At 33.7% G+C, this 109,110-nt stretch overlaps 5 protein-coding genes across 6 annotated transcripts in view; 1 reads left to right on the forward strand and 4 right to left on the reverse strand.

Annotated features, from left to right (window-relative positions):
- Positions 1–599: 599 nt before the first annotated feature.
- Positions 600–11,767, forward strand: LOC139518032 (dnaJ homolog subfamily C member 17-like). The gene is made up of 10 exons (XM_071309672.1): positions 600–782; positions 3,506–3,575; positions 3,990–4,048; positions 4,383–4,470; positions 4,868–4,944; positions 5,436–5,570; positions 8,551–8,628; positions 9,089–9,169; positions 9,898–9,993; positions 11,349–11,767. Exons 1-10 carry the CDS (start codon positions 708–710, stop codon positions 11,466–11,468), a joined length of 879 nt encoding a protein of 292 aa, XP_071165773.1. The 5' UTR covers positions 600–707; the 3' UTR covers positions 11,469–11,767.
- Positions 11,265–22,073, reverse strand: LOC139518031 (probable 4-coumarate--CoA ligase 1). Its single transcript, XM_071309671.1, has 11 exons — positions 21,972–22,073; positions 20,835–21,042; positions 20,356–20,462; positions 19,849–20,048; positions 19,310–19,487; positions 18,694–18,865; positions 15,668–15,768; positions 14,303–14,450; positions 13,602–13,684; positions 12,953–13,112; positions 11,265–12,598 (listed from the first exon to the last, which is right to left on the reverse strand). Exons 1-11 carry the CDS (start codon positions 22,029–22,031, stop codon positions 12,459–12,461), a joined length of 1,557 nt encoding a protein of 518 aa, XP_071165772.1. The 5' UTR covers positions 22,032–22,073; the 3' UTR covers positions 11,265–12,458.
- Positions 22,074–24,505: 2,432 nt separating this feature from the next.
- LOC139518033 (uncharacterized) lies at positions 24,506–28,415 on the reverse strand. Its single transcript, XM_071309673.1, has 3 exons — positions 28,079–28,415; positions 25,925–26,083; positions 24,506–25,266 (listed from the first exon to the last, which is right to left on the reverse strand). Exons 1-3 carry the CDS (start codon positions 28,143–28,145, stop codon positions 25,088–25,090), a joined length of 405 nt encoding a protein of 134 aa, XP_071165774.1. The 5' UTR covers positions 28,146–28,415; the 3' UTR covers positions 24,506–25,087.
- Positions 28,416–36,687: 8,272 nt separating this feature from the next.
- On the reverse strand, positions 36,688–97,962 carry LOC139518047 (nidogen-like). Its single transcript, XM_071309695.1, has 26 exons — positions 97,126–97,962; positions 92,522–92,661; positions 88,464–88,605; positions 80,650–80,864; positions 76,836–76,930; positions 75,906–76,058; positions 73,975–74,211; positions 71,613–71,810; positions 70,997–71,215; positions 70,346–70,468; positions 67,363–67,485; positions 60,102–60,233; positions 52,995–53,132; positions 52,521–52,634; positions 51,843–52,064; positions 45,843–45,992; positions 44,654–44,782; positions 43,191–43,313; positions 42,667–42,777; positions 41,939–42,061; positions 41,475–41,646; positions 40,993–41,150; positions 40,493–40,616; positions 39,955–40,076; positions 39,403–39,544; positions 36,688–38,682 (listed from the first exon to the last, which is right to left on the reverse strand). The coding sequence occupies exons 1-25, from the start codon at positions 97,327–97,329 to the stop codon at positions 39,405–39,407; spliced, it is 3,807 nt and encodes a 1,268-aa protein (XP_071165796.1). The 5' UTR covers positions 97,330–97,962; the 3' UTR covers positions 36,688–38,682; positions 39,403–39,404.
- Positions 97,963–101,766: 3,804 nt separating this feature from the next.
- LOC139518048 (RNA transcription, translation and transport factor protein-like) overlaps positions 101,767–109,110 on the reverse strand; it is a 15,361-nt gene continuing 8,017 nt past the window's right edge. Inside the window, exons 4-8 of one of the 2 annotated variants that reach the window (XR_011663275.1) lie at positions 107,905–107,993; positions 107,382–107,450; positions 106,252–106,306; positions 101,978–104,098; positions 101,767–101,806 (exon numbers count right to left, since the gene is read on the reverse strand). Coding sequence is in view for 1 of the 2 variants with exons in the window: in XM_071309696.1 (XP_071165797.1) it covers positions 103,941–104,098; positions 106,252–106,306; positions 107,382–107,450; positions 107,905–107,993 (371 nt within the window). In the remaining variant the exon portion in view is untranslated. Of the gene's footprint in view, positions 104,099–106,251; positions 106,307–107,381; positions 107,451–107,904; positions 107,994–109,110 lie in introns of both variants that reach the window. The other variant, XM_071309696.1, reaches the window with a different exon arrangement.

Consider the following 109,110-nt stretch of genomic DNA (forward strand, 5'->3'; position numbering starts at 1 on the left):
TAAAGGCAACTATTCTGGAACCGTGATGTCACGAGTTAACATATGAAAAAAATCTATCTTTAATTTTAAATCTGAATATAAGAACTTTTCCCCCGATTGTATGTGCTTTCTATACACATTTTCTATTTTGGAAAAATTCAAAGAGTCGTGTCAGTTCTAACATGGATTCTAACTATACAAGGCTATACCGTGAATCCTTGTTTTAAGATATGTGAGAATATGTGATAATTTGCATTATTTTTTTCGATTTTTTAACAGTTTAATAAGCTAAAGTTGTATGAAATTTTACCAAAATCTGCGACGTTGTCCTTTTACTGGGTTTATTAAAATTTGTGCCAATGATTGACATAAAAATAAGCATGATAAGAGATACTTGCATTACAGAGAGGTTGATGAATTGGGTGGATTTTTTTTCATCAGCCTAAATATTTTGAATTTTCCATTGGTCACTCAGTGATTTTTATATCCACGAACATACATATTGATATACTGTTCCCCGGTACGCCGAAAAAATAAAGAGATTAAAATTCGTACAGCCAATGCACAAAACACGGAAAATATACGTTGTCGCTCGTCATATCATGTTTTATAATTTTTAAACGAAGGGGGAATAACTCAAAAAACCAAACGTTCGCAAACGACCTGCAAATTTTCAAAATCCTGTCAGTTGATTTGTCTAAAGCACTTAATAATTAAGCTTACGCAAAATGGCTTCATTAGACATAAACAAGTTAGATTTATATGCTATTCTTGACGTATCTGAAGAGGCTACAGAAAAAGAGGTAAAAGAGGGACGAAATATCAATAATCAAATATACCAGAGGGACAGTCAAACTCATAAATCGAAAATAAACGGACAAAGCCATGGCTAAAAATGAAAAAGACAAACAGACAAACAATAGTACACATGACACAACATAGAAAAAAGAAAGAATAATCAACACGAACCCTACAAAAAACTAGGGGTGATCTCAGGTGCTCCTGAAGGGTAATTTATACTTAAAAATTGTCTTTATTATAAGATGATTGCCAAATTTATTAGACAACTCTCCAGAATACAGAACTCTCCGTCCAAGTCACAATTTGTGAACCATTATAGGTCAAAGTAGAGCATTCACGGCGCCTTGGCTCACATCGAACAGCAAACTATAAATAGTGTATCTTTTTAGGCTTTTATAGCTGACTATGCCGTATGGGCTATGCCCGTTGTTGAAGGCCGTAGGGTGACCTATAGGTAATTTCTGTGTCATTTGTTTTCTTACAGAGAGTTGTCTCATTGGCAATCATAGAATTTCTTCTTTTTTATATATGTAACACTCAGAAATGTGTCCTTCCCCCAAACGTGTCCGATTTCCCCAAATGTGTCCACATAACGTCACTGAACTGCAAAACATGTCTAAATGTAAAAGGGTGCCACAGTTACTTTAGGTCAAAGCCTGGTTAAAGTGTGGGCGTCTGTTCTACTATTTTGGATGTGAATGTAAGCAGCCATGCTCAGTTAAATTATAGGTATTAAATCAGATACCTCGTGTAGATGAATGTCTCATTCTGTGCGCCAGAAAATCCTTTGTAGTATTTTACTATTTCTGCTAAAATTGAATTCCGCCGTGCAATATTTGGATTAATATAAAAGCATCATTGGAGTTTATTAGTATAAAATAGTTAACTTACTAGTCGTAAACATTTAATTCAACTGTACTGAAAATATGTGTATGTTCGCTCCTAATGAGCATGAAATACATACAACTGGACAAAGCATTTTCAATCAAAAGAGAATTTTATGTTACAGATTAAATTTGAAACGTAAATGTTATTGATGTCATTTAGGATGTTCGTGCATTAGCGCTAAAAGACGTGTGACGTTTTGGCTTTTAACAGTGGACACGTTAAGATAAATTACAATTATCAGACATTGTTTGTGGTTGTGAAATCGGACATGTTTTGGCAAAATTGAATATTATGGACACGTTTAGGGGAAAAAGACATGTTTGGGAGAATGGACACGTTTGGGGGGAAGGACACTTTTGGGAGTGTTACATATATAATGTTGTTTTGTTACGATTGTTAATTTTCATTATTTTGTTGTTTTTTTTTGTGGTGGAACTGTTCAACATACGCAAGTTTTGTTACCCTTTAAAAGTTGTAAAGATCCGGAGAAGAAGCTATAAAGACCCCCAAATATGACTGGTGTAAATCCATTCAAAAAGGGAAATTAACAGATTCAAATCTGAATCAAAAACAAGAAACACTTGTCTTATGAACCACAACAGCAAAAGACAACTACTGACCAACAGGTTCCTGACTGTCAATATCAACCAGGTTGGGAACCTTTAAAATGAGGGATATCCCTTCAACAAGGAACTGTTCCTCAGACAAGGGGTTATTTTGCTGCTATAGAAAAAAAAATGTGACAGAGTCAAAAGAGTCAGAGAAAAACTTAGTCTTTTTAACTTAAAAGAGTGAAAATTCATAATATAAATTTTGGAACAAGTTCGACTACCTAATAAATAATAATAAAGAAGATTGAAGTGCATGTACATTTTTATATTCCAAATTTCGTGGATATATGTTTTGTCGATATAATACCAGATAGACATATTGTTTGGGAAAAATTTTCTGAAAATAATGTAAACATGGGATATGTGCCCTTTTGTACTAAAAATTTGTTTAAAAAAAACCTGCTTGAAATTTTCCCTTTATAAAAGGGGTACTCATTATTTTGAGGGGTCACCCAAACCTGTTGACATGATGAGCAATATCATACACAAAGTCTAGGTATTTAAAACTTTTCCATGTACACAGATAAAATTAAAGAAACATGTATTTTTTTGCACTGATTCTTGTTCCCACCAGGTCATTTGATGATCCTCCAAAAAGTCAAAGAGGGAGTCTAAGCCCTGGTTATGGTATGAGGTAGTCAGTAAAAGTGGAATTTGCTGGGAAAATATGCATTGCTTAACCAGAAATCTTACAAATGTATTTTACAAATGATGTTCTTTTTATTCCATATTTTTCAACAAACATTAATGCACTTGCTGCAGAATGAAATGTTTTATCTCATGTCTATTAATAAAGTTTTTTGTTCTAACATCACCAATAATGATAAACATCACCAATAATGATAAACATCACCAATAATGATAAACATCACCAATAATGATAAACATCACCAATAATGATAAATATCGCCAATAATGATAAACATCACCAATAATGATAAACATCACCAATAATGATAAACATCACCAATAATGATAAACATCACCAATAATGATAAATATCGCCAATAATGATAAACATCACCAATAATGATAAACATCACCAATAATTATAAATTTGAGGTTTATTGATTTGGCCTAAAATTTAATGCTAACAACATTATTATCATGCACTACAGTTTGTGTATTTCTATTTTTCCTGGTAAAAGATTCATTTATCATGTTTATGTTGGAAACTAAAATACATTCACATCTTAGATATCTAATTTTATGTCCTTTTATTTCAGCTTGTGAAAGCATACAGAAAACGTGCATTAAAATGCCATCCTGACAAAAATCCTGATGACCCAAATGCAGGTATGGGAAAATATTGGCAGTAAATAAGACTATTTTTCATGGTTTTTGCATATTAAATTAATGCTTCTTAATTAGAAATATTTGCTTTTCATATGAAGTATTTATGAATAAGTGTTGTATTTTTTTGCATGAGCCATATTTAATAATTTTGTATGATTAATCAGACAATTATTGATATCTCGCATACGTAATGTTATATGTTACAGGTATATGATTAGCAGTATGACATTGTATGATTAAACAATGTATTACCCTATTCACTGTAGAAAGAAAACCAACTTTCATATCCCTTGCATATAAGTTATATCATAAATTACTGCTTCAGTATTAAGTATATTACGTTGCTGGTGTGTTTTTCTCAATTAGACCTTGATTGTTGTGTTTTATACAGATTTTATACTTTCTTTTTTTCAGCTGAATTATTCCATAAGTTATCCAAGGCCTTAGAACTGTTAACAGATCCTGCTGCACGTGTAAGATTTTCTTTAATATACAAAACAAAATAAAATAAGATAGATTTTTTTTTTAAACAAGACAAATATTTTCCTTTGGACTTGTTAAATTTTATTCTCTCATTAATAAATGACATTATTTATTACAAATTCACATTTTACAATTATGTTTTCAATACTGAAGATTAAAATTGGTTTTAAATAATTCCAAATGCAAAATAGGAATAGTTTCAAAGAACTATATTTAGTAGGAATTTGTGGGCAGTGAATTCCATTGAAAAGAGTATTTATCGTGAAAATTGCATATTTAGTCAAATTGTTTTGAATGAGAAATATATTTAATATTATTACATAGGCAGCTTATGACAAAGCTCAAAAAGCAAAGAAAGCAGCACAGAAAAGACACAGAGAACTTGACAAGAAAAGACAAAAACTAAAAGAAGGTGACAGTCATTTTTAAGTTTCTCTTTTGTATAAGTCTGTTTGTTTTCTGGGTAGTTGCTTAAAGAACCTTGTTCTGCAAAAAGTGAGAGGCATTAATAAAGAAAAGAGTTTATATTGGGGTTAATCTGATTAATATGATAATCAATGTGCTACTGTTACTATGAGTATGAATTGAAAGTTTCAATCAATATTATGATTAGGTTGGAAAAATGTCATGTAATGGGTGGCTTAGCTGAATCATTGCAGACTTCATGAAGCATAATAATATCCGTTCTTATGAAAGCTGTAAATTTTTCTGTTTGAAGGGAATTGAAGTATAATTTCCATTATTTCTTTCAAAATTAAATAGAATTTTATCAGTTTTATTTATAAATTGTCATTTAATTTTGATTGTAGATTTAGAATTACGTGAAGGAGAGGTTTTTAAACAAAAGGAAACTGAATTTACAGCAACAAGAAATTTAGCAGCAGAGGTTAGATATTTAAACTGTGAACACATGTTAAAATAAAAAGATGTGGTACGATTGCCAATGAGACAATTCTCAACCAGACACCAAATAACACAGAAGTTAAAGTTCTTTTGAATCAGTCTGATGTTTACCTCAGGAAAGTAAATCAAGGATTAGGAAATTGTTAAAAACATTAAATGGTTGAAGTTATCTTTAATAATGAAGTTAGATTATGAACTTCCTTCTCATTTTTAGCGCACTTGACCTAAAGGGCCATTGATAAATTAAAACACCAAGAAAAAAGTTATCAGCAAGAAAGGATCATCAAATAACTTTTATTTTGTTGAAATCTTTGGTATACCCTTGATAAGAGCCATTACATATAAATTACAACTATTTTACAAATAAAAACCACTTGTTTAATCGTACCACAGGAAAATGTGTCTGTTCAAAGTTATGCCTTAACTAAAGGAGGAAATAGTTTATTAATATAGTATGTTGTTTAATCTTTATAGGTTGAGAGACTGAGGAAAGAAGGCTCACGATTACTGGAGGAAGAACAAAATTTACTGAAGGAACAGATAAAGAAAGGGAATGAGAGAATAATTATAGATGATGTAGCTGAAGAAATAAAGACACCAAAATTAAAGGTATTAGTTATTTTTGTTCTGATGTCATCAGGCGAAACTGTAAAAACAAATGACATGTTTTTTGGATTATAAGATTTGTTTGCAGTTTATTTTTCTTAATTTGTCAAGGTTGTCATTCTAGCCTCAGACATAGAACAGTCAAACCTTCTTTTTTTTTATAAATTTTGATATACTTATATATTTTTTCAAAATCATTTACCACATTTACTTCAGTTGTTCCTTGAAGTAATTTATTGTATACAGAATTTCATTCAATTTACTCTGATTATATACTATCACTGAGAAATAATAATGTTTACTTCTTTTGAGACTACTACATGTAGAATGTGTGAGCACTTTTTGGAAAGTTTGCTATAGCAATAAACTTTCTTAAGGCATCAGCCTCTAACCGGAAGAGGACAGATTATCTTACTTTAGGAAGTGTGTCCTACTTCTAGATAATGTAGTACTGGTGTTTGAAAACTAATAATAGAAAGATGCTTTTGAAATTGTGAGCTCTTCTATTTTAATAGCATACAGCTTGAATTAAAATGTACTGAATTTTCATCGATAAATCAAATAATTCAACTTCATTTTGAAAATGGCAAACAAACCCTACTTCGTGGATCTGCGCTACGCGGAAAGTAAAATCAATACACACACGAGACAGCAGTTTCTACATTATGCTTTTATCGGTATTCTCCAGACATGCGTCAGATCCATATATGTGTGCCTCCAAATGGGAGTACTATAATCCTGGTTTCACAGGTTTCCTACCTTCCTCCAGTTGAAGAGGTTATTAATACGGTGTTTAAAATACTTCATGAATGAGCATTATTCGACACTTACTACGATTTTTACAAATGTTTATTCAAAGCCCTAGAGTATCGGAAGTGTCATAGTATCTCATGTCATTTCGGCCCACAGGCCTTTTACATATTCGGCATTAGAAATCGGACTATAACGAAATTCTATTAAGAATCCTAAACAAAGTTTTTGTTCAGTTCTTATTATTTTTCTACTTGGGGTCTATTTAGGTGTATTTTGAGGGGCCAACAGAAGGGAGGAATTAACTATAGAACCCTACGGGATTTTTTATTTTTATTTTCAAATGACTATAACTTGAAAACAGTAAGTGACAGACACACATGACTTTCAGTAATGATCACAGGACCATAAAACAAATCAAATTAAATTTAGGTTGAGTCCATGGGGTCACCCAACCCAACCCCTCATGTTTGAGAACTTAAAAACAGTCAAGATCCCCACCCCTTAACCATATATATTCTTATACGTTTCAATTAAACAAATCAAATCAAATAAAAGGCGAGTCCCCTGGGGTCACTCTCACCCCCTGGTTGTTTGAGAACTTGTTAACAGTTGAGATCCCCCCTGACCAGTTGAGGTCAGTCACCGCACCCCTTTCTTTTTGAAAACTTGTAAACAGTCAAGATCTCCACCCCTAAACCATATATATTTTTGTATGTGGCAACAAAACAAATCAATGATATAAAGTGGGTGTCCGTTTGGGTCAGCCCCACCCCCTCATGTTTGAGAACTTGGAAACGGTCGAGATCCCCACCCGTAAACCATATTTAATTTTGTATGGGGCAACAAAACAAATAAAATAAAGTGGGAGTCCTTTTCGGTCAGCCCCACCCCTTCATGTTTGAGAACTTGGAAACGGTCGACATCCCCACCCTTAAATCATATAAATGTATATTTTTGTATGGGGCAACAAAACAAATAAAATAAAGTGGGAGTCCTTTTCGGTCAGTCCCACCCCTTCATGTTTGAGAACTTGGAAACGGTCGAGATCCCCACCCTTAAATCATATAAATGTATATTTTTGTATGGGGCAACAAAACATATCAAATGAATAAAGTGGGAGTCCCTTTGGGTCATCCTCACCCCCTGTTGTTTGACAACTTGGAAATGGTCAAGATCCCTACCCCTTAACCATATATATTCTTGTACAGGACAATAGAACACATCAAATGAAATAGAAGGTGAGTCCCCAGGGGTCACTCCCACCCCCTTGTTGTTTGAGAACTTGTAAACAGTTGAGATTCCTACCCACAAACCATATATATTTTTGTATGGGACTATAAATAAATCAAATGAAATATAGAAGTCCACAGGGGTGACCCCACCCCTCTTTTTTTTTAAAACTTGTAAACGGTCGAGATCCCCACCCCTAAACCATATATATTCTTTTATGGGGCAACAAAACAAATTAAACAAAATATAGTGGGAGTCCCTCTGGGTCATCTGCAACCCCTCATGTTTGAGAACTTGTAAACGGTTGAGATCCCCACCCTTCAACCATAAATATTCTTGTATTGGACAATGAAATGAATAAAATGAAATATAAGGAGAGTCCCTCGGTGTCACCCTACCCAATCCTGTTTTGAGAACTTGTAAACAGTCAAGATCCACCCCCTTCCTTTCGAAAACTTGAAAACTGTTGAGATCCCCACACTGAAATAACATATATTCTTGTACGGAATAATAAAACAAATCAGATGAAATAAAGGCTTGTCCCCTAGGGTCACTCTTACCCCTACCTCCTGCCTGTTTGAGAACTTGTAAACTGTCTAGATCCCCACCCCTAAATCATGAAAACTGTACATGATTTCAAGAAGATTTGTATGACATACAGGTGTAATACCTAGACGTCACTTGTGCATATCACTTTACTAGACCAGACCAATTTGTATTGTACTTTGCCTAATGTCAGGCGACTGTGGGTGACTAATTTTGAGAGCTTTGTCTGGGAGACTTCGTAGCAGCATCCTGTTACAATTATTTCTTGATAAAGTTGTTTTTTTTAAGTTAACCACATCTACACATTTACAATCTATTTGAAATATTACAATCTACCGTTGCAAACTTTCCACAGGTGCTATCCAGCACTTTGATTTAGGACATTGTGTGTGTTTATTTATTGTTTGAATTTCTATTCTTGCATAGTTAACCGAGAGGATATATTTGATTTTAGATTAAATGGAAGGCCAAGAAGGGTGATGATAGTAATGGAGGCTACTCATCTGATGTTCTACACAATCTTTTACACAAGGTTTGTATTATATCAAATGCTGTATTGTGATTAAGAAAAAAATAAGACTTCAATTGCTGGTGCAGGGGTTAATAGTGAACCTTTCATATAACAAAAGCCATGATTTTCATTGTAAAATCCCTCCATTGGGATACTTTAAATGTAAAAAAGTTCTTTTAAAGGTTCTGCAAATTACAACTAGTGGTTAAGAAAAGGGTTGTGGATAACAGATGTATATCCCTTTTGCACTGGCACTTATTCCTGATTTTATAAATACCTATATACCTTTATATAACACTAAAATATGCTGTACATGTACATCTACAGTAATCATATACAAAATGATGTATAACCCACCTAAATTTACTGCCTTGTGTAATATTAAGGTGTATATGTAAAAATTCAGAGACAATTTAGATATCTTGATTACAAAAAAAGATAATTTTCCTTGTAGTGTTATAACAATTCAGTATATTTTTAGTATGGTGATGTTCTGAACTTGATTATCTCCAGTAAAAGAAATGGTAGTGGTATTGTAGAGTTCAAGGACAGAAATGCTGCTGTAAGTCTGGATTTTATTCCCCTAAAATGTATTTGACAACTGACTATTCTAGCACATCAGTATTTTTTTAATTACACTAAATTGTATGCTACATAAGTGAGTAAAATTCATTTCACATAATATCCAAGTTCTTATTTTACATTAACCTTGGACTCCCAAGGGTGACTGGGGAAAATTAATAATGGTCACTTTTGGTCTTCTTCCAGCTCTGTGAATTGTACAAGAACCAGTCATATACAGTAAACAAAAGTAAAACCTTAAATTTGATGTCTCATGTAAACAGAGTGCCAAACTCTTTGTACATCAAAAAACCCTTGTGACAACTCTTTGAGGGGTCGGTTAGTGGCCTGTTCAAAGGCAAAATTTCAGTCCCTATCTAATTCACCCTCATTTTCCAATGGCAGTCTATATTTCCTAGACCTTCATTCTAAACAGCCTCTATTACAGGACCTACCTATTGTATTTGTTGTTGAACTCTTGTTTTCCTGAACATACATGAAATATTTGTCACTGGACATTTAATAACCTCCAATCAATGATATTCTTTGGTAGAGTTTTTTTCCACTTTTCACAATTTTGATGAGCAAAAAAAAATTCTAAGGTCATTTGTCCTTGGTTTGAAGATCTCATTTACCAGAAATTCCCCCACACTCAAATTTTAAAGTTGATCTTAAATCATTTAATAGTGTCATCGTAAAAAGAGACAATAATAAATAACTTTTTTTCAGAGCATGGCAGCTCAGTTTGAAAAGGGTCTAGTAGAAAACCCCTTGACATTTATTTGGCTTGATGGACAAGTTGAAGCTACTACTACTACAAGTCAGGTATAAACAGATTTTTACTTACATTGTATTTACTTTTGTTTTTTGGGGGGATGAAATATAACAGTTTACTTTAGAAAATTCTATTAAAAAATGTTTTAGTAAGAGATTATACTGGTAATATGTTTAAGTATTAAAATCATTGCTTGCTTACCCTGTGTTAAAGTTTTCACTAAAGACAATATGTTTTGTTAATGTTAACCTTTATGAATAATATCAAAACTTACCACTAACGCTTTATATTGAAAATGTATATTGTTTTCCTTAGAGTTAATTTTTATGAATGATTTACATACAATCTAGTTGTTTCAATTGCAATCTTAGTAGAAATTTATATTATTAAAAAACGCATTTTGATAATATATCTCTTTAAGTATAAGCATGTTCACAAATTTTTTTCATAGGGGAAAGTCAATTTATGTATTTGTTACAGAATAAATAATGGGGAAAGATCCGTTTGCGCCAAAAATGCGTCCTTTTGCGCCACAACTTTTTTTCTCCAATGCTACATTTGCGCCACCTGTTTTAAAATTACATGGTATCATTTGTGCCAAAAATAAAACATACGATTGCGCCAATTAGAAGAAAAATGACTTCTCCCCTCCTTTATTTGGACTTGAAACCGGTAGTTTACACGGCACATGTTTCCTTTTCTGAAGCATACTTTCTTCTTACTGCTGCTGCATGGGTACTTCCCCATTTAATGTATATAGTAGCTTGTAACTTCACTTTATTGTCCAAAAAGACAAAAATTGAAGAATGAACTGCATGAAACAGTTCATAATAATTCCTGTTGAATGCTTCTGCTCCATTACTGGTACGTCTTGCGGTAGATATAGTTTCAGCCCATACGGATGGTTGGAACAAAGCACTGTGTCATCAACATATGTGGCTAAAACATAATCAGCAAAAGCTTCTATTTTCTTCTCTTTTTGCATATCTTGTATTAAATATTTTATTTTATTTTCTTCTCCCTGTATACAAGGACTGACTAATGCATTTCAAGTCATTTCTCTCCAGATGTTCATCTTCATGACGAAATATCTCCGAATGTATGATACTTTTTAAGCCAAAAATAAGAATAAATATTAATCATTAATATTTATTATTATAGATATATGTACAGGTAAATTGGCGCAAATTAGTTCAGAATATTGGCGCAATTGATACGTTTGGAAAACAAAATTTGCCGCAAATAATACCCCTGAAAAACTAATTGGCGCAAAAGGACTGCTGCCAAATAATGGTTGGTGCTTCAATAAATATTAAACTTCTTCAACTTTTTATATTTACACAAAAGGCACATAAACAAACAAAATCACAATTTATTTATAATATTTTTTAATTTTTTTTCACAGCCCACTGTTCTTTCAAGTGATGACACTGACTTTGAGAGCATAGTCCTTCGTAAGATGAGACAAGCTGAGGAGAGAAAAAGATTGATAGAACAAATGAAAGAAGAAGACGGAAATAGCTAATGAGATTAAATATCAGATTCTAGGACTGATAAGACTGCACTGCTACTGTTTTGGATGATATACAGTTGATGGAACATGATGATGACAATTAAAACAAGTAGTCAGAAAGTCAGCAGATAATTTTTCAATTGACTTCAAACTAGAAATTAAAAGTTAATGACTTCCTGAAGAAGTTATGAGTGATAACCCAAACTGTCACCAAACATGATTGCCAGCAGTACCGAAGATAAAAAAAAATTGGAGAAAAAATAGAATGAAAAAGTTTGCTACACAAGTTTGAATAAATGATACCACTGTTATGCTTCAAGTGATTTCTATGTTTCCTTTTTTCATTGTTACATCAGACAAAGTCATTGCCCAATTGAATTTTAAGAAATCTTTCTGCCTACTTGTGAGGAAATGACTTCTTTTTATGCCACCGTGGTAGCAGAAGGGGCATTAAGTTTTACCCTTATCCTTCCATCCTTTCCTTTGTCTGCATGTCACTCACTTTTGTTTGCCTCAAACAAATGGTATAAAACTTATACACTATGCTTATTAAAACAAAACACAGATCAAGTTAGAATTTTTGTGGTGTCACTTTTACTAGAGTTATGCCCCTGTACAGATGGAAAAATGGCTGAATTCATTTCATTCCATAATTAAAATTTGCCTCACTGAAATGATATGAAACTTATACACAATGGTTATAACTGCAAAACTCAGATTAAGTACTTATTTTGGTAATAACTTTTCTATTTCTGAGTTATGTCCCCCTATAATGTTATGCAAAAAGGAGGTGCATCATCTGTGTCTCATGGACACATTCCCCATTTATTTTATGCGTCATTAACATTTTTCTGTGATTAACTCGTTGATTTTAGTTCTATTACTTATTTGCTCAGACCTAAAGGACTTTTCAGTGTGATATTTCAATACTTCAGTAACAGAGGTTGCTAATGACAAATGTATATCTTAACTGATACATTCTAGAAATCACAGATTTATCTATTAATAGTTTATTTTGAGATTTTCTTTTCCATTATCTGTTTGAGGTAGTTTCCTTCTGAGTATTTTACCACTTGGTAGTTTAGGAATTTCATCCACAATTTCCAAGCCACCTCGAAGTTTCTTATAAGGGGACACTCGTTCTACAAAAGAAACATAACATTTAATAGCATTACTTGATATCAGCAAACAATTTTGCTGAAGATTCTGTTTTCTTTGCAAAGAACTCGGTGATACATCATTAAATTTGTTTTGAAGTACATGGAAAACAATTCAATTGTACAGTTGGAACATTCCTCTTATTTCAACTGTTTTCTCATCCTTGTGATAACATTCAAATAATTTTGTTCAAAATTTCTAACTTGCATAAGAAAATAGAGAAAGCTTTGCATTTTCTGTAATGGTTAGAAAATGTGTATTTCAATCATTAAAATATTTATCTGTAGGCAAGCTCAAAACTAGTTCCTTAGATTTTAAATATGTAGCATTACATGTACCATTTATATATTTCTGTATTTCTGTTGCTTCAGCATGTGATTTAAGTACAACATATGCCTTTGGAACTTCACCAAAAACATCAGCTGGTACCCCAATAACTGCTGCCTCTAATATAGCTTCATGGGATAACAGTATAGACTCTAGATAGGTTGGAGATATCTGAAATGTTAATCAAAACTAATAATCTTCACAGCTCTGGTATAATTTGTATACTGTACAGAATCAAGGATTACTATACAAATCCTTGACAGAATCTAAAGTAGATCCTCATTTTTGTTCATTTCCTTTGTTTATTGAAAAAGTAATATCTGTATCTCAATATTTTGTACTGGGGGTATTCCTTAAATTATTTTTTTCATAGGAATCTTTTCTATTTTGTAACGGAGAAATTGATGGATAAAATAAGAAACCATCATAAATGTTACAGGCATATTCAAAACAAAATCATGATAATGTCATATGATAAAATTATTCAAACCATAACAGTTTGCATGTCATCATAACCCCTGAACTCCAGTGTTGCTATCTGTGCTATCATGAAATAATAGAAGCAGTTTAGAAAATATAAATGTGAATTTTAATATATTTACAACTGCTTTAACATTTGTGTTAAGTATGGCATTTGTATATATGAATAATGCAATTTACCTGATATCCTTTGTATTTAATAATATCCTTTAATCTGTCAACAACAAAGTAATGGCCATCGTCATCATAGTAAGCTATATCACCTGAAAAAATCTGAGACCTTGAGAATAATAAGTATGAATGAAATGTGTGAATGTAAATAAAACAGCAACCCAACAACATTTGAAAACAACTCTAAAAGATATCTAGGTTTAAAATTCATTTCACCAAGCTCTCTTCAAAACAAAGACACTACCAACACGGAGCCTTGGCTCACACCAAACAGAAAGCTATTAAGGGCCCCCAATATGACTAGTGTAAAACAAGGAAAATCTACACTCTAACCTATATAGAAAAAAGCAAGAAATGGAAACACTTATGAACCATATCAACCAAGACAACCACTGAACATCAGGCTCCTGACTTAGGACACGTGCACACAAATGAAGCGGGTTTAAATGTTTTAATAGGTACCAACCTTTACCCTTACCGTAAACAATAGCATAACAGTCTGATTTTGAAGTTTTTTATGACATGAATAACTTTTGTGGAAATTTATAAAATTTGAACAGAAGCTTTTTTCTATCCAAAAGACAGTGCCCAGACCAAAGTTATTTTATTTATTTTATATTTTCTTATTTTACTGGTTATGTAAGTACTTTTTAAAATAGTAGTTGTTATCAGTTTAAATCAAGTACTGTTTATAGAGAACATAGAATAACCTGTTTTTATCCAGCCATCTTCTGTAATAGACCTCCTGGTTGCTTCTTCATTGTTTAAATATCCTTTAGTAATTTGTGGCCCACACGCCCATATTTCACCAGACTCAAATGCTTTTGTTATAGTTTCTCCATTTTCAATATCAATTAGCTAAAATAATATATAAAGATTATATCAGTCTATAACTAATTAAAATTTGTGGATGTTTGGAAATTATGGGATGATTGTCAAATTGCATATCACTAGTTCTTGATTTATCGATTGATTCCTATGATGTAGGAATATAGAAGTTAAACCTTTGAGTATTCAATTATTATAGTCATACCAAGGATTTGTATAGTAAATATACAAATCCTTGGTCATACATTGAAAAGAGTGATATGCAATTCAGACCCACTGAAGCAATGGAAACATCCATTTTGATACATTACTATACTGAGTAAAAATTTATATAATATAATTATAAAAAGTTAAAAGATTAAAATTACACTTATCATATACATTTATCTAATACAGCTTGTTAAGTTGTTAAAAGATCTTTATAATGTGTTCTTGCATGAGATGAGTTACCTTTGATATAGTATTGGGTACTGGCTTGCCGATAGAACCATATTTATGACATCCAACAGGATCAGTGAATATTTACCTTTGATATAGTTTTGGGTACTGGCTTGCCGATAGAACCATATTTATGACATCCAACAGGATCAGTGAATATTTACCTTTGATATGGTATTGGGTACTGGCTTGCCGATTGAACCATATTTATAACATCCAACAGGGTCAGTGAATATTTACCTTTGATATAGTTTTGGGTACTGGCTTGCCGATTGAACCATATTTATGACATCCAACAGGATAAGTGAGTATTTACTTTTAACAGAGACATATATTGTATTATATGTCTCTGCTTTTAATATGGTATTGGGTACTGGCTTGCCGATTGAACCATATTTATGACATCCAACAGGATCAGTGAATATTTACCTTTGATATGGTATTGGGTACTGGCTTGCCGATAGAACCATATTTATAACACCCAACAGGGTCAGTGAATATTTACCTTTGATATAGTTTTGGGTACTGGCTTGCCGATTGAACCATATTTATGACATCCAACAGGATCAGTGAATATTTACCTTTGATATAGTATTGGGTACTGGCTTGCCGATTGAACCATATTTATAACATCCAACAGGATCAGTGAATATTTACCTTTGATATGGTATTGGGTACTTGCTTGCCGATTGAACCATATTTATAACATCCAACAGGATAAGTGAGTATTTACTTTTAATATGGTATTGGGTACTGGCTTGCCGATTGAACCATATTTATAACATCCAACAGGATCAGTGAATATTTACCTTTGATATGGTATTGGGTACTGGCTTGCCGATTGAACCATATTTATAACATCCAACAGGATCAGTGAATATAGCGCCACTAGTTTCTGACATTCCATAGCCTGTTCAATAAATTGGTAATCACATTTTATGACATTTTACCTTATTTTAAAAACATTGATAACTGTTTCAAATACTTATTGCTTAATTTTATTTATCTGTCAGTGTGTCACATAATTCAGGATTTTTTCTCATCTTTGCGAGGCAAGGGTAACCCTTGTCTAGAGAAGATAGAGAGAAGGGAAGTGGATCGTAACCCTTGTCTAGAGAAGATAGAGAGGAGGGAAGTGGATCGTAACCCTTAGGTAGAGAAGATAGAGAGGAGGGAAGTGGATCGTAACCCTTAGGTAGCGAAGATGTGTTTGCCTTTGATGCTTGATGTATTTTCCTTCTTCTCTTTTCTTCTCCATTTTTGTCGAGCCTGCCACTTTTGTCGCAGAAAGCTCGACATAGGGATAGTGATCCGGCGGCGGCGCCTTTAGCTAACTTCTTAAAAGCTTTATATTTTAGAAGGTGGAAGACCTGAATGCCTCATACTTTGTATATGGATGCCTCATGTTACGAAGTTTCCGTCAGCCACATGTCCAATGTTCTTGACCTCATTTTCATGGTTCAGTGACTACTTGAAAAAAAGTTAAGATTTTTTTGTAATGTTAAACTCTCTCTTATTATAAGTAGTAGGATAACTATATTTGGTATGTGCATACCTTGCAAGGTCCTTATGTCGGTCAGACAGTTTTCACTTGACCTCAACCTCATTTCATGGATCAGCAAACATGGTTAAGTTTTGATGGTCAAGTCCATATCTCAGATACTATAAGCAACAGGCCTAGGTCTAGTATATTTGGTGTATGGAAGCATTGTAAGGTGTCATCTGACCTTAACCTTATTTTCATGGTTCAGTGGTTATAGTTAAGTTTTTGTGTTTTGGTCTGTTTTATAATCCTGGTACCTTTGATAACTATTTCTTATACTGTATGCAATAGGTCTACTATATTTGGTGTATGGAATGATTGTAAGGTGTACATGTCTAGCTGGCAGGTGTCATCTGACCTTGACCTCATTTTCACGGTACAGTGGTCAAAGTTAAGTTTTTTAGTTTTGGTCTTTTTTAGCTCACCTGACCTGAAAGGTCAAGTGAGCTTTTCTCATCACTTGGGGGTCCGTCCTCCGTCGTCGTCCGGCGTCACCGTCGTCTGTAAACTTTTACAAAAATCTTCTCCTCTGAAACTACTGGGTCAAATCTAACCAAACATGGCCAAAATCATTATTAGGGTATCTAGTTTAAAACTTGTGTCCAGTGACCCGTCCAACTAACCAAGATGGCCGCCATGGCTAAAAATAGAACTTAAGGGTAAAATGCAGTTTTTTGCTTAAAACTAAAAAAACAAAGCATTTAGAGCAAATCTGACATGGTGTTAAATTGTTTATCAAGTCAAGATCTATATGCCCTGAAATTTTCAGATGTATCGGACAACCCGTTGTTAGGTTACTGCCCCTGAATTGGTAATTTTAAAGAAATTTTGCTGTTTTTGGTTATTATCTTGAATATTATTATAGATAGAGATAAACTGTAAAACAGCAAAAATGTTCAGCAAAGTAAGATTTTCAAATAAGTCAACAGGACCAAAATGTTCAGTTGACCCCTTTAGGAGTTATTGCCCTTTATAGTAAAATTTTAACCATTTTTCGTAAATCTTAGTTATCTTTTACAAAAATCTTCTCCTCTGAAACTACTGGGCCAAATTAATCCAAACTTGGCCACAATCATCATTGGGGTATCCAGTTTAAAAATTGTGTCCGGTGACTCGGCCACCCAACCAAGATGGCCGCCATGGCTAAAAATAGAACATAGGGGTAAAATGCAGTTTTTGGCTTATAACTCAAAAACCAAAGCATTTACAGCAAATCTATCGTGAGTAAAATTGTTTGTCAAGTCAACATCTATCTATCCTGAAATTTTCAGATGAATCGGATAACCGGTTGTTAGGTTGCTGCCTTGAATTGGTAATTTTAAGGAAATTTTGCCGTTTTTTGTTATTATCTTGAATATTATTATAGATAGAGATAAACTGTAAACAGCAATAATGTACAGCAAAGTAAGACATAAAAATAAGTCAACATGACCAAAATGGTCAATTGACCCCCTAAGGAGTTATTGCCCTTTATAGTCAATTTTTAACAATTTTCATAAAATTTGTAAATTTTCGCTAACATTTTCTACTGAAACTACTGGGCCAAGTTCATTATTGATAGAGAAAATTGTAAGCAGCAAGAATGTTTACTAAAGTATACACATCACCATCACCAAATCACAATTTTGTCATGAATCCATCTGTGTCCTTTGTATAATATTCACATAGACCAAGGTGAGCGACACAGGCTCTTTAGAGCCTCTAGTTTCTAATACTATATGCCATAGGTCAACTATATTTGGTGTATTTAAATATTTTATGATCTATATGTCAGTTGTGCAGGTTTTATTTGACCTTGACCTCATTTTCACAGTTCATTGATCAGTGTTAAGTTTTTGTGTTTTGGTCTGTTTTTCTAACTATAAGCAAAAGGTCAACTATATCTGTTGTTTGGGAGAATTGTTTTCTGTAAATGCCTGTCTGGCATGGTTCATCTGACCTTGACCTCATTTTCATATTTCTAAGGTCAATGTTAAGTTTTTATGGTTAATGTTAAGTTTATGTGACAGATGTAAAAAAGCTTTATATTTAGGACTATCAACATAATATCAATGATTAGTAAAGAAGGCGAGACATTTCAGTATGTGCACTCTTGTTATCTTTTGTATGAAATATATCAACATACACTTTTTTTTTAATTCTTATTACTGACTGAAAACCTTCTAACACATATGAAACTATGAAGTTGGAGTAACCTTTGCTCTAAATAATCTTGAACTCTATCTCGATTGTTAATGGCGCTTGTGCTATTCGCATAGCAATGACTAGCATACTTTATTTACCATTCTTTACCTTGTCTTATTCCCTGTAGTTTGAGTCTATGTACCATTTGTTCAGTTAAAGTTTTACTTAAAGGGGCAGCTCCAGAGTATGGTGTATGTAAACTAGACAAGTCGTACTTGGATACCATAGGGTCTTTGGCAAAAAAGTTTACAAGTGGTGGTGCTATTAAACTGAACGTTCCCTGAAAAGAAAAACGATTATTTCTGTTATCTTGAACATGTTCTCTTCTGGATTACAGTTTGTACAATAAAAAAATGCCATTGCATGATATAGAGCAGTTCAAAATTAAGTTTTTTTAAATTATTGTGAAAGATGAATTTTACTTTGTCCAGAATGTAAATTAGTTTTTTAAAATATAAATATTAAGGGTGGGGGTCTTTCATATTTTTTTCATATTCGAAAAGCATGATATTAAATTTAAATTGAGACTGAAAATTAGAATGTTTTAACGAGACAGCAACCCGGCCAAAGAGCAGATTACAGTCGAACACACTACCAATGGGTCATCAACACAGCGATAACTAAATCCCGCACCCGGAGTGGGGCTTCAGCTGGCTCCTAAACAAAAATGTGTTTTACTTGTTCAGTGAAAATGGACGTCATACTAAACTCAATATAAACCTACCCTAAAATTTTGAATAGCATTGAGGTAAGATTCTGCTTCAAACCTGGGTAGAACAACAGTAGCCGCTCCCTGTGACAAAGGGTTCATCATCCCTATCATAAGTCCAGCAATGTGTACCATAGGTAGACAGGAGATTGATTTCTCTTCTCCAGACACAAATGGAATTATTGTTGGATGTCTATATTATAAAAATACGCAATTAACACTTTATATACCAGTAAAAAAATCATTATTGCTTTATTCTTTATAAAAAAACATTTACTTTTTTCAGTTTAGTATAATTGATGAATACATGTATCATAAGTTTCTTTGCACGAGGTTGATATTTGGATTTTGACAAATTCATGAGCTCAATCTTGATTTATATAGCATGTATACAGCTACGATACCTCATTTTAAAGATGTGCATATGGATCATCAAACTTTACTCATCCATTGTATAATTTTTTTTCCATTTCAACTTTAAGGGTTGCATACTCCTTGGGACCTTTGAATAACGTTTCAACATATATTGAACATAAAAAGAAAAAGACTATCACCGTAATTGACAAAGTTCAGCAACTAAGTTTTTATGAGTCAGTAATACGCCTTTTGGTAACCCTGTGGTCCCACTGGAGTATGGTACCAGTGCAGTATCGGTATCAGGGTTTATGTTTACATCTGGTAATTGGTTTGCCTTTGTTTCTATGAGGTCACTAAAGTTTCGATGAAATTCTGAATAGCCTATAACTATGATTTCCTGCAATATCATACAAATATTCAAATAAATTTTAAAGAATGTACCCTAATTATTTTTTTGTTTCATCTTGTTTTTTAAAACAAGTAATTCAAGTTATGTTTATTAAATAGTTACTATATAGAACCAGCTTCTTAATTCCTTTCAGAATAAAAGTATGTTATGATATGAGCAAAAGGAGACGAGAAAGCAACCAAACAAAAGATACGGACCATCGTTTTATATGGTTCAAGAAAAAGGGAGATAATATTACTTTAATTGAATATTCTATTGGGTTATCTCTAATAGTTTTGTACTAAAAATTGTATACCTTTACACTCGGAACTTTGACTTTTGCATTATTCGCCTTAGTAACGCAGTCAGGTGTTGTGATAATAAATTTAGTACTAGTATCATATAGTTGTGTGGCCAGCTCATCTACAATAGTAAAAAGGACATTTGACTCACAGTTGAAATTGAGACAAATTTCAGATCTGCTTGCTAAGAATTGCACCCTGAAGACAATACTTAATCATAAATCACAATACAGCATCAACAAGAATGATTTTAATCGGATTGGAAAGATGTGATTGATATGTTCTAATCGATTTTCATAGCTAAGAAAACGATTGCTTTGGTGTTGTTTCGATTTATGTAAGATTTGCATGTCTATTCCCAATACATTAAGTAAGTTGTCTCACCAACATTAATCAGGGCATGAAGTCACTTTATGTTCAGCATACATATAAATAGTTAAACAATATATATTTTAAATAAATATTATGATATATACATTACAAACTCACCAACCTGCAGTAAGCTGCGAGTTAGCTATTGTTAAAATGGCACCGTTGGCCGTCACACCACAAAAGACATGTGCGAACTCGGGACGATTCGTTCCATATAAACACACTATATCGTTCTTTTGTAAACCAATATTTTTAAATCCTGTTGCTGTAGAAACTATTTCAGACTCTAACTGATCAAAGGTTGTTTCTTGTCCAGTAATGCCATTTATCTAAAACGTAAATGAGAAGAATAAAGTGTGTTAATATGAGTGTCTTATCATACTTTGTATTGAAGCTGCCTCATCAAGATATGACTTATCAATGTTTTATGCATGGTGACACTACGGGTGTCACATATGGAACCGGAACTGCTGACACTTCCTTTAGTTCGTCCTCTGTTAATGGTGGTGCTAGTGTTGCTCGCAATCTTTCATTTTGTATCTAATGTTTTGTTCTTAACTTTTTGTCTTTTAGTCGTTTTATTTTTGGGCATTGTGTTGTCTAGTTTTTGTCGAGCCTTCGACTTTAGTCGAAAACGCGAGACTAAGCGATCCTACATTCCGTCGTCGTCGTCGGCGGCTGCGGCGTCCACAATGTTCACTCTGTGGTTAAAGTTGTTGAAATTTTAATAACTTTCTTAAACTATACTGGATTTCTACCAAACTTGGACAGAAGCTTGATTATGATCATAAGATAGTATCCAGAAGTAAATGTTGTAAAAAAATAAATTCATTTTTTCCATATTTTACTTTTAAATGGACTTAGTTTTTCTGCGGGGAAACATTACATTCACTCTGTGGTTAAAGTTTTAAAAATTTTAATAAATTTCTTAAACTATCCTTGGTTTGTACCAAACTTGGACAGAAGCTTAATTATGATCATAAAATAGTATCCAGAAGTAAATTTTGTAAAAATATAAATTCATTTTTTCCGTATTTTACTTTTAAATGGACTTAGGAGATTGTATCAAGAAAAATATTGTTATTGAGTTTTTTCCTCATTTTTGTTGAGCCTGCGATTTACAGCAAAAGTAGGCGAGACACTGGGTTCCGCGGAACCCTTACAAATTTTTTTTACATGAAATTCGATTGCTCGTAGGTATTTTTTGCCTATTCAGTAAGTAAAATGATACAAATTAGAAGATACTAGTATTACTTACAAGAGCAGTGAACTTTCTGTATTTGTGTATGTCCTTTAAAATGTATTCCGCTATAGACATGTTTGGTATGTCGACATTATATGGAGACTTATGGTACTTTTGACAATTATGACGACGTAAAATGTTGCTATAACGCCATTTCAAGAGACAACGTTTTACTATTCTTATTATCATTTTAGTAAAGATGTCTCATTACGACATCCTTATCATATTTAGACCTACGATAATAGGAGTCTTAAGTTTGTAAGGCACTAACTGATACTACATGATAAGGAATTTAAATCTCTTGAAACGGACATGTGTGACCATGACTTGTCTTTCACCGGGCAGTACAACACATTGAATGTAGATCGAATGTCGACTAGAATTAAACGGTAATACTATTTGAAAGTCACGAATATAAAATTGTTTAATATCCATTCGTTTAATGTGTTTGATTTTGCTACTGATTAGGCCCTTTTTGTTTTGACTTTTCCTGGGAGATTTTGTATTTTACATTTCGTCTATACATCTTTTGCTTCCGATTTTGACATTGAAAACAAAACTATTAGTTATTGATCGAAACAGAACAAATATGTATTGCTACTTTTAAGGGCGCTTGTTATTACTACTTTTAAGGGCGCTTCTTATTGCTACTTTTAAGGGCGCTTGTTACTGCTACTTTTAAGGGCGCTTGTTACTGCTACTTTTAAGGGCGCTTGTTACTGCTACGTATTAAGGCACTTGATATTGATACCTTTTTTACGGCGCTTATTAATTGCGCAGTTTTTTGAAATCCCTTTTTTTCTCGAAATAGAAACTTTCAATGTTTTTCTCTCGAAATAGAAAGACATTCAGAAGAGTAAAATTTTAGTTAAGTGATAGAAGTGTAACACGTAAATGCGCATTAGAAAGTTACCTGTCAGTGGTGGCTTTCGGAATATTAGTAGTAATTATTTACTACAAAGTGTGGGACAACTGTCAATGAGACGACAAAGCATGCAACAGCAAGAGAAAGAAAAAATAAATCTAATGTTTGCTTTTTAGCCGCAACTTTCATTTTGGAGAATTATATTTAAAAAATGCTTGGAATGAAAAATATGAGGAAATAGTGGTGTAAATAAATGAATAGTATAGTAAAATTACATCCGACCTGCTCTTCATTCATCTGCATTGTGTCACTTTCAAAATCCAGTTCAAACACTCAAACGCATAATTATTTTCTCAAACATTTTGTAGGCGATTTGCAGTTAAATGTGATGCAATGTAGGTATTTATTTACTTACATACCTGCGTTTATAACGGTTGGATACTGTTCATGTTTTTTTATTTTTTTGTTTTAGGCATATTAACTGCTTAGGACGGTAAAATGCTGCAATAAACATAAAAAAATGTAGAAAGGGTGACGGGATTGTGGGTACGTTATATTGAACGGCCAACTAAGTCTACCTTAGTAGCAATATACCAACTTCAATTGCAAATGGAATATTCATTTCCCGACTTATTCGGTGCTCGAGAGCTTGCAGCTGCTACTCAGACTTTATAAAACGTCACTAGTGTCTGTGCAGAACGTTGATGAACCAGGGAACGTTTCGTCCTTTTTCTAAGTTCGTCGGAAGATTCCAAGACCATGTAGATGAATATTCCGTATAAACTTCAGAAATAATACATTATAGTCTTGAAGTATAGATACTGGGTACCCATTTGACGTGGCTCGGTACTTGTACATTCCGTCATTATGTTATAGTGCTATGGTACATTTTTTTCATTTTTGTCTTTCAGTTTTGCTTATGTGCTTTGTCTATATGCCCTTATGTGTTTCTTTATTACACATTTGTTTGTTTTTATAGTAATTAAGATTATAACATAATGTTGACTGTTGTACTCCTATTTTGACATTTTACCTATTATTATGTCTGTTTGTTTTGTTCACACAAGTGAGAGGTTTAGCTAGCTATAAAATCAGGTTTAATTCACACTTTTCTACATAAGAAAATGCCTGTACCTATTCAGGAATTAACAGCTGTTATCCATTCGGTTGATGTGTATGATCTTTTGATTTTGCCATAATAAGTGACTTTCCGTTTTGAATTTTCCTCCGAGTTCGGTATTTTTTTTTGTTTTTACAGTTTCGCACGACAAATTCGTCTTTTCTAGGGGTGAACTTAAATTCTGTATAATGATGTGAGAGAAACGTTCAGTTAACAGCTATACTGTTTATGACAAGACAAAGACTGGCATTGCTTTTTGATTTAATTATAATAAGGTAGACAGTTGTATGTGTATACAATTAATAGCATCAACTTATTTTTTACATTTTTTTATATTGACACCTCAAGCTACAGGTTAAATGTATAAAATCATTGGAATGATAAACAACTTTCCTAACTATATAATATTTAAAGCTTTACTCGGCCTGGTGACAGCAACTAAATGCCATAAACCACCTATAGTTTACAGTGGTACATTAATTTTTACAGCAGCACACTATATAGATTAATGTAGCTCATTGTAGGTTAAAGTAGCTCATTGTAGTTTAAAGTAGCTCATTGTAGGTTAAAGTAGCTCATTGTAGTAAGTAGCACATTGACTTTAAAGTAGCACATTGTAGATTAATGTAGCACATTGTAGTTTACAGTAGCACATTGACTTTACAGTAGCACATTGTAGTTTAAAGTTGCACATTGTAGTTTACAGTAGTATATTGCAGCACATACAAAGCAGCAACATAAACAAAAACAAAAATAATCTAAGGCAAGCTTTCGCGTTCTACTCCCCGCCGTGTACTTTAAAAAAGCTTTCGCGTAATACTCTCCACTGAACATTAAACAAACTATGTGTACAGTGGTACATTAATTTTTACAGCAGCACACTATATAGATTAATGTAGCTCATTGTAGGTTAAAGTAGCTCATTGTAGTAAGTAGCACATTGACTTTAAAGTAGCACATTGTAGATTAATGTAGCACATTGTAGTTTAAAGTTGCACATTGTAGTTTACTGTAGTACATTGCAGCACATACATAGCAGCAACGTTCTACTCCCCGCCGTGTACTTAAAAAAAAAGCTTTCGCGTAATACTCTCCACTGAACATTAAACAAACTATTGCATAAATGAAATAAACTGGTATCGTAATTCATCGCAAAATATTATAAATTGTCATTATAAATCCTATCAAACTAAAAGTAGATTTCACTGATTGCTGTCCATTGCATCCGTAGTCAAAACAACTCCAGTAAGTTGCACCATAAACATCTATTTCTTCTTCGGGTTTGAATCCATCGGTATAGTAACAGCTTCGGATAATCATTGCCCCTGAAAAAGTACAAATAAAAAATCTTCATTGCTAATTTAAAAAAAACTGTAACAAAGTTGAATCATGATAAAAGATTTAAAAATCCGTAATAATGACGTTATTTTTACCGGTCTTCAATTGGTTTCTATAATATTATTTGTAAACAATGTAATATGCAATGCAAGTGTAGAACCTCTGGTCTACGGTCCGTTTGGTTGGGGTTTTTTTTCATTTTGTTTCATTTATAAGTCTCGGAGTTTAGTGTGGTGTCCACTTTCGCTGAACCAGTATACTTTCTTGTTTAGGGACCAGTTGAGCCTTCGGTTCGTGATTTTCTCACTGTTTTGAAGTTTCATTGGTGGCCTTGGCCTGTTTTCTGTCACTAGTAATCAAATATCATTTGTTCTCTGCCATCTTAATTACGTTATCTGAATTATTTTGTGGATGCTGAATCATTATATTGATTGGCAGTCATTGTTTCTGTGGTAACAATTAAATGCAATTTGGCTTATTTCATTAATACTAGTGAGGAATTAAATGAGGAAGGTTTAGCTATGTCTCAAACATTGATTATTCTTCTGACATTGTAACTGCTCGGCATACGACCCCATCCTGTTTCTTAAACTATTTTTTTGGTTTATTTTTCTGTGTTTTACTTTTGCTTTTTATATGTCTTACCTTTATACGGTTGAACCTTGTTAACCTCTTTTCTACAGGAAACAGTCATACTTTCGTCCGACATATTGCAAGGTTTCAGGAATTTGTTGTCTTTTCCTCCAAATTCATCTGCACACAATGGCTGCATATCTGATCGACATTCATGGCAACTAAACTCATCTAAGAGAAAATATCATCAAATGTTATGAGCACAAATAAATGATAATGGTGTTTGTAGTTATTATAATATATATTGTCAAGCAATGATAATGGTGTTTGTAGTTATTATAATATCTATTATCAAGCAACAAAAAAGTGTAAACCAAGATTTAGCAAAAAAATATAATTATGGTGTTTGTTACTGGTCAGATTGTCTTAGTGTTTATCGGGGGGTATTTCTTTTGTGTTTCAAGTACATGTCTTTCTGTTATGGGTGGATGTTAGATCATGTCAAGCTATATTCCTCATTTCCATGCAAGGGCCGACATTGTCCATGGACACAACGGAGCATGAGACATGGTTATCATTTGTTCATATATGCACCTTCAAACAACAGGCTATGAATGAAAACACGATGGTGAATATTTCTATAGATTGCAATGCCAATTTAATAGTAAAAGATATACAAAATCAATTGATCAAATTGTGTTTCTATTTGATGCTGATTAATCATAAAATTGATGGTGTTTCAAATAACGAATGGAATGACTAAACGTATGACATTGGGGATTTGTTGATTGTTTATATAACAGCATTTCACATACGGCGTTGTTCTAGTATCTGCACAATACTCAATACTATTGATATATCTATATCATATTGGAATAATGTTTGTAGGCTTATACCGGTGAAACAGGTATATTTATCTATTAGTCTTTTGTGATATTCAAGTTAAGGAAATAGTAAAGAATCTGAAACCTTTGCTGAAGGTCACTATATATATGGTGCTCTTTCTTTTAGAGTGAGCTAAAATCACTGTCATAACCCACAGACAAGTTTGACCACATAATCCGTATAAAGATGTTTTATTTTAAACATATATTCAATTTTGTCGCGAATCAGCAAACACCTACCGTCGATAATATTCTATAATTGCTCACATCCACTTCATTTGAACTTTAGTGGATAGTCTTACTGGCAATCGTACCACATCCCTTAATTTTTATTTATCAAAATATTGCATTTTTTGTTATAAAAACAAAAAAAAAGATCAGGACAGGGTATTAAAATATGGCCATTCTGGATGTCTTCCCCCTGGAATAAATGTCATATGCTAAGCAGATGTTCACCGTATGTTGGCTACTCCGCTCAGTTGTAATGGGGACTTTAACTCCGACGCCTCGTGGTAACCTCTAAAACAACTATTTGATAGGTCCATAGGTAGCTTAAATTATTGCACGGAACAATATCTGACCTATCCAATATACACTCAGTTTACATTGGTCTTCTAAAACGTTCTATCCAGGTCAACTTACTTTTTGGTTAATTATGTCATTTTCCTAGTCCTGTGTGTTTGAAATATTTGCCACTGGTCGTTAAACAAATATATACGGTGTGACATATATTCTATGGTTCATAAATTTCGATTTAGAAGTGTACAATTTAGAAGTGTTTGATGTGAAGTATATATGCTGTCAACATGAAGTTTCGTCAGTTTTTGTAAAATGAGATTTACTGTGGAAGTTCCAAGTTAAAATATATATATGTGGAATTCACATGTTTAATTATCGTTTAAATGATGCCGATTTTAGTGTGGTTCTGGGAAACTACATTAGATTTACTCGTAACTAGTAATAACTAGAGTAATACATAGACAGACATTAAGTAGGAGTATCATACCCAGGATCAAATCAATTCAGATCAGATTTGAAATCCAGTAATATATATTCTATAAGCTTTAAACCGCTAAGAATTATAAACATGATTAAAACCTTATGTCAAAAATATTTTACATTTATACATATCATATGTTACCATGCAAGACTTATTATTTTTCTTTCCCTTATTGCGTTTTATAGCTGTTTACTACATCGTGTGTGTATCATATAAAACTATAACTTAATTGTATTTGACCTTCATTGTTTTGTTTCAATCGATCTCAAAGACATAAAAGCAAAGACAATTTATCCATAATCAGAACAGTCATTATTGGAACAAATGTTAATTTATATTTACCTGTTTTACATAAAACTGTTCCAATTGCACACAGGCAGATAAACACACACAGAATAATTCCACCCATTATTTTTTACTGTGCATGCGATAATGTACGTGCGCACATAACAATTCAAAGGGGCTCTTGTGGGAGAATAATAATAACTTTCAATAAGTTGTATGAAGATTGTATCCTTGTCACGTCCTTATGTTATAATGAACTCCACAGGTGTCAAATGAAAAGACATACATTTGACTTAGAATTCTGTCGTTAAAAGAACGCATTTACCAGTAAATATCGATGTAATATAATTCCTTGATTTCTAAAACAGTCGTTTTATGTATAGATATTGGAAATTATGCTATTAACAATTATATGGAGATTACACTATCCGTTAAGAACAAGCAATGTAATATAGAGCGAGTGGCATCATGTGTATGGATTTTTGTAAATTAGATTTCCGACATGCAGACAAGTTAATGTCAGCTGCAATAGAAACTGCAATTTTCTCAGTCAGTTAGTATATCAACTATAACAATGTTTAAAACGGATAGGAGAAAATTTGTAAGAATATCAAGTGCGAACAGTATTAGTCTTATCCATGTTTACCTCATTTATATGCTCTGAACAAATAGAACTAATTCCTTTGTGCCAAGAACAAAATTTTGGCACATATTTTGATATTTTATTGTCTTTGTTGGTGCATAAACATATATACAATTTATATCTTATCGTATGTTTTTCTATGTTGTGATGTTACACTATTGTTTCAGAAAAAGGGAGAAGGTTTGGTACCATTAAAACGTTTAATCCCGATGTAAATGTTTTCACCTGTCCTAAGTCAGGAATCTTATGTACAGTAGTTGTCGTTTGTTTATGTAATTTATACGCGCTTCTCGTTTCTCGTTTTATATATATATAAGACCGATGTTTTTTCCCGTTTGAATGGTTTTACACTTGTTATTTTAGGACCCTTTAAAGCTTGTTGTTCAGTGTGAGCCAAGGCTCCGTGTTGAAGGCCATACATTGACCTATAATGGTTTACTTTTATAAATTGTAATTTGGATGGAGAGTTGTCTCATTATCACTCACATCACATCTTCCTATATCTACATATGTCTTTGGATGGTAAAAAGTTTCGTAATTTAGTACTTCAACACGCAGGATTTAAAACTATGTATATAAATCAAAACATGATGGTGTCTTCTTATAAACACATGTCCGATACAAAACCATCTGAAAGCAAGCTATGGTGGGTTCGTGAAAATGAGGTCAATGACAATAGATATATGACAAATGGAAACTTCAGATAATAGATCACCTGCATACTTTATACGAAGCATCCAGTCTTGTAGTTTCTGACATATTTATCTTTATACACATATGTTCCAGTCATGGCCACTAGGGTAGCATATTACCTATGTGTCCCATTCTAAGATCGTCATGAAAAATGTATGAAATACTTTCCACTGGGCATTAAGCAACGACAATCACATTTTAAGACATTTGTTGCAGTCAAAACAAAAGCCCAATTAAATCTAATGTTTCACCTGATTCAAATTTTATGGTTTCACTTGCTACATGATTACCAGTAAATTGAATACTTCAGACTTGTGTCATAGTGATCTTAAGAGGACTTCTAAATACCTTTAATTTTTTTAAACCAAACTAAGACGTAGAAAGATAACATCATCAGTAAGAAAAAGTGGATATTTACAGGCTTTTATCAGTACAGTATCACTAATTAAGAAATGCACCTAAATGCAAAACTTAACAAAAGTCAATCAAATATGGGCTTTATGAATTCTGCCTTGTAAAATACAGGAGTCCTGTATGTTGTGCATATGAAAAAAGATTCATGACAAAGGAACCTTGGCAAATACTAAGATAGACATGAAACAGCACCAATACCTACAGGTTTAAATATATCTTCAAACAACAAGGCAAACACCAAGATGAACACAAACCAACTCCACTACCTACAGGTTTAAACAGATTTCCAAACAAGGCAAACACCAAGATGGGCATGAAACAACACCACACCTACAGGTTTAAATAGATTTCCAAACAAGGCAAACACCAAGATGGACATGAAACAACACCACACCTACAGGTTTAAATAGATCTCCAAAAACAACCAGGCAAACACCAAGATGGACATGAAACAACACCACTACCTACAGGTTTAAATAGATCTCCAAACAACAAGGCAAACACCAAGATGGACATGAAACAACACCACTACCTACAGGTTTAAATAGATCTTCAAACAACAAGGCAAACACCAAGATGGGCATGAAACAACACCACACCTACAGGTTTAAATAGATCTTCAAACAACAAGGCAAACACCAAGATGGACATGAAACAACACCACACCTACAGGTTTAAACATATACTCAAACAACAAGGCAAACACCAAGATGGACATGAAACAACACCACACCTACAGGTTTAAACATATCTTCAAACAACAAGGCAAACACCAAGATGAACACAAACCAACTCCACTACCTACAGGTTTAAATAGATTTCCAAACAAGGCAAACACCAAGATGGACATGAAACAACACCACACCTACAGGTTTAAATAGATCTCCAAAAACAACAAGGCAAACACCAAGATGGACATGAAACAACACCACTACCTACAGGTTTAAATAGATCTTCAAACAACAAGGCAAACACCAATATGGACATGAAACAACACCACACCTACAGGTTTAAACATATCTCCAAACAGCAAGGCAAACACCAAGATGGGCATGAAACAACATCACACCTACAGGTTTAAATAGATCTTCAAACAACAAGGCAAACACCAAGATGGGCATGAAACAACACCACACCTACAGGTTTAAACATATCTTCAAACAACAAGGCAAACACCAAGATGGACATGAAACAACACCACACCTACAGGTTTAAACATATCTTCAAACAACAAGGCAAACACCAAGATGGGCATGAAACAACACCACACCTACAGGTTTAAATAGATCTCCAAAAACAACAAGGCAAACACCAAGATGGACATGAAACAACACCACACCTACAGGTTTAAATAGATCTCCAAAAACAACAAGGCAAACACCAAGATGGACATGAAACAACACCACTACCTACAGGTTTAAATAGATCTTCAAACAACAAGGCAAACACCAATATGGACATGAAACAACACCACACCTACAGGTTTAAACATATCTCCAAACAGCAAGGCAAACACCAAGATGGACATGAAACAACACCACTACCTACAGGTTTAAATAGATCTTCAAACAACAAGGCAAACACCAATATGGACATGAAACAACACCACACCTACAGGTTTAAACATATCTCCAAACAGCAAGGCAAACACCAAGATGGGCATGAAACAACATCACACCTACAGGTTTAAATAGATCTTCAAACAACAAGGCAAACACCAAGATGGGCATGAAACAACACCACACCTACAGGTTTAAATAGATCTTCAAACAACAAGGCAAACACCAAGATGGACATGAAACAACACCACACCTACAGGTTTAAACATATCTTCAAACAACAAGGCAAACACCAAGATGGGCATGAAACAACACCACACCTACAGGTTTAAATAGATCTCCAAAAACAACAAGGCAAACACCAAGATGGACATGAAACAACACCACACCTACAGGTTTAAATAGATCTTCAAACAACAAGGCAAACACCAAGATGGACATGAAACAACACCACACCTACAGGTTTAAATAGATCTCCAAACAACAAGGCAAACACCAAGATGGACATGAAACAACACCACTACCTACAGGTTTAAATAGATCTTCAAACAACAAGGCAAACACCAATATGGACATGAAACAACACCACACCTACAGGTTTAAACATATCTCCAAACAGCAAGGCAAACACCAAGATGGGCATGAAACAACACCACACCTACAGGTTTAAATAGATCTCCAAAAACAACAAGGCAAACACCAAGATGGACATGAAACAACACCACACCTACAGGTTTAAATAGATCTTCAAACAAGAAGGCAAACACCAAGATGGACATGAAACAACACCACTACCTACAGGTTTAAACATATCTTCAAACAACAAGGCAAACACCAAGATGGACATGAAACAACACCACACCTACAGGTTTAAATAGATCTTCAAACAACAAGGCAAACACCAAGATGGGCATGAAACAACACCACACCTACAGGTTTAAATAGATCTTCAAACAACAAGGCAAACACCAAGATGGGCATGAAACAACACCACACCTACAGGTTTAAATAGATCTTCAAACAACAAGGCAAACACCAAGATGGACATGAAACAACACCACACCTACAGGTTTAAATAGATCTTCAAACAACAAGGCAAACACCAAGATGGACATGAAACAACACCACACCTACAGGTTTAAATAGATCTCCAAAAACAACAAGGCAAACACCAAGATGGACATGAAACAACACCACACCTACAGGTTTAAATAGATCTTCAAACAACAAGGCAAACACCAAGATGGACATGAAACAACACCACACCTACAGGTTTAAACATATCTTCAAACAACAAGGCAAACACCAAGATGGACATGAAACAACACCACACCTACAGGTTTAAACATATCTTCAAACAGCAAGGCAAACACCAAGATGGGCATGAAACAACACCACACCTACAGGTTTAAACATATCTTCAAACAACAAGGCAAACACCAAGATGGACATGAAACAACACCACACCTACAGGTTTAAATAGATCTTCAAACAACAAGGCAAACACCAAGATGGGCATGAAACAACACCACACCTACAGGTTTAAACATATCTTCAAACAACAAGGCAAACACCAAGATGGACATGAAACAACACCACACCTACAGGTTTAAATAGATCTTCAAACAACAAGGCAAACACCAAGATGGACATGAAACAACACCACACCTACAGGTTTAAACATATCTTCAAACAGCAAGGGAAACACCAAGATGGGCATGAAACAACACCACACCTACAGGTTTAAATATATCTTCAAACAACAAGGCAAACACCAAGATGGACATGAAACAACACCACACCTACAGGTTTAAATAGATCTCCAAAAACAACAAGGCAAACACCAAGATGGACATGAAACAACACCACACCTACAGGTTTAAATAGATCTTCAAACAACAAGGCAAACACCAAGATGGACATGAAACAACACCACACCTACAGGTTTAAACATATCTTCAAACAACAAGGCAAACACCAAGATGGACATGAAACAACACCACACCTACAGGTTTAAACATATCTTCAAACAGCAAGGCAAACACCAAGATGGGCATGAAACAACACCACACCTACAGGTTTAAATAGATCTTCAAACAACAAGGCAAACACCAAGATGGGCATGAAACAACACCACACCTACAGGTTTAAACATATCTTCAAACAACAAGGCAAACACCAAGATGGACATGAAACAACACCACACCTACAGGTTTAAACATATCTTCAAACAACAAGGCAAACACCAAGATGGACATGAAACAACACCACACCTACAGGTTTAAACATATCTTCAAACAGCAAGGGAAACACCAAGATGGACATGAAACAACACCACACCTACAGGTTTAAATAGATCTTCAAACAACAAGGCAAACACCAAGATGGGCATGAAACAACACCACACCTACAGGTTTAAATAGATCTTCAAACAACAAGGCAAACACCAAGATGGACATGAAACAACACCACACCTACAGGTTTAAATAGATCTCCAAAAACAACAAGGCAAACACCAAGATGGACATGAAACAACACCACACCTACAGGTTTAAATAGATCTTCAAACAACAAGGCAAACACCAAGATGGACATGAAACAACACCACACCTACAGGTTTAAATAGATCTTCAAACAACAAGGCAAACACCAAGATGGACATGAAACAACACCACACCTACAGGTTTAAATAGATCTTCAAACAACAAGGCAAACACCAAGATGGACATGAAACAACACCACACCTACAGGTTTAAATAGATCTTCAAACAACAAGGCAAACACCAAGATGGACATGAAACAACACCACACCTACAGGTTTAAATAGATCTCCAAAAACAACAAGGCAAACACCAAGATGGACATGAAACAACACCACACCTACAGGTTTAAATAGATCTTCAAACAACAAGGCAAACACCAAGATGGACATGAAACAACACCACACCTACAGGTTTAAATAGATCTCCAAAAAACAACAAGGCAAACACCAAGATGGACATGAAACAACACCACACCTACAGGTTTAAATAGATCTTCAAACAACAAGGCAAACACCAAGATGGACATGAAACAACACCACACCTACAGGTTTAAATAGATCTTCAAACAACAAGGCAAACACCAAGATGGGCATGAAACAACACCACTACCTACAGGTTTAAATAGATCTTCAAACAACAAGGCAAACACCAAGATGGACATGAAACAACACCACACCTACAGGTTTAAATAGATCTTCAAACAACAAGGCAAACACCAAGATGGGCATGAAACAACACCACACCTACAGGTTTAAACATATCTTCAAACAACAAGGCAAACACCAAGATGGACATGAAACAACACCACACCTACAGGTTTAAATAGATCTTCAAACAACAAGGCAAACACCAAGATGGACATGAAACAACACCACACCTACAGGTTTAAACATATCTTCAAACAGCAAGGGAAACACCAAGATGGGCATGAAACAACACCACACCTACAGGTTTAAATATATCTTCAAACAACAAGGCAAACACCAAGATGGACATGAAACAACACCACACCTACAGGTTTAAATAGATCTCCAAAAACAACAAGGCAAACACCAAGATGGACATGAAACAACACCACACCTACAGGTTTAAATAGATCTTCAAACAACAAGGCAAACACCAAGATGGACATGAAACAACACCACACCTACAGGTTTAAACATATCTTCAAACAACAAGGCAAACACCAAGATGGACATGAAACAACACCACACCTACAGGTTTAAACATATCTTCAAACAGCAAGGCAAACACCAAGATGGGCATGAAACAACACCACACCTACAGGTTTAAATAGATCTTCAAACAACAAGGCAAACACCAAGATGGGCATGAAACAACACCACACCTACAGGTTTAAACATATCTTCAAACAACAAGGCAAACACCAAGATGGACATGAAACAACACCACACCTACAGGTTTAAACATATCTTCAAACAACAAGGCAAACACCAAGATGGACATGAAACAACACCACACCTACAGGTTTAAACATATCTTCAAACAGCAAGGGAAACACCAAGATGGGCATGAAACAACACCACACCTACAGGTTTAAATAGATCTTCAAACAACAAGGCAAACACCAAGATGGACATGAAACAACACCACACCTACAGGTTTAAATAGATCTCCAAAAACAACAAGGCAAACACCAAGATGGACATGAAACAACACCACACCTACAGGTTTAAATAGATCTTCAAACAACAAGGCAAACACCAAGATGGACATGAAACAACACCACACCTACAGGTTTAAATAGATCTTCAAACAACAAGGCAAACACCAAGATGGACATGAAACAACACCACACCTACAGGTTTAAATAGATCTTCAAACAACAAGGCAAACACCAAGATGGACATGAAACAACACCACACCTACAGGTTTAAATAGATCTTCAAACAACAAGGCAAACACCAAGATGGGCATGAAACAACACCACTACCTACAGGTTTAAATAGATCTTCAAACAACAAGGCAAACACCAAGATGGACATGAAACAACACCACACCTACAGGTTTAAATAGATCTTCAAACAACAAGGCAAACACCAAGATGGACATGAAACAACACCACACCTACAGGTTTAAACATATCTTCAAACAACAAGGCAAACACCAAGATGGACATGAAACAACACCACACCTACAGGTTTAAATAGATCTCCAAAAACAACAAGGCAAACACCAAGATGGACATGAAACAACACCACACCTACAGGTTTAAATAGATCTCCAAAAACAACAAGGCAAACACCAAGATGGACATGAAACAACACCACACCTACAGGTTTAAATAGATCTCCAAAAACAACAAGGCAAACACCAAGATGGACATGAAACAACACCACACCTACAGATTTAAACATATCTTCAAACAACAAGGCAAACACCAAGATGGGCATGAAACAACACCACACCTACAGGTTTAAACATATCTCCAAACAGCAAGGGAAACACCAAGATGGGCATGAAACAACACCACACCTACAGGTTTAAATAGATCTTCAAACAACAAGGCAAACACCAAGATGGGCACGAAACAACACCACACCTACAGGTTTAAATAGATCTCCAAAAACAACAAGGCAAACACCAAGATGGACATGAAACAACACCACACCTACAGGTTTAAACATATCTTCAAACAACAAGGCAAACACCAAGATGGACATGAAACAACACCACACCTACAGGTTTAAACATATCTTCAAACAGCAAGGCATGCACCAAGCAAGGCATGCACCAAGATGGACATCCAGATGGTACTGACCAAAGAGGTTATAGAAAATAAAAACAAATATCAAAAGTGATGTAACATTTTTATTGAGCATTAGAATTTATCAGGATGCAGTACAATATCATATTTTAGTAACAGCCTTAACTTCATACCACTAGTATTACTTTTAACACATATGGGTACTATTGAAATGTTTTTGAAAACATGGATTATAACTAAAGAATTCTACAATATACAATACTAATACAACTACTCTCCCAATATTAGGTCAAAATGCTAAATATATGGGGGCAGATTCAGTGCACATCAGATGCAAACCCCATTAAATCAGAAAAAATATTGTTGATTTGCTCGGATTTGTTTTTATACTGTTGCCTTACTTGGTAATCATAATTTTTAGGGTTCCACCTTCTAAGCATTAAATCCTAGAGGTGCTCTTGTTATAAGTTTTAAAATGAGTCCATTTGAGAAGAATAAATCAAGCTGAGCATGATGTTTTGAGTATTTTTTGGAAAACAGAATGTAAAAAAATACAAAATAATTTTATTGATATGAAATCATGCTGACACTTACATAGAAACCAGCTTTTGACATTAAACAAATGCTAAGTTTCAGAAGAGAACAAGAAAAAATTTCCAAATTGGATTTCACAAAATATAAATACCTACAACTAAATCTGAAGTTTCAAATATTACAAATGTTTTTGTAAAAGAGATTCAAACCGGTATCACTTTCTGGTATATTTTTAAAACTTTCTATCTTGCTTGCATCTCTTTTGTATGCAAGGTAACATTCTGTATATCAAGAAAGGAGATTTCGTAAATTTCTTTTATACACCATGATTAAACTTTTCATAATTTCCTGGGTGCTACTGAGCCAATTGAAGCGAAGAATTAAGTGGAAATTTATTGTTTAAAAAATACCACCAGCTCTTGTATAAAACAAATGGTAAAATGGTTTTCTAAACTAGTATGGTTATCATTTTATAACTTGAATATCTGAGTATAAAATATCAATAATAAAATAGCATGAGATTGGCTGATTATATTTATACTCAGATGTAAAATCATGTCATGGGGACACTAAAGTACTTTTAGTGTTAAAAAGTCTAGCTGATGATGCTAAACCTATTATTTGTTCATCATATATGTTTTCTTTAGTGCTGTGGGACAATGTTTTATTGTTTTGAAAGAAACAGGAACAACAATTTAATGAGTAACAAAAATTCATACATAGCACACATTTGACATTACATATAAAAAAACTTAAAATATCAAATTGAGGAGTATGCAGCTACAAGTGCTTCTTTACAGATTAATAAAAAGATGGATTTGTATATAGGTTAAAATAATATCAATAATTACATGTAAAAGAACACAAACAAAATAAAAAAGTAGGTTCTTCTTCATAGAGATCTTAAATTTGTTCAGATATAATTCTTGATAGGGACTATATTTTGGCACTAAATTTATGCATACAAACATATATATTGAGTATTTTAATACAAATTATACAATATGTACATCAGATCTTGTTAAAAACACCATATTGTACAACCTTAGAACATATTATCTACAAAGAATGTAAAGGAAATAAAAAATACACACACTTTTACTGAAGTTTTTATAAGATGAGACTTTATACACAGACTTGATCCATAAAACATTTTGATCTCAAATTGTTTGATTTTCCCATGATGTTTAACAAAAATTGGTATATTTTTTCTTCTGTATGTTGCATTTAAACTTTTTCATAGGAATATTAACTGTTTTTTATAAGCCAACACAAGATAAGATTTTGGTAAAAAAAAAAAAGTCTGAAATAGTTAAATCAATATTAGAATGTAAATAGTTTTTCACTCAAAAGCTATGAGAATGACAAACAAAAAGGTTTAACTCAATATAATACTATTTAACATGTAGATAATACCTAGGAACTCTATATGAACATGATTTGTTTTGCATATAACTACTATAACTAACAATACACATCTTTGGTGTAACAATTTTGTCATCTATTGATTTTTTTTATCATCTTATCTATGCAGTCAATGGTTAAACCTGTAAAAGCAAATGAGATCAATATTACGCAACAGTTATGAATTAGGTTTTCAGATATCAAAATATATATATTTTTTATGCTGTATAATGTATGAAGTTGTTTTGAAGTAGAAAGGTGTCTTAAAACTGTTACTTACCATTACATTAGAGGATTTTTGCATCTAAATTCAATTACTTTTCAGGTGATTTTTTTTTTCAAAGTGGCTTGCAGTGTACAGCTAGTCCAAATTGTATCATGCTTTTCTAGTAGTTACCAGTGGCTTCAAATTCTTTACATCGATTGAGAATTTGTATTTTTGCTTTAAGGTGGTACCGGGTACATAATTCTACAGGGAGATAACTCTGCTGAACATTTTAACCATGTTCTATTAAGACAATATTAGGCATCTCAATGATCATATTAGTGTTGGTCAAACTACTATATAACCAATAATTTTTTATTTCTGATAAAGCTTGTGGTTCAAGTTCAAGCCAGGGGGGTTCGGGGGTTCAGACGAACCCCCTCTTGAAAACAAATAAGCACTGTTAGTCAACTTTCTGTTCGAATTGTGACTGTTAAAGTCGAGTTCGTGAGTCCAAATAACCCCCTTGAAAATTTCTGGCTACAGGAATATTTTGTAAAATTTTATGTAAAAAAATAATTTTAGTCAAGGTATTAGGTACAACCATAATTCTTCAAAAAATCAAAACACTATGCGCCTTTTTAAACTTTAAACTCACGTTTATCTTTTTCTAAGTAAAGCTACTTGATTACAGCTCTCGGGATCTATATCATCAGGACAAGTACAGGTTCTACCACCATTAGGGGTGGGTAAACAAAGGAATGTACAGCCTCCATTGTTCCTGGCACAAGCATTGTTTACTGGAAAAATAAATAGTCACATAAAAACTAAACCGTGTGTAGTAAATACAACAATGGTTAGAAAAATAATTTTCTTACATATTTATGGGTTTAAGTTACAATATGTAAACAAAACCACACTGACCACACTCAATTTATTCAGTTTGCATTAATTCAGAATTTACATAACTTGGTTAAGCTCCATATATCTACAGTGGACACTATTATAATGGTGCAAGAAAGCTTGTTTTGGGAATCTTAAATTAGCTGCTTAACAAAAAGGTTGTATTTTTTGGGTCCTTTCTTTTGTATGTTTGCCATTCATTCTCAGAATATTGTTTAACATGCAGACATTTGCTTAAGAACCAATATCTAGACTAAAGATATATTTATTTCAAATTTGTCTGTGGTGGTTTAAAAATCTAACTTACTTCTAGGACATTGAGCTCTGACTGCTGTTATACCATACAATTTACCATTTCCTCCAATAGGTAAACTTAAAGATTCATCTGATACTTGACCATTACGATTCACACTTGATACACCATTTGATCTGAAAAGATAAGGCTTCCTGTTAATGTCAAGTTATCTCCCTATTAAACTGAAAATATTTCAATAATGAAGGTAAAATCATATACATTGAATATATATTTATCAATAAAAAATTCTAATACAATGTATTGCCAAATCATGCATATAACATTATTTAAGTTACTGAACTCGGAAGGAGACCAAGGACAACTGCCATATGCCAGATGTATTAACACTTTCAATTTAACCCAAAAGGAACTTTGAATTTTGAGGCTTTTCTGTTTAAGCACAAAATATTAACTTACTATATTCTGTCATGGTTTAGCCATTAATTTTAAGGCCTGATTGAGGAAAACTTAACACACACAGTTAGAAAATATTCTTGTAAGGAAACAAAAGAAGGTCACAATGATTTGTTAGACCTAATATAACACTTACATAGTCCAATCTGACCAATATATGCTGCTGCCAGAAAATGTCAAACCAAATGGATAAGGTGCTTGATCTGTCAGAATAGCTCTACCTACACCATCTGTTCTAATACATTCTATTGTTCCTGTACCTACAATCAATCAATTGTCTATAAAAAGTCTAAGCATTTTATGTATTGGAAATATAAAGTGAAAAATTGTATAGATAGAGAAATTCCATGCTACATTACTAATATGTAATAAGTTGGAATTGTGTTTTTTGGTTTTCTTTTTTTTTTAAATATGCCATGTTGTTACTCTAATGTTTCAAAATGAGACAAGGAATGCTAATTTCTGAAACTTTCTACAGCCTAAATTTAAAATGTGCAAAATTCAAATAAATATTGCTAACCAGATACCTTTTTTCTTTAACAAATTTGAAAAAATTGAAGAGCAACTATAATCTATAAAATATTGGCAAACATGATTGTATTAACAGAAGATAAACTTAAAGAGATGAATACTGACCAGCATCACCCCAGCAAAGTTGATTGGTATAAAAGTCCAGGGTGAGTCCATTAGGTAGTCCTAGGTCTGTATCTACGAGGACTTCTCTATGTGTTCCATCCATATAGGCCTTCTCTATTTTTGGTGCCCCTCTGTTCCAATCTGTCCAGTATATCATTCTGCAAATAATAAAACAGTTCTTATCGTAAAAGCAAATGTCTAGATGAAAAGGAAAATAATGAACTTAATGGCCTTTTATAGCGGACCATATGGTATGGGTTTTTCTCATTGTTGAAGGCTGTATATTTGCCTATAATTGCTTACATATACTTCATTTAAACTTTGGTGAACAGTTGACTTTTTGGCTATCATACTAAAATATAACAACCAATTTTATATACTAATAGTGTATTAGTGCCTATATTATAGCACTAGTTTCATTTTAATGTCAATAATAACTGCAAGTCACAACTTTCATCTTTATTTCAAGTAAAAGAACTTACCCCTGGTTAGGATCAGCAACAATGGCTCTAGGATTGACTAAATCTTCTGAAACTAAAGTTTTTCTGTATGTTCCATTGAGCATTGACACTTGAATAATATCTAAACCTGAATCCGTCCAGAACAAGTTTCTAGATAACCAGTCAACGGCAATACCCTCAGGTGAACTCTGACCTATAAAATACAAATTTAGCCTTGAACATCTACACAATCAGTTGAAAGCAATACTTTTTTAAAACAAATAAAATCACTACTCCTAGAATATAACGCTTGAGCATTAACCATGGTTGTCTTTTATGCAGTGTGTGCTTGTTAGTAGAAATTTAAGTGTACACTTCTGATGTATTATACAAAACTATATTCAGTGGCTACCCAACACTCAAGTAGATTTCTTAAACCTTATTATAAAACTTTTCTAGCTACTGTTGTCATTTTTGCTCTTTAAAATACAGTTATGGTTACTAACCACTAACAACGACTGTTTCGTTAGAACCATCCAGTTTTGCTCTGCTTATTTTACCACCGGACACATCGGTCCAATAAATATCTCCGTCCACACAGTCTGTATCCACATCAATAATTAACTGATCTGGAAAACAAAAAAAATACTGTTAATCTAATTATCAACACTTCTTAAAGCAAGAATGCTCAAAATCTTTTTCATTAAATAAGTTTTCTGAAAGTTTAATTTTTACTTATATCTGCATGAATCATCTCCATTTGAAATTTTAAAACTAATAGATGTAATGCTATGCAAAGTTGCATCATTTCTTTAAAGAAATTAAGACAGAGTGTCTGCATATTTTCCTGAAGGATGTATACAATAGTGAAAGGAAATAGGCCCAAATCTTTGCACAATAACCATTTGGCTCTACTGAATCTTCTAGAAAAATTTAGGACTTTATTCTAGCTACAACATAATAAAGTTCTTAAGGGATAGGAAGTAAGCTCTACTTCATGTAAAGCACGTCTTTAGTTTTTGATACAAAGATGCTGATCTATTTTTAACAGATGCAGAAATGTAAGATATTTTTAGAATCACAAAAAAAGAAACAATTTTAAGAATTTGTACCGGTAATGCTAAAATCTCTCCTGGGAAAGTAAAAAATGCAGATGTTTCCAGGCTAATTCAAATTCTTTATGTCTTTAACAATTTTTATTTAGAAAGTTACAGTTTATAAAATTGTGTATTACCTGGTTTATAAAGTACTCTGGCCCCCGTATCATCCTCAGTCTGTATGTAAGGTACTTTGTGTATAGTGTAACCTCTACTAAACAGTAAATAGTTATCTCTGTTACTCATTGCTAAAACATAAAAATATGAGTTAATATATTGCAATCAAATCCTGTTTCTAATGATAAATCTATTATGAAAGAAAAAAGTAACAATATCAGTGAATCTAATGTTCATACAAAAAGCTTTATTAGAGCTTTCAAAAGAGGATTTGTTTCATTTAAACAGGTTTTACTATATATGAAAATTTATTCATGAAATGAGTGAAAAAGAGAAATTGAGAAATTATCTCCCTTTGTAATAACTATCCTGTCATAAAGTTAATTGGTTACAAAACAGTTGTTGGGATCGTTTAGCTGAATATACAGTATCTTTTTTTTTTCTCATAGGTTAAAGCCGTACATTACTGCTTCAATTGAACTCTGGTGGATAGATGTCTCATTGGCAATTATAATTCATTTCTGCATCTTGACAGTAAACTTACGTTCACATCTTCTACCATCACCTCTGTAATTATCATTACATACACAAGAATAAATATCTACATTCAATATACAGCTGGCATGTCTGTCACACACTCTGGGGTCACGTCTACAGGAGTCCAAACCTAAATAACAATTGTACATCCATTTCAATGTACATCATTAAGATAAAGATTTTTAACTAAGGTGTTTTATGTTCATGCATAAAAAAAGTGAATTAAAAGTTCACAAAATGAACATACAGATCCATAAAGTTGAGTTTTTTTTGAAGAAACCTTTGATCTTTTGATTTAAAACAGAAATTTATGCTGTTGCAATAAATGAGGCTGAGTAGATGTCATTTCAAGTATTTTACCTACACAATTTAAACTACAAGCTAGGAAAAATAATGTGTATTATTGCTATTTAATGAAATTTTCTTTGATCTTACTGACTGGTAAGCGTAAATGCCTGTTGTCAATAAAATTAACAACGGCAACATAGGTAAAACAGCGATTAACAGATTATCATTGGTCATCTCAACGACTGCTTTTCTCACTTTTGCCGTACTGGCTGAAGCGAGAAAATCAATTTTTTTTATCAAAGATAATTTATAGTTACTGTAAACAGGGAAATTTTCGCGGTAGTTTTATTTTCGATATTTTCACGGTAAGAATAGAAACGCGAAAATATCAAAGAAACTCTTTTTATTACATTTACTTTTACAAGTTGTGACTTGGATGGAGAGTTAGCTCTTTGACACTCATACCTCATCTTTATATATCTACGTATATGGAATAGAATATATATATATAGGACTACTGTGTTACACTGATTCTATAGATGACACACATATAACTGAAATCATACCTGTATCTCTTAATGAAAATCAATGTTAGGAAATTATAAATTTAATGCAAACAGTTCACCATAAACAGGAAAGCAATCATAACGGATTTTGTTATGTAAACAATACTCATTGCAATTATGTTAATGATACATGTCAATCAGTAATGAAAGTATCACCTCGTTAAATCAACTACACAGATTAATCAAATCAAAAGATCGATTAATTAGCGTTAATCCTGAGAGCATTTGTTTTTGATTCAATCTTAATTAGGTCTACTTTTCTGTATTGTGTATGTGTTTTTACAAGCAAACATGACAAACTTGTAATCTACTTTAACATAAATGAACCGAAAAACAAAAGATTTCTGATTGATTTTATCACATGATTTAAGATATATGTAAAGTTGATCTTTTTCCAAATCATTTATGAAAATATTTATATGGGCCACTTGGAAATCGCGAATTCAAAACAACGCGAATTTGGATTGTGTTAGAAAATCGCGAAATAAAGACGGCGCGAAAATTTCCCGGTTTACAGTATCAAAATATCAACTATTTTAAATCTCAACACAATATATCATGTTTTTTTTTAAAACTGAGTTTATTATCAGTGAATATTGTAAAGTGTTCTGTTTACCTCTAGGTTCACATCTGTGCCCATCTCCTTGATATCCAGCGGAACATCGACATCTGTATGACGAGGAATCAGGATCATACAAACACTGAGAATTAGGTCCACAATTGTTTACTTGGTTACATGGCACCACTGCAAACATATTTAAATATCATTTATTACACATGTTATAAGAGTATTATCTAATTTTCTATATAAATGTCATTGACATAAGCAAGATTATTTCATGCATACCTGTCAAAGCTCAAATTCTAGTAGTGCATGAGGATCTTTTACCTTTTCAAATTTGAAGTCTATCCTTTTAGATCTTTCATCATTCAAGGGTATGAACATCTCCCTTGTGATAAAAACACGATCTCCATCCTTTTTTTCATTTGAGTTCTTTTGAAAGTAATATACAGTGGCGGATCCAGAGGGGGGGTTCCGGGGGTCCGCACCCCCCCTTTATTTTGGCCGATCAATGCATTTGAATCGGGACATATGTTTGCACCCCCCCTGCACCCCCCCCCCCCCCTTTTGCCCTGGGCTAGCACCCCCCCCCTTTCGAAAATTCCTGCATCCGCCACTGATATATGTGCATAATTTTTACTGTATAGCAAAAACAGTGTGCATTTCATAGTAATAGACATAATAGGTCATCAAGATGTTGACCAAGTAAATCCATGTGTAAATACTTAATTTTTATCTGTTTGTGCTGAAATATTACAATGCTTTTTAACTTTTATAACATTGAATGAATGTAGAACTGTCCAATAAGCTGGACTCATATCTCCTGCATCAAGGGTTGAAGTTGGAGTATGCCAGTGAATGAAACCGTGAATCAATGAAGTTGAGAAACAAAACTAGGGCATTATTTTTTTTTGGGTCTGCATCCATTCATAAGTAATATTCCTTCTGTTCGTATGTTTGTCCGGCTTCAGATTAAAGTTTTTGGTCAAGGTAGTTTTTGATGAAAGTCCAATCAATTTGAAACTTTGTACACGTAGTCACTATAAGATCTTCTGATTTTAATATCTCAAATTCCAGTTTTTACCACAATTTCACGGTCCACTGAACATAGCAAATAGTACTTGTTGGGCATCTGTGTACTATGGACACATTCTTGTTTCTTATGATTTATTTAATTTACCTCGGTTTGTCTCTATAACCATAAAATACAATTTAACAATCTGTTAAAATCTGTCATATTTACCTCTTGAAATACAAACTTTACCATCCCCATCATATCCAGTATTACATACACATCTATATCTATTCACTCTACTATCCACAACACATTGGGCATTAATATCACAGTCATTGTACATGTTACAGCCCTCAGGTTCACAACGATACCCATCACCTGAAATATCAAACAGCAATTATACATGTTACAACCCTCAGGTTCACAACGACACCAATCACCTGAAATATCAAACAGTAATTATACATGTTACAACCCTCAGGTTCACAACGATACCCATCACCTGAAATATCAAACAGTAATTATACATGTTACAACCCTCAGGTTCACAACGATACCCATCACCTGAAATATCAAACAGTAATTATACATGTTACAACCCTCAGGTTCACAACGATACCCATCACCTGAAATATCAAACAGTAATTATACATGTTACAACCCTCAGGTTCACAACGATACCCATCACCTGAAATATCAAACAGTAATTATACATGTTACAACCCTCAGGTTCACAACGATACCCATCACCTGAAATATCAAACAGCAATTATACATGTTACAACCCTCAGGTTCACAACGACACCCATCACCTGAAATATCAAACAGTAATTATACATGTTACAACCCTCAGGTTCACAACGATACCCATCACCTGAAATATCAAACAGTAATTATACATGTTACAACCCTCAGGTTCACAACGATACCCATCACCTGAAATATCAAACAGTAATTATACATGTTACAACCCTCAGGTTCACAACGATACCCATCACCTGAAATATCAAACAGTAATTATACATGTTACAACCCTCAGGTTCACAACGATACCCATCACCTGAAATATCAAACAGTAATTATACATGTTACAACCCTCAGGTTCACAACGATACCCATCACCTGAAATATCAAACAGCAATTATACATGTTACAACCCTCAGGTTCACAACGATACCCATCACCTGAAATATCAAACAGCAATTATACATGTTACAACCCTCAGGTTCACAACGATACCCATCACCTGAAATATCAAACAGTAATTATACATGTTACAACCCTCAGGTTCACAACGATACCCATCACCTGAAATATCAAACAGTAATTATACATGTTACAACCCTCAGGTTCACAACGATATCCATCACCTGAAATATCAAACAGTAATTATACATGTTACAACCCTCAGGTTCAAAACGACACCCATCACCTGAAATATCAAACAGTAATTATACATGTTACAACCCTCAGGTTCAAAACGATACCCATCACCTGAAATATTAAACAGTAATTATACATGTTACAACCCTCAGGTTCACAACGATACCCATCACCTGAAATATCAAACAGTAATTATACATGTTACAACCCTCAGGTTCACAACGATACCCATCACCTGAAATATCAAACAGTAATTATACATGTTACAACCCTCAGGTTCACAACGATACCCATCACCTGAAATATCAAACAGTAATTATACATGTTACAACCCTCAGGTTCAAAACGATACCCATCACCTGAAATATCAAACAGTAATTATACATGTTACAACCCTCAGGTTCACAACGATACCCATCACCTGAAATATTAAACAGTAATTATACATGTTACAACCCTCAGGTTCACAACGATACCCATCACCTGAAATATCAAACAGTAATTATACATGTTACAACCCTCAGGTTCACAACGATACCCATCACCTGAAATATCAAACAGTAATTATACATGTTACAACCCTCAGGTTCAAAACGACACCCATCACCTGAAATATCAAACAGTAATTATACATGTTACAACCCTCAGGTTCACAACGATACCCATCACCTGAAATATCAAACAGTAATTATACATGTTACAACCCTCAGGTTCACAACGATACCCATCACCTGAAATATCAAACAGTAATTATACATGTTACAACCCTCAGGTTCACAACGATACCCATCACCTGAAATATCAAACAGTAATTATACATGTTACAACCCTCAGGTTCACAACGACACCCATCACCTGAAATATCAAACAGTAATTATACATGTTACAACCCTCAGGTTCAAAACGATACCCATCACCTGAAATATCAAACAGTAATTATACATGTTACAACCCTTAGGTTCACAACGATACCCATCACCTGAAATATCAAACAGTAATTATACATGTTACAACCCTCAGGTTCACAACGACACCAATCACCTGAAATATCAAACAGTAATTATACATGTTACAACCCTCAGGTTCACAACGATACCCATCACCTGAAATATTAAACAGTAATTATACATGTTACAACCCTCAGGTTCACAACGATACCCATCACCTGAAATATCAAACAGTAATTATACATGTTACAACCCTCAGGTTCACAACGATACCCATCACCTGAAATATCAAACAGTAATTATACATGTTACAACCCTCAGGTTCAAAACGACACCCATCACCTGAAATATCAAACAGTAATTATACATGTTACAACCCTCAGGTTCACAACGATACCCATCACCTGAAATATCAAACAGTAATTATACATGTTACAACCCTCAGGTTCACAACGATACCCATCACCTGAAATATCAAACAGTAATTATACATGTTACAACCCTCAGGTTCAAAACGACACCCATCACCTGAAATATCAAACAGTAATTATACATGTTACAACCCTCAGGTTCACAACGATACCCATCACCTGAAATATCAAACAGTAATTATACATGTTACAACCCTCAGGTTCAAAACGATACCCATCACCTGAAATATCAAACAGTAATTATACATGTTACAACCCTCAGGTTCAAAACGACACCCATCACCTGAAATATCAAACAGTAATTATACATGTTACAACCCTCAGGTTCAAAACGACACCCATCACCTGAAATATTAAACAGTCATTGTATATGTTGTAAATACGGTGCGAACACAACACTGGAACATAACTTAATTTTCATATTATAATGTAAAGACTTTGTGAAGTGTCACTTGTATTTTTGGGCATTATATAGATCGATTACATATTAAAATATGTTTTCTTCCTTAACTCACATATTCTCAACATTTTGGTGTCGTGACCAGTATTTGAAAAAGCTGATATTGATTAGGAAAGGGGACAGAAGTGTTGTGACAAGACATCAACGAAAAATAAATAATTTGATAACATTAGAAAGTGTAAAACAAAAGAAGAAACTTTGGACTATTTAAATCAACAGATTATAAATGCAATCAGTTCAGAGGATATTGAAGAAGAAATTCTCAATACAGATGAGTGTACTTTAGACTTAGAAACTTAAAGGATAATTCGTGATTTTTCACTTTTCATCTTAATATGTTCATAATACCATAAAAAACATATTCACCAAGTTTTATTTCGATATGAAAAGTAATAAAGAAGAAAATTGGGAATTATTAATTTTATTTTTTCAAACTTCCTGACTTATGTGACGTAGTTTAAGTCTTTGAGCATGCCGGGAGTGAAATTAATCTCATTTAAGTCTTGTTCGTTAACCATCTAATAACGCTATTCAAAGCGCATCGACGACCTTTGGTGTAGCTATTAACCAACAAAAAGTAAGTGATAGCCATGCAACTTTTAAAATTAGATTGTAGGATTTATGTGTGGATTTTTTATATGAATTCTAGTAATTAAAGTGAATAATACATTAGAACATTTTTATGATTTTTTTCTTCAAACACTTTAAACAAACATAATCAAGGTAATTAAAAGATTAGCATTATGTAATTCTAATCTTTTGATCTTCATTCAGTGACATCTAGGCGTCACGGTTCACTATTTCAGGTGTGAACAACATTTCGTATGAATGATATACGGGAGTCAGTTATAGTTTTAGACACAGAAATGTAAGAAAAAGAATTAAAATGAATTTACGGGAGAAATAAGGTCGCACAATAACTGGATAGCTGTTGTAGCTGTTGTATATTTTTATATAATTCGCATAAGCTCACTTTTAAATGAATTATGACTTCTGATTACTTTTGTAACGATAAAATACTGAATTATTTTAATTGAATAAATTTATAAATAAAAATAGCCTTCTAAACACGAGTGTATGAACTAAAAATTGTACTTTTTTAAATTAGAATCGGCAACCGTTAATATTTCAAACAGATTGCAATTATATAATTTAGTCCATCCAAAGCGATCTTTATTTACCTATTTAGGAATTAATGTTCTCATCAAAATATTTCAAATCTCGCAACGCATGAATACTTCAGCTATTTGAAAAAAAGATGTTTTAAAAAATTGAGAGGAAATTTAAGGATCCTCTTGGAATGGAATCGAAAAATTACGAATAGATATTCTTTTCAAGTGTGAAAAACGTCAACCAAATTTATTAATTATTAAATAGTATTCTTCTCACAACGTATAATACTTTAGCTATTTGACCAACGATGTTTAAAAAAAAAAGACAACGAATTTAATGTCGTCTTAAAGTCTGTTCAACTGGCAAGAATACCCCTAAAGCGGACAAGCAGTTTATTCTTTAAATTGCTGTCATTGAATATCAAGAAAGAAAATAAATCCCGAAATTAATTTGAAACTTAATTACTCAATAGTTTTCCTAGAACATATTCACATCCCTTGGGGTTTGTTAGTGTACGTCCAGTTGCATATATTTTACATGAATGTCGGAACAATTGTGATGAAGTCGAATTTCTTCCTTTATTCGAGAATTATCTAATTGATATATAAATTTGTGATTTTACTATGTTCATAACTTCGATGAACCGAAGCAAGTTATATATCGACCTGTATTTAAATCAAATTGGTCCTCTTCTTCTTCTTCTTCTTTTGGTATCTAATAGTCTATCTAATATGATGATTACATACTGTTGGCATACGTGGACTAGTCTATTTACAAAACTGTTACCCCGATTTACACAAAATGTAGGTTTCTTTCTTATGTTCAATGTATACAGGCGTAGAAACGAATCATCGACAAGTGCGTACATTTTTTTTTTAATCAATATTTCTGGTATGTTCCAATCTGTCCTTTACTATTGACAACGAGTATATATTACATTTTCCCAAATTAAACCTTGGAAAAAAATGTAAATAGATTTATAATTCATCAAATCTTTTTTTTTTTGGTATTATTTATATTTTTATAAATAATATTCTTTACACCAGTAATGTTATTTATAAACAAGCGTATGAGTTATAATGACTAGTATATTATATCACTTTTGGACACGCAAGACAGAGATGTATATTATACACCTGATAGTTCAAAATGGAGAGTTATAAGTTATCGGCCGTGTATACTGATCAATACCTACAGAAGTGAAACGATGCATGAACTTGCAAGCCCGACAGGAAATCGCTTGAATACCTGGACGTGTCACCTCACACCCCTCACAATACCTTTGGGAGTAATACCTTTAGCCATGCTGGTGATCAGATGAGGGAAGATACGAATTTATTTGAATAAAATTTATTACTTTAAAGAATTATAAAGGAATTAGATTTTCGAAAACAATTTTCACGGAACACTTAATCATGATTTGAAGTTTGACTTTTTAACTAATTCCAATATTAACAGTTTAAAAATAACAGACTATGGTTATTTAAAAAAAATAAGAACATTTTCCGTATCAAGTTAGTTAGTCAGATAAAACAACCGTACGATTGACAAGATATCGACACGCAATTACAACTACATCGGTTACTCTAGTTTTGGTCCTTTGTGGTTTATAGACATAGCGTCATTTTTAAACGGAGAAGATGACAAAATGGTGGAACGCAGAGAATTGATACTCTAAATTTAAAATCGATGGTGATCTCTTATCTAGCGGAATAAAACTTTAATGTCTATAAATTTGAGCATTTCTATACAGAATGGACATAATATCCATTTTTGATTTTTTTGCGAAGTTTCCCTTTAACTACAACACAGAGTTTAGATAATTGCGAACAGATAAAAATAGTGATCCACTTATCAACAACTTTCTCATGATGAGAATAAAGTTTAATCTTACCCATATATCCATTTTTGCACAGGCATCTGAATTTCCCAACAATTACATCATTGACACAATCAGCATTAGGATCACAGTTCTGTGTGACACGACAGTCTTCCATCTGACAATCTGTACCATCACCAGTCCATCCTTTAGAACACACACATTCATGTTGTCTTGTTATCTCATCGTAAACACAGCGAGCATTTACATGGCAGTTGGTACATATGGAGGGCACTTCTGTGAAAAAAATATATACCAGCTGTCAAAACCTGCTAAATCATTTTGAAAACATTATTTAAATGTGGAAGGTTGTAATTTTAAATTCAGGATGGGTCAAACAAAAGTATTTGTTCCTTCTCTGCTAAGTTTACAGCATTTATAAGTTAGAGCAAAGACTGCTAGGCTTGGAATCTGTGTCCATGTAGGATCATGTAGGGTGAAATGTCTTCCAGTTGAATGTTACCTTGTGAACTAACTTGTAAAAAATCCAGCTCAGTATGTCTGTTAACTACAAAGCAGGGTTATTCATATTGTATTAACATGTTCGTTCCCTGAATAAGCATACAAGTTACTTCTGCAAAGTAAGCAACTTCCATTTGTCCCTTTTCTTACTAAATGTATTATAAGAACATGAGTTTCAGTTTCATTATTCAACTCAGCTGATTAAAATCAAAAGCAATAAATAAGACTAACCTATTCGAGAGCATGTTCTTCCCTCACCAGTAAACCCAGGCAGACATACACATCGGTAGGCAAACATCACAATATCCCACAGGCACTCAGCATTACGATCACAATTACAGTCAGCTGAAATAATAAACAAATTATATATAGGCAAGTAAACCCAGGCAGACATACACATCTATAGGCAAACATCACAATATCCCACTGGCACTCAGCATTACGATCACAATTACAGTCAGCTGAAATAATAAACAAATTATATATAGGCAAGTAAACACAGGCAGACATACATATCTGAAGGCAAACATCACAATAAAGAAAATTATATTTAGGCAATTAGACCAAATGAGGCAGACATACATAGGTTTGCAAATCACTTGGAATATAAAACAGGACTGCCACTGTAACATACCAGCTTGACAAAACAAGACACAATATCTAAATAAGAACACATAATGTAATTAATGACTTCAGATAACCAACCTATTTCAGAACGTTCACAGCTGACACCATCACCACTGTAGCCATCATTGCACTGACATTTGTACTTTTCATCATCAACATCATATACACATTCAGCATCCTCGTGACAAACTCCAGCTACTTCATTGCATCCAAATTCTACAGTAGAAAAGGAATTATCCATATTATATATCTTATATTTATATATGAAACTGTGAAATGACTAGAACAAAATTATTTCTCTTATAATGAGGACAAAATCATTTAAATCTTTATTTACATTCGAAAAATTCATTTTTATAAACATTACATATTTAACATATAAATTTGACTAAAAACAACTTCTTCACCATTTGTGACAGGAAAGTTTACAGAACTGAAAAAGTTGAACCTGTACATCCACAATCTGTTTGAGAGTGGGTATAATGATTGTTAGATTCAACACAATACACCATTGATCCTTGTGCCATTCAATTTGAATAGGAAGGAACCTGGGGTTTCCTACCTTTAAGTTGTGGCCACTACAATTCTGAAACTGAAACTATTGAAGGAAGATGATGTTTTGTGCCAAATCTAACAACTATTTGAATTTTGTAAATGTATAACATAATAAGTTAAGGTTAAATTGGATAGTAAAATTCAAGATTACACACTAAAAATTTGTACATTTTTAAAGTAATATGAGATTTTATTAAATAAATACTTACCATCATAAATTCTGAGTGCATCCATCTGCGCAAGTCTGACAGGCAGAAAACCCCAAATAAAAATATCATCCAATGAGAAGAGGGATGACCAAGCAGTGCCCATATAACCTGATGCCTTTATATCATCCATTTAATTTTCTTACGTAAGCAAGAAGCCATAGGAAAAAAAACCAGGGGATGAAGGGGAGGTTGGGAGGGACCTTTAATTTATGATGGTAAGTATTTATTTAATAAAATCTCATTTTACTTTAAAAATGTACAATTTTATGTCAATAAATACGTTACCATCATAAATTCTGAGTAAAATATAGAATCTAACACAAAGCTGAATCCCCTGAACCAGAAGATGCAGAAGGAAAAACAACTCTTTGTGCGGAAACTAAAGGTCCTAAGGAGTACAAACTCTGAGCTTGAGTAGCCAAAGATTGCAGATAGTGAGCAATGAAAGAATTTTCAGTTCTCCAGAAACCTGCAGATAAGACTTCCTCTAAAGAAGCATTATTAAACAGGGCCCAGGAGGTAGAAATAGCTCTAACATCATGGGCTTTAACATGCATACTATTCAGAAGTTCTTCATTAGAAAAACTGTAAGGTAATTGAATAGTTTTACAGATCCAAGTTGAAATGGTTTTAGCAGACAAATCTTGTTTTCCTTTGTTAATAGGAATAAATAACCTGGAATTTGAGGAGGTGCGGAGACTTCGAGTTCTCTGAAGATATAAAAGTAAGACTCGGATAGGACAGAGTACTTTAGAACTTGAATCATCAGGAAGGGCTGGAATCACTATCGGTTCTGAACCTCTACCAGGAATTTGATTTTCGGCTAAAAAAGCTGGATCTGTTAATAGGGTAACAGATGACTTATCCCTATTAAAACGAAGGCAGTAATCAGCAGTGGAAAAAGCATGAATTTCACTTCTTCTTCTACCAGAGGCCAAGGCAAGAAGGAAACAACACTTATACGATAAAAACTTGATTTCAACCTTTTCAGCAGGTTCAAAAGGATGGGTTTTTAAAGCTGATAAAACAACACTCAAATTCCAAGACGGGATTAAAACTCTCTGTCTAGGGCGTTCAAGAGTGAAATTCTTAACTAAAAGAGAAATGAATTCATTATTACCAAAGTCTGGACCTCCAGACAGTTGAATCGTCCTAGAAATAGCTGATCTATAGCCTTTAATAGTAGAGGGAGATAATCCTTTCTCTTCAAAAAGGAGGATCAGAAAATCTGTTGGTTGTTGTACAGAAATTTGGAAAGGATCAATTTCCTTCTCACTACACCAACTACTGAAGATAGTCCACTTGGCATCATAGACGATGTTAGTGGATTCTCTAACTGCTCTGGAGAGATGTCTGGCTGCGCATTCAGAAAAACCTCTCTCCTGGAAGCTATCCCTGAGAGAAGCCACGCGAACAGATGTAGCTTCTCTGGATTGGGATGAAGTATCTTGCCCTTGAACTGGGACAGAAGATTGTGTCGTACTGGTAGAACCAGTGGACGAGCACAAGACAGATGAAGAAGATCTGGAAACCAGGCTTGTTTGGGCCAAGCTGGAGCAATAAGAATGATCAATCCTTGCTCTGCTGAGATCTTCTGAAGAACTTGTGACAGAAATCTGAACGGTGGGAAGGCGTAAGCGAACATCCCGTCCCAGGGAACACTCATGCAATCTACATTTTACTGCGTAAGCTTTCAGATTTGGTACAGGAGACATGAACACTTGAACTTTGTAATTGAGGCTTGTTGCAAACAGGTCTACATGAGGAGACCCCCACTGAAGTGTTATTGCCTGAAATACTGATTGGAGAAGTTCCCACTCTGTATTGACTGGGAAAAGTGTTCTTGACAGAGCATCTGCTAACACATTGAGTTTCCCTGGGACATGACGAACTACAATCTGTAGATGAAGGTGATTGCAAAGAAGGAGGATTTCTCTTGCTAAAAGATGCAGCTCGTAACAATGAGTTCCCCCTTGGTTTCGCAAATAAGCCACCACAGTGGTGTTGTCCGTTGCTAGAACCAGAGATTTGTTCTGCAGTAGGGACTGAAAATGAGACAGTGCAAGAAGAACTGCCTTCATTTCTAGTATGTTGATGTGTTCCTTCAAAAGATCTAGAGTCCACACTCCTGACACTGAAAGACCTTCCAGATAAGCTCCCCAACCGAGGTTGGAGGCATCTGTGAACAGAGTCTGATTTGGAACTGGAGAGGACAGAAGTTGGCCTCTCAAAACGTTTGCTTGAGAAGTCCACCAATCCAAATGAGGAAACAATTCCTGATGAATGATTGGAACTGGAAATTCCCAATCCTGTGTAGCTGGAAGCCAATGTTGATGTAGATAAAATTGAAGAGGTCGAATGTGCAGGCGACCAAGTGGAACAACATCCGCTAGTGAATTCAAAAGACCTAGCAGTTGTGAAAACTGGCGAGCAGTAACTGTTTTTTGAGTTAGAAACAGACGAATTTTTGAACAAAGATTCTGAAACTTTTCCTGAGGAGGTCGAACTATGCACTGACGAGTAAGGTAATGTTCGCCTAGGAAAATAAAGTCCTGAGACGGAATGAGGTCCGACTTTTTCCAAGAAATGAGAAACCCCAGAGAGAGAAACAATCTGATGACTACATCGGTATTGAGATAGTTTCTTGGGAGAAAGTTCCTTGATCAGCGAGTCGTCCAGGTAAGAATGAATCTGAATAGCCTGTGAATGAAGGTGAGCAATTGCTACTTGCATGAGTTTGGTAAAGGCTAGTGGTGCAGTTGACAGACCAAAAGGGAGAGCCCTGAATTGGTAAACCCTTTTGTTCCAAACAAACCGAAGGAATTTGCGGTATGAATGGGAAACTGGAACGTGAAAATATGCGTCTGTCAGATCCAGGGATGTTGTCCACATCCCTGGAAGAATAGAAGCTCTTATTGAACGATTCGTCTCCATTTTGAAATGGGGAATAATCATATAAGAGTTGAGGATAGACAAATCTATGACCGGTCTCATTCCTCCGGTCTTCTTCAATACAAGGAAGAGACGAGAATAGAAACCTGGATCTATTGAAGATACAGGTACTTCTTCCACTGCCCTCTTTGTCAAAAGAGTCTCTACTTCTGTTGACAGAAGAAGAAACTTCTGTGGATCTTGAGTATTGGACAGTGGGATAGGAACAGGAGAAAAGGGTGGTTGTTCTTTGAATTGAAGAGTCAATCCCCCTCGAATTACTGACAGAACCCAACAATCTGAGGTAATACTTATCCATTTTTTTAGAAAATGAGTTAACCTCCCCCTACTGGCAATTGAGAAAGAGGAGTTTTGTAGTACATCTCTGGATTGGGTTCTGACAGTAACGTACGAGGGGGCAACTTCCTAGGAAGAGGGATTGGCCCTCTTGGCACCTCTCTTAAAACTGTTAGGTTTAGACCTAGGGATTGAAGATTTCTTAGGTTTATTACCTCCATCGTTGGTGATTTTCCTCCTCTTCTCTTGAGAATTATAAGATGAGCCTCCAGCGGAAGAATAACTACCTCGTTAAGAATTATTTCCAGAAAGAGATATATAGATTCCTACACTGCAACAAGTGTATTACGATATTTCTCCACTCGAGACAGTTAAATTTTATCATTTAAAGCGCGAGGCTTGCCGAGCTCTTTAAATAACTAAAATTTAACTGTCGAGAGTGGAGAAATATCGTAATACACGAGTTATAGTGTAGAAATCTGTTTCTCTAATGATTTTTATCCTTCTTTTTCAAAGATTTTCAGAAACTTGTGTTCTTTATATGCGACGTCATCAGGCATGGTCGCCTTTTTTCATGACGTCACAATAGGAAAATTCAGAAGAAAACAAAACATTTAGACGTCATAATCAAATTTCGACTAATCATTTGCCGAGAACAGATTTTTCACTAGTGAGGAGAAATATTTTTCTCACACCGGTCAGGAAATATGAAAATAGCACAAAAATTAGAGAAACATTTACCTTCACTGGGGCTGGAGTTTGATTGAGATGCTTCTGTACCTCATCAAGTGGTAACCCGAAAATCTTTTCATCCAATGGAGACTTGATTAAAGCATCCTTAAGATTATCTGACACCTTTGCCTTATCCAATATTTCAGATCTTTTGGATAAGGTACAGTTGGCAATGGAACCCATAATCAACAATTGGGAGGCACCCAAAGCCTTGTCTACCTGTAATAGAAAAGGTTTTACCTCTGGTGGAAGAGAAGAGTCTTTAAGAACTGGAGCAATTGCTGATAAAAAGTGTTCAGCAGTGCCCAACACATGAGATGCGTTTCTAAGAAGGTTCTCCGTTTTTGACCAAACAGACTGAGTAAGATGCAGTCCATCAGCGGGTTTAGAAGCAATAGTAGATGAAAAAACCTTGTCACATTTTGGTACCAGTTTACCCAAGGTAGAGTCAAAAATGTCATAGTCCTTAGAGCGGAATTGCTCCGTAAAGGAGGCAAGACCAAAACCACTAAGGCAGCAACCATTTGATTTTCTGGGGGGGGGGGTGCTATGGTTTTTTTTGGAAAAAAAAGTTTGTCTCCAGTTTTTGGAGAAAAAAATAATTTGTTTTTGATTCTGAGAAAAAAAAATTGTTTGTTTCACCCTCAGCTGCCACTATATGTAATGCTAAAATTGAAAGAAAAAAAATGTTTTCGACTTGTCGCGAAAAAAATGGATTGTTTTTCGCCACAGGCGAAAAAAAAAAATTTGTCCAGAAAAAAAAACCATAGCCCCCCCCCCAGAAAATCAAATGGTTGCTGCCTAACTGAGGAAAATTGGGACTCATTAGCCACAATCCCATCATTAATGATCTGCAGAGAGTTAGACATATGGTTAGATTGTGGAAAACTAGTATGAGATATAGTATCGTCTACCGACAAACTACATGAAGCCTCGAAAGTAGAGGTTAGTTTCTTGGGTCTTGGAGGAGACTGAAATGGCACCTTGTTGACATCTCTCATGATTGTAAAAACAGAATCTCTGAGATCCTTCAAAGTGGAAGGAGCATCTTCAGCCTCTGGTTCTTTACTTGAATTGGTAGAAGACTGACCAATAACAGATGAAGAGATAGATACAGGAACAGAATGTTGCGAAACATTCTGAGAAACCTGAACTGAATTGTCATCTTCATCAGAAGAAAAACCTTCTTCTTGGCTGCCTGGGGCAACTGAAAAGCGTTCTTCCTCATCACTGTCCTCCAGATCACTTCCAATATCGTGATCTGGATGGAGTGAAATCACTGGAGAATTTGACTTATTGGCAATGTTCTCTAGTGTACCCAGGCGGTTGGAGAAAGAAGTGAATTCAGAAGAAATAGACTGACGAAACTCGTCCAAAATACTCTTGAACCCATCTAAGGGGGGGCCAGAGTCAGCTACCTGATTAGACTGATGCCTAACAGAAGAGGTAGGCAGAGCAGCAGGTACAGATACACTACTACAACTACTAGACACTGCTAAAGGAGGAGAAGGAACTGACAGATTAGGTGTAGTACTCTGAGGAACAATAACTGGTGTTGGTCCACAATAAGGCCAGAAACCTGGAAAGGGCTGACTAGGAACCTGACTAGGAAAAACCTGATTAGGAAAACCTTGACCAGGAAACCCTTGACCATGAAACCCCTGACCAGGAAAGCCTGAATAAGGATAACCCTGAGACCAAGGAGGTCTAGACCACGACATGGCATTACTAGCCGAAGCAGGTAAAGTGAAGCCACAATAGGACGCTGGTGCTCTAGAACCAGGTAAGTTTAAACCCATAGAGGTACCAGGGTAAGATGAAATGGACCCTGTGGTGTCAACTGGTCTAGAAAAAGTGCGCAACAGTGGTAATGGTAGGGACACCTCCATGATAACCGACAGAACCTGCATTCAGGGTCTGTTGACCGGTCTTAGAAGTCACCGAAATAAAAACGTCTGTTAGTTGACTACTACTAGGAGGGGTTCCCTGCCCTACCGTTGTTACGGTCACAGGAAAGGGTAACGAACCGTCTAAAAAAACATCACTACCTGTAATGGCCTCGTAAGGACTGGGAGCATTAAACTCCATAATTAAACAAGTATGAAGTTAAACACTTATAAACAACAATATTATAACAAAAAAATGTCAAATAAACAATGGTATGGGTATACCTACAATATTCACTATTGAAAAAACAAAAACTTAAAGTCTTCTCTGTAAGCTGTAACACGTGTGTCTCGATGCGCAGGCGGAAATTAAATGGATGATATAAAGGCATGGTTATACGGGCACTGCTTGGTCATCCCTCTTCTCATTGGATGATATTTTTATTTGGGGTTTTCCGCCTGTCAGACTTGCGCAGATGGATGCACTCAGAATTTATGATGGTAACGTATTTATTGACATAAAATTATAACCGTTCAATACAGTTTAAGACATGTTTGTACACATGATTACTTACGTATAGGTTCACATCTTGTTCCGTCCCCTGTAAATCCTGTATTACATTCACACATAGGTCTCTGTAAGTCACTGTTGTATACACATCGAGCTTTATCATGACAGGTGCTATCACCACACAGTACAACCTCCTCTGTAAAAACGAGATAATTAATCAACAAATTAGGTTTGTAATGGTCAAACCTTTTTTCTAAGCACTTAAAACAGCCTGCATATTGGTAAGTTTGTGAATAACCATAATTATTGAAATTAACCAGATAAAAACTCATTGAATGCAAATAGCAGGTCTGAAGTATAATAAGTGGCACTTTATCACTAGGTACGATTCGATAGCAAGCTCGCCAGCGTTCAACCTCTAACTTGAAGTCTTCTTAAGACAACACCCGCAATAAAAAAAAATCCAGAAAAAACAAGAATGTGTTCTAAGTACATGGATGCCCCACTCGCATTATCATTTTCTATGTTCAGTGGACCGTAAAATTGGGGTAAAAATTAGAAAGATCATATGATAGGGAACATGTGTACTAAGTTTCAAGTGGATTGGACTTCAACTTCATCAAAAACTACCTTGACCAAAAACTTTAACATGAAGCGGGACAAACGGACGAACGAACAGACAGATGAACAGATGGACGAACGAACGGACCCATAGACCAGAAAACATAATGCCCCTCTACTATCGTAGGCGGGGCATAAAAAAACAGCAAGGCTAACATTCAGACTAGGAGGTTCCCGACTTGGAACAGGTGCAAAATTATAACGCTTATAAGCGTAGTAGACAGACGGACAGACTGAATCAAGTGGCAGCTGTTACTACACATGACTTTTGTACTGATGTAGTATGTTCTTTATTTCTGAAAGGTAAGGTTTTCCGGTTTGTGGAGGGCATTATACAAATGTATGAGCTACTGTATGAAATCTACGTAAAAAAAATACAGTGACCTTGTAGCTAGATTATTTGTATGTCGACTGCTCATTGACGTTTACCAAACACGCCATACTATTATTCATATAATCAAATTTCAAATCAATTGATTGATTTGAGGCAAATTGATTTGTTCCATGCATTGGAGGTACTACTGCTAAATCGGACGAAGTCTTGTAATAATAGTAATTTGACCTGTTGATACTGTTTATAATGCTTTTTTGTTATTTTTTATTTATATGGATCTTGTCTGTACACCAGCTTTCATTATTTGTAATATCTTCAATTTTTCACTTATTCTTACAGCATTTGTATAAACTTCAAGATTATAAAACTAGAGGCTCTAAAGAGCCTGTGTCGCTCACCTTGGTCTATGTGCATATTAAACAAAGGACACAGATGGATTCATGACAAAATTGTGTTTTGCTGATAGTGATGTGTTTGTAGATCTTACTTTACTGAACATTCTTGGTACTTAGAATTTTCTCTATCTATAATAAACTTGGACCTTTAGATACAGTGAAAAATATTTTGTAAAAATTTACAAAAATTTACCAAATTAGTGAAAATTGTTAAAAATTGAATAAAATGGGCAACAACTCCTTAAGGGGTCAACTGACGATTTTGGTCATGTTGACTTATTTCTAGATCTTACTTAGCTGAACATTATTGCTGTTTACAAGTTATCTCTATCTATAACAATATTCAAGATAATAACCAAAAACAGCAAAATTTCCTTAAAATTACTAATTCAGGGGCAGCAACCCAACAACAGGTTATCCGATTTATCTGAAAATTTCAGGGCAGATAGATCTCGACCTGTTACACAATTTTACCCCTGTCAGATTTGCTCTAAATGCTTTGGTTTTTGAGTTATAAGCCCAAAACTGCATTTTACCCCTATGTTCTATTTTTAGCCATGGCGGCCATCTTGGATGGTTGGCCGGGTCACCGGACACATTTTTTAAACAAGATACCCCAATGATGATTTTGGCCAAGTTTGGTGTAATTTGGCCAAGTAGTTTCAGAGGAGAAGATGTAAAAGATTACTAAGATTTACGAAAAATGGTTAAAAATTGACTATTAAGGGCAATAACTCCTAAAGGGGTCAACTGACCATTTCGGTCATGTTGACTTATTTGTAAATCTTTTTTTGCTGAACATTATTGCTGTTTACAGTTTATCTCTATCTATAATAATATTCAAGATAATAACCAAAAACAGCAAAATTTCATTAAAATTACTTATTCTGGGGCAGCAACCCAAAACCGGGTTGTCCAATTCATCTGAAAATTTCAGGGCAGGTAGATCTTGACCTGATAAACAAATTTACCTATGTCAGATTTACTCTAAATGCTTTGGTTTTTGAGTTATAAGCCTAAAACTGCATTTTACCCTAGGTTCTATTTTTAGCCATGGCGGCCATCTTGATTGGATGGCTGGGTCACTGGACACATTTTTCAAACTACATACCCCAAAGATGGTTGTGGCCAAGTTTGGATTGATTTGGCCAAGTAGTTTCAGAGGAGAAGATTTTTGTAAAAGATTACTAAGATTTACGAAAAATGGTTAAAAATTGACTATAAAGGGCAATAACTCCTAAAGGGGTCAACTGACCATTTCGGTCATGTTGACTTATTTGTAAATATTACTTTGCTGTACATTATTGCTGTTTACAGTTTATCTCTATCTATAATAATATTCAAGATAATAACCAAAAACAGCAAAATTTCCTTAAAATTACTAATTCAGGGGCAGCAACCCAACAACAGGTTATCGGATTTATCTGAAAATTTCAGGGCAGATAGATCTTGACCTGTTACACAAGTTTACCCCATGTCAGATTTGCTCTAAATGCTTTGGTTTTTGAGTTATAAGTCAAAAACTGCATTTTACCCCTATGTTCTATTTTTAGCCATGGCGGCCATCTTGGATGGTTGGCCGGGTCACCGGACACATTTTTTAAACTAGATACCCCAATGATGATTTTGGTCAAGTTTGGTGTAATTTGGCCCAGTAGTTTCAGAGGAGAAGATTTTTGTAAAAGTTAACGACACCGGACGACGGACGACAGACGACGGACGACGGACGACGGACGCCAAGTGATGGGAAAAGCTCACTTGGCCCTTTGGGCCAGGTGAGCTAAAAAACGTTTTTTTTCTAAAGTGAACATTGATTGGTTAAATATTTCTCAGTCATGTCCTGTGTTTGAATTTGTTTGTTAGCTTTTTGGTCATAAATGGTCCGAGTACACAGTTATCGTCCTTTGATTTTCGTTGTCCACGAATATAGTCCTTAGTGTGGACAGTGTGTTACTTGCCAATTTTTGTTATACCCCTTCCAAATTTATTTCTCCATGTTTTATGCCTCATATAGCAAGTTGGGGGGTGAAATGACACTGTAAAAAAAGTTGGGTCATAAATATTAATGCAAAGTAGTGATTAGGTCCAGCTGAAAAAGGTCAAAAATTAGCACTTCGGAAGCTGTCAAAAGATTTCAAGACCCCCTTAACATAAGATTGTTCATATTTTGAGTTAGAGCTGATGAAGTTTTCTATAATTTTGATATAATTTGTCCCAAAAGTAGTACAACACACTGTAAAAATATTATTGAGAAAGCGCAGGTGGGATTTTTTTAATTTTCATTTATTGTCTAAAAGAAATGCACTACGAAATAACTGTGTACTCGGACCTAAGAGGTGAAATCAGGAAATATATAATCTGTACTTTGGCAACTTCCCTGAATGATTTGATGGTGCCAATTTGTCAAATAGCATAAAACTAAAGGATTTAAACTTTTATTTGATAGAATTTCTGCAAAAATGACCAATTTTGGCATTATATGGTCAAAATAAGCATTTCATAGCTTTTTCAATTTTGATGCATAAGTGGCATTCTGACTTTCTATCTGACATGTTTTCATGTGTCAATTTTTGTGTTTCTATGCTTTAATCCAGTTTTATTACTCATTTGTGAACTCTGAATCTACAGAAAAGAAGATTATCTCAGAAAATATGAGCAAAATGTGTTGTATAAATGACCCTCGTCTAACGCCCTGTTTGGATCAAGTTAAATGTGAGGAGCATGGCACATAAAAGTTGAAGTCCATAATAAATATCTAACTAAATTTGTATAAAAAGCACTTAACTATGTCTTTTGTACCTGTTTCATTTCACATAATATCTTTCTTTACTTCTGTAGGATAGCATGTGGTTCAAATATAAGCCTGTTGAGACTAAAATTGCATGCAAGTTTTTCACTAAAAAGTGAAAAATCTTTGTATAAGACCATACTGTCTGCTAAAAAAGTTGAATGTAAGAGCCTTTTTGTGCTCAAATTTATTGTATCATGTCACCTGAGTATAGAAATGATAGAAAAGACACAAATTTTTATTTCCTATAGCTTCAATATGCATTTTTAAATGTAAATATGTGCTATGGCCTAAATTGACCCTAAATTATTTTTAGTCTTACTTGGCCTAAGACCCTTTTAAACTAATATGATATGTTATTTGTAAGTTTTCTTTCCATTTAAAGTACATTAAATACATATGTAAGGATTATTTATAATCAAAAAGCTTCACAAATTTAAAATTGCTGGAAAATATTACATCTTCATGTAAGGCCCCCTTCATTGGAAAACCTCCATTTTTAGGCACAGGCTCATATAAATTTGACTTTTGAAAAATTATGCTAAGTCTGATATAACAAATGAGTACTCTATTGCTTTAAATACATGATATATTATATATTAAGGCATTTTAAAAGTATTTTTTTGCAATATTTAAATTTTAAAAGCCCCAAATGTTGATAGTTGAAATTTCTCAATTTTAACGTCTAAATTTAACACGCAGAGTTGAATATAGAATTAATCATATTGTCTATAATATATATCCTATTGCTATGAAACTTTGTAAGCAGTCTTGTAATATATTAAGCTTTAGTCATACCAAGTTTTATTAAGATTGGTCAACTTTTTCTATCCTATTAGGTCCGAGTACACAGTTATCGTCCTTTGATTTTCGTTGTCCACGAATATAGTCCTTAGTGTGGACAGTGTGTTACTTGCCAATTTTTGTTATACCCCTTCCAAATTTATTTCTCCATGTTTTATGCCTCATATAGCAAGTTGGGGGGTGAAATGACACTGTAAAAAAAGTTGGGTCATAAATATTAATGCAAAGTAGTGATTAGGTCCAGCTGAAAAAGGTCAAAAATTAGCACTTCGGAAGCTGTCAAAAGATTTCAAGACCCCCTTAACATAAGATTGTTCATATTTTGAGTTAGAGCTGATGAAGTTTTCTATAATTTTGATATAATTTGTCCCAAAAGTAGTACAACACACTGTAAAAATATTATTGAGAAAGCGCAGGTGGGATTTTTTTAATTTTCATTTATTGTCTAAAAGAAATGCACTACGAAATAACTGTGTACTCGGACCTAATGTTTGTCTCTAATATTTAATTAACTGTGCATTTGTATTCAGATATCGCAGATCAAATTTATTCATTCATTGTTTAATCACACGTTTTTTGATTGAGTTAAGTCTGCCAATTGATATTTTATCGTATGTTTTTCTTTGATGTGATGTTATGCTATTGTTTCAGAAAAAGGGAGAAGGTTTGGATCCATTAAAACGTTTAATCCCGCTGCAAATGTTTGCACCTGTCCTAAGTCAGGAATCTGATGTACAGTAGTTGTCGTTTGTTTATGTAATACTAGAACACACCCGCGAAATCGCGGGGAAATAGAGCGTATGTAAACTGTAAAAAAAATATACTGACTGGAGAATTTCAGGAGAGATATCAAAATTCAAAGGTACTTAGGGACTGGGCACATTTTTTTGCCCTCCTCCTATCATCAGTGAACGCCATGAATAGTAAAGAGTCCCCCCCCCCCCAAGATAACCATTGGAATTTGTAGTAAATTATAACAAATACAGTAATTCATAGTAAATGTATTTAAGTATTTATCCGCAGTGACCGCCGTTGATAGTAAACCATAGGCGGATCCCAGGGGGGCTGGGGGGCACTGCCCCCCATTTCATTGGAAAAAAATTGTTGATTATATTGGGAAGCATGAGAGTAACGCCCCCCCCCCCCCCCTTTTAGGTCAGTCAGCGCCCCCTCCCTTATGAAAAGTTCTGGATCCGCCACTGTAAACTAATTGATAGTAAATAGCAAATATTATTCATTTTCGTTTTCCTCCCAAAATAACCCAAACTGAAACACGTTAAGCAAGGATGATACATGCTAGTACTCAAAATGATAGCAGAAAGCAAATTCATATACTTTATTTCATAGTCTTTGTCTGTTCGAAGTACAGAAAAACACAAACCGGAAGTCTAATCTGACTTAAAGTTTTGTCCAATGACGGGAAAATATCCGGACGCATTCTTTTTCGTTTTTATCCCAAAATAACCTAAACTTAATGATCATAAGAATGGATGACAAATGCGACTATACATGTTACCTATAGGACACAGAGGCATGATGATTAATTTATTGTGAAAGGAGGAGAAGCGACACCAAAAATGAGGTCTTCTCGTTTAATAGTATAGATATACGTGTTTCTCGTTTCTCGTTTTGTTTATATAGATTAGACCGTTGGTTTTCCCGTTTGAATGGTTTTACACTAGTAATTTTGGGGCCCTTTATAGCTTGTTGTTCGGTGTGAGCCAAGGCTCCGTGTTGAAGGCCGTACTTTAACCTATAATGGTTTACTTTGTTATTTGTATGGAGAGTTGTCTCATTGGCACTCACACCACATCTTCCTATATCTATTGAAAGGCTTGATTAAGTTAAATTTTATATTCTTTACTCATTTGTATTTTTATTTTATTTTCCAGCGTAATTTTTTTTTTAGACCTCACGATGTGCATGCCATGGCGTGACAGTGTATATGAAGCTTACACTTGTTAAAGAGAAGGGGAGATAATTCAAAGAATACTGCTAAGTCTTCCCATCCATTCACTGTATTTGTTAATTGCGGAAAATTGTAGGTTCCTCATCTTTATTAATGGTTTTAGACTGATTGCATATACTATTTGTTTGCCAATATTAGCCATCACAGATGTTCCTTAAAAACTTTGACCTCATTACAAAAATTATCTGACAAATTGATGCAGAAGAATATTTTTTGGACATCAATAGTTCATGTGTCACAAAATCTCAGTCAAGAATCCAAAATAGTGATAAGATTTAAAACATCACGATGACCTTCATTATGAGACTGAAAGTTCTTCCGTTGCCATGGTAAGTAGAATATCATTTGAAATCGATGTAGTACATTGTATCAGCTAACATTTTTATAACACTAGTTAAAATTAAATATACTTACTGACACAAGATCTACCATCACCACGGTAACCAGAATTACACTGACACTGAAAACTACCAGGAACATTATAACATCTGGCATTTACATCACAAATATTCAAATCTGCAGCACATTCATCAACATCTGAAACAAAATAATCAATAATTTCTGTTTAACAAACATCTAATAATTGGTAATACAAGTTCATATATTAAAGGGGAAAAAAAGATAAAAAAAATCCTGTTCTAATAATGCACAAATTCAAAAGTTCTCGAAGCAATATACAAGATATATCCTCGTCTTATGGGTTTTCGTTCTATTAAGAATGCATTGTGACGTCACAATTTCCATTGGAAAAGCATGCATAGTATAAATTTTTAATGACTTAAGAAGAAAAGAAATGATCTGACCATACTTTCAATGTTATTCTCAACGAATAACTAATTCCTAAACAATTATGTTTTAAATAAAAGATATTAAAAATAGAATTAAAACTCAATTCATATAACTATTTTGAAAAAAAAACTGTATCAAATCAAACCCAGCTGATATTTTTAATCCTTTCTAGAGTTATTAAAATATTCATAGGATTATTATATGATAAAATATAAGGTTTTAAGTAATATAAAGAAAATTATAACATTGTTATTTTAATTTAGTTGAGTTAACTGTAATTAAAATTTAAGAATCATTACAGTCGATTGCATTGAGTGTGTAGGCAAAGGTAATATTTGGGTTAGCTTGCTTGCTAGCTGAACCATGAAGTCATTATTAGGTAAGGTATACTATCCTCCTTTCTAAGTAGCCTAGTCCTACAGACAGATATATTGGTTATCTGTCGGACTAGTCTACTCTTAAAGAAGGATAGTTTACATAACCTTATAATAAATTCATGGTTCAGCTAGCAGCAAGCTAACCAAAGATATTACCTTTGCCTACATACTTAATGCAATCAGCTGTAATTCTTATATTTGTTTGTGTTACGTAAGTACAAATTTCAAATGATTACGAGATTTTTAGAACTTTATAAAGTGCCATCATTTTTCTAATACAGAATTTCAATAAGACAAATGTTGAAAATAAAATCAATTCTTGAGATTTTGAGAAACTCAGATATTATGTTTCAACAAAGTTTTTCTTTATCCAATACATTTTCCCTTGTTTTTTTTGTCAATGGATGATTTTTTTCGACACTTTTGAACAGAATATTAATAACACTGGTTAAATAAGATAATGATTTGTTAATTATGTTATATAAATATACATGTTTTTGTATTTAATTCCATCTTCCAAGTATATTTTTGTCATACTACCTGGTAATAGAAGACAACAAGGACATATATAAAACACTGGTACTAGCATACAACCTACACAATAGTCAAATACTTGTCATTACACAAACTACAGAATAAATAGACTTCTTTTCTATAACTGACTTTTGACTTTCTCATAATAACCAATCCATAAATCTAAATTGTTGACCTATTTTAATTGTATAGTTACTGTGTGCAGACTTTGTCATGAAAAATTCACCAAATAAAAATAACTGTAGTGTGAAATTGAAGTCATGGTCAGATAATTTTGACAGGGAAAATACCTCCAGACAAATTCAATTTAACCTCAGTAAAATGAAATAAGATATTAAATTAAACATTATAAATTGCCTCTTCTACACCAAATTAAATGAATTTCAAATATTTGGTGCTGAGCATATCTAATGAGTTGGATCCTTGTACAATGAAAATTACATACTATCTTTTAAAACTGGAAAAGAACAATGGCTTATAACTCCTAGAGACATAGAAAACCAGAAGCTCCACAGGGTGCAGCTTTATATGACCGCAGAGTTTGAACCCTGAACAGTTGGGGCAAGTATGGACATTCAAGCTTGATACAGCTCTGAATTTAGATTGTGATTAAAAAGTTGACACAACATAGGTTTCTGACACAGAATGAATGTGGTCTAAGAACTTAAACTTAAAAACTTAAAAATTTTAAATTGGACATTTACCTATTATGGTCCAATATCCAAAATCTAAATACATGGTTAGATTCAGCATATCAAAGAACCCCAAGAATTCAATTTTTGATGAAATCAAATAAAGTTCAATTTTGGACCCTTTAGACCTCAAAATGGACCAATTTGATAACCAGGCCCAAATATCAAAAATCTAAATACATGGTTAGATTCAGCATATATCAAAGAACCCCATATATTCAATTTTTTTTTAAATCAAACAAAGTTTAATTTTGGACCCCGATTTGGACCAACTTGAAAACTGGGCCCATAATCAAAAATCTAAGTATATGTTTAGATTCAGCATATCAAAGAACCCCAAGAATTCAACTAAGTTTAATTTTAGACCCTTTGGACCTTAATGTAGACCAATTTGAAAACGGGACCAAAAATTAAGAATCTACATACACTGTTAGATTCGGCATATCAAAGAACCCCAATTATTCAATTTTTGATGAAATCAAACAAAGTTTAATTTTGGACCCTTTGGGCCCCTAATTCCTAAACTGTTGGGACCAAAACTCCCAAAATCAATCCTAACCTTCCTTTTGTGGTCATAAACCTTGTGTTTAAATTTCATACATTTCTATTTACTTTAACTTAAGTTATAGTGCGAAAACCAATGTTGACGACGACAACGATGACGCCGACGCCAACGTCATACCAATTTACGACCGCAAATATTTTTGCGGTCGTATAAAAATACCATACACACTACTAGAGAAATCCAGTCAATACAAACACCAAAATAACTGTTTATGATATTTTTATACATGTATTTATTGGCAATGATATTTTTTAAAGGGGTGTTTAACCTTTCAATTTTGGTGGTTATAGCCGAAGTTCTTCACTTTTGAATTTTATTATGAAAAACTTAACAATAATCGTTTTCATATCAATGTAGTGTTTATTAAAAAAAAAAAAAAAAAAAGCCCTGACTCTTGAATGCTGGTAAATAGGAATAAAAACAATGTCCATATAACATACCTGTACAAGCACGTCCATCGCCAGAGAATCCTGTCTTACATACACAATCATACTGGTCACCACGAGGTATACAATTAGAATTAGAATCACAATTTTGTATTCCTTCAAGACAGGGATCCATTCCTACATATACATGTTTATATTATAGGTTTAATTGTATATTTCTATACATTTATTTCAATTATGATAATCATTTAACTTAGTAAAGTCAAGATCAATTATTCCTCACCAGATGAGCATTTATAAATATCCAGAATTCTATTTACCAAATGTAGCTGTACTTTTACTGTTCTATAGCTGATGTTTATTGTAGAATTTTTACATGAATCTTTGAACCATACAAATAAGGCCAAACTCAAATCAATCCTGCTCAATTGACGTATACATCTTACAACTACCCAATAGATCAAATAGTGTGGACCTTTGGCTTATAACAGATTGGCTAACATTTCATAAAGCGAAGGCAAGAGATTTGGCCCAAATCATAAAGATCAAAGAGAAAAAAAAAGGTGCATGAGTAGCCCTGTTATGGTATCTGATGAATTGACCTAAATTCATGTGTCTCACCTTCTTTTAACTTTCATGCCAACATGACAATAAATTATTTACACAGTCAATACAATTCTGAATGTTAATTTCCATTATACCTACCAGTCATAATTCCAATTTTATTGGACATGGCATATCTGACAACATCATTCTGGTCATCATAGACAACAAAGTTTCTCGTTACACCTAGTCTCATACTGTCAGAAATGAGTCTGGATGGATCGTGTTGACATTCATTAAATGTGATGGTCTGATCCCAGGTATACTTGTATGCTACTTCATTCATTCTATATGTTCTAGTGGAAAAAGACTTTATAACACCTTATAAAAGACAGAAAAAAGATTATAACACCTTTATAATCTATGAAAAAAGCAACTGTTCTCACAAAAATACCAACATTGAATTAATTATGGCAATGCTTGCTGTTTGGTTGATCTTAAACGTTTGTCCAAAAATTCTGTATTTCATTATCTAACAGTAGGAGGTTTATAACCAGAGATGCTAGTTTATTCAACCACAAAAACAGAACACACAATTCAAATATAGTATTAAAACATTTCAATTTTATGTTTATATCATATACAACACGATATGGATCCATAAGGGGTAAGTAGCAAACCATATAACTTATATTATGTTAATCATAACATGAAAACTATGTCTATATTTGTTTTTTTTTACTATTTCCACATTTCTGCAGTTGTCAGTTTTTATTACCTGGAGAAACCCTCCTATACTCTTCTTTGTAATCATCTATTGTGATCTTGACTCCATTAATTATATCAGGGACAGTTCCTTCTATGGTGGTCTGTAGAGCAATGCTGTCTAGAGCATCATGGCCAAAGAACTGCTGTCTTACATATGCAGTCTCACCACTCTGATACTTAATTACTGCTGTTCTGTTAAATTCACCACCTAAAATTAAATCATACTGTAACTAAAAAAGTTTTACTTACAACATCTATACATCATTGTGCTCTATTCTTTTATGATACTTACTGGTAAAATTTGTTTCTCAAGATGCAGTTTGAATTTATTGGCAGAATGATTAATTTGTAAACAGGTTGTTAGTATGAAGAAAATGCAGTGAAATAAAAAATGATTTCAATCTAATTTTCATGGTTGACTTTCTTTTAAATCACAAGGTTGGAACAATTGAACACTTTGTTATCAGGAACACTAGTTTTAAAAATACTTTTGACTTAGATGTGAAAACCTCTATTAGTAGTATGTTTGGTTTAATCACCTTAAAGACATGTATCCCCGGGGGGGTTACTGACTATCCTTTCGGATGTAACTGTGCCGACAGCACTTGCCAAATCATACCCTGTTCTAACAAGAAAACATTGAAAAACATACCCTGTTCTAAACAAAAATATTGAAAATAATACCCTGTTCTATACACGCTCAGAAAATGTATACCCTGTTCTAGACCGTGTAAAATAGATGCAGTTCTAGACCAGGGTTCTAGACTATATCTTAAACAGTTAAATAAGCGATCCTGTTCTAGACAAATACTTTATTTAAAAAAAGACCCTGTTCTCACCAGCAGGGCATGAAAAAGTGACCCTGTTCTAACCAGCAGGACATGAAAAAGGGACCCTGTTCTAACCTAAAGGGCATGAAAAAGTTACCCTGTTTTGCGGCACACTCATACCACTAAAAATATAGGAAGTAACCCCCCCCCCCCCCCGGGCATGTATCAAACTTTAAAGTTAACATATTGACTAACTTTTTATATCTTTCAACTTATGTTGAATCAGAAGTATTGATGTGTTTTAATTTAATAAAATAAGATATTTGTCAGATTCAATTCCAATTTTGTTTTCTGAAATCTTCTGTTCTTTTTATATCTTTTTATTTCTTCCAATGTCTCCATCTTGTTTTTTAAAAGTCTTCTTCAGATTTTAGATTTGATGTGTTTGCTGTTCTTAAATATACCCATTCTTAGCTCTATCTGTTTGGGTGGCCCTACCTGTCAACATATACCCATTTTTAGCTCTATCTGTTTGGGTGGCCCTACCTGTCAACATATACCCATTTTTAGCTCTATCTGTTTGTGTGGCCCTACCTGTCAACATATACCCATTTTTAGCTCTATCTGTTTGGATGGCCCTACCTGTCAACATATACCCATTTTTAGCTCTATCTGTTTGGTCGGCCCTACCTGTCAACATAAACCCATTCTTAGCTCTATCTGTTTGGGTGGCCCTACCTGTCAACATATACCCATTCTTAGATCTATCTATTTGGTCGGCCCTACCTGTCAACATATACCCATTCTTAGATCTATCTGTTTGGGTGGCCCTACCTGTCAACATATACCCATTTTTAGCTCTATCTGTTTGGTCGGCCCTACCTGTCAACATATACCCATTCTTAGCTCTATCTGTTTGGGTGGACCTACCTGTCAACATATACCCATTCTTAGCTCTATCTGTTTGGGTGGACCTACCTGTCAACATATACCCATTCTTAGCTCCATCTGTTTGGGTGGACCTACCTGTCAACATATACCCATTCTTAGCTCTATCTGTTTGGGTAGCCCTACCTGTCAACATATACCCATTCTTAGCTCTATCTGTTTGGATGGCCCTACCTGTCAACATATACCCATTCTTAGCTCTATCTGTTTGGATGGCCCTACCTGTCAACATATACCCATTCTTAGCTCTATCTGTTTGGGTAGCCCTACCTGTCAACATATACCCATTCTTAGCTCTATCTGTTTGGGTGGCCCAACCTGTCAACATATATCCATTTTTAGCTCTATCTGTTTGGATGGCCCTACCTGTCAACATATACCCATTCTAAGCTCTATCTGTTTAGGTGGCCCTACCTGTCAACATATACCCATTCTTAGCTCTATCTGTTTGGGTAGCCCTACCTGTCAACATATATCCATTCTTAGCTCTATCTGTTTGGGTAGCCCTACCTGTCAACATATACCCATTTTTAGCTCTATCAGTTTGGGTGGCCATACCTGTCAACATATACCCATTTTTAGCTCTATCTGTTTGGGTGGCCCTACCTGTCAATATATACCCATTCTTAGCTCTATCTGTTTGGGTGGCCCTACCTGTCAACATATACCCATTTTTAGCTCTATCTGTTTGTGTGGCAGCAAACATCCATCCAACAATACCACCAATAGTGTTCAGTGTCAACATCTGTGCTCCGATGGCTCTTGGAATACGACTAATAGCTGTGTAGGCTCTACCATCAGCGGTCACTACATAAGCATGCATGTCTAGGTTCGTCAGAGACTGGCTGTTCAGTACCCCGTTAAGCTTGCCATTCAGTCTCTGGGCTACACCTATTGATATAATGAGATATCTTTGATCAACTAAGGTTAATACAGTTTCAAAGGTGTCTTTTTTAAGTTATGTTTTATACACATGTATATTCAGTTATGTTCCTTCACTGTCAGTTTTAACCCCTTCTGGTCATAAAGCTCTTAAAATGTTCAGGTTCTTATACAACCTTGGCTTTCAAATTTTTGGTTTTGAGTTTTCTTGATGTTGTAGGTAAATTCAGAAAAGTGCTTCAGTTTATAAAGTTATTTTCATTTGCCAGTATCATGATTACATATCATCTTTAATTGCTACAATTGTATTTCATATATAAGAAAGAGACAATAAACAGATAATCCTTGGCAAAAGTATGAATCTAATTGAGAATCAAACACCACAATTTGCCGTTTCAGAATCTAATGCATTCTGGGTAATATTTCCAAAAGCCTATACCAAAACGTTGTGATTGGTTTAAAACGTGATAAACAATAAAAAATTCAACCAATGATGTAACGTTATTTTTATTTTGGTGTATGAACAATGAGATTACCCATAGTCCTTTAGATTCTGAAAAGGCGAATTATAAAAAAAAATACAAACTTGCTTCAGAGTTCCTTATAAATGGAGATTTATAAAACAATCAAAGGCAGAAAGTTGAAAATCAGATTTGATCTCCATTTTCTAGTAAGTTCTATTATAACTTAGAAACTCCTATAGACTCAAATTACTCACCTGGGAACCATGGAACCTTACCAAAATGTGTGTGTTTCATCAAAGATGATATCACTACACCTAATAGGCTACATGGGTCAGGAAGGGGTCTAAATTAACAATGATAGATTTTTTTCATACTTTGCAAAAATTTAGTCTACATTATGCCCTATTCATGATTATTATAAAAAGTATGGGTCAGCTTCAGACTACAGATTGTGCAGAATTGGCAAATTTTGTAAGGAACTAAGGATTACACATCATTTGTAAATGAAAAAAAAAATTGTGTATACAGAAAGAAAACTAAACAATAGAATGTCAAAATAAAGTATAAGAAGATAGCTCTTATAATGTGCTTTCAGAAAAAGAAAATTAAAGTCACCATACTTGTTTTCATGCTATATTACATCATTTATTGTGCAAAAAAATAAATGATCTTATAAATTATCTCCCTTGGTTTGATATAAGATCAAATTTTTATAAATCCATGAAATCATTTTCCTTCATGTTACCATAAGATTTCGATTCAAATGAAAAGTCCCATATATAAATCTGATTATAAAGTCATAGTTGAAGTTTGGAACAATTTAAACTTTTTTGGTTCCTTGTGCAGACATGTGACAGAGTTGTCAAGCCACAACTTGAGATTTGGAAATTTTCAGCTGGAGTTTGGGCCTCATGACATTTTTATCGACGTACGCAATGGTTTTTTGGTGTTTAAAATGCATATTTTCCTTTTTTGTTAATGATTCTATAACTCCATAGCCATTTTTACTTGATAGAAATAGAAGAAAAGGGGTTTTGATGCTAAACTGCCACAAGTTGTGGCAGTTTAGCATCACAATAAAACAAATCATTCACTGAAATGATTTAAACATTATCCTTTAACTGTCTGTTTTCATGATCCTAGTATCAACCGTTACACAGTATATATACAGCTTAATCTGTTTCCATAGATTGGTGTTAAACATTCACAACAGAACAAAGAGACCAGACATAAACAAACCTGGTTTCAAACAGCTTAATCCATTTCCATAGAATGGCGTCATACATTCACAACAGAAACCTTTCTCAAAGTCTACACATTGTGCATTGATATGACAAGATTTGGCTCCTTCTAAACATGTATCTGATCCCATGTCAGGTTCAAAGATGGTCACTGAAATGACATGACATTATACATTTATTGTTACATTGGAACTATGCAAAAAGAGCGGACACTCAGTAATGTTTTACCGTCTTACATGTTACATTTTATTAAAATGGAAAAAAATCAGTTAGACCAGACAAAGCACAGAATGTTAAATGTGACTGGAGACTCATTCATATTGTGATCAGATATAAACATTTAATCCCGCTGCAATTGTTTGTACCTGTCCTAAGTCAGGAATCTGATGTTCAGTGGTTGTCATCTGAGGTTCATAAGTGTTTCTCATTTCTTGTTTTTATATAGATTAGACCGTTGGTTTTCCCTTTTGAATGGTTTTCCACTAGTAATTTTTGGGACCCTTTATAGCTTGCTGTTCAGTGTGAGCAAAGGCTTCGTGTTGAAGGCAATAATTTGACCTATAATGGTTTAGTTTTATAAATTGTTACTTGGATGCAGAGTTGTCTCATTGGCACTCATGCCACATCTTCCTATATCTATTGTTTAATAATAATGTCTAAATTACTTTCATACTTTTTTCATGATTCAAGTGCATATTAGAATAACTGATTTATTTAACAAGGGTTAAATAACCACTCAAAAATACATAGTTAAAACTTTATTTCTAATAAAGATGTATGTTATGAGGCTATTATTAGAAGCTATTGTATATTAATTCAATTGTATTTTTGTGTTTTGACATCTTTGGTTATTGTGTGGATATGTTTCTCCCATTGATGTTTATCTAACCCTCTCCTTTTATCAATAAATATACTTATGAGTAATTACCATCCCCAGTGTTAAGATCAGGAGATAAGATATTGCCTCCATTAGTTCTACCCATTCTATAAATCCAGGCTCCTGGTACATTTATATTGGAGGACCTATAAAATAAACATACACTATCAATCCTATAAATCCAGGCTCCTGGTACATTTATATTGGAGGACCTATAAAATAAACATACACTATCAATCCTATAAATCCAGGCTCCTGGTACATTTATATTGGAGGACCTATAAAATAAACATACACTATCAATCCTATAAATCCAGGCTCCTGGTACATTTATATTGGAGGACCTATAAAATAAACATAAACTATCAATTCTATAAATCCAGGCTCCTGGTACATTTATATTGGAGGACCTATAAAATAAACATAAACTATCAATTCTATAAATCCAGGCTCCTGGTACATTTATATTGGAGGACCTATAAAATAAACATACACTATCAATTCTATAAATCTAGGCTCCAGGTACATTTCTATTGGAAGACCTGTAAAATAAACATTAGCTATCAATCATTATATTATCAGAATGTAAAATGTTATTTACATTAGAGGGCAATGTCCGATTGATACATCATACCAACATGCAACTGAAAACAGAATAAAGTGTCTTGGGATTCCCTGGATGAGTGGTGTAAGAAATGCATAAACACTGTTTACTAGTCAGTGTCAACACTGTTGATATGATTTAAAACCCCACTGTTTACTAGTCGGTCTCAACACTGTTGATATGATTTAAAACACTGTTGATATGATTTAAAACCCCACTGTTTACTAGTCAGTGTCAACACTGTTGATATGATTTAAAACCCCACTGTTTACTAGTCGGTGTCAACACTGTTGATATGATTTAAAACCCCACTGTTTACTAGTCGGTCTCAACACTGTTGATATGATTTAAAACCCCACTGTTTACTGAGTCAGTGTCAACACTGTTGATATGATTTAAAACCCCACTGTTTACTAAGTCAGTGTCAACACTGATGATATGATTTAAAACCCCACTGTTTACTAAGTCAGTGTCAACACTGTTGATATGATTTAAAACCCCACTGTTTACTAAGTCAGTGTCAACACTGATGATATGATTTAAAACCCCACTGTTTACTAGTCAGTGTCAACACTGATGATATGATTTAAAACCCCACTGTTTACTAAGTCAGTGTCAACACTTATGATATGATTTAAAACCCCACTGTTTACTAGTCAGTGTCAACACTGATGATATGATTTAAAACCCCACTTATCTAAGTCAGTGTCAACACTGATGATATGATTTAAAACCCCACTGTTTACTAAGTCAGTGTCAACACTGATGATATGATTTAAAACCCCACTGTTTACTAGTCAGTGTCAACACTGTTGATATGATTTAAAACCCCACTGTTTACTAAGTCAGTGTCAACACTGTTGATATGATTTAAAACCCCACTGTTTACTAGTCAGTGTCAACACTGTTGATATGATTTAAAACCCAACTGTTTACTAGTCAGTGTCAACACTGTTGATATGATTTAAAACCCCACTGTTTACTAGTCGGTGTCAACACTGTTGATATGATTTAAAACCCCACTGTTTACTAAGTCAGTGTCAACACTGTTGATATGATTTAAAACCCCACTGTTTACTAGTCGGTGTCAACACTGTTGATATGATTTAAAACCCCACTGTTTACTAGTCGGTGTCAACACTGTTGATATGATTTAAAACCCCACTGTTTACTAGTCAGTGTCAACACTGTTGATATGATTTAAAACCCCACTGTTTACTAAGTCAGTGTCAACACTGTTGATATGATTTAAAACCCCACTGTTTACTAGTCGGTGTCAACACTGTTGATATGATTTAAAACCCCACTGTTTACTAGTCAGTGTCAACACTGTTGATATGATTTAAAACCCCACTGTTTACTAGTCGGTGTCAACACTGTTGATATGATTTAAAACCCCACTGTTTACTAGTCGGTGTCAACACTGTTGATATGATTTAAAACCCCACTGTTTACTAAGTCAGTGTCAACACTGTTGATATGATTTAAAACCCCACTGTTTACTAGTCGGTGTCAACACTGTTGATATGATTTAAAACCCCACTGTTTACTAGTCAGTGTCAACACTGATGATATGATTTAAAACCCCACTGTTTACTAGTCAGTGTCAACACTGTTGATATGATTTAAAACCCCACTGTTTACTAAGTCAGTGTCAACACTGTTGATATGATTTAAAACCCCACTGTTTACTAGTCAGTGTCAACACTGTTGATATGATTTAAAACCCCACTGTTTACTAGTCAGTGTCAACACTGTTGATATGATTTAAAACCCCACTGTTTACTAGTCAGTGTCAACACTGAAGATATGATTTAAAACCCCACTCATGGAAAGGTGAGTTTGACTAATGGAAAGGTGAGTTTGACTCCAATCTAAAAAGACTTGTATGTTTTCCTATCAAAGGTAGTGCTTGGTGCTTCAGTTTGACTGGGATCAGTTTTCCAGCTGGAGGCAGTGAAATTTGAAATATGGTTAAATTGCTTAATTATATTACACATGTATTTATGTTTTTCTGCATGTATGTAATTAAATTGAGTTTGTATATGTCTTTACTGCCTATCACTCCACACATCAGAAGTCAATCAGGAAAACCAATTACTTTTCCCTCACCACATAATTAACTTAAGCACTCTGTAATTTACAGTCTGCAACCTGGCTGGCCTATTGACATGGATCAATTATAAACACTATATATATCTATTACAGACTGAAGTTTGAGGGACATCTGGTTTTAACATTATACATGGAGGTGGTTGATCTCATCTATAAAGCACTATGTGTAAAGTTCATTTCATTTTGATTTTATGAAAATTTGACATAAGGGCTAGATGATGAAAAGAACAGAATTTGTTTTCCTTTCTACATACTTTAAACTGACTCTGTTTTGTGGCTCTCAATCTCAATATTAATAATGTTAAAATATTTGGTGAAGGCAGTTTAACATTTCCATAGATGCAACACAAGTATTGAATATAGATACAAGGCTCACCTAGTTTTAAAAGTGCATCTTCAACAATTGACACCCTCCAACATGACTGACTAGGATATAATTTGTGACTAAAATCTCTGTTTTGTTGACCTTGTATTGATCATCTTTTATTAATTTTCACAATTTCTATCTTCTAAAGCTTTTCCCAAAAACACACAAAAGGGTAATAATCAACATTTAAGAGCAGTACCTCCTATAAGAGGACAACTGACAATGTTATCATCACAGTTTTTGTCTTGCTAATCATTTTTGCTGTGTAAAGTTTCTATTTGTCTTTTATAGATTTCAAGATAAAAGGTAAACAGGCAATAAAAAATGATAGAAATTGTGATTAATGGCACTAATGTCAGGATTCATAAGATTTCTGCAATGTTGACTTATTTGTAGATCTTGTCTTCTTGATCATTTTTGCTTTTTGCTCTATTTATTATATATCTTCAATATGATAGGTAAAAATGAAAAAGAAAGGTGAAATTTGTCATTAAAGGGCAATAACTCCTATATAAGAAGCCATCCCACAGTTTCAATGTAAATTGATGGTAGGTAGATCTAAACATTTAGAACATTTTGCTCCTTTCAAAATTTCATCTTTACTAGTGATTTTTCAAGAACATACACAAAACTTTTATTTTACCTTTATGTTTTAATTTTGCCATTTCCACCATGTTAGTTGGCAGGCTAGGTTATCAGACACAAAAGATGAGAAAAGCACACTTGGCCATTTATAAATGCAAATATTCAAGGAGATTTCATTCGTTTAGATTACTTACGTAGCAAGGTCCTTAACTTGTTTTGTTCCAGAGTTTGGTAATCTGTAATAACGTCTTCCCTCACCAGAATCAAACCCTGCTTGAGCTGGAGGGTCTGGGTAATATGGGCTTTCCTTCCCTGAACTAGTGATCCAGTTAATTCCATCATCAAGATAATGGTAACAAATAAAGGAATCCTGACCGTCAGAAGCTATTACAATCTGGAAAGTGTTTAACTGAAAAAAACAAATTACTGACCATCAGAAGCTATTACAATCTGGAAAGTGTTTAACTGAAAAAACAAATTACTGACCATCAGAAGCTATTACAATCTGGAAAGTGTTCAACAGAAAAAAAACAAATTCCTGACTATCAGAAGCTATTACAATCTGGAAAGTGTTTAACTGAAAAAACAAATTACTGACCATCAGAAGCTATTACAATCTGGAAAGTGTTTAACTGAAATAAACCAAATTACTGACCATCAGAAGCTATTACAATCTGGAAAGTGTTTAACTGAAAAAACAAATTACTGACCATCAGAAGCTATTACAATCTGGAAAGTGTTTAACTGAAAAAACAAATTACTGACTATCAGAAGCTATTACAATCTGGAAAGTGTTTAACTGAAAAAACAAATTACTGACCATCAGAAGCTATTACAATCTGGAAAGTGTTTAACTGAAAAAACAAATTACTGACCATCAGAAGCTATTACAATCTGGAAAGTGTTTAACTGAAAAAACAAATTACTGACCATCAGAAGCTATTACAATCTGGAAAGTGTTTAACTGAAAAAAACAAATTACTGACCATCAGAAGCTATTACAATCTGGAAAGTGTTTAACTGAAAAAACAAATTACTGACTATCAGAAGCTATTACAATCTGGAAAGTGTTTAACTGAAAAAACAAATTACTGACCATCAGAAGCTATTACAATCTGGAAAGTGTTTAACTGAAAAAACAAATTACTGACCATCAGAAGCTATTACAATCTGGAAAGTGTTTAACTGAAAAAACAAATTACTGACCATCAGAAGCTATTACAATCTGGAAAGTGTTTAACTGAAATAAACCAAATTACTGACTATCAGAAGCTATTACAATCTGGAAAGTGTTTAACTGAAATAAACCAAATTACTGACTATCAGAAGCTATTACAATGTGGAAAGTGTTTAACTGAAAAAACAAATTACTGACCATCAGAAGCTATTACAATCTGGAAAGTGTTTAACTGAAAAAACAAATTACTGACTATCAGAAGCTATTACAATCTGGAAAGTGTTTAACTGAAATAAACCAAATTACTGACTATCAGAAGCTATTACAATCTGGAAAGTGTTTAACTGAAAAAAACAAATTACTGACCATCAGAAGCTATTACAATCTGGAAAGTGTTTAACTGAAATAAACCAAATTACTGACTATCAAAAGCTATTACAATCTGGAAAGTGTTTAACTGAAATAAACCAAATTACTGACTATCAGAAGCTATTACAATCTGGAAAGTGTTTAACTGAAATAAACCAAATTACTGACTATCAGAAGCTATTACAATCTGGAAAGTGTTTAACTGAAATAAACCAAATTACTGACTATCAGAAGCTATTACAATGTGGAAAGTGTTTAACTGAAAAAACAAATTACTGACCATCAGAAGCTATTACAATCTGGAAAGTGTTTAACTGAAAAAACAAATTACTGACTATCAGAAGCTATTACAATCTGGAAAGTGTTTAACTGAAAAAACAAATTACTGACCATCAGAAGCTATTACAATCTGGAAAGTGTTTAACTGAAAAAACAAATTACTGACCATCAGAAGCTATTACAATCTGGAAAGTGTTTAACTGAAATAAACCAAATTACTGACTATCAGAAGCTATTACAATCTGGAAAGTGTTTAACTGAAATAAACCAAATTACTGACTATCAGAAGCTATTACAATGTGGAAAGTGTTTAACTGAAAAAACAAATTACTGACCATCAGAAGCTATTACAATCTGGAAAGTGTTTAACTGAAATAAACCAAATTACTGACTATCAGAAGCTATTACAATCTGGAAAGTGTTTAACTGAAAAAACAAATTACTGACTATCAGAAGCTATTACAATCTGGAAAGTGTTTAACTGAAAAAACAAATTACTGACCATCAGAAGCTATTACAATCTGGAAAGTGTTTAACTGAAAAAACAAATTACTGACCATCAGAAGCTATTACAATCTGGAAAGTGTTTAACTGAAATAAACCAAATTACTGACTATCAGAAGCTATTACAATCTGGAAAGTGTTTAACTGAAATAAACCAAATTACTGACTATCAGAAGCTATTACAATGTGGAAAGTGTTTAACTGAAAGAAACAAATTACAACTATTTTTCAGATACATTTACATCTTATTTTTCATTATGCTTTACATTTTGGAAATTAAGTCTATTAAATAATTTTTGAAATGCAACTTTGGAGAATTTATCCATACATTATACTATTATATATTTAATTGTTTAAGCAATGAAAAAACCACACTAATAACTAGTATCTCAATTGTTTGTAAAACAATTGAAAGGTCTTTCCTGTAAAAGTAATGTTTTCGTAATGTTCTTTGTACGACCTTTCGTTTGATATACGACAAGCATACCTTTTGACACTTTCCGCTTTTTACACTTAATGACCTCATCCGCCTACATTTTTGAGATCGGAATTATTATATGGAACAGAGTAGATGAGCTTTCATTTGATATGCAACAACTCTATGTTCTAGAAAGTTTGATTTTTGCACTTAATAACCCTATCCAACTAATTTTTGGAGGTCGAGATTTGATATTTCCAATGTACACATCATGACCTTTCATTTAATATACAACAACCCTATCTTAAAAGAATTTTTTTTTTTTGCACTCAGTGACCCCATCCAACCCATTTTTGGGAGACGTCAATTGAAAATTTAAAATGTACGCTTTATGTTCTTTCATTTGATATGCGACAACCTTACCATCTGAGAAATTTGAACTTTTGCACTAAATGACCCCACCCATCCCCCTGGGATGAAAAGGGGGTTTAAAATTTTCATTTTTAAGTAGAGTTTATTAAGACCTTCAATTTGATATATCAGATGACCCCATTTGACAAAGTGCAAATAATGATGCAATATCAACTATATAAATAGAAGTTATGAAACTTGCAAAGTCAATGCAAAACTTGAAAATTTCAAATTGATTTTTTGGTGTTTTTTTCAATGGAATGTTTTTGGTATTTGGTCAAACATATAACTATGTCAACCTCTTCAATTTCTAAAACATTTTAAGTGGTAAACACTTGATGATTCAGAAATACATGCCTCCGTTCGCAAAACTGCAAACTGCATTATCTCTAAAACGACAATAGATATCTCAAATCTGTTAAATGATAAATGATCTACAGTTGAAGGACAACATTATAGAAAAAGAATTGGGACAATTTCAAAGTTCACCAAGGTCACAATTAATCATCAAATATATGATGCAATACAAAATTTGAGAACCGGAAGTCGTAGAGACATGAGACTACCACCATTCAATAAAGGACCACTTGACCTTTCAAATATCACAAGGTCAAGGTCATAATACACCTTGAAGGTCAAGGTTAAATTTCATCATGACCTGACATTGACCTCAAATTGAAGGTCTAAAACTACTGATCAATTTTGCAGTTCATAATAGGTTGATATCTATTACCATTAAAAAGATATAAACACAATTTTATACTTTTAAGAATCATCACGTCGTAACTTTTGAACAGACAGTCGGACACTTTTGAGCTCAGTGTATAAAATGTAGAGCTCGTCAAGAGAAACATTTTATACGCTGTAAGTATGCAGCAAACTCTTATCGTTTTCTTAATATGCAAGCTTGAAATTGCAGCGTAATTTTTTTTTGCACTCTGTGACCTTTGACATTGGGTGCAAATCAAAGGTCACATGAACTTAAGATTATTGGTGTAGGTCCCAAGTCTTTACAACTTCCGGTTCTCGAGATACAATTTTTCAAAAATTGTGTAAATTTTTTCAAGGGAAATAACTCCTTATAAGGGTTAACAACAAAATAATTGTATATGTTTATTAACTTTGCCATCTGATCTTGTACATGTTGCCGTTTTCAAATCGATTCTATCTTCAATACTTTTTGAGAAAAATGTAAAAGAAAGAAATTGCTTCAAGGGGACATAACTCTCATAGGGAATGATGAAATCCTTAGCAGCCTCATATGGTAATACATTATGATGACGTCTACCTATTGTCCAGATAAGATCAGGATATCTTTAAAAACAACGAGGGGGGGCCATGTCGAAAAAAAACAATAAAAGGGAAATAACTTCTAAAGGGGATGATGAAATCCTACACAGCCTCATCTGGTAATACTTCATAATGAGGTCTACTGATGGTCCATATTTGGTCTTGATAACTCCAATAGAAACGAGGGGAGGCCATGTCAAACAAATGCTGGATGAAAAAAAAAAAAAAAAAAAAAAAAACTAGTATCTCAATTGTTTGTAAAACAATTGAAAGGTCTTTCCTGTAAAAGTGATGTTTTCGTAATGTTCTTTGTACGACCTTTCGTTTGATATACGACAAGCATACCTTTTGAAACTTTTCGCTTTTTACACTTAATAACCTCATCCGCCTACATTTTTGAGAGCGGAAGTATGATATATTTAACACAGGGTAGATGAGCTTTCATTTGATATGCGACAACGCCATGTTCTAAAAAGTTTGATTTTTGCACTTAATAACCTCATCCAACCAATTTTTGGAGGTTGGGAATTTGATATTTCAAATGTAAACATCATGACCTTTCATTTGATATACAACAACCCTATCGTAAAAGAAATTTGTGTTTTGCACTCAATGACCCCATCCAACCAATTTTTGGGGGACGTCAATTTGAAATTTGAAATGTACGCTTTATGTTCTTTCATTTGATATGCGACAACCTTACCATCTGAGAAATCTGACTTTTTGCACTAAATGACCCCACCCTTCCACTTGGGATGAAAAAGAGGTTTAAAAATTTCATTTTTAAGTAGAGTTTATTGAGACCTTCAATTTGATATATCACATGACCCCATTTGACAAAGTGCCAAAAATGATGCAATATCAACGATATAAATAGAAGTTATGAAACTTACAAAGTCAATGTAAAACATGAAAATTTCAAATTGATTTTTTTGGTGTTTTTTTCAATGGAATGTTTTTGGTATTTGTTCAAACACATAACTATGTTAATCTCTTTAATTTCTTAAACATTTTAAGTGGTAAGCTGTTGTTGATTCAGAAATACATGCCGCCGCTCGCAAAATTTCAAACTGCATTATCTCTAAAACGACAATAGATATCTCAAATCTGTTAAATGGTAAATGATCTACAGTTAAAGGACAACATTATAGAAAAAGAATTGGGACAATTTCAAAGTTCACCAAGGTCACAATTAATCATCAAATATATGATGCAATACCAAACTTGAGAACCGGAAGTCGTGGAGACATGGGACTACCACCATTCAACTCAGGACCACTTGACCTTTCAAATATCACAAGGTCAAGGTCATAGTATACTGTGAAGGTCAAGGTGAAATTTCATCATGACCTGACATTGACCTCAAATTGAAGGTCTTGAACTACTGATCATCTTTGCAGTTTATAGTAGGTTGATATCTGTTACCTTTAAAAAGATATACACACAATACTATACTTTTAAGAATCATCCCGTCGTAACTTTTGAACAGACAGTCGGACTCTTTTGAGGTCAGTGTATAAAATGTAGAGCTCGTCGAGAGGAACATTTTATACGCTGTAAGTATGCAGCAAACTCTTATCGTTTTCTTAATATGAAAGCTTGAAATTGCAGCGTAATTTTTTTTTGCACTCAGTGACCTTTGACCTTGGGTGCAAATAAAAGGTCACATGAATTTAAGATTATTGGTGTAGGTCCCAAGTCTTTACGACTTCCGGTTCTCGAGATACAATTTTTCAAAAATTGTGTATATTTTTTCAAGGGAAATAACTCCTTATAAGGGTTAACAACAAAATGATTGTATATGTTTATTATCATTGCCATCTGGTCTTGTACATGTTGCCGTTTTCAAATCGATTCTATCTTGAATACTTTTTGAGAAAAATGTAAAAGAATGAAATTGCTTCAAGGGGACGTAACTCTCATAGAGAATGATGAAATCCTTAGCAGCCTCATATGGTAACACATCATGATGAGATCTAACTTTTGTCCAAATAAGGTCATGATATCTTTAAAAACAACGAGGGGGGGCCATGTCGAAAAAAAACAATAAAAGGGAGATAACTTCTAAAGCGGATGATGAAATCCTACACAGCCTCATCTGGTAATACTTCATGATGAGGTCTACCGATGGTCCATATTTGGTCTTGATAACTCCAATAGAAACGAGGGGAGGTCATGTCAAACAAATGCTGGATGAAAAAAAACAAAAAAAAAAAAAAAAAAAAAAAAAAAACAGGAGAAAAACAATAAGGTCTTTCCTCGCGGAGAGGAAAGACCTTAAAAACATGCGAAAAACAATAAGGTCTTTCCTCGCAGAGAGGAAAGACCTTAATAACTATCAGTGTAACTGCAAATAATCCAAAAATTACACAAAATATTCTGACACCTGTAATCTCAAAGTTATAAATATATTTAAAAAAAACTTATCTCTCCAATTGTATATCTCATATTTTATTTTATGTAATCCTGAATTTATAAATATGCATTGTAATCAATTACATATGTCAAAAGTCTTAAAACCTCTTGAAAATTAAAAAATAACCACAAGATATGACACAATGTTTAAATGTCTGTGAAACATGTTTAAATATCAACAAAAGTTTCCCTCAATCCATGAAAATTGATACCCCCGAAAATAAAGGAATCCACAGTACATGAAGGAGATAATCATTTGCCTTAGCCCATGCCCACAGCACATGAAGGAGATAAGCATTTGCCTTAGCCCATACATTTGCCTTAGCCCATACATTTGCCTTAGCCCATACATTTGCCTTACGCCCATACATTTGGCTTAGCCCATACATTTATTTGCCTTACGTCCATACATTTGCCTTAGCCCATACATTTGCTTTACGCCCATACATTTGGCTTAGCCCATACATTTGCCTTAGCCCATACATTTGGCTTAGCCCATACATTTGGCTTAGCCCATACATTTGCCTTAGCCCATACATTTGCCTAAGCCCATACATTTGGCACTTTTTATCATAGAAGTTGATTTTGAAAAAAAATACTGAAAACTTTTAGGTTGACTTTTTTTCAAATGTAAAATTGAGAGGGGAAATGGGGAATGTGCCAAAGAGACAACAACTCGACCATAGAGCAGACAACAGCAGAAGGTCACCAACAGGTCTTATGCAACGAGAAATTCCTGCACATGGAGGCGTCCTTCAGCTGGCCCCTAAACAATTATATACTAGTTCAGTGATAATGAACGCCATACTAAACTCCAAATGCATCTCCAAGATCATTTTAAAATTATGCATCTTTCTAAATCAGTCTACTTGTCTTAAGCAAAATGATAACATGTATAAATAGTTCCAGTCAATAAACAAATACATAAGTTACATAACCTAAATAATCTTTTAAAAGTAAAACAGCTGATCTGTTATATACTTTTATATTTAATGCCTTTCAAAAGAGCTGAGAACAATCCAAATATGTCATATTTTGATTGGCTACAATTTTGATTATAAACAGGGTATTAACCTAAAAATCACAATATTCAACTGATAAATAAATAAAATTAAAAAGAGAAAGAATGTGTATTGTAACATTACCAATGAGTCATTTCTATTGTAGAATCCAACATGATCCCAGGTTGCAACAAACAGACTAGTTGGCATGTAATTGTCAAAATCATCAAAATGTGCATGAACGTCTAAAGCTGCTCTCTGTAATAAATCTGTCTCATCTGTTTCCCTGAAATGGTCAAAAAGGATTTTTATAAACATATTTTATCAACACATCTTTTCCACAAGCTGAAATATCTCGCCTTATTTGCTAATTATTGATTTTATGTTGAGTCTTAAATAAAAAGCTTTTCTACAACTATCACATAAAATTGACATGATCCAAGAAAATCAGGTCAAGGACTTTTGAGCACCCCATTTAGGCTATTTTGTGGCGGCCAGTTTTTATTGGTGGCAGATAACGTACTTGACCTATTGCTTATAGTTTCTAAGAAACAGACTCAACCAAGAAAACTAAACATTGACCAATGAACCATGAAAATGAGGTCAAGGTCACATGAACCATGCCAGGCAGACATGTTCTCCCATTTCATGCTATTCTTCCATACAAAAAAAAAGTTGACCTTTTGCTTATAGTTTATGAAAAACAGACCAAACCACAAAAACTTAAAACTGAGCAATGAACTTTGAAAATAAGGTCAAGGTCAAATATAACCTGTGAGACTGACATGTACATCATAAAATATTTTCATACACCAAATATAATTGACCTATTGCATATAGTATTGGGAAAAAAGCCAAAAGTCAAAATCTTTACTTTCACCACTGAACCATGAACATGAGGTCAAGGTCAGATGACAACTGCCAGCTAGACAACCCTAAATGCAATCATTTCATACACAAATTTAGTAGACCTACTGCAGACAGACAGACCAACAGACAGAAAACTGCAGAACAGATAGAAAACTCTACATAGATCAAAGGATTTAAAGATGTAAACTAGCGCTAGCTATTACAGTCTTCAGTCATGAGCAAGTGAGCAAAACATGTACCATTTAGTAATTATATTTTAATATTTTAAGCTATAACAGGTCTCAGTGAGACAAAATGTGCAGCATTTCAAGAAAGCAAAAGGCCTGGTTTATTAATGCGATAATTATGAACAAATATATATATAAAAAAATTTGTAAGGGTTCCGCAGAACCCAGTGTTTCGCCTACTTTTGCTGTTAATTGCAGACTCAACTAGAGGCTCTAAAGAGCCTGTGTCGCTCACCTTGGTCTTGTGCATATTAAACAATGGACACGGATAAATTCATGACATAATTGTGTTTTGGTGATAGTGATGTGTTTGTAGATCTTACTTTACTGAACATTCTTGTTGCTACAATTATCTCTATCTATAATGAACTTGGCCCAGTAATTACAGTGGAAAATATTTTCTAAAACTTAACAAAAATTTATGAAAAATGTTAAAAATTAACTATTAAGGGCAATAACTCCTTAAGGGGTCAATTGACTATTTTGGTCATGTAAAACTTATTTGTAGATCTTATTTTGCTGAACGTTATTGCTGTATACAGTTTATCTCTATCTATAATAATATTCAAGATAATAACAAAAAACGGCAAAATTTCCTTAAAATTACCAATTCAGGACAGTAACCTAACAACGGGTTATCCGATCCATGTGAAAACATCAGGGCAGATAGATCTTGACCTGATAAACAATTAAACCCTGTCAGATTTTCTCTTTATGCTTCGGTTTTTGATATATAAGCCAAAAAACTGCATTTTACCCCTATGTTCTATTATTAGCCGTGGCAGCCATTTTGGTTGATTGGCCAGGTCACGCCACACATTTTTTAAACAAGTTACCCCCCAATGATGACTGTGGCCAAGTTTAGTTTAATTTGGCCCAGTAGTTTCAAAGAAGAAGATTTTTGTAAAAGATAACTAAGATTTACGAAAAAATGGTTAAAAATTGAATATAAAGGGCAATAACTCCTTCAGGGGTCAACTGACCATTTTGGTCATGCTGACTTATTTGTAAATCTTACTTTGCTGAACATTATTGCTGTTTACAGTTTATCTCTATCTATAATAATATTCAAGATAATAACCAAAAACAGCAAAATTTCCTTAAAATTACCAATTCAGGGGCAGCAACCCAACAACAGGTTGTCCGATTCATCTGAAAATTTCAGGACAGATAGATCTTGACCTGATAAACACTTTTACCGCATGTCAGATTTGTTCTAAATGCTTTGGTTTTTGAGTTATAAGCCAAAAACTGCATTTTACCCCTATGTTCTATTTTTAGCCATGGTGGCCATCTTGGTTGGTTGGCCGGGTCATGCCACACATTTTGTAAACTAGATACCCCAATGATGATTGTGGCCAAGTTTGGTTTAATTTGGCCCAGTAGTTTCAGAGGAGAAGATTTTTGTAAAATATTACTAAGATTTACGAAAATGGTTAAAGGGCAATAACTTCTAAAGGGGTCAACTGACCATTTCGGTCATGTTGACTTGTTTGTAAATCTTACTTTGCTGAACATTATTGCAGTTTACAGTTTATCTATATCTATAATTAATATTCAAGATAATAATCAAAAACAGCAAAATTTCCTTAAAATTACCAATTCAGGGGCAGCAACCCAACAACAGGTTGTCTGATTCATCTGAAAATTTCAGGGCAGGTAGATCTTGACCTGATAAACAATTTTACCCTTGTCAGATTTACTCTTAATGCTTTGATTATAAGCCCAAAACTGCATTTTACCCCTGTGTTATGTTCTATTTTTAGCCATGGTGGCCATCTTGGTTGGTTGGCTGGGTCACCGGACACATTTTTTAAACTAGATACCCCAATAATGATTTTGGCCAAGTTTGATTTAATTTGGCTCACTCAGTAGTTTCAGAGGAGAAGATTTTTGTAAAAGTTAACAGACGACGCCAGACAAGGACGACAATGACGCAAAGTGATGAGAAGAGCTCACACAGCCCTTCGGACCAGGTGAGCTAATAAAAATGAGGATCTCAATTCAAGACTTAAATAATGATAGCTACCTTAGCTAGATTCCTGAGTGTCTATACAATATTTTATACTTTGAAAGTTGTGAATTATATCTTATTAGAAACTATAAAAGAAATCTGCATTAAATACCATATTCCCTAATTTAATATAACTTTCATGAATTGACTGAGACCAACAGTGTTAAAATATAGATATTAAGCTTTGTACATATAGTTTACACTTTCTTTTTCATGTAACCACCCTTCACATGACAATAGAGGTGTTAGTAGACTTTTCCATCAACACATGTAGTATTTGTACATCATCAAAGGATTCCTCCACACCCTTTAACAAGTGTATCTGCTATATAATCACTAGAGGGTGCATTCACATGATAATTACATCAATTATGCAAGAGAAGTGATGCTATAGAAAGATACTGGTATCATGTAATGAGGGTCTTCATGGAACAAATTTTTTTCAAAACAAGGTATAATTGATTCTAGAAAAACCTGAATACATTTTCTTATCTGCATTTTCTGTTCAGAATATATCTTAGAGATATTATAGAGATATGTTGAAATTGGACTACTACAAATGAAAACCTTCTAAAGTTACAACTTCATTAATTCTTGGGCATAATTAGAATACAGAATGGAAAAAGGGAATGTGTCAAAGAGTTTTGACAACCAGACCATAGAGTAGAAAACTAGCAACCAATAGATCTTCTACACAGCAATAAAATCCTGCTCATCATTCTAATCTTCATATTTCTATGGGGTGTTTAGAAATTAAAATGAACATTTAGGCTGTTAGTTTTCTTGTTTGAGTTGTTTTACATTGTCATTTAGAGGCCTGTTATAGCTGACTGTGCGGTATGGGTTTTGCTCATTGTTGAAGGCCGTATGGTGACCTATAGTTGTTAATTTCTGTGTCATTTTGGTCTTTGGTGGAGAGTTTTCTCATAGGCAATCATACCACATCTTCTTTTTTATATGACCATTTTGTTATTTTCAAGTGAAAAAATACCAGCCCATTTCCTGATTAACATCATATTTCTATATGAACAGAGTATGCTATATATTTTCAAAAGATATCCCAACCCCTATTATTTAGTTTAATGTATTACCTGTAATAAACGGTACCTGCATAGGTTGTGTCTATATCAGCTAAGAATGCTGCTAATACTTTAAATCCTATTGGTAATATTAATGTTGATTGATAAGCTGGAAGCTCGGATTCAAATGATAAATGTCCATTATTATTAACCTGTAAATATAAATATTCAAATTAACCTCATAATCAATACTTATTTCTCATGACAATGGTGTTAGACAGGCAGTGGTTTACTGTGACTTGGATGGAGAGTTGTCTCATTGGCACTCATATTATTTAAACACATCTTCTTATATAAAACGAATGTCCTTTCTTTTTAATAAGAAAAGATGTGGTGTGAGCCTTCTCCCACCCCTCTTCTCCTTTCTCCTACCCCCGTTCTCCTTTCTCCCATTAGAATAAAACATCTTCTTTTGAGATATTTTTTCTTGAAATATTAGAAAAAAATTTAAAAGGAGATATTTTATTTTTTCTCCTTTCTCCAACTTTTTCTCCTTTCTCCCAGCCTTCCTCTCCTTTCTCCTACCCCCTTTCTCCCTGTCTCCCTTACCCCTGTCCTCCCCCTCTGGTGTCATTGCCAATGAGACACGGTCTCCTCCCGCGACCTAATGGCCTTTACCGAGCTTACTGTACAAAATCTGTGCCTTTACGGATCTATCGTATAATTGTTAAAAACCAGATCTAATCGGTACAGATTATGGTGTGTGAAAATGAGGTCAATGTCATATGAGAGGGGGAGGACAGGGGTAAGGGAGACAGGGAGAAAGGGGGTAGGAGAAAGGAGAAAGGGGGTGGGAGAAAGGAGAAAGGGGGTAGGAGAAAGGAGAGGAAGGCTGGGAGAAAGGAGAAAAAGTTGGAGAAAGGAGAAAAAATAAAATTTCTCTCCTTTTAAAAAAATTTCTAAATTAATATTTCGCGAAAAAATATCTCAAAAGGAGATGTTTTATTCTAATGGGAGAAAGGAGAATGGGGGTAGGAGAAAGGAGAAGAGGGGTGGGAGAAGGGAGAAGGGTACCCCCCTGTCCTCCCCCTCATATGAGATATGTCCTTAGTAAGGAACCTGCTGTTCAGTAGTTCGGAGATAACTGGGTTGCGTTCAATATCGTAGCGGCTACGTAGTGCTACGTAGATTTTGACTTTTGAACGGGTAGCTATTGACTAGTTGCAACATAGATATTGATAGCAACTACGTAGCCGCTACGTAGCTGCTACGATATTGAACTCAACCCTGTGTAATATTTTAAGCTTGGCCTTCGTAAAACGTAGATTCTAACATGACGTCCTTCAAACGCTTTGAGCACACACCTGTGGTAAAATATGAATATATTGCCAGTGCTGTTCCGATTGTACTCCCACGTCATATGCTTTTTTATGAATGAGATACCCGACGTCATAGAACAATGACGTTAGAATGTAAGCATTTTACGGGAAAATACACGCTTGTGAATCCGAAAATCATCACAAGGAAACATACACAAATGATGCTAAAATGTGGCAAAAGCCCTTTATTGTACATCATATAAGACATATACATAAATTATCATTCTAATTCATCCAAAACTGTCTAAATACATTATTTTAAATAGTTTAAGCATGTCACTAATGCAGTTTGCTCCGTTCTTTTACGCTAGTTTATAAGTGCGTTTAATTATGGGAACGGCAAATATTTGCCTACACCTAGAGCGCTTCGATCCAAAAGAATTGCCGTATGTGTCCTATCAGAATCGAAATAATTCATGGGGGCTTGAATATATCTAGATTTTACCACGGGTTGTCCCTTTATGCCGATATTTTACCCCTCGCTATCGCTCAGGGGTAAAATATTTGTCATAAAGGGCCAACCCGTGGTAAAATCACGATATATTCAAGCCCCCATGAATTATTTCTTAATTTTACTGTCGCAAATCGAGTTAACCTTGCGACGCCCTTTATAGCTTACTGTTTGTTGCTTGTTATATAAATCCTCGATACAACCGATATTTTACATACACGTAGATACGGAGAAAATCTGATAATCTGTATATCATGTATATATATCTTAGCATTTTCCTGTTTATTGATAGGGCACTCTATGTTATCATATTTAATTGTCTACCGTGAAAGATAATGCATTATATATATGAGTGCAAGGGTAGTTAAGGGGTTTAAAATTGTGATTGTCATCCGATTATCTTATCATTTACTAAAATATTGACAAAACTTTAAAAGATATAGAGGCAATGTATTACTTTTCTTATGTTTAGAGGCTTACATAATCATGTTATTTCTGTCATATTTTTTTCTCAAATCATGCAAATTAATACACTGATGAACATAATGAATGAAAGAATACAAAGTCAATAATTTGAATAAAAATATGAATTTAAAACAGTATAATATATAATCAGTTTTGATATTGATTGAAATCGTCGGCCGCTTATTTTGTATTTGTTATGTATTAAGAAATCGAAGGACCTCTTCTCTTTTAAATTTCTATAAGATGCTTCGAAATTGTAAAGGGTTCTTTAGATTGAGTTAAAACGTGTTAATTTTTTTGAGTTTAAGTTCATTTTGATAAAAGGGAATTATGATCAATTATGCACAATATCCAGCATAAAAGAACGTTTTAGAAACGAGTGCATTAATTATTACCATAAGTATAGAAATAAGTTTGTATGTAATTCAGTCTGCGTAGACTTAATATAAAAAATAGAGTGTTTCAATTTAGAACTCAAAAGATATAGGCGGTATTTAACCATTCATCGCCAAAACATCTATTACGATATACTAGTATTAGCATTGCGTCTGTAGTACGTTGTAGGACAGTAATATTTATAGAGAGCGAAGTTAATGGTCGGAAGACATGTGTACTACAGAAGAAACAGGTGTAGCAAACATAAGATACAGCTCAAATATCAGATAAACAGGCTTTTAACGTTACAAAATTCCGAGTCAAGCATTATTATGGTTTACAGCTCGCCATTTCGTTACCGAAATCTGTTCAATTTTGCAAGTCTCAAGTTGAAAATTACTAAACATAAATTTACATGAAGATGATATTGCACAAGTTTTAAAAGCAACAACTGGTTAATGTGTTGTTACAGAAATAATTGAATCTTTTAGAATTCGATTATGTTTAGATTGATTGGTTGTTGGTTACTCAACGTCCAGTGGTAAATATTTCATGCATGTTCAGGAAGAACTGTGACTTGAAGACGAGCATGGTCAAAAGGCGTATAATGTTTTCTTGTTTATTTGTCTGAATTGAGGTCTGAATGATGGGTAGCATAATCAATTTAATAGTGAGTGTTAAAGAATTCACAATTATAAATACGTCTTGATAAGTTTTAGTGACTGTCATATTGTGTGTGCCTATTTGAGACGCATGTTATCTCTTCCCCATCATTTGTGTGATCATAGGGTGAAAGTTTTTAAAAGATGTTATTGTATGACCATGATCTATTTCCCATTCTCCACAGTTTACTTTTTTATATAAAATATAAATTTAGCATTAGACGAAAGTGTTAGACATCTAAAAATTAACAAATTATCTGATTTGTGGACTCTGCTATTTAATACATGAATTTGATACTTTGTTACCATCGAAAACCAGGGCTACAATGGCTGCATTCTGTATGATGAATGTCAAAACTATTTCAAATTTCTGACATGTTATCAAAGGCCATGTGGTTTATATATTTACCGTTCATGTAATATAAGTCTTGCTTCGAAAGTAAACAAATTTCATTTACAGTTTATACACAATCTTAACGTGTAAACATAACATTTCACAAAATCTTCCAATTTATAGTAAGTATACACTTGATTTAAATTTACCATATAAATACGCTGTTTGATACAGGTATATATGAAATAGGAAAATGTTCTTATATTAAACCGTGGAACTTGTAAAATGAAATTTATTATATTAAGTAGTAGAATGAGGCTTTTGACATTCTGTGTAAAATCATATGGAGCAGTATTTATAGGACGTGGAATTTTATAAAACTTGATTGCTTTTTCTTATAATTGTCACAATAGTTCAAACTCACACTAACTATTTACAATGACTTTCCTGTTAATTCATGAATGACTACTATTCATTGTGTTATAATAACTACTTATCATATTTCTTTGAACCACAATACACAAATTAATCATTTAATGAAAAAGCAATTCATGTAACAAGACACTTGTGTTCATTATTTTGTGTTAAACATTAGTTAAATATTTCCCATACTTTAAATTAAAGCGCATAGCCTCGTTAAAAACATAATTAATTTTACAAATTTTGAATTTCATTTATCATAAATATAACTTTTTTTTTTATTAATTAAAAAATATAGTTTACTGAAAACCCCGCCTATCTGCCTATAGAAATGCGTTCACGAATATCTCATCCAGATTTGTTAAATGCTATAATCTTTTGCAAGATTTTCCATCTTTTCACTTAAAATTGATGCCTTCTCTCCACTGGTTTCCATTTAATCCTCTTCTTTCTATACAACCTTTTATACCATTTTTTAACAAGTTCTTTCTCTCAATATTATTTTCATTTTATTTTAAAATTAATTGTAGTGGTTAATTAACAGATTGTTTAACATTTCATTAAGTAAGTGACATAAAACATAAACTTACAAAAATACTGGAATATCTATCGTCATAGTAAGCAATTGGTGTTTGTAAAGCTATTTCATCCGAACTGACATCGTCTCCAGCCCTCAATACTCGGTCTCCCCTGTCTTCCCCCGATGGAAAGAAAAGACTAAAAGGCACAGCTAATGAACATCCAAAAATACATAAAACTGAAAAAAATCCAAACATAAAGTTTCCTATATACATTGTCTACGATGAATTTTGTGTGAAGTATTTTATAATCCTTTTAAAAGAGAGGCACTAGAGTTGAGTTAATCCGGTGTTAAATAACTACATAGACATTATCTTAATCTGACACACATTCAAGATCTTCTCCACTAGAAAATAAGTTATCAGTAAGTAATTTTGACAAGATCTGGATTCTGATTGGTTGAAGATAATGAATGTGCGAACGACCGCGTGTGTAAAACCAGATGTGATGAGCAGTGATCATTTAGGCTATCTTTCTATTAATCGCAAACTGTCAGTCAGTTTTAAATGATTTTTTAAAAGCCGATTGTCAAGAAGTAACAATTGAATAGAAGTTGATACTTTCGACAGATGTTATTTATACTGGTGTTGTTCGTCCATTTTCCCCCAAGAGAAAGAGTGAGGTCATTTTGCTATAACAATAAATTGCTCCGCTGAGTGCAGCTGGATACGACCGCAGAGGTCCAACCCTGAATAGTTTGGACAAAAATGGACACAATATTCGCACTTGATACAGGTCTCAATTTGGATTGTAATTAAAAGTTTGACACATAATAGGTTTCTGACACAGAATAACTGTAGTCAAAGAACTTAAATTGGTTATGTGATTTGAATTTATATTCATTTTTTTGCTTTTGTGCAATACACTATGCTGTTGCAAATTGACCCCCCTCCCTAAAAAAAAATAATCTTGAGAACAAAATGTAACCCCACCCCCCTTTTCCAACCAAACAAAAAAAAAAATCCATCAAGATATGATCTTAATCTCAATTTTAATTTCCAATGGAGTTTGCAACCATAATAACCCATTTAAATACAGCATAAAAGTAAAATGACTTACATAATCATGGCTAAAATTAAAAGTACCTTTATCAGCATTTCTAAATAGTAACTTATAAAAATAAATTGACAGCTAATTACCTCAAGACAATACAACATTTCTTTATACATAATTCAATAGCAGTGCAAGAGAGGTTATTGACAATGTTGTGTTTGAATTACCTCCCTTACACTGCTTTTAAATTATGTTTTGTACTTAAGTATTGTCCATTAACCTAGACACTTTTGTTTTTCCCCCTAATTCCTAAATGGTTTGATCCATAATCCCCCCAAAGCCAATTCTTACCATCCCTTTGTGGTATGAAAAAGTTTTTGTATAATTTCAGAGAGATTCATACACGATTCCACAAGTTGTCTGGAAACTAGAAAAATGCTTGTTTTGGCCCCTTTTGGGCGCCTAATTCCTAAACTGTTGGGACCATTATCCCAATATTTAATCACAACCATTCTTTTATGGTCATAAAACCTTGTGTTTCAATTTCATAGATTTCTATTTACTTATGCTAAAGTGTTTGTCCGGATACCAAATGTCTTCGGACGATGCAGATAGGACAAAGTGATACCAATATACGACAGCAAAATTTTTTGCCACTTACCAATCTACAAAAAACAACTGAAAATTCCGCCAAATTCACAGAACAGATGATGTATTAATTTAAAAAAATATATAATTAAGAGGTGCCTGTATCTCAAGGGGAAAAGGGGGGAGGGGGTTACAATGAATAATTAATAATTATGTATATTTCTTATACAAATGCCTTTCATATCATGCCATAGGAATTTTCAAAATCATAATAAAAAGTATAAAAAAAAACAGTTGTTGAAATTAAACTAGAGGCTCTCAAGAGCCTGTGGCTAGTGGTGGATCCAGAACTTTGACCTTAGAGGGGCCTGCTCCAGTCATGCTTCAGTGATTCCCTATATAATCAACAAAAAAAAATTCCCACAAAAGGGGGCCAGGGCCTCTCCTGGATCCACCTACGGTGCCGCTCACCTGATTCTATTTTGGTTTTGAAAATCATGTGAAAATAAATTAAAATCTTAATAGATACCCTAAAAGTTACCCTAAAAATCATTGAGGCCAAATTGGTTTGATATTGGTCCTGTAATTTAACCAAAAACAGAAAACTTTTGTAAAGTTTACAGAAATTACTAATAAATTCATTGAAATTGTAGAATATGACTTTATATAAAGACAATAACAAACCAGCTACAAAGTAACAGTAGTTGGTCAGCACCTAAAAAACCCATTCAAACCATGTTTGGTTTCAATCGATTAATCAGTTTTCTAGAAGAAGACATTTGTATATATTTCCCATAGCACATCCTTTGTTAAACTAAGTCCCCTGTTGGCAGCCATCTTGTTTGATGGATTTGTTAGCACCTCATAAGGAACATCCATGCCATGTTTGATTTCATTCCATTCAGTGGTTCTTCAAAAGAAGACTTTTGTATGTATTTCCCATAGGGTCCTAGGAATGTTAAACTAAGTACTTCTCTGGCGGCCATCATGGATGATGGATTGACTTCAAAGTAACAACACTTGGTCAGCACCTCATAAGTATAAGGAACATTCATGCCATGCTTAGTTTCATTTCATTCAGTGGTTCTCTTAAAAAAGAAACTTGTATTGTCCATAGAGTCCTTTGCTAAACGAAGTCCCCCATTGGTGACAATCTTGGATGATGGATCAGCTACAAAGTAACCACACTTGGTCAGCACCTCATAAGGAACATTTATGTTATGTTTTATTTCATTCCATTTATAAGTGGTTCTTCTCAAAGAAGACATTTGAATGTACATGTATTTGCCGTAGGGTCCTATGTTTTAAAACTAAGTCCCCTCTGGTGGCCATCATGGATGATGGATCGACTTCAAAGTAACAACACTTGGTCAGCACCTCACAAGGAACATTTATGCTATGTTTTATTTCATTCCATTAAGTGGTTCTCTAAAAGAAGACATTTGAATGTATTGTCCATAGGGTCCTATGTTAAAATAAGTCCCCCACTGGTGACCATCTTGGATGATGGATCAGCTACAAAGAAACCACACTTGGTAAGCACCTCATAAAGAACATTTATGTCATGTTTGGTTTCATTCCATTCAGCGGTTCTCTAGAAGAAATTCAAAATGTCAAAAGTTTACAACCACTGACGCCAAGAGATGAGAAAAGCTCATGGAGGTAAAAATGAAAATGAAAGAGAATAATTTCACGACTACTGTAAATCATCTTATTTTCACAGATAATTTATTTTGCATTTAACCCTTTCTAGTCATCTACGTCTATTTAATTTAGCAATTTTCTATTTACTTGCTGAAGGTTAATAAGGAAATTTCCATGCTTAACATATTAGCGACAATTTATATTTGCATTATTTTTCTACTCCTGTTGTTCAGTGGTTGTACAATGTAGTTTGTTGGTGGGGTTCAGAAACGTGTCTTCTTTCTAGTTTTTTGGGTAAAGATTGCATGAAATGTAATCAAAACCCTATGGTACGGACTTGATATCTAAATCCTTAAGGTTTATCACTACACAAAGTATAGTGCAATGGTAATAACATTCTATCCATGAACATTTCCGGAAAATTTTCAATGAAATGTATGCTCAGATATTTAAGTTACAAGTGCAAAGTCAAGAATCTTATATCTGTTCTAAAAATGATAATGATGTCTTGTTAAAGTAATATTTAAAATTAGAGTTATCTCCCTTTGTCCATCATGCTTTATACAATGCAGTATAATTATGCTACCCACTGATAAATTAAAGCAGTCTTTACCCTTCAGTGCTTACAAGTACTTTGATTATTTATATTAGACTGTTGGTTTTCCTGTTTGGAATGTTTTACACATCGTTTTAGGACCCTTTATAGATTACTGTTCAGTGTGAACCAATGCTCTGTGTTGAAGGCCATACTTTGACCTAAAAATGTTTACTTTGTTAACATTGCGACTTGGATGGAGAGTTGTCTCATTGGCACTCATACCACATCTTCTTGTTCATAGTTATAGGGAACAACAGTTAAAATCCTAGACAAGGACTTTGATGATGTTTATAATATTAAATATCATGCCTTAACTTTAATTTCAATTTCAAAAGCACAAGATGACAAAATTATGGCATTTCCCTTACATTTACCTGTTGTCTTCCTTTCTCTAGGCATAGGTAGAGACGATGAAATTTGTTAACCTTTCCAGCTGTAGTGTCCTAAATGGTTTAATTTTTGCTCAACATAGCATTGTTCCAGGTAACACATGATTTTACACTTGCCTAAGTACACAAGCTCACATATCTAAAGGTCTTTTTCCTTTATAAGTGACAAATTTGTGACAGAATTGACAATTTCATGAATTATTACATTAATATCAATTTTTTTGGAATAATATTTAAACAAACTTTAACAATGTTTATCCCAAGGACTTTTTGTACCTCTTTGCATGGACTGGCTCAGAATTATGTGAACTGAAAACTTACAATGAGAATTTATCTTTTATATCATACCATTACCTAAACACAATAAGTAGATAGAACCATCTGATGCTGACAGTCCACAGGCATGGCACAATAAGAAGAGGAAGAAATGAATTAAAATATTTCCCTTTTTGAACCATTTATTGCATAAACAGATCAAGCCTATGACAAATAGTTTACATTAACAGTTGACCATAATATGACAAATAGTTTACATTAACAGTTGACCATAATATGACAATTAGTTTACATTAACAGTTGACCATAATATGACAAATAGTTTACATTAACAGTTGACCATAGTATGACAAATAGTTTACATTAACAGTTGACCATAATATGACAAATAGTTTACATTAACAGTTGACCATAATATGACAAATAGTTTACATTAACAGTTGACCATAATATGACAAATAGTTTACATTAACAGTTGACCATAATATGACAAATAGTTTACATTAACAGTTGACCAAAATAAGTACATTTGTATACAATAATGGAGAATTGTTAAAATGAGACAACTATCCAAAACAGAAAAAGATGTAAAAGTTATCAGGTAATGAACAATACTCATACCCTGTAGTAAGTAATTAGAATAAGTATAAAGGAGATGATGTTATTAACACCATTTTCTAATTCTATGCCTATTTATATTTTTCCAAGACTATGGTTGTTAATTTTTTTTATAATAATTTTTGGTTTGATTGAGACAAGTTGTCAGTTTTCCATTGGTCAAATTCAATTCTTCTGTTTTTGCTATTATACAATAACCAAAAAGGCACACTTAATTCTCACAGAAAGTACACAATTTATTATAGCAAATTGTCAAGAAAGCAAAGTTATGTTTGCCTGAAATTAATGAGAAACCATCAGATTCAACCACTGAATTTCACTTCAATAGACCATGCTATAGAAACTACTTTTGTAACCTATATAAGTAAACACTATGTGGATTTCACTGTGATATAATTTAAAGGAAATATATACATATATTGAATCCTCGGGTTCTAAGAAAGTTTAAAATTGAAAGAAAAAAAAGATGAATTTCTGGGTTAAGAATTATAAGGATTTAACAGTTTTTTGTAGAGGTTATTGGTTGACTTACAAGACTTTAATTCAGTTTGTGAGTTAATGGGCTTGTTTACAACCTTTATACAAAATGTGGTTAATCATATACTGAAAACCACTAACACAACCCAACATATATAAGTACTATGACAATTTGAACAAGACCCTAAAAATAAATTATTTCTGACGCTACATCAATACAAATAAGTAGCTTCTACATATATTCTTGTAAAATAAATATGAACCATTTTATATCTAGCACATCAAAAAAAAGTTTTATTTGGCACTAACATATACATGTTAAGACATTCAAATTTAAGTACATATGTAACAATGGAATAAAATAAAACGGTACTGTGTCCTTAAAACTATTTACCATCTTCAATTAAAGATTTCATATTGGGAAATAGAGTGTATACTGTACAGTTCATGTAAAGGTAAAGTTAGTTACACCAGCAAGTTTTATACATCGTACAAATTAACATAAAATTAATAACAAATTGTGATAGGTCATAGAGGAAACAAGTAGTGTCCATTTAGTGGTCTTTTTTTACTTAAGGGGTCCACACCAAATATAGGTGCACCAAACCTCAAAACATAACCTGAACCCTTAACCTAGTCCTAACTAATAACTGACCCTAATTAGCCCCAAATCTAAAATAAAAAAAAAGCCGAACAGTTGATACAGGAAACCCTAAAGTAAAAGAAGATACCTATATAAGGACAAATGGTTAAACTAAATCGAAAAATTTCAATGGGTTAGAAAGTCCTTTTTATGTTTTTTTTGCAGTGTTCACTTTGTTCAAGCTATAGACTCGTGCATATAACATTATAAAGGGACATAACTAGAGAACTGTTGAGTGATGCCATCAAATTCAAATTAATCTGTGTTTTATCAAATTATGGTAATAAGCATTGTGCTTAAGTTTCCCTAAAAACTTAAGTATAAGTTAGAGAATGTAAACCAATTTTGTGAAGTTCATACAGACAGACAAGGGTAACACTTAATGCCCACCTTGCCTAGAGGAAGGGACAAAAAAAAGTCATCAATAACTTATTGAGCCCATACAACTGAACAGTCTTAATGCTGAATAAACTATATTCAATACCGTATTTTGTATCTGCAGCAAAGCAAAAATATCAATGTCCCTGTTCTTCTTACTGAAGGACAAGGTAAAATAGCACTTATTTTATTTTGCGTCATTATCAATGCTTGGATGGAAATTTACATTCTGCCGACTTTGCCAAGTCTACTGTCTGTTTTAGGATTAGCTATCAGAGCTTGCACAGCTACAATAGCCTGGTTTATTTGGTTCTGTAGATCTCGTAAATCTCTTATATGAATTAAACGTAAAATCTTTGCAGCTTCATTGATTATATAATCTGAAAAAATTAAATAAATTAAATTACAGGCATATAAAATTAACTAATTTAAGTAAATATTTAAATTGTTAATTCATTATATAAAAAACCAGGTTCTCCGCAGGGCCCAGCTTTATATGACCGCAGAAGTTGAACCCTGAACAGTTGGGGCAAGTATGGACAAAACATTCAGCTCTGAATTTGGATTGCGAACAAATTTTTGATTCTTATAACTTTTCAAAAATTTGGAATTTGAGAAAAAAAAAATTGAAAACCACCCTCTTTTTTTGTAATTAGTCCAAAACCTGACATATCTTTATACATGATATATACAAGTACTGAAGTAGTTAAGGGAGGTAAATCCAAACATATCCAACATTGTATGTTAAATTTTTTTAGAAATACCTCCCTTACCCTGCTTTTAAATTGTCTTACTTGTTCATTGAACAGAAATACCTAGTTTTTCCCCTTTTTTGCCCCTAATTCTGAAACATTTTGAGCCATAAGGAAACTTGCAGTTTAATTTCAGAGAGATTCGTACACTTAAACATAAGTTATTGTTGAAAACTACAAAAATGATTATTTTGGACCCCTTTTTGGCCTCTAATTCCTAAACTATTGGGACAATAACCCCAAAAATCAATCCCAACCTTCCTTTAGTGGTATTGAACCTTCTTGTAAAAATTTATAGAGATCCATGCACTTAAACACAAGTTATTTTCTGTAAACTAGAAAAATGCTTCTTTTTGGCCCCTTATACTTACATATTCTGGAAAATTCACCCCAAACTGAATCCCAGCCTTCCCTGTGTTGTATGGAAACTTGTGGTACAATGTCAGAGAGATCCATACAGTTACACAAGTAATTGTCTTGAAACTAGAAAAATGCTTGTTTGGCCCCTTTTTGGCCCTTAATTCCTAGACTATTTTCCCAATAACCCCTTAAAATAAATCCCAACCTTCTAAATATGGTGTTAAGCATTGTGGTACAGTTTCAGAACAATTGAAATACTAATACACAACTTTTTTCCCTGAAACTAAATAAATGCTGTTTGTTCAAGGTCGTACATTGACCTATAATGGTTTACTTTTATAAATTGTTATTTGGATGGAGAGTTGTCTCATTGGCACTCACAGCACATCTTCCTTTATCTATTTGGCCCCTTTGGGCCCCTAATTCCTAAACCTTTGGGAGCATAACCCCCAAAATCAATACCAAGCTTCCTTTTGTGGTTATAAACATTGTGTTAAAATTTTATTGATTTCTTTTTACTTATACATGTACAAAAGTTATTATCCGGAAACATTCTGTCTTCAGACGATGCTGACGACGACGACATGATACCAATATACGACCAAAATTTTTTTTAACTTTTGTGGTCGTATAAAAACTAACAGAATTAACCAGTAGTATGTGAGAAATAAGATCTGGTCCAAAGAAATGTAGTTGTTTCTGGTTACCATGGTTACTGCAGAGACCAATAAATGTGACTTTTCTGACAATCTTTATTTTTACAAACAACAGAATGCTTTTTAAACATTATAAATAAGTCTTTTGTATATGTTGTCTGCCATATTTAGGTTAACTAGTGTATAGGCTCTTATAAGTCTGCATTTTTTAGGTTAACTAGTGTATAGGCTCTTATAATTCCACATTTTGTGGCCTTAGAAATATTTTCCACATTTAGATTCCAGAGGCGGATTAAGGGGGGGGGGGGGCAGGGGGCCCGCCCCCCCCCCCTTTTTGGGAAAAAATTTGGTTGCTTATATAGGGAATCACTGAAGCGTGACTGGAGCGGGCCCCCTCTTAGGTCAGTCAGTAGGCCCCCACTTATGAAAATTTCTGGATCTGCCACTGGATTCAGTAGTTTTGCTTCCCCAATGCCTCATTGTATCTGTAACATATATCATCTGCTAGCTATATATATAAAGTCAACCTCCCTTTATGAATATGGTTCCATATGAATCAATATAAGTTTTAACGTGATAAAAAAAAGTATAATTTCGAAAATCTTTCTTTCTTATCATGCAACAACCAGTATTCATTTCTTATTTTCTTTGCATATATATAAGCAATTCTTTGTCACCACTCAAGTACTACATAAAGCATTGACAGAATTGTACTATAACTTAGTACATGGATAATAATGTTACTAACTGTATGTTTATACATACCTCCTGTATCAAAACCTAATGATGTTTTTTCTAATTCAAGATGTTCTATATTATCCTGCAATAAATTTATATATATTAATTCAAGGTTTTTTTGTGACTTTATGCTTTAAATTTGAAATAATGTTCATATCAACATTAATAAAGCATGACTGGTTCTTTAAGGAGAAGTAGATCATCAAAGCAATAAACAACATTTAATAAGTGTTGTATAAAGGCAGAAGTTAATCAAATTATGTAACTTTTAATGTCTGTGTTAAAAGCTGAAATTTTGGAGGTGAAAGTTCTGTTTGACATTAGTAATCTAACCTCAGAAATATTTTTAGAAATAAATTAATATTAGATCAAGCAATGTGTTGTTTTGCAGAGCCTATGACAGTTTGATTGGTTTCAGGAAGAGTTTTTGGATTAATTTATAGTTATATGTATGGCATGCCCTTACTGATATTCAAAACAAAACTTTATACCATGGTAATTATATACAATTAGAAATAAATCTAGTAAGAAGATGCTTATCAGAGCCTAAATCGCTCAACAGAGCCTGAATTGCTCACCTGGGAAAACATAACATTTGGATATTTGTTTCTTCCTATATTGCAACAATGTGTTGGTCATTTTTTTGTTTGAAGTTTCTGCCTATCTATAAAAATTTCTAGATAATTGCCAAAAACATGAAAACTTATATATTTTAAAAACAAAAGTTGTCAATTACAAACTTCTTGAGGAGTCATCCATCTTTTTTCTATAATACAAAACTTTATGTAACTCTTGTATTGATAATATTTTTGCTGTTTACAGTTTTTACCTATCTATTGTAAAATTGAGAATGGAAAGGGCAATGTGTCAAAGTGACAACAACCAAAGAGCAGAAATCCCATACTTGGAGGCAGGCCTAGGCTTCAGTTGTCCTCTGTAGTTCAGATAATTGGCAAAACCATAAAAGATTAAATAAAAAATCTTCCTTAAAGGGCAATAACTTCTGAAGTTGTACTGCTGATCAATTTTGCTATTTATAGTTCATACCGATTAATGTTTTTGAGAAAATAGTCAAAAACATATTGATTAACAAGTCTTGTACTTCTCAGGACAAATAAAAATTGAAGATTTTTGTCTATTGTTGTAAATAATCTAACCTCTTTATATTTTTCAGCTCTCTCTAATGCTTCTTTTGATAATCTGTCTTTGACTACTAAGCAAATAGCCTGAAAATCAAATCAATAATATCATGACAGTGTTTATAAAGTACAAGGATTTATTGGAATTCAATTATTTTAAATCAAATATAGAATCTGAAACAGCTTTTACTTTGCAACATTCTACATAATTCTTCAGATAACCCAATAACACAGCTTTGTAACATTAAATATGTTTGGTCCGATCTTGATCAATTTCATTCATACCTATCAAAATTATTGATTACTTTAAACAGAAATACATTCCAAGAAAAAAAAAATATATTTAGAAAATTCAAAGTTAAAAATTAAGGTATCTCAACATAATATGAACTTTCTAAGCATCTTTAAAGAGCTCACATGCAGAAAAGCTAACAATCTGTCCTTATATCTGAACAATATCAGACCATTGTTTAATGTTTATTAAGTTATAAAAAATTTGCAAGTTAAAACTTTTTTTTTATGAAAATCCAAGTATACGGACCTTAAGTTGTTCTAAATGATCTTGATATGGAGGTACTTGTAAAATCATAGATAGAGATTGTATACCAGCTTTGAAGTCTGGATCATCAACTGAAGAAAGAAAGAAAACATACATTTTGTACAAAGATGAAACATCAATCAAGGATTTGTTTTCCTTTACTGACTGTTTGTAACATGATAGAGATGTGTACACAAGGTTACTGGTACTGTCGATTTTTTATTATTCGTTGGATACCAATTTTTGTGAGTTTCAATGGAAAAGGTGAATCAGGAAGTTAAATGTTCAACAAATAACAAATTTTCTATATATAGGCTTTGTATGAAGAGATTGGCAAAACCACGAAATCAAATATACACAAAAGCGCAAGTTTTCCTCAATCCATGTAAATTGATACCTTAGAAAATTAATGAATCCACAGTATGTCAAATATATTTCAATATCAAAGTATACTAGAAAATGCGAGTGAAATCACAGTAAAAATTGGCAAGTGTTGAAACAAAACATTGTGTAGGGGGTTTACACATAAACTAGAGGCTCTGAAGAGCCTGTGTCGCTCACCTTGGTCTATGTGAATATTAAACAAAGGAAGCAGATGGATTCATGACAAAATTGTGTTTTGGTGATGGTGAAGTGTTTGTACATGTTACTATCTTACTTTACTAAACAGTCTTGCTGCTTACAATTATCTCTATCTATAATGATCTTGGCCCAGTAGTTTCAGTGGAAAATGTTAATAAAAATTTACAAATTTTATGAAAATTGTTAAAAATTGACTATAAAGGACAATAACTCATTAGGGGGTCAATTGACCATTTCGGTCATGTTGACTTATTTGTAAATCTTACTTTGCTGAACATTATTGCTGTTTACAGTTTATCTCTATCTATAAAACATTATTGCCGTTTACAGTTTATCTCTATCTATAATAATATTCAAGATAATTACCAAAAACAGCAAAATTTCCTTAAAATTACTGATTCAGGGGCAGCAACCCAACAACGGGTTGTCTGATTTATTTGAAAATTTTAGGGCAGATAGATCTGGACCTGATAAACAATTTTATCACATGTCAGATTTGCTCTAAATGCTTTGGTTTTTGAGTTATAAGCCAAAAACTGCATTTTACCCCTATGTTCTATTTTTAGCTGTTGCAGCCATCTTGATTTGATGGCCGGGTCACCGGACACATTTTTAAAATTATATACC

Source organism: Mytilus edulis, chromosome 3 (genome assembly GCF_963676685.1).
Source record: "Mytilus edulis chromosome 3, xbMytEdul2.2, whole genome shotgun sequence".
NCBI lineage: Eukaryota > Metazoa > Mollusca > Bivalvia > Mytilida > Mytilidae > Mytilus > Mytilus edulis.

Coding starts and splice junctions, on each gene's coding strand:
- LOC139518047 (XM_071309695.1), bottom strand. CDS start 97,329: ATGTATATAGGAAACTTTATGTTTGGATTTTTTTCAGTTTTATGTATT. Junction 74,212..75,905: donor ATTAAGCTGTTTGAAACCAG/GTTTGTTTATGT, acceptor TTATATCAATAG/GTGTAGCCCAGAGACTGAAT. Junction 42,778..43,190: donor TGATGGTAGAAGATGTGAAC/GTAAGTTTACTG, acceptor TTTATGTTTTAG/CAATGAGTAACAGAGATAAC.
- LOC139518033 (XM_071309673.1), bottom strand. CDS start 28,145: ATGGGTGGAATTATTCTGTGTGTGTTTATCTGCCTGTGTGCAATTGGA. Junction 26,084..28,078: donor AACAGTTTTATGTAAAACAG/GTAAATATAAAT, acceptor ATTTTCTCTTAG/ATGAGTTTAGTTGCCATGAA. Junction 25,267..25,924: donor CAAGGTTCAACCGTATAAAG/GTAAGACATATA, acceptor GTACTTTTTCAG/GGGCAATGATTATCCGAAGC.
- LOC139518032 (XM_071309672.1), top strand. CDS start 708: ATGGCTTCATTAGACATAAACAAGTTAGATTTATATGCTATTCTTGAC. Junction 5,571..8,550: donor TAAAGACACCAAAATTAAAG/GTATTAGTTATT, acceptor ATTTGATTTTAG/ATTAAATGGAAGGCCAAGAA. Junction 8,629..9,088: donor TACACAATCTTTTACACAAG/GTTTGTATTATA, acceptor GTATATTTTTAG/TATGGTGATGTTCTGAACTT.
- LOC139518031 (XM_071309671.1), bottom strand. CDS start 22,031: ATGTCTATAGCGGAATACATTTTAAAGGACATACACAAATACAGAAAG. Junction 15,769..18,693: donor ACTACAGGGAATAAGACAAG/GTAAAGAATGGT, acceptor TTTATTGAACAG/GCTATGGAATGTCAGAAACT. Junction 13,685..14,302: donor AGATGGCTGGATAAAAACAG/GTTATTCTATGT, acceptor AGATTTTTTCAG/GTGATATAGCTTACTATGAT.